Source organism: Stegostoma tigrinum, chromosome 43, assembly GCF_030684315.1.
Source record: "Stegostoma tigrinum isolate sSteTig4 chromosome 43, sSteTig4.hap1, whole genome shotgun sequence".
In the NCBI taxonomy this organism is placed as follows: Eukaryota; Metazoa; Chordata; class Chondrichthyes; order Orectolobiformes; family Stegostomatidae; genus Stegostoma; species Stegostoma tigrinum.
In genome coordinates, this window is record NC_081396.1 from 6211468 (window position 1) to 6352777 (window position 141310).

The 141310-nt window shown below is 48.9% G+C and overlaps 7 protein-coding genes across 12 annotated transcripts in view; 2 read left to right on the plus strand and 5 right to left on the minus strand.

Annotated features, from left to right (window-relative positions):
* Positions 1-842: 842 nt before the first annotated feature.
* On the minus strand, positions 843-12595 carry LOC125449164 (zinc finger protein 239-like). 3 transcript variants are annotated; one of them, XM_048524844.2, is made up of 2 exons: positions 12516-12595; positions 843-4745 (listed from the first exon to the last, which is right to left on the minus strand). In XM_048524844.2, the coding sequence occupies exon 2, from the start codon at positions 4640-4642 to the stop codon at positions 3941-3943; it is 702 nt and encodes a 233-aa protein (XP_048380801.1). In that variant the 5' UTR covers positions 4643-4745; positions 12516-12595; the 3' UTR covers positions 843-3940. The 3 variants fall into 3 exon arrangements, with proteins under 3 accessions (XP_048380801.1, XP_048380800.1, XP_048380802.1); XM_048524843.2 differs by having other exon boundaries at positions 12195-12587; XM_048524845.2 differs by lacking the exon at positions 12516-12595 and adding an exon at positions 5931-5991.
* Positions 12596-13221: 626 nt separating this feature from the next.
* LOC125449166 (gastrula zinc finger protein XlCGF49.1-like) lies at positions 13222-21214 on the minus strand. Its single transcript, XM_048524847.2, has 2 exons — positions 21120-21214; positions 13222-14838 (listed from the first exon to the last, which is right to left on the minus strand). The coding sequence occupies exon 2, from the start codon at positions 14747-14749 to the stop codon at positions 14210-14212; it is 540 nt and encodes a 179-aa protein (XP_048380804.1). The 5' UTR covers positions 14750-14838; positions 21120-21214; the 3' UTR covers positions 13222-14209.
* Positions 21215-26958: 5744 nt separating this feature from the next.
* Positions 26959-31666, minus strand: LOC125449004 (zinc finger protein 239-like). Of its 2 annotated transcripts, none has more exons than XM_048524553.2 (2): positions 31597-31666; positions 26959-29353 (listed from the first exon to the last, which is right to left on the minus strand). In XM_048524553.2, the coding sequence occupies exon 2, from the start codon at positions 29064-29066 to the stop codon at positions 28095-28097; it is 972 nt and encodes a 323-aa protein (XP_048380510.1). In that variant the 5' UTR covers positions 29067-29353; positions 31597-31666; the 3' UTR covers positions 26959-28094. The 2 variants fall into 2 exon arrangements, with proteins under 2 accessions (XP_048380510.1, XP_048380511.1); XM_048524554.2 differs by having other exon boundaries at positions 31543-31648.
* Positions 31418-35818, plus strand: LOC125448905 (zinc finger protein ZFP2-like). Of its 2 annotated transcripts, none has more exons than XM_059641786.1 (2): positions 31418-31512; positions 32649-35818. In XM_059641786.1, exon 2 carries the CDS (start codon positions 33000-33002, stop codon positions 33756-33758), a length of 759 nt encoding a protein of 252 aa, XP_059497769.1. In that variant the 5' UTR covers positions 31418-31512; positions 32649-32999; the 3' UTR covers positions 33759-35818. The 2 variants fall into 2 exon arrangements, with proteins under 2 accessions (XP_059497769.1, XP_048380412.2); XM_048524455.2 differs by having other exon boundaries at positions 31419-31526.
* A 6740-nt stretch (positions 35819-42558) lies between these two features.
* LOC132206773 (gastrula zinc finger protein XlCGF8.2DB-like) lies at positions 42559-45586 on the minus strand. Its single transcript, XM_059641734.1, has 2 exons — positions 45558-45586; positions 42559-42946 (listed from the first exon to the last, which is right to left on the minus strand). The coding sequence occupies exons 1-2, from the start codon at positions 45584-45586 to the stop codon at positions 42559-42561; spliced, it is 417 nt and encodes a 138-aa protein (XP_059497717.1).
* A 20561-nt stretch (positions 45587-66147) lies between these two features.
* Positions 66148-70448, minus strand: LOC125448904 (gastrula zinc finger protein XlCGF7.1-like). Of its 2 annotated transcripts, XM_059641768.1 has the most exons (3): positions 70327-70448; positions 67881-68174; positions 66148-67790 (listed from the first exon to the last, which is right to left on the minus strand). In XM_059641768.1, exon 3 carries the CDS (start codon positions 67517-67519, stop codon positions 66593-66595), a length of 927 nt encoding a protein of 308 aa, XP_059497751.1. In that variant the 5' UTR covers positions 67520-67790; positions 67881-68174; positions 70327-70448; the 3' UTR covers positions 66148-66592. The 2 variants fall into 2 exon arrangements, with proteins under 2 accessions (XP_059497751.1, XP_059497752.1); XM_059641769.1 differs by lacking the exon at positions 67881-68174.
* Positions 70449-115752: 45304 nt separating this feature from the next.
* tep1 (telomerase-associated protein 1) overlaps positions 115753-141310 on the plus strand; it is a 40683-nt gene continuing 15125 nt past the window's right edge. Inside the window, exons 1-18 of the mRNA XM_059641820.1 lie at positions 115753-115820; positions 117764-118151; positions 118597-118761; positions 122002-122136; positions 122919-123080; positions 123668-123811; positions 124342-124466; positions 125020-125177; positions 128285-128394; positions 131141-131231; positions 132363-132543; positions 133498-133726; positions 135209-135361; positions 136152-136238; positions 138128-138255; positions 138500-138562; positions 138891-139049; positions 140898-141074. Coding sequence (XP_059497803.1) covers positions 117774-118151; positions 118597-118761; positions 122002-122136; positions 122919-123080; positions 123668-123811; positions 124342-124466; positions 125020-125177; positions 128285-128394; positions 131141-131231; positions 132363-132543; positions 133498-133726; positions 135209-135361; positions 136152-136238; positions 138128-138255; positions 138500-138562; positions 138891-139049; positions 140898-141074 — 2645 coding nt within the window. The 5' untranslated portion in view covers positions 115753-115820; positions 117764-117773. The remainder of the gene's footprint in view (positions 115821-117763; positions 118152-118596; positions 118762-122001; positions 122137-122918; positions 123081-123667; positions 123812-124341; positions 124467-125019; positions 125178-128284; positions 128395-131140; positions 131232-132362; positions 132544-133497; positions 133727-135208; positions 135362-136151; positions 136239-138127; positions 138256-138499; positions 138563-138890; positions 139050-140897; positions 141075-141310) is intronic.

Sequence of the window (141310 nt, forward strand, 5' to 3'; positions counted from 1 at the left end):
TTATAATCCAACAGGTTTATTTAGAATTACAAGCTTTCTGAGCCTCACTCCTTCTTCTCCAAAAGTGAAGCAAGGTGCGCTTTCCTCCACCTCACCTGACGAAGGACTGAGGCTCTGAAAGCTTGTAATTCCAAATAAACCAGTGTTGTATGACTTCCAACTTTAGTGGAATTCTTTGAGGAGACAACAAGATAAAAGAGAGCAAGATGTCATGTCTGGGTTTCCAACAGGCGTTTGATAAGCCAACACACATCGATCAACCTCGTAAGATCAGAGCCCCTGGTGTTTGGAGTTAATATTAACACGGATAGAGGATCCGGCTGACTAACGTAACAACAGTTAACTCATGTTTAGAACGCACTGTACTGGCTGAGGGCATCACCAAATAAAGGAGTTAGACAGAATGAAACTGGACCTCTGAAAACCAAGAAAAAAGTCCTCAAGAAATGACAGAGATCACAAGGTGTGGAGCTGGATGAACACAGCAGGCCGAGCAGGAAGGCTGACGTTCCGGGCCTAGACCCTTCTTCAGAAATGGTCGAGAAATTTCCTCAAGAAATGACATTTTGATGACTTCTCAAAATCTGCCATTTGTGCAGTAGCATAGATTCACCAGTAGATGGTGGTATTGCACCATTTTACTCACCCAGAGAGTACGTGTGTGTGAGAGAGACATTAACACTTCCTTTCATTCAACCTTGCAGTCAATGTACCTCCCCACGGCATACACAGAGACAAACACAGATGTACATACATACAGATAGACACATACACTTAGACACAAACACAGGCACACATAGATAAAAACACAGTTTGAAAAAAAGAGTTGCTGAGGACCTCTGGACATTTTCATTTTCTTTTATTCTCTTTTTGAAAAGAAATTCTGGTTTTGTATTTGTACACTTTTCACTGTACTCCTGATTGATGGCCACTCTGCCTTATTTCCTTGACTTTCCCTAACTGCCGTGCCTTTAGCAGCAGCAGCTTCAAACATCTAGAGTTACCATGATGTTGCCAGGTTTGTATTATAAGGACAGGCTGGGACTTTTTCCACTGGAGCAATAGGAGGTTGAGGTGTGACCTTATCAGGGTTTATAAAATAATGAGATGCGTGGATAAAGTGAATGACAAAAGGTCTTTTCCCTCTGGTGGAGGGAGTTCAAAACTTTTTAAAATGAGAGGAGAAAGTTTTGGAAAGGACATGAGGGGCATTTTTTTTTAAACTGAGACAGTGGTCCACGTGTGGAATGAACTTCCAGACGAAGTGGTGGATGTGGGTGGAGTGAAAACATTTAAAAGACATCCGGATAAGTTCATGAATTGAAAAGGTTTGGAGGGATATGGGCCAAGCGCCGACAGGGGGGACTAGTTTAGTTTGGGAACATTGTTGGCATGGACTGGTTGGACTGAAGGGTTTGTTTCTGTGCTGTGTGACTCTATCAGAGCTTCACGGAATTTCTACCAAAGACAAATCTCTTACTCGTTGCTCCCCCCCATCCCCAACTTTTGTTATAACCCGTCCTCGAGCTGCTGCTGCAGGTTACAGGCCATTCCCTTGCGATCTGTTCCCAGGAGGAAGTTACAAGTCCAATCCAAACCCACCTCCCCACATTATCTCTCTCCATAAGACACTTCGCATACTCCAGACACTGGGCTACTGTCCATGCTCTAGCTCATCAGTTGTAGAAGTTACAGAAGGCTGCTGACCAATAAGGGGGGCGGGGCTGGAGGACCAAGTGGGTGTAGCATCTCCTCCAGCCAACCAGAGTCAATGAGGGGGCGGAGCATCTCCTCCAGCCAATCAGTGAGGGGCGGGCTGGAGGACCAAGTGGGTGCAGCATCTCCATCCAATCAGTCAGTGAGGGGGCGGGGCTGGAGGACCAAGTGGGTGCAGCATCTCCATCCAATCAGTCAGTGAGGGGGCGGGGCTGGAGGACCAAGTGGGTGCAGTATCTCCCATCCAATCAGTCAGTGAGGGGGCGGGGCTGGAGGACCGAGCAGGAAAGGCAGCTCTGACTTTTAAACTGAAGGAAATAGTAATACCGTGCTGAACCCACTGCGACTATTAATACAGGAGAGTATTCTGGAAAATGTGGCTTCAAATCCCGACATGGACTGGCAGAAGATACATCTGGAATTGAAAGTTAATCTCAGAAATGCCCTCCTCCAAACTCTTCCCTCAGGCAGAAGATACAAAAGGCTGAACACATGCACCAACAGCTTCTTCCCCGTCATTGTTTGACTAATGAGTGGGCTATTTAACGTCAAATAATGTTGATCTTATTAATGTTGATCCTGCTTTGCACGCCTCCTGTGTGCCTCGATCTGTCTTAAGCACCCTCTGATCTGTATGCCCATGTTTGCTGTCATCTGCTTGTGCTGCTCGCAAAACAAAGCTTTTCCGTGTACTTAGATACACATGATTGCAATAAATCAAATCAAATTAATGGTGACCATTAAACTACCATCAGTTATCATGAAAAACCACCTGAACCACACATGCCCTTCAGGTAAAGAAATTTTTACCTGTGACTTCTAACGTGTGATTCATGGTTCACTGCAACATTGATGACCGTGAAATGGTTAAGAGAGCAATTCAGTTCAAAGTACCTTTCAGTGACTGTTTTGAAGCCATGAAAAATGAGGAGCACTAAAAATACACCAGTGTTCCAGATTTATACCAGATATTTTCTTAAAACACACAGGGTGGTTCTCGTGTGGAATGAACTTCCTGAGGAAGTGGCTGACGTGGGCACACTAGCAATGTTTAACTTGGATAAGTAAATGAGCAGGAAAGGTTTGAAGGGATATGGGCCTCAAGCAGGCAGGTGGGACTAGTTGAGTTTGGGATTATGCTTGGCACGGATTGGTCGGACCGGAGGGTCTCTTCCCGTGCTGCGTGACTCTATGAAATGTGAGGAGGAGGCTCCAAGGGGCCAGGAAAGGGTTTCAGGTGCATATTGACTGACAAAGAGGAGACAGGATATTTTACAGAAGCAGGAGCAGATCTGGTTCAGAAAACCCAGCTGCATGCTGGGGTGATGCCTCCACTCGTGGATTGGCCAGATCCTGGATTATATGCTGATCTGATGCTGGCACCTGAGAAGAAGGAACATTAACAAAGTGATTAAGTAGTTGACGGTTTAGAGGGAATAGACTTGAGGGAGCAGCTGGTTCTGATGGTGCAAAAAAAAGCACTGAGGTGACTTCTCTTATTATTCATTCACAGGTTGAGAGCATCACCAGCTAGGCCAGCATTCATTGCCCCTTCTCTAATTGCCCAGAGGGTGGTTAAGAGTCAGCCACATTGCACATTGCTGTGGGCCTGCAGTTACATGTAGGCCAGACCAGGTAAGGATGGCAGTTTCCTTCCCTAAAGGGCAGGAGTGAACCAGATGGGTTTTTCCAACAATCGATAAATGATTTTGTGGTCCTAAGACTTTTCGTTCCAGATTTTTATTGAATTCAAATTCCACCATCTGCAGTGACAAAGTTTGAATCCAGGTTCCCAGAACATCACCAGGGCCTCTGGATTAACAGCCCAGCGATAATACCCAATGGGCCATCCCCCGACAGGGGCGTTACAGGGACAAGGAACCACTAGAGAAAGATGAGCGATCACAGATCAATCAAAGGGGCATGTTTAGAGATATTTTCGTCCAGTGGGTGAGTGGGAGAGAAGCAGTTGAGACATCAGATCATAGTGCCATGGAATCGCTGTGAGAGATTCTTTCATGTTGTTGGGATGTAACAGTCAGGAAAGAGAGCCATTTGGAAGTAACTTCATCTGGGAAACTAATCTGTTTTAAGAGATATTAAACTCAACGCACTCCATTTGCTCACAGAGCTCATCTATTTGACATTTATCCAGAATATCAATTTCTATAACTGGGCTGAAACATAAACAGACCCAATGTGATTAACAGAAGAGCCACTGCAGTCACTTGTGAACTTGCTGGTGTGTTAGTAGGTGGGAGGAACGGGTGAACCCCTTCCCACACTCAGTGCAGGTGAAAGGCCTCTCCCCGGTGTGAATACGCTGGTGGACAGTCAGTTCGGAGGACCGCCTGAACCCAGTCCCACAGTGACAGCAGGTGAACAGTCTCTCATCAGGGTGCACGCGTCGGTGAGACGTCAGTTCCCAGGAGCTTTTGTAATGTTTCCCACAGTCTGGGCATTTAAACGGTCTCTCCCCGGTATGGACGCGCTGGTGAGTGAGCAGGGTAGATGACTGAGTGAATCCCTTCCCGCATTTGGAGCAGGCGTATGGTCTCTCCCCAGTGTGGGTTCGCTGGTGTTTCAGGAGGTGGGATGAGGTAGAGAACCCCTTCCTGCACTCAGAGCAGGTGAACGGCCTGGCCCCGGTGTGGATTCGCTGGTGTTTCAGCAGGTTGGACGAGGTAAAGAATCCCATCCCGCACTCGGAGCAGGCAAATGGCCTCTCGCCGGTGTGACTGCGCTGGTGAATTTCCAGCTCGAATGGGTAATTGAATCCCTTCCCACAGTCCCCGCATTTCCAGGATTTCTCCCCGGTGTGCCTGCGCTTGTGTTTAGACAGACCTGAGGACTGGCTGAAGCCTTGTCCACACGTGGGGCAAGTGTACAGTTTCTCTCCACCGCAAACGGCACTTTCTCCTTCCATGTTGAAAATCCGATGATATTCGGGTTCGAGCAGCTCCCTCGGATGTTTGTTTTCGGTTTTTCCCTGCCGAATTCTCTCCCGTTCTCATACAGTACGCTGCGAACTTGATTTGAAACAGAAATAAAAAAGGGAGTGAGAGACAACCGACTAAAAGACGAAAGGAGGTTGTTAAATCGAGCTAATTGAACCTGATTAATTTGTGGGCCTGGGGACTTGGAAGCAGTGACCGTGAAAGGTGCTGCGCTGTCACAGTAACACAACTCGTTCACTAATGTTTGTCAGGGGTGAGAACCTGCCACTTAGACTGGGCCGACACAGGACGGAGGCCTCTGCAGGAGGAGAAATGTAGATACATGGAGAGAGAAAGAAGGAAAGAGAGACAGAGAGTGAGAGTCACACAGCATGGAAACTGACCCTTTGGTCCAAGCCAACCATAATCCCAAGTAAAGCTAGTCCCAGCTGCCTGAGCTTGGTCCAAATCACTCCAAACAGTTCATATTCATGTACTTATCAAAATGTCTTTTGAGTGGTGTAACGGATCTGAATCCACTACTTCCTCTGGAAGTTCATTCCATGCATGAACCAACCTCTGGGTAAGAGAAGTACCACTCGTGTCTTTTTATTTTAAACCTTTCATCTCTCAAATTAAAAATGTGACCCGAAGTCTTGAAATCTCCACCCTGCCATACACAGCATCTATACCTCTCATGAATTTGTAAACCTCTACGAAGTCAGCCCTCAACCTCCTGCATGCCAGTGAAAAAAGTCCTTGCCTCTCCTTATCACTCAAACTTTCCATACCCAACACCATCTTGCTAAATCTCTTTCTGAACGTCTCCACCTAAATAATATCCTTCCTATTACAGGGTGACCAGAACTGGACACAGTACTCCAGAAGAGGCCTGAACAACCTCAACAATAACATTCAGAAAGAGAGAGAGAGAGAGAGAGAGAGAGAGAGAGAAAAAAAAAGGAAGAGAGATGGAAAGAGAAAGGAGAGAGATATGGTTGAGTCACAGGATGAAGGAAAGGGATGTTGCATACCTTGGCTCAACAGAATCTTCAAAACACTCAGCCTCCACCATTTAGAAAGAAAAAAGGTAAAAGGTTAATGTGTGCACCATTCTCCGTGTCCCATACAGTCCTGATCTATCAGACATGCAGGACTACATGAGCTACATTCTGGGCCATTTGAAGCCATAGACTTCAGGTCCTGCTACAAGGTCCACTTGCCAGGCACAATCTCCACCTCCATCTCTCTCCCTGTCAACCAAACCAGACTACTCACAGGCACAATGTCATATCTGAATCCAGAGGTCACGTTGTGACTGTACAGGACATTGGTGAGGCCTCTTTTGGAATACTGCGTTCAATTTCTGGTCTCCCTGCTGTAAGAAAGACGTTAAACTTGAAAAGGTGCAGGAAAAGATTGTCGAAGACATTGCCTTGATTGGGGGTTTGAGCTATGGGGAGAAGCTGAATAGTCTGGGGCTACATTCCCGGAGCATTGGAGGCTGAGGGGGTGACCTTATAGAGGTTTATAAAATCATGAGGGGCATGAATGGGGTGACTAGCCAAGATCTTTTTCCCAGGGGATGGGAGTCTAAAAATAGAGGGGATAGGTTCAAGGTGGGGGTGGGGGGGAAATATTTAAAAGGGACTTGAGGGGTACCTTTATCACGCAGAGGGTGGTGCATGTATGGAACAAGCTGTCAGAGGTCATGGTGGTGGCAGGTACAGTTATAACATTTAAAAGGCATCCGATGGATACATAAACAGGAAGGTTTTAGAGGGATATGGGCCAAATGCTGGCAAATAGGACTAGATTAAGTTAGGGTATCTAGTCGGCATGGATGAGTTGGACCAAAGGGTCTGCTTCCATGCTGTATGGCTCTGTGACTCGAAATACAAGTTGTTATTGTCGATTTGGACATGTATCCCTGTCACTTCTTCGCCTGTGGGGTGATTATCCTGTCGCTCCTTCGCTACCAGCATTGTGAGAGCACCGTGAGGCAGACAGATTGTCATGGTTCAAGCAGGTTAAACATCATCTTCACTGCAGGCAGCTAGGGATTGGTGATGGAGAGGCCAGGAGTAGGAAAAAACCGATCTGCCTCTTGAAAACTGCCAGCCCCTTCCTAGGTATCATGGTCCTTTGATGTTTCATGTAATGTTGGAGATCAAGGACAAACCTCTTAACCACCCTGATATAAGGGCAGAGACCAACAGCTCAGTCAAAGAGCAAATGCTCGAAATATTCAGCAGGTCAGGCAGATACTTAAGTCAAGTGGAGACAGAAACAGATACAAGATTTTCATATGTGCAGAAGGACTACAGAGAATACTCTCCCACCCTCTTCTGTCTGGCAGAAGGTACAAAAGTATGAAAACACGTACCAACCAGATTCAAGATAACAAAGTGTGGAGCTGGATGAACACAGCAGGCCAAGCAGCATCTCAGGAGCACAAAAGCTGACGTTTCGGGCCTAGACCCTTCATCAGAAAGCTTTTGTGCTCCTGAGATGCTGCTTGGCCTGCTGTGTTCATCCAGCTCCACACTTTGTTGTCTTGGATTCTCCAGCATCTGCAGTTCCCAGTATCTCTCACCAACAGATTCAAGAACAGCTTCCTCCCTGATGTTAAAAGACTTTGGAACAGACCTCTCAAGCACTAACGTTGATCTGTCTCTGCACATTCTATGTAGCTTTAAATTTGTATCTGCATTCTGTTCTATTAGTCTGATGTACAATACTTATGTAAGGTGTGACATGCCTGTGTAGCACACAAAACATTACTTTTCACTGTATCTCAATACAAGTGACAATGATAAAACAAATCAAAATAATGGAAGCAAAATGCACTGCACAACAGGAGACACAATTCACAGCTTGTAACAATCATGTAGGAAGACAAAAGCTGGGAATTCAGCAGCACATGGCCATGGGATGGGTAACAGTGGAAGATGGGATGGAAAGAGGTGGAACAGATGGATTTCAGATCCATGGTAAAGCAGCTACAGCAGCCCTAGAGCAGGGGACCTTCAACGACAACAGAGCACCCAACCAGAAGCTCTAGCTCGTAGGCGAACGCTCAAAAATAGTCAAGTCCGAATCAGTTTCTGTTTTTAAATTTAAATCTCCAGCTGCAACCTGTGGCTGGTAAGTTCTCAGAAGTAACTGGGATCAGAGACAAGTTGAGGAAAGACCCAGGGTGCGTGGAATGATCAGTGCACGATGACACACACACGCACTCACACTCAGAGCATCTAGGACTGAGAAAACGAGTCCGAGGGACTGCTGCCGAACAAAGAGACCTCGGGGTGCAGGTTCATAGCTCCCTGAAAGTAGAGTCGCAGGTAGACAGGGTAGTGAAGAAGGCATTTGGCCCACTTGCCTTTACTGGTCAGTGCATTGCCTATTGGAGTTAGAATTATCATGTTGCAGCTGTACAAGGCATTAGTTCGGCTACTTTTAGAATGCTGTGTTCAATTCTGGTCTCCCTGCTGTAGGAACAATGTTGCTAAACATGAGGGGGTTCGGAAAAGATTTACAAAGACACTGCCGGGATTGGAGGGTTTGAGCTATAGGGAAAGGCTGAATAGGCTGGGGCTATTCCCGAATCATTGGAGGCTGAGGGGTGACCTGATAGAGATTTATAAATTCATGAGCGTCATGGATAGGGTGGGGGAGTCCAAATCTAGAGGACATAGGTTTAAGGTGAGAGGGGGAAAAGATTTAAAAGGGACCTGCGGGGCAACTTTTTCACGCAGAGGGTGGTGAGTGTATGTAATGAGCTGCCAGAGGAAGTGATGGAGGCTGGTACAGTTACAACATTTAAAAGGCATCTGGATGGATACATGACCAGGACAGGTTAAGAGGGACATGGGCCAAGTGCTGGCAAATGGAACTAGGTTAATTTAGGATATCCAGTTGCATGCTCGAGTTGGATGGCAGGATCTGTTTCCATGACTCTGAGGGTTATCACAACACAGTGTGGAGGACATGAGGGTTCACGAGAGGGAATAGATGAGATTTACAAGAAGTGGTTTGAGAAATGTGGGAGCTCCAGTTGCAACATTAGCTTGGTGACACTGGGGTGTCTGAAGGAGATGGAGAAGAGGTCTGATCGAGGTGGAAAACATGAATAAGAAATGTATGGAGGGATATGGGCCAAGCCCAGGCAGGTAGAACTAGTTTAGTTTGGGAGCATGGTCAGCATGGGCTGGTCAGACAGAAAGGTCTGTTTCCATGCTGTATGACTCTGTGAAGGAGCAGAAGTAGGCCACTCAGCCCATCGACTCCATTCTGCCATTCAATGCAATCATGATGTAGTCAACTGGAGTTTAGAGGAGACTTTATTGGAACATATGAGGAGCTTGATAGAGGAGATGTGGAGAAGTTGTTAACCATTCTGGGAGAGTCCAGGACTAGAGGGAATCATCTTAGAATAAGGGGTTGCCCATTTAGGACAGGCTTGAGGAGGAATTCCTTCTCTAAGGGTCATGATCTGCGGAATTCATTACCGCAGACGGCTGTTAAGGCTGGGTCATTGAATACATTCAAGGCTGAGATAATTTTTTTAAAAAATCAAAAACATACTGGGGTGGGAGGGTGAGGGGTTTGGGTCCAGATGTTCCCTATAGGGTGAAATGTAGGAGCAATAAGCCCAGAAAACACATGCTGTCTAGGAATATTCAGGAGTGGGTAAAAGGGAAAGGGAGACATCTAGCAGGTACAAAGAGAGCAGAACAACAGAGGTCCGAGAGGACTGTCAAAACAGAACTCAAGGGAGAAATTAGAAGAGCAAGGAGTGGGCATGAGGAAACACTGGGGAGATTAGATTAGGGAGAATCCCAAAATGTTTACAAGTATCTCAAGGGAAAAAGAATAACCAGGGAAAGTGTACAGTCCAAGGGGCAAGTTTGCATATGAAGCCAGAGGACAGTGGAATACTTCACATCTGACTGTAGTCGATAAGTCCCCATGTTTGTCTGAATCGTATCCCATTCTGATGAGATAGGAAATTACACGGGCCCTGACCCAAATGTTTAAATTGCCTCTGGCCAAGAGACGTGCCACAGCATTGGAAAATGGCTAACATGATGCCACTTTCCAAGAAGGGTGAAGGAGATAGAACAGGGAACTATTGACTAGTGAGTCCAATGTCAGTGAGAGGGAAACTATCAGAGAAAATAGTGAAGAAGAAAATTAATCTCCATTAAGAAAGGGAGGAGAGGGAGGTCATGCCTAACAAATCTGGTGGAATCTTTTCAAGAGGAGACCAAGGGATGAGGGTAGTGCAGTTAATGTAGTTTATGTGGATTTCAGCAAGCTCTTGACATAATCCCACATGGGAAACCGATAAAGAAGGTAAAATCTCATGGGACATAGGGTAACTTGGCAAGCTGAATCCGAAACCGGCTTAGTAACAGGAGGTGGTGGAAACTGTCTGGGCCTGTGTGCAGTGACGTACCACAGGGATCAGTGCTGGGTCCCTTAGCACAGAAACAGACCCTTCAGTCCAACCAGTCCATGCCAAACGTAATTCCAAACTAAGATAGTCCCACCTGCCTGTACTTAGCCCAGATCCCTCCAAACATTTCCTATTTATGTACTTATCCAAATGTCTTTGAACATTGTGACTGTATCCGCATCCACCACTTCCTCTGGAAGTTCATTCCACACATGAACCACTGTGTAAAAAAAAATATTGCCCTCATGTCCTTTCTCCTCTCACCTTAAAAATATGCCCCTAGTTTTGAACTCCCCCCCCCCACCCTTGGGAGAAGACCCTTGTCTTTCACCTCATCTATGCCCCTCATGATTTTATAAACCTCAATAGGGTCACCTCTTAAGTGTCAAAGAGTCCCAGACTCTCCTTATAACTCAAACCTTCCATTCCCAGCAATACCCCAGTAAATCTTTTCCGAACTTTCTCCAGTTTAATAATATCCTTCCTATAACAGGGCAAACAGAACTGCGCAAAGTACTCCAGAAGAGGCCTCATTTACATCCTTACAATATCAACATGATGTCCCAATTCCTACACTCAAAAGGTGTCTGCAATGAGGGCAAGCGTGCTAAAACACCTTCTTAACCACTCTATATCTTTAATGCAAATCTCAAAGAATTATGCTCCTGAACCCCTCAGACTCTCTGTTCTACAACACTGCTCAAAACCCTGCCTTTAATTGTGTGAGTCTTCTGTTTGTTTGTTGTACCAAAATGTAATGCGTCTCATTTATCCGAATTGATCTATCTGCCACTCTTCAGCTCATTGACACAATTTATCAAGATCTCTTTGTAACCTTAGATAACCTTCTTCACTCTCCACTGTATCACCAATCTTGGTATCATCTGCAAGCTTACTAACCATGTTTTCTGTAATCTCATCTAAATCATGTATATAAATGACAAAACAGAAGTTGATCCAGCACCAATCACTGTGAAACACCTCTGTTCACAGGCGTGCAGTCCAAAAAACAACCTTCTTCCATCTCCGTCTCATGCTGTTAAGCCAATTTTGTATTCAATTGACAAGCTCACCATGAATCCATTGATTTCTAACTGTACTAATTACTTTACCATGCAAAATCTTGGCAAAGGCTTTACTAAGGTCCAAGAAAACAACATCTCCTGATCTACCCTCAATCTTCTTGGTTACTTCCTCAAAAAATCATGCAAGTTTGTGAGACACAGTCTCCCTCGCACAAACCATGCCAACTATCCCTAATCATTCCCTGTTTCTCCAAATGCATATAAATCCTGTATTTCAGAATCACTTCCAACAACTTATTCAGACTCACAGGTCTGGAGTTCCAGGCTTCTCCTTACAGCCTTTCTTAAACAAAGACACAACATTAGCCACTCTCCAGTTATTCGGCACCTAATCTGAATGAGGATTTGGGGATGCAACAGAGACTAGCGATATTATCCCTGGACTGGTAATCCAGAGACCGGACAACATTCTGGGGACCCAGGTTCAAATCCCGCGATGGCAGCTGGTGGAATCTGAATCCAATAAGATACCTGGAATTAAGCATCTAATGGTGACCATGTGTCAATTGTCAGAAAAACCCATCTGGTTCACTCATGTCCTTTAGGGAAGGGACTGCCAACCTTACCTGATCTGACCTACATGTGACTCTAGACCCACAGCAATGTGGTTGACTCTTAACTGCCGCCTCGGCAATTAGGGATGGGCAATACATGCTGCCTCGCCCTCATCCCCTAAATTAATAAACTGAATTTTTAAAAATCCGTTGTTATACTTGATGCAAATTCCTCATCTCTGTCTTCAATGTGCAACCCCTCACTCTGAGATGCTGCTGTCTGGTCCTCGACTCCCCCATAAGGAGAAACAACCTCTCCACACCTTCCCTGTCAAGGTTCCCCTATGTTCCAATAAGGTCTCCTCTCATTCCTCGACACTCTAGCTGAGTGCATCATGATTGCATTGAATGGCAGAGGGGAGTCAATGGGCTGAATGTCCTACTTCTGCTCGCATACCGTTAGAGGTACATGACAACAAAAATCTCGGGGGCATTGACTGACCTCCAACAACACCACAGCCATCTTCCACGGCGCTGAGGGCGGGCCAGGCATGCGCAATTGGAAAGGCGCCGGCAACACCGGAACTGCGCCTGCGCGCTCGAAACCAGCCGGCACAGCTGCTCTTGGCTGCGCGTGCGCACCGTCTCACGCCGTCACGAAAGATGGCGCCCAGGCCTCAAGCCGGACAAAAGCCCTCGCAGCTGTTAACGTGAACACTCGCCGCAAACAAAAGGGATCGGTCCTCCCGTTTTTTTTTGAGTTTGGGATGCGTACTGGGGGTATTTATGAAACGTTACACCCCTCTCTCTCCTCCCGTTTCACCTCAGGAAGATCCCGCTTCGCCGTGCGCTTACGGTCTGCGGATCCGAACAAACAAACTTCACTCGCGGCCATGACCCGCAATGCGCATGCGTCCTGTAGGATGCCATCCATTGGACCAATAGTGGGAAAGGGGCGGGCCTGAAGGGCGATGTCAGGGGTGGTGGGTCTCCAACCAATGAAAATAGGAGGGGGCGGGCTTGGAGGACTAAATGGCAGCGGGTGATCTTCCAATCAACCCGAGTTAATGCGAGCCTGGTCCTCCAACCAATCAGAACGAATGAAAAGATGAGCGGCTGACGCTTTACCCAATTGGAACGAAATGAGGTAAGACTGGCTGATGCCTTAGCCAATTGGAGTGAAAGGGGTGGGGCCAGTCTGCCAACAATTGCGGGAACACGTTGCAACAAAGGACGGTTCAGGGTAGGATAGGGGAATGCGAGCAATGTTAAAACGGGCAAATAACACACACTGGCCTGACACATTTGATATAATTTAAACAGAGAACTAGCAGCAGCTCAGATTGTGTCAATCTTGTGAACAAAAGAAGCTCCAAGAGCTAAAACAGAATTTGCTGGTAAAGCTTGTGAGATTTATCAAAACACCCGTGCTCACAATCACAGAACCACTGGGAACAAAGTCGTGGAGACAAGTTCTTTTATTGCGAGTCTGCAGAGTTGGGTGCCCCCGGAGAGACCCTGATACAGAGTTTGCAGTCTTCTTTTATACATCCCATTCATTATGTATTCAGGCGCCAATGTTTGTATTCCCTCGGGCCTCCCTAAGTGGGCGTCCCCATCTGTAGTTCAGCTCTGGCTTTTACTGTTCTCTACTACGCATGTGCCATAGCTGGCTGTGGCTACACACTCCTCACCTTTTCACCTACTTAGCCCCAAGCGTTTCCTGGATCTGGTTTTAGCTGGTTCTTAATCGCTCCTTACTGTTATCTTCTGCTCACTCAAGCTGATCCCCCAGACTGTGCACTGCCGCCTCACCACTTCTCCTTATTGCTATCACATCTGTGACTAAATTCCTGTCCAAGTGTTAACTGTTGTGCCTAAGTTTATGTACTAGTGTTAACTGTAGTTTAACCACTGTCCTGTAGCACTCCATTTCTCTCAAGCTCAACAGGGTTTTGACAGCACCTTCGGAGAACTTTAACTCTGATTTCTCTCCACAGATGCTGCCAGGCCTGCTGAGTTTTACCAGGAATTTCCGTTTTTGTTTCTGATTTACAGCGTCTGGAGTTCTTTTGGTTTTTATTAAACTCCCACGAGCAAGGGCTTGTTATTAGAGAGAAGACAGGAGGAAGTAAACTTAGAAGCATTAGACTCATCATATGGTTTAAAAATGATGATTTATTTGACTTTTATCCATAATATTAATCCCGTAACTAAGCTTGATATTTTTCCTAACAATAGCCAAAACAGACTCCAGAAAACCACAGTTTTCAGTCCTATTTGTGACTAATGGCAACATCTCATTCTACAAGCTTATTGTGAACTCACTGGTGTTTTGACAGCGTACACAAAATGGCAATTTCTCTACCCTGTGTGAATTCGTTGATGTACAGCAACTTGAGCTGATCACCTAAACCCACTGGGGCAGTGAAAACAGTCTCAAGTGAGAGCAACCTGATGTGACATTAGTTCCCACGACCCTTTGTGACATTTTCTGCACTGGGACCTTTAAAAGTTTTATTTATTCGCGTGGGTCTGCTGGTGTTTTTGCAGGTTGACCGACCGAGTGAATGCCTTCCCGCACTCTGAGCAGGAGTACGGCCTCTCCCCAGTGTGAGCTCGCCGGTGGTTCTTCAGGTTGGACAAACGGGCAAAACCCATCCCACAGTCGGAACAGGCAAATGGCCTCTCCCCTGTGTGAATCCGCCGGTGTTCCTGCAGGTTGGACGACCGAGTGAACCTCTTCCCGCAGTCCGAGCAGGTGAAGGGCCTCTCCCCCGTGTGAAGCCGCTGGTGGATCACCAGGGTGGACGACCCAGCAAAAGCCTTCCCGCACGTTGAGCAGGAGAACGGCTTCTCCCCAGTATGGCAGCGCCGGTGAGCTTCCAGGTCTGACGGGTAACCGAATGCTTTCCCGCAGTCGTCGCACTTCCACGGCTTCCCCAGCGTGTGACTGTGCTCATGTTTCCACAGTCCAGACAGTCGGCTGTAGGCCTGCCCACATACAGAGCACAGGTACCGTTTCTCCTCACTGTGAACAGCGCTGTTCAACGCCATGTTCGAGTCTGAGAAACCGGGCAACTCGGTCAGATCTTGACGTTCAAATTTCCTGACTCCAGATCCCCCTCTTCTAATGCGCTGTGAAACTGATTTGAAACAGAAAAATAAAGGGGATGAAACAGAAGCCACAGGAATGCAAACAAATGTTCTGAAATTGAGCTGAATGAATGAGCAGCACTGGGAAAATGTCATAATGAGAAAAAGTGAGGAGCAGGTTGTACAGGACGTTGGTGAGGCCTCTTCCAGAATAGTGTGGCCAGTTCTGGTTGCCCTGTCATAGGAAGGACATTATTAAATTGGAGCGGGTTCAGAAAAGATTTGCCAGGATGTTGCTGGGAATGGAAGGTTTGAGTTATAAAGGTAGGCTGGGACTTTTTTCATTGAAGTGTGGGTGACCTTATAAAGGTTTATAAAATTCTGAGGGGCATAGAGTTGGACCAAAGAGTCTGTTTCCATGGTATATGACTCTGGATGTGTGTGAATAACATCTACAACTGAGATCCCTTCTGCATCACAGACTGACCAACCTGTCTGATCAGTTCTAGAACAGAAATGTCCTCTGTTTAAATACTGGAAGGTCTGAAACCATAGTTTGTCATCTCTGCTAAAAACCCAACTCCGAAAGCACTAACTCTTTCTGACTCCCCGGTAACACACTTGCTTCCCGAACCCACAGACCCAATACAAAAGCAGGCACTGACCACCACCATCTTTCTGGATTATCATATTCCTTTTGCTACTGCACCACCCCACTCCCCCATATTATGCCTGCCTTGCACCTGCTCCCCCACCTTCTCCTCTCCTCCCTTCCCCACCCCTGTCTCCAATATTCTCCTTCTTCCCTCCCACACCATATTTCCATTCCCCAACAAGTATGGATCCAACTACTTCTAAGAAAATCTCTCTGTACCCATGATCAACCTCATGAACCTTCTCTGAATGTACCACTGCCAGTACTTTGTCAGAAAATGGAGCGGATTTGATGGCCCAGCTTGCTGACTGCCTCTCCTAAATCTTACAGCCTTATGTATTTTCTTAAAATACTGTCAACAGTCCCATTTGAAATAACTCCACAAAGGCCAGTATCCTGTCACCAAATCACCCTTATTTTGTAACGTGGAGAGTTTTTGATACTAATCCAGCACACTCAGAGCTAGCTCTCGGATGGAACAGAACTGTGAAACTCCTGTTTATATCTGTCATCAGGACTCCCTGACTGAACCAGATTAACAGTCCCAAGGCAGGTAACTCATATTTTATGAGGTCTACCTGGCTGACCTCTTTATAATTACTACATGTTTATCTAACTCTGGTCTATCTAGTGCCTTGTATAATGTTAGCAATATTTATATTCCCTCCAGAATAAAGGCCAGTCCATTTGTCTTCCCTTTCCTGCCGAACTTGGAAGCTAACTTTTTCTGATGTAACACTAAAACACAGAAGTGGGCCATTCAGTCTGCTCCACCATTCAGTGAGAATGTGGCCGATCTGATAATCCTCAGCCCCTCTTTCCCCATAGTGTTCTGTTTGTTCATCTCAGCCCTGAATGTTCTTTATGACCCTAGCATCCACCCTGTCGAGGCCCTACAAATCTTGTATGTTTCAGGAAGGTCGCCTCTCATTTCGCTATATTTCACACAAGTACAGCCCCAAAACCTACTCAACCTCTTAAGACTGTTCCTCAGCCTAGCGGACCTTTTCTGGACTACCTCCAATGCCAGTATATCTTTCCTTCAACAAGGAGACCAAAACCGTTCATAGTATTTCAGCTGTGCCTTGAGCAATTTTAACAAGCACGGCTTTGATACTCCATCCCTTTGAAATTAAAAATTCTATTTGCCTTCCCTATTACCTTCTCAACTAGGATGCTAGCTTTTTGTGGTCATGGATGAGGACTCCCAAATCTCTCAGTTCTGTAGCTTCCCGCAGTCTTCATCCATTTAATAATAGTCAGCTCCTCTACTCTTCCGTACATTTCCCCACATTATCTACAAAGCGTTTGCCCACTCACTCAACCTGTCAGCAGATTCTTTGTGTCATTCTCACCTTGGCCTTCCCCACTATATTTGTATCATCTGCAAACTTGGGCAATAGTACAAATTCCCTTTCTTCATCCAAAGCATTAACATATAAACACTGTGAATAACTATGACCCCCAGAGGCACACCACTACTTACAGTTTGCCCAGGTGAATATGTCCCTCATTCTAACTCTGCCTTCAATTTGTTCACCAATCCTCTACCCGTGCTAATATTAAATCTCCAGCACTGTGAGCTTTTACTGCATAGCCTCATACATGGTACTTTATCAAACACCATCCGAAAGTCCAAAAACTTTACACCCACTGCTTCCCCTTTGTCTACGCTGCTTGTTACTTCCTCAAAGAATTCTAGTACTTTTGACAGGTGTGATTTCCCTTTCCCGAAGCCATGCTGACTCTGCTTGATTGTGTTATGCATTACTAAATGCTCTTGCATCCTTGCTAACAGCATCCATAATTTTCACCATCACTGATGTTAATCTAATTGGCCAAAAGTTAGCATCATTGTTTCCCTCCCCTTTTGTAACATCCCAAATGTTGCATTTTGATAGGGCAAGTCAGGGCAGGACATAGACAGTTTACACTAGGGTCCCGGAGAATGTTGCTGAACAAAGAGACCTTGGAGTGTAGGTTCCTTGAAAGTGGAGTCACAAGTTGACAGGGTGGTGAAGTAGGCGTTTGGCACCCTTGCCTTTATTGGTCAGTGCATTGAGTAGTGGAGTTAGGACGTCGTGTTGTGGCAGTACAGGACATTAGTGGGTCTACATTTGGAATACTGCATGCAATTATGGTCTTCCTGCTACAGAATGATGCTGTTAAACTTGAGAGAGTGCAGAAAAGATTTACAAGAATGTTGCTGGGGTTAGAGGACTTGCAATATAAGGAAAGGCTGGGGCTATGTTCCCTGGAGCATAAGAGGCTGAGGAGTGACCTTATAGAGGTTTACAAAATCATGAGGGGCATGGATAGGGTGAATAGCCAAGGTCTTTTTCCCAGGGTAGGGGAGTCCAAAACTAGAAGGCATGGATTTAAGGTGAGAGGGGTAAGATTTCAAAGGGACCTAAGGGGTAACATCTTCACGCAGAGGGTGGTGCATGTATGGAATGAGCTGTGAGAGGAAGTGGTGGAGACTGGTACAATTACAACAATGAAAAGGCATCTGGATGGGTACGTGAACAGGAAGGGTTTGAAGGGATATGGGCCAAATGGAACTAGATTCATTTAGGACATCATGGTTGATGTGGACAATTTGGACCCAAGGGTCTGTTTCCATGCTGTACGGCTCTATGAATCTTGGACCATTCTAGAATTTAAGGATTCTTGGAAGATTACTACCAGTGAATCCACTATCTCTGCAGCTATTTCCTCTCATATCAAGAGGGTCTCACATCCAAGGGAGTCATCAATAATTTCTGCATGATAATTATTGTATTTATTTCTTCCTCTCCCCCCACCAACTTGTGTTCCTCGATTGTTCAGTAATTTTGCGATGCTGTTTGTGTTTTCTCCTGTGAAGACAGATGCAATGTATTTAATTCATGTGCCATTTTCTGGTTCCCCATTATTATCTCCCCAGCTTTATTCTCTAGGGGACCTATGTTCAATTTGGCCTTCACAGAATCTCTTGCTATCTGTTTTGATTGACTGTCTGTGAAGTTCAACATACACCATGAGCTTTACCAAATACCCTTCAATCACAACACATCCTACATCCTCAAAGAACTCCAACAGATAATTTCAGCATGATTTCTCCTTTACTGAAGCATGTTGACTCTGTCCTATTTCAACTTATACAAATGGTCTTCTATAAATTGTTTGACTTGTTTCCCTTTTGATTATCATTCATATAAAAGATTTGGATGAGAATATATGAGACACATTTAGTAAGTTTGTGGATGACACCAAGATTGGTGGTATAGTGGACAGAGAAAAAGGTTACCGAAGATTACAAAGGGATCTTGGTCGATTGGGTCAATGTGCTGAGGAATGGCAGATGGAGTTTAATTTGGATAAACGTGAGGTATAGTAATTTGGTAAAACAAACAAAAGCAAGAGTTACACTATTAAAAGTAGGGCCTTTGATAGTTTTGTAGAACAGACAGACCCACAGGTACAGGTACAGGTACATAATTCTTTGAAATTCATGTCAGACATAGACGAGCTGGTTAAGAAGGCATTTACCATGCGTGTCTTCATTGCTCAGAGTATAGGAGTTGGAATGTCTTGTTCAGTATGCTAAGGCGTTGGTGAGGCCTCTTCTGGAGTACTCTGTCCAGCTCTGGTTGCCCTGTCACAGGGAGGACATTATTAAATTGGAGAGGGTTCAGCAAAGATTTGCCAGGATGTTGCCGAGAATGGAAGGTTTGAGTTATAAAGAAGGTGGGGACTTTTTTCATTGAACCTTAGGCAGTTAAGGGATGACCTTATAGGGGCTTATAAAATCATGAGGGGCATAGCTAAGGTGAAGAGCAAGGGCCTTTTCCCTTGGGGGGGGTGAAATTTCAAGACTAGGGGACATTTTTTTAAGGTGAGAGGAGAAAAATTTTTAAAAAGACATGAGAACCATGTTTTTTTTACATGCAGCGGTTCGTGTGTAAAAAAAATGCCAGAAGTGGTGGACGCAGGTACAGTTACAAAGTTGAAAAAACATTTGAATAAGATCATGAATAGGAAGGGTTTCAAGGGATATGGGCCAAGCACAGGCAGGTGGGACTGTTTTGTTTGGGCACTTGGTCAGCATGGATTGGTTGGGCTGAAGGGTCTGTTTTCATGCTATATGACTATTTTGCCTCGGGCAGATGTTAAGCTAACTAGCTTCTGGTTTCCAGCATACTCTGTCCCTTTTTTGAACATAAGGAGTTACTGATCTTACCTTTCACTATAATGGGACCTTCCCTGAATTGGGGGCCTTTTGGATCATTAAGCCTCCAGTTATTTCTAATCAAAGAGCTCCTCACAAATCATATAGAGTCATACAGATATCTAAAAACAATTTCAGTTGTTGGATATGTGTGCCCAGATCAACTTGTCTATCAACTCGAAGTAAGGAGGTATTTCTTCTCTCCAAGGGGATGTGAAACTGTGCAATTCTTCACTGCAGAGGACTGTCGAGGCTGGGTCATTCAGTATATTCAAGGCGGAGATTATTAGAATTTTAATCTGGAAGGGAATTGAGGGATATGGGGAAAAAGGCAGGAAAGCGGGAGTTGCAGGTAATCAGATCAGCTACGATTTCATTGAATGGGCTGAGGAGTGGCAGATGGAGTTTAATTTCGATGAATGTGAGGCACTGCATTTTGGAAAGGCAAATCAGGGCAGGACTTGTACACTTAATGGTCAAGTCCCTGGGGAGTTTTACCCAAAAAAAGAGACCTAGGAGAATGAAGGTTCATAGTTCCTTGAAAGTGGAGTTGCAGGTCGACAGGGTAGTGAAGAAGGTGTTTAGTATGCCCACCTTTATTGGTCACTATATCGAGGAATGGAGTTAGAATGTCATGTTGGTTGGATGAGGCATTGGTTTGGCCACTTTTGGACACTGTGTTCAATTCCGATCTGCCTGCTGTAGGAAATATATTGTGAAACTTGAAAAGGTGCAGAAAAGATTTACAAAGCTATTTACTGGCTTGGATGGTTTCAGCTATAGGGAGAGGCTGGGCCTGTTATCCCTGGAGTGTTGAATGTTGAGGTGTGAATTTATACAGATTTATAAAATCATGAGTGGCGTGGATAGGACGAATAGTCAAGGTCTTTTTCCCAGGGGACGGGAGTCCAAAACTATAGGGTACAGGTTAAAGGCGAGAGGGGAAAGACTTAAAAAGGATCTACGGGGTAACTTTTTCACGCAGAGGGTAGTGTGTGTGTCTGGGACAAGCTGCCAGAGGAAGTAGTGAAGACTGGCACAATGATAACATTTAAAAGGCATCCAATGGATGTCTGACTAGGAAGGGTTCAGCGGGACATGGGCCAAATGCTAGTGAAGGTCACCCTGAGGTCATGGCAGCTCATGTTGGCATTCCACCCATTGTTGTGGAAGCTATGACTGACGTGCGCCCGGGCCAATACGAACGAAGGGGGCGGGCTTGGAAGACTCAAGGCGACAACTGGTCCTCCCACCAATCAGAGGGGCGGGGCCCAGCATCGACGGCCGCTGCCCGCCGCCTGGTCCTGACGACGTCCATTTTATCGCGGGCCGCCTACTGAGAGAAACGCGTGACTGGGAGCTGGGCATTCGGGGGTTTTTCATTGGCACCAGCTTTGTTTCTGCCAATGAAAACGTCTTTCCACCGAAACTATGCTGCAGCGCCTCACCGTCGCTGTTTCACTCACCCAGCAGCGGAATTAAGCGCCTCGCCCCTTTTCCCCCACCCCCGGAGCCGTTAGTCCAGTTCCCGCATGCGCAGCTGACGGCCGGCACCGATTGACGCTAGATCCGACCAATAGGAAGTGGAAGGGCGGCTGGAGGTTCCCCGCGGAGATGGAGGCCCTCCAACCAATCGGCGTCAATGAGGGGGCGGGACTGGAGGACTGGCGTTGAAGCCTTTGGTCCTCCAACCAATTGGAATGGCTCAAGGGCACCACCGGTACCTGACGTCATTAGTGCGGCCATTCAACCCATCGTCTAGTGCGTATGCTGTTCAAATGAGCAGCTTTACCCTACCTGCTACTCCCTATCTCCTCTGTCCAGCTCACTCGTCGTTTGGAAAACCTCTATCACGATTCCTCTTAGCTTTCTTCTTACATGGCAGAACAGTGCCAACTTCTCCAATCTATCAACTTAACAGAGGTTTCTCATTGTTTCTCCAAATGTTTTCATATCCTTTCCCAAACGTGGCACCCAGAACTATAGAACAAGTTCAACCTCATCTCCTCCCTGTTATACTTTATGCCCTTCTTAATAAAGTCAAGATTCTCTCTGCGTGTTCTGTCACCTTCAATGATTTGTGCACAAACATAACCAGGTGCCTTTTCTCACGGACCCTCTGAAGAAATGTACCCCCAATTTTACATTGGCAGAAAGAGCATTTCAAGATCACATTGCCTTGGTGGTTGAAGGCAGAGCATGCTGGTAGGGGGTTGCAACTCAGACTGGAGTGTGCCACAAGGATCAGTGCCAGGTCCACCATTCTTTGCCATTTACATCAACAATCTGAATGAGAATACAGGAGGTACGGTTAGCAAGTTTGCAGATGACACCAAAACCGGTGGTGTAATGGATAGTGAAGAAGGTTACCTAAGAGTACAACGAGATCTTGATCAGATGGGCCGAGATGTGGCAGATACAGGTTAGAGAAATGCGAGGTGTTGCATTTTGGTAAGTCAAACCAGGGCAGGACTTACACAGTCAATGCTAGGGTCCTGAGGAGTTTCATAGGGGTTCAGATACACAGTTCCTTGAAGATGGCATCACAGGCAGACAGGATGGTGAAGAAGGTTTTGTGGCAATCAGAACATTGAGTATCAGAGTTGGAATGCATGTTACACCAGTACAAGACACTAGTGAGGCCTCTTTTAGAATACTGCACACAATTATGGTTGCCCTTCTTAAGCAAAAACATTGTTACCTGATGGTGGGTGTGTTCACAACCAGTATGAGGATTCAGGGTAGATGATTTAGGAGGGAGGTGAGGAGACATTTCTTCACCCAAAGAATGGTGAGCCTGTGGAATTCATTACCACAGGAAGTAGTTGGTGCCAAAACATTGAATGTATTCCAGAGGCAACTAGATATAGCACTTGGGGCGAATGGGGCTAAAGGTTTTGGGGAGAAAGCAGGATTAGGCCTTTGAGTTGGGACAATCAGCCATGATCATGAAGAATGGCAGAGAAGGCTCAAGGGCTGAATGGCCCCCTCCTGCTCCTATCTTCTATGTTCCTACATAAACTAGAAAGGGCGCAGAAAAGATTTGCAAGCATATCGCCAGTACTGGAGGGTTTGAATTATAAGGAGAGGGTGGATGGGCTGTGACCACTTTTTCCCCTGGGGTATTGGAGGCTGAGGCATTTTTTTACAGAGGTTTATAAAATCTTGCGGCATAGATAAGGGGAATAGCCGAGGTCATCTCCCCCCGGGTGGGGGGAGTTCAAAACTAGAGGGGCATAGGTTTAAGGCGAGAGGGGTAAGATTTAAAATGGACCCGAGGGGTAAATTTTTCACACAGAGGGTTGCGTCTACATGTAACAAGCTACCAGAAAGAGTGGAGTAGGCAGGTACAGTTATAACATTTAAAAGACACTTGGACAGGTAAATGGATAGGAACGGTTTACAGGATGTGGGCTAAATGCAGACAAGTTGAACCAGTTCACTTTGAGACATTTGGTCAGCATGAACAAGATGGACCGAAGAGACTGTTTCCATGCTGCATGATAACTCAAAGTGCACCATCTCCTCACACGTCTCTGCATTGAACCTCATCCACTCACTCTGCTATTTCCTTCGGGAGTTCTGCACACAAGCCTCCCACCAAGCTTTGTGTGATAATATTTCCAAGTTACTGTTAGATCGGTGGAGCAATGCCTCACTGTAACTTGCCAAGAGCACAGCCATTGAAGTGTAAAGTGGATAAATGGTAGGTTTGGTAGCAAAAACAGGAATCATCTGAATGCTTCAGGCTTGGAAGGGGGTGGTGTACCCATATATCTGCTTCACCTTGTCCTTCTAGTTGGTAGAGGTCATGGGTTTGGAAGCAGCTGTCTGAAGTTTGGTGACTTTCTGCAGTACATCTTGTAAACGGTACACACTGCTGCTACTGAGCATCAGTGGATGGGGGAGAGTGGATGTTTGCGGATATGGTGCCAATCGAGCTGGGGCTGCTTTGTCGCTGGATGGTGCCAAGCTTCTCGAGTGTCATCGGAGCCGCACCCATCCCAGGCAGGAAAACAAAGGTTCTGTGACAGAAATGACTGAGAAATGAAATAGAGCCCATGGCCGGACACAATAACGTCACACAAACCGAAAAAAGAAACGGCAGACGCTGCAAATCGGGAACAAAAACAGAAGTTGCTGGAAAAGCTCAGTAGGCCTGGTACCACCTGTGCAGAGAAATCAGAGTTAACGTTTCGGGCCAGTGACCCTTCCTCAGAATTGACAATAGCTGGGAAAATGTTGGTTTATATGCAGAAGAGGGTGAGGGAAGGGAGAATGGAGGAAACGAGAGTGGGGATAGAGCCCAAAATGTTAATAACTTTATGATAATGGTATGCTCTCAGCAGTAGGCCAGGCGCTCAGGCGATGAACCGAAAACAAAGCCATTTTCAGTCTTTCAGAAAATAATGGAATATCTGGATATCAACCGTCAGAAAAACATCAGTACAATGCAGACTCATGTAACAGCAAAATTTACAAAATGAATTAATGGTTTAATGCATTACATTTCGAATAAGAAAAACTTGTCAACATGCTATTAAGTTAGCAACATGTTGCTTAAAGAAAAAAAAACATACAATGCACAAAACGCACCCCGCCCCGACTAGTTTTTGACCTTGGTTCAGAATAACCAGATTAGAACAATGCACTCAAAACTCTATCTCATGAGTTCTCCACGAATATCCAGTGGGTCAGGCAACATCCATGGAGAGAGAGAGAGAGAGAGAGAGAGAGAGGGAGAGGGAGGGACAGAGAGAGAGGCGGGGAGGGAGGGAGAGAGAGAAAGGGAGAGCAAGCTATCGTTTCGAGTGTAGGTGACTCTTTATCAGAGCTGGTGAGGAAGGAGTCAGAAGTCACATGACACCAGGTTATAGTCCAATGGGTTTATTTGAAATCACAAGGTTTCAAAGCGTAGTACCTACGTCAGGTTGCTATGGCCTGGTGTCGTGTGACTTCTGACTGTCCACCCCAGCCCAACATCAGTACCTCCACATCACGGGTGTTGGAGCAGGCAGCATTTATGGTAGAGTGGGGCTGCTCCCTCCACACTACAGTTCTGATGAAGAGTCGTCTCACCTCGAAACGTTGGCCTGCTTTGTCTCTATGGATAACACATGACCCACTGCGATGTCCAGCACATTTTTTTTCTGTTCAGATTTCAGCGTCTGCAGTAATTTGCTCCGGTTGTCTGACGGGTCTCTGATTTTCATGGCTTGTGCAATTGAATTGAAGACATACTAACCAATGTCTCAGTGTGTCCTGGTTTCTGAGCTTGTTTAAAAAGCAGCCTGGGTGTGGAAAATTCTGTGGAAATGCCGCTTTAGAGAGGCAATTCCTTGTAACCGTTTGATGTGACTCCAGTTTCCCCACAGGAATCTGCTGAATCGCCTCTCTCCAATCTGCAATCGAAGTTTCTTTCTGTTGTGATGACAATCAAACCCTCTTCTCCACACACACACACACACACACACACACACACACACACAAACTCTGCAATAACCCAGGTCCCAGTACCAACAACGGCGCATGCCGCCTTGTCAACACATTCTCCCTGTTAATATTGCGAGCATGTCGCAAAACTGGGACAACTGTCCCCCACACTCGTGACGCACCAAATGTACTCGTGCAGTCATACCTGAAAATTACATCTGCTTCGCCATCCCTGGGTAAACACACTGTCATGTCAACAGGACTGGCCCACCAGAGGTACTGGCATGGTGGTACAGACACAGGGAGAGGTACCCTGGGGGTTCTTAACACCGATTCTGGACCCCGTGAAGTCTCGTGGCTGATAAGTCCGTACAAGTCCATGCTGAATGCCAACGGAAAATCGCAAAGGCACAATCTACAAGGGGGGGGGGGGGGGGCACTTAGGTTCGATTCCAGCCTCGGGTGACTGTCTACGTGGAGTTTGCACGTTCTCCCCGTGTCCGCATGGGTCTCCTCCCACAGTCCAAAACTGTGCTGAATGGCCACGCTAAATTGTCCAGGGACGTGCAGGCTAGATGGGTTAGCCATGGGAAATGCAGGGTTACAGGAATGTCGTGGGGCGTCGAGTCTGGCTGGGATGCTCTTCGGAGAGTTGGTGCGGACTTGATGGGCTGAAATGGCCAGCTTCGACACTGTGGGAATTCTGTGACACTTAACACTTTGTTGCTGTTGGAACCAGTAGAACAAGATTGCACATTTTTAAACAAAAGACAAATATTATTGTACACAAGTAAACAAACACTATTAAATAATACAGTTTAGAGCAACACGTGCAGACAGGTATTACTCCTTACTTTTCCCAAAGCATTTTCTTATAAAACACATCAAGCATAAAAATGATTTACTTCTGTAGGGACTATCCATGGGTCTGCTGTAGTCTTTGAAAACAACTTTCAACCTCTTCAGCACTGGTTATTTCCAGCGATGAAGGTTTATTTCCCATCTCTAGCTTCATTCTTTTGTTCCAGTTACATTCCAAGCTGAACTGCTGGTTGTCTTCCCCAGCACCAGACGCTGTAAGGACCTCCATAGTTTCTTCCACTGGTTTCAAGTCAGGCACGCTTACACCTTCTGTTCTCTCAGGGGACTCAGTCTGAGACTAAGCCTTGCCCACATTCCACACGGTGAATGATGACATTAGTTTCTTGTCACTCTGCTTACAGCGCAGGTCTACCTGTCATGTACATTGGTTGTCTTCTCTCAGTAGGTGGAAAATACCAATTTCAAGCAACAGTTGATGCCTTTATAGTACTGGGTGCCTTTCAAAAGTTAGTTCCTGGAATCTGGCGCGGTTAGCGTCGATTTCCCTTAAGAAGGCACAAGCGAGCTGCCTTCATGAAGCACTGTAGGTAGACAGACCCACAATGCCTGTGGGCCGGGAATTCAGGACTTGGACCCAGTGACAGTGAAGGAACGGCTGACATATTTCCAACTTGGAATGAGTGGCCGCTCGGAGGGGAGCTTGCAGGGAATGGCGTTCCCAAGTATTTCTTGGCTCCGTCCTTCTCGTTTAAAAGTTGGAAGGTGAGACCGAATGGGCCTTAGAGAGTTACACAGTGCGTAATGTAGATGGCACATGCTGCTACCGTTGCATGGCAGTGGTGAACGTAGTTAGGTTACTAGGCAAGTGGGCTGCTTTGTCCCTGGACGACGTCGACCTTCTCGAGTGCTGTTGGAGCCACACCCATCCAGGGCAAGTGGGGAGTATCCCATCACCCTCCTGACTTGTGCCTTGTAGATGGTGGGACAGGGGTCTTGGAGGGGGGGGGGGGGGGGGGGGGGGGGTAGTGAGTCAGGAGGAGAGTGACCCTCTAAGATTCCCAGACTCTGGCCAGCTCTTGTAGCCAATGTGTTTACATTGGCTGGTTCAGTTCAGTTTCTGGTCAATGGTAACCCCCAGGATGTTGACAGTGGGTGGGGAAATTCAGTGATGGTAACGCCATTGAATGTCACGGGGCCACGGCTAGAATGTCAATTGTAGGGGATGGCCATTGCCTGGCTGAGAATGCTGTTTCCCACAGATCTTGCTGCGTATGAACACAACCGAGGAGTCGCCAACGGTGCTGAACATTGTGCAATCATCGGCGAGCATCCCCACTTCTGACCTCATGATGGAGGGAAGGTCATTGATGAAGCGGCTGAAGATGGCTGGGCCTAGGACACCACCCCGGGGAACTCTTGCAGAGATGTCCTGGAGCTGAGATGACTGACCTCCAACAACCATGACCATCTTCATATGTGCTAAGTATGACGCCAACCACTGGAGTCTTCCCCCTCCAACCCTGGATTCCCATTCACTCTAGTTTTGCTGAGCATCCTTGAGGCCTCAGTTGAGTCAGATGAGACTTTCACTCAGCACACCTCTGGAGTTTGGTCCTTTAGTCCATGTTTGGTCAGAGACCATAATGATGTCAAGAGCTGACAGGCTCTGGTGGAAACCCAAATGAGCACATTACTCCTATTGATGAGACCTTCCAGCGCGTTGCTGACGGCTGAGCGCACACTGTTGAGGCAATAATTAAGTCAGACAGAATCTGTTTGACGCTCAGGACATACCTGAGCTATTTTCCACATTGTCAGTCAGATGCCAATATTGTAGCTGCAGCAGAACAGTTTGGCTGGGGGTAGGGGATGCAGTCACTTCTGCAGCGCAAGTCTTCAGTGCGACGGCCAGTCTGTCTTCACTTCACAGAGTCTCTGCAGGATCCTACGTCTTCGGCTGTTTCTTCGTGCCACGTGCGAGTGAATCGAATTGGCTGAAGGCCGTCACCAGCAATAATGAGGGGTGCACAGGCACAGAGCGAGACGATCATCCACTTCCAGTTGGAAGACAGACGCAAATACCTCCCCCTTGTCCCTGACAAAGTGCTGGCTCACTTGACAGACATCAATTCCAGGCCTATAAACGTCAGCGGAATCGGACCCCAGTTGTCAGAACGAGCGTAGTTTCAGTTCTGGATGTGTTTAGCAGCAGCGATGACAATGGTGTCCAGCTCCTTCTTGTGAACCTGCTGGTGCCTCAGCAGATGGGTTGAATGAGTGAATCCCTTCCCACACACCGAGCAAGTGAACGGCCTCTCCCCGGTGTGAATGTGCTGGTGGGTCAGGAGGTGGGACGAGCGGGTGAACCTCTTGCCGCAGTCGGGGCAGGCAAACGGCTTCTCCCCGGTGTGAACCCGCTGGTGCCGCAGCAGGTCGCTCGTGGTTTTGAAGCTCTTCTCGCACTCGGAGCACTGAAAGGGCCTCTTATCCGAGTGGACCAGCTGGTGGGAAGTGAGGCTGGTCAGATAAATGAAGGACTTGCCACACAAGGGGCAGGTGAATGGCCTCTCCCCGGTGTGAGAGCGCTGGTGTTTCTGCAGGCTGGACAACAGAGTGAATCCCTTCCCACACACGGAGCATCGGAAGGGCCTCTCCTCGTTGTGAACGCGCTGGTGGATCAGCAGGTCGCTCGTGGTCTTGTAACTCTTCTCGCACTCGGAGCACTTGAAAGGTCTCTTGTCCGTGTGCACGAGCCGGTGGGTGGCGAGGTGGGAGGAGCGCGTGAATCCCTTCCCGCACACTGAGCAGACGAACGGCCTCTCCCCGGTGTGCGTGCGCTCGTGTTCGACGAGGTTCTGCGACCGCTTGAACACCTTCCCGCAGTGGGAGCAACAGAACTGACTCTCGGCCTGAGGGGCCTGGTGCCTCAGCAGGTCGTCGGAGCCTTTGAGGCTGTTGTCACAGTCCGGGCCGTCCAGGAGCCTCTCTTCGGCGTGAACCCGCTGATGGGTCAGCAAGTGGGACGACTGAGTGAACCCCTTCCCGCACAAGGAGCAGGTGAAAGGCCTTTCCCCGGTGTGACTGCGCCGGTGTATTTCCAGCAGGGATGGGTAATTGAACCCTTTCCCACAGTCCCCACATTTCCACGGCTTTTCCATGGTTCTCTCCAGCTGGGGCTCAGCAGTTGAAATCTTGTCCACGCACAGATCGCAGGTACAGTTCCTCCCCACTGTGAACGGTGCAACAGTTTTTCACTGCAGTGGAACGCCCTCACTCTGGTGCGAGTGGCTGTGTCTAGCCTGTTACGCCCGTATTCAAAATATTTTCCCGCAGACAAATGTTTCTCCATCCACATCGACAGGTTGATAAGATTCAGGCTCTGACTCTGTTGGATCTTAATCTGGTTTTGTTTCAGTTTACCATTTAAAGTCAGCACCTTCCAAACCTGCAAGAGGAGATCATAGTGTCAATGTCACTGTCAGCACAGGTTAGAAATCCAGGATGGATAATCACAGAATCCCTACAGTGTGGATGCAGCCCATTTAGCCCATTAAGTTCACATGGACCCTCCAAACAACATCCCGCCCAGACCCACCCCACCTATGTAACCCTGCATTTCCCACAGCTAACTCACCGAGCCTGCACATCCCTGGACACTGTGAGCATTTTAGCATGGCCATTCTAGCCTAACTTATGCATTCTTGGACCGTGGGAGGGAGCCGGAGTACCCGGAGCAAATGTATGCAGACGCAGGCAAAATGTGCAAACTTCGCATTTACAGTTGCCCGAGGTAGGAATCGAACCTGGGTTCCTGGTGCCATGAGGGAGCTGTGCTAACCAATGAGGCACTGTGCCAATAATCCCAGTTTCTGCAGAACATATTTTTCTTCTCTCATTTCCCAAACGCATGAACCAGTCAAATTCATGGAAGCTTAAACATAGGTCTAAGAAAAGCAAAAGGAACCTTCCCAATTAAATGAGGACATGGTTACATAAGGACATAAGAAATAGGAGCAGGAGTAGGCTTTCTGGTCCCTTGAGCCTATTCAATAAGATCGTGGCTGATCTTTGTTGTGGACTCAGCTCCACTTCCCCCCCCGCCCCACTCACCGTGATGCTTAATTCCTTTACTGTTCAAAAATTTGTCTATCTTTGCCTTAAAAACATTCAACAAGGTAGCCTCAACTGTGTCACTGGGCAGGGAATTCCACAGATCCACAACCCTTTGGGTGAAGACGTTCCTCCTCAGCTCAGTCCTAAATCTGCTCCCCCCTATTTTGAGGCTATGCCCACTGTTTCCAATGGTGGTTGAATCTAGAACTAGTCTCCCTGCTTCTATCTTATTAATTCCGTTCATAATTTTATATGTTTCTATAAGAATCTACCACGGCCAAACTCTTCTGAAATCCAATGAGTAGAGTCCCAGTCTACTCGATCCTTCCTCATTAGCCAAACCTCTAAACTATGGAATCAACCTTGTGAACTTGCTCCAGCATGAGGACATCCTTTCTCAAGTAAGGAGGTCAAGTGTGTACAATACATTCCACAATGGGGCTACAGAATAACAAGCAGATATTGCATTTCCTTTGCCAGGGACACCCAGGCTTCAGCAAGACAACTGAAGAGAGTTTGGGAGCCTCATATGGAGGGTCAGTGTGGGATCTGGAATTAAGGGCTCAATCAAATCCCATTTATTGTGTTCAGCCACAGTGACCCACCCCAGGCCACATTCCCAACACCCACCCTGATATTCCCTTGCTCATCCATGTCCTAGAAATTAGTGTTTTAGTGACAGCTAAAAGAGGATCCTCCACCCACACAGCCTTCTTCCATGCCCAAATCAAACAGCCAAAGATTAGGAGCAGCGGACAATGGTGTAACTTTCCCAGCACTGGCTAAGGACACCATGTGGGACTGTCCCCTCACCCGAGGTATGGTGACCCATCAGTTGTCACAGGTTGCCCAGTCCATGCCAACATACTCCCAAATTAAACAAGTCCCATCTGCCTACTCCTGGTCAATATCTGTACAATCGTTTCCAATTCATATACTGATCCAAATGTCTTTTAAACATTGTAATTGCTCCCTTTCTCTCTCGAATGACAGAGTAGCCCCGTGATATTGTACACAAAAGTGGAGGAGCAGCCTCAGGAGGAATACCATCTATCGCGATTAATATATTATACAGATGCCCCATGAATCCTCTAGGAAGTTCATCCAGCTACAAACTTTGTTATCTGGCAAACACAAACTGTCGCCTGAGATAATGGGAACTGCAGATGCTGGAGAATTCCAAGATAATAAAATGTGAGGCTGGATGAACACAGCAGGCCAAGCAGCATCTCAGGAGCACAAAAGCTGACGTTTCGGGCCTAGACCCTTCATCAGAGAGGATGTCGCTTGAGCCTGCTTTTGAGCGTTCGGGCGCTAGGACCTGTTGGCGCAACCAGACTCGCTAAAATCCCCACTCCCAATTACGTCACCCGGGCCTTCACGCATGCGCATTGCACCCCGCGGATCCAAGATGGCGGCCGTCCGGCAGGAGGTGATCCCGGGAAAAGGCTCCGGAGTCACTAACGCGGGACTCGCAGATCGTCAATCGAGGTTCGAAGAGTTTAGTAAGTGTTTAAAAACCATTCCGGTCTGCGCTCCGGCCCAATCGCTCGCTCCGCGGTCCCGCATCCTCACCCCCTGCAGATGAGAAAAAAGCAGCGTCTGTGCCCGTTTTGTTCACTGTCAGTGCGCATGCTCAAGCCACTGGGTGGTACTGCGCCTGCTCACCGCTCTTCTGTGACCTAGATAGGGGACATTCACGGCCCCGGGGCATGGTGGGTAAAGACAGTGCCATTGCTCGCGGGTGACTTAAAAATGAAAATATGATTTGGCTTGCAAGACGAGCTTGGCGCTCAATAAAATCAGTAACCAAATTATATTGAAATAGCGGCGGTGTAAAGGCCAAGAGTGTCTGGAGTTGGTTTAGCTAATAAACAGTGCTGGACCAAAAGAGTGAGTGCTTTTTACTTTATTACATTATTTATGGGATGAAGTTTTCACTGACCAGTCCAGCACATATTGTGAATGCCTAATAGTTAGGATGGAGAATTTCAAGACCAGGGAGTGCATATTTCAGGTGAGAGGAGAGAGATTTAGAAAGAAATCATGAGAGGCAATTTTTTTACACAGAGGGTGGTTTGTGTGTGGAATGAACTTCCTGTGGAAGTGGTGGATGTGGGCAAAGTTACAACGTTTGAAGACATATGGATAAGTACATGAGTAGAAAAGGTTTAGAGGAATATGGGCCAGGAGCAGGCAGGTGGGATGAGTTTATGTTCAGCGTGGACTGGTTGAACTGAAGAGTCTGTTTCCATGCTGTATGACTCTGTGAGTCAGCTATTACTGTTGTGGGTCTTGACTCAATACAGCCTATACCAGGTCAGGACAGCAATGTCCTTCCCTAAAGGATATTAAGTGAACTACATTTTTTTCTGACAATTTACAGCAGTTTCATGGTCAGCATTCAACTTAGTCACAGGTTTTTCTTTATTATTAAATTCATGTTCCCAACATCTGCCATGCCTGATTCAAACCAGACATTATTTGGTTCTCTAGATCAGTAGTCTCATGATGATACCACTAGGCCATAGTGAGCTGGAAATTTACAGCTTTAGTGGGGCTAGAGGAAAAAAATATTTAATAGTAATTTGAATTCTCCATTCTGAATTTCTATCATCTATTCACAGTGATGACATTTCTAAATTTTATCACAAAATACTAAACACGAACCAAACATCAAGCCAAGATCTTGTAGAATCATTCAATCCATCAGGACCTGAATATCGTTGGCTTTTGAACATGGAAGGAGAATTATTTGACTTCTCTGTGGGAGTGTTTCAAACATCAGTATGACTGGAAAAGTGACAAGAGTTGCATGCTCAAGTGAAAGTGTTTCAGTGCACTGATTACAGAAATAGCTTTAACCATTTACCCAGTCTGAAACATATATCACGCCATTGCGAAGAGACGTATCATGGTTTTTTGGACGAGGAATCAACTGATCACGTAGCATCGAGAGACAGAAGGGTACCCATGTCATGGAGAAACCATGGAAATGTGGGGACTGTGGTAAGGGATTCAGAACACCATCTGAGCTGGAAATTCATCGGCGCAGTCACACTGGAGAAAAACCATTCACCTGCTTTGAGTGTGGGAAGGGATTCTCACGTCTGTCTCAACTCACTGAACACCTGCGAGTTCACACTGGCGAGAAGCCATTCACCTGCACAGGTTGTGGGAAGGGATTCACTTGTTTAAGTAACCTCACTTCACATCAACTAGTTCACACTGATACGAGGCTTTATAAATGTTCTGGCTGTGAGAAGAGCTTCAAAAGCACAAGGGATCTACTGAGACACCAGTATGTCCACTCAAGTCAGAGGCCATTCTCCTGTTCTGTCTGTGGGAGGGGGTTCACTCGGTCATCCAGCCTGCTGAGACACCAGCGTGTTCACACTGAGGAGCGGCCGTTTTCTTGCATGAAGTGTGGGAAAAGGTTCACCCGGTCCTGTACTCTGCACAGGCACCAACAAATCCACACAGTGGAGAACCCGTTCATCTGCCCAGAGTGTGGGAAGGGGTTCACTCAGTTGTTCCAACTGCTGCGACACCAGCGAGTTCACACAGCCGAGAGGCCGTTTGTCTGTTTGGAATGCGGGAAGGGATTCATTCAGTCGTTTGAGCTGCTAAGGCACCGACGAAGTCACACTGGGGAGAGACCGTTTATCTGCTCTAAGTGTGGGAAGGGGTTCACTCAGTCCTCCCATCTGCTGAGACACCAGCAAGTTCATGAGTAATTGCTCCTATTAATGACATTCAAGACTGGTCTATGGGCTCTGTTCCTACTAAAGTTAATAACCCCTATAGCTGGACTGGAATTTAATAGTTTGCTGTGTATTATGTATAACAACCATTTGCAACTTATATGCTGTGTATTTGAGGAGAGAAACTGACATTGCTGTAATATCACATTAATGGAACATGGAAATGAGCAAGTCACATTCCTGGGAGGGTGCTGAATCTGTCTGAACACGTTTTAATTCACCAGCTGTAGTCAGGGCAGAGAGCCAAGATCCAAGGAGCTGAAGAACTTGGGTGACACAATGGCTCAGTGGTTAGCACTGCTGTCTCACAGTGCCAAGCACCTGGGTTTGATTTCAGCCTAGGATGACTGTCTGTGTAGAGTTTGCACGTTCTACCCGTGTCTGCGTGGGTTTCCGCCAGGTGCTCCTGTTTCCTCCCACAGTCCAAAGATGTGCAGACTGAGTGGATTGGCCGTGCTAAATTGCCCGTAGGGTCCAGGGACATGTAGGTTAAGTGGATTAGCCACAGGAATGGGCAGGGGGTTGAGACTGGGTGTGATGCTATTCAGAGAGTCGGTGTGGACTTGTTGGGCCGAATGGCCTGTTTCCACAATGTAGTGATTCTGTGACTCAGGAGGGAGGCATCAGATAAGGAAGTGGAACCGAGCTGGCCAGGTGAGGAGAAAAAGCCAATAAAAAAGTGCAAATAGGTCAGACTGCATGGGAGCCACTAGCAGATACGAGTTTAGGTAGATGCAGTGTAGACGCCTTTCAGCCCTGCCTTTGTGTCAGAGGGGCCAAGTTGATGTCAAGAAACAGTTTTATTCAGGTGAAAGCATATAACATGACATAATGAATGGGTCACTTCTCCTGTATAATGCCACTGCTGCGTGAACTCTGTATAGATATTCAAGATGAACACAAGTAACTGCTGCCTTACAGTATTACAGCAGCAAGTGAGAGCAAATAGATACCATCAGTTGGTGGGGACAAACTGGGTCATGTTGTGGAACAGAGAGACCCAGGCATTCGGGTACATAATTCTTTAACGTTTGTGTCACGTATAGTTAAGGTGGTTAAGAAGGCATTTGACATGTTTACCTTCACTGCACACACCTTTAAATTGAGGATATTGGTGAGGCCTCTTCAGGACACTGTGTCCAGCCCTGGTCTCCCTGTTACAGGAAGGATATTATTAAGCTGGAGAGGGTTCAGAAGAGTTTTACCACAATGTTGCTAGGTATGGAGGGTTTGAGTTACAGGGAGAGGCTGGATAGGCTGGGACATTTTTCACTGGAGTATAGGTGTGTATCACAAGAGCCTTATCCTGAGGGTGGGGGATTTCAAGGGACATATTTTTAAGGTGAGAGGAGAAAAATTTTGAAAAAGACATGAAGGGCACTTTTTAACAGAGTGTGATCTGTGTGTGGATTGAACTTTCTCAGGAAGCGGTGTTACAGGTACAGTTACAACATTTAAAAGACATTTTGATAAGTACATGAATAAGAAATGTTTGGAGAGCTATGGGCGCAGTGCAGGCAGGTGGGACTAGTTTAGTCAGGGATTATGGTCAGAATGGATGGAAGGGTCTGTTTCCTTGCCGTATGACTATAACTGGAGATCACACAGACAGATGCATCCATGGGTCAGGATCACCTGCCAAATTTTGGTTATTGCTCAGCTGGTATCGGCCATATACCAGAACTCCCTTCCTAACAGTATTGTGGGTGATCCGACGCCAACAAGGACAGATGATGTTCATGAATATAGCTCACCACCACGTTCTCAAGGGCAATTAAGGATGAGCAGTAAGTGCGACATTTCAAAATAGGTAGGATGCTACTTCACTGGGGCTGAGTATCAGCAAAGGATATCGCTGGGAAAATGGCTTAAATTGCATTTTATGTTTAAATTGTTATTGGAACAGTTGCTGTTTAGTGGTGAAATAATCCATTATTCTGTTACATTTTCCAATAGTTTTGGGTTATCCCAAATTCTTCTTTCTTTTGTTGTATTTTAACTACAGTGTATGAATAAAGTGTTTTTTGCTTCAAGCCTGGTAGTTTGAGCAATCCAATTGCATCCAGAATGTAATGCCTGGCACTTACCTCTAAAATACAAAAAAGTTCGGGTCCAGGCTATATTCTTAATGTATTTTGAGGGGGTTTTGTCTGGCCCATAGCACATGGAACAATTGTGAGGAGCTCATGGAATTTTTCATAAAGACTATGTGAGACCATCTGATCAGTTGCCTCTACCATGCCCCTCCCTTACCATGAATCAGGAGGGCACTCTGCCCCCAAAGTTCTTTTTTTAAAACCTCCTCTCGTAACCTCCTCTGGTTTCTGTTCCTGTTGTAACCTGTCAGAGCTCACCTTGTCCGTGAGGCCTGTTTCTAGGTCTTCTCAGCCTTACTCCTCCAAAACTGATGACCTCCCCATGTTCACGGACGTTGTTTGACATTTTTTTTTTCTCTCTCCATCTTCAAATTCACTGTCTTCATCCATCCTGAGAGAAATAAAACAACCTGTCAACCCAACCATTACACAAACTACTGTGCCCCCTTTCTAATCTTTCTTTCTTCTGCAAAGTCCTTGAACTTTGTGACCATGCCCCCTCCAATTCAGAGTTATGGAGATGTACAATACAGATAAAGGCCCTTCAGTCCGTAATGGCTGCACCAGTCAAAAGCAAGTAGTTAATTATTCTATTCCATTTTCCAGCACTTAGCCCACAGCCTTCAATATATATTGATGTCGCACTGGAAACGCTTTCTCTTTACTTACTGCTCAAAATCACTCACAATGTTGTAAACCTTCTATGTTCCCTCTCTAAAACCTCCTGCCAAGCTATGATGCCCAGAATTGCTATGGGAAAGATGTTGTTAAACTTGAAAGGATGCAGAAAAGATTTACAAGGATGTTGCCAAGACTGGAGGGTTTGAGCCAGAGGAATAGGCTGGGGCTGTTTCCACGGTGGGTCAGGGGCTGATGGCTGACCTTATAGAGGTTTATAAAATCATGAGGGGCACAGAGAGGATAAACAAGCAAGGTCTTTTCCCTAGGATAGGGGAGTCCAAAACTGGAGGTTTAAAGTGGGAGGGGAAAGATATAGAAGGGACCCAAGAGGCAGCTTTTTCACACAGAGGGTGGTGTGTGTATGGAATGAGCTGGCAAGAGAAGTGGTGGAGGCTGATACAATTACAACATTTAGAAGGCATCTGGATGGGTACTTGACTAGGAAGGGTTTAGAGGGATATGGGCCAAATTCTGGGAAATAGAACTAAGTTAATTTGGGATAAGTGGTCGACATGGACAAGTTGGACTGAAGGGTCTGTTTCCCTGCTGTACTTCTCCATGACTCTAAATATAACACTGCTGCAATTCTACTAGACCATTGAGAATCTGGAGCTCAAATGGTTATTGGATGATTATACCAGCAGTTTTCATCCTCCTGTAAACATTTTGTTGATATTTTAATGCCAAATCTTTATTTAAAAAATAATAAATATTAGTATTAACCGTTTTTGTGCTGCATGACACTATGAATCCATTAGATCTACTAATAGTGGACTTCTCATTCTTATGCTACCATTAGACATTAACCAATGGTACCTTGTTAGTTTGTACGTGTGCACTGATAACCACCCAGCCCATCTCTTCAGATCTAACAGTAACTTTCTTCACCCATTCTGAGAGGGGAAAAAACTTCCCAAACCCACCATTACACAAACCACTGTCCCCTCTCTAATCTTCCTTGGACTCTTCTCAAACTAGGGGAAGATTTTCACAAAAAAGCAGAAGCAGCAAGGGAGAGGGATGGATTGCAATATTTTCAGAGACAGTATCGGCACATTATTCCGAGTGGGCACCTCATGATCGCTGAGGCTGTCATACAGGTTTATGATGAATTATTAAACTACATATTATAGAATATTGTAGTGTGTCACAAACAGAGGCTGTTTGGTCCATCAAGTGTGCGCTGGCCCCCGTCAGAAAGCAATCCATTGAATTCCACTCCCTCGCTGTTCGCACATCACCTTGGGTCTCCTGGCCACTGAGGAGAAGAAACCGTGGACGTCTTTTGGAGTAGTGTGTGCAGTTCTGGTCACCCTATTGTGGGAAGGATGTAATTGAGCTGGAAAGAGTTTAGAAGGGATTTACCAGGATGTTGCCGGGAATGGAGGGTTTACGTTATAAGGAGAGGCTGGCTAGGCTGAGAATTTTCTCACTGGAGCGTGGGAAGTTGAGAGTTGACCTTAGAGAGGCTTATAAAATCATGAAAGGTTTAGGTAGGGTGAATGATAGGTGTCCTTTCCCTAGGATGAGGGATTTCAAGACTAAGGACCTTATTTTTAAGGTGAGAGAAGAGAGATTTAAAAAAGACAAGGGGCAAGTTTTTTAACACAGAGTGGAATCAATTTCCTGAGGAAGTGGTGTACGTGGACACAGTTACACTGTTTAAGAGACATTTAGATAAGTACATGATTAGGAAAGGTTTGGAGGGATATGGTCCAAGAGCAGGCAGGTGGGACTGGCTTAGTTTGGGATTATGGTTGGTGTGGACTGGTTAGACCAAAGGACCTGTTTCTGTGCTGTATGACTCTGTAAGTACTTGTGTCTAAAAGTAAACCCTTTTATATTGTGAGGACAGTATGATTAGCAAACTGAGCGTCCCTTTGATGTTTGCGGATTGGAAATACCCTGAGCCTAACTGGGTCACAAATAACTCAGGATAAACCCAGTAATTCTTCCTGCATCTGGACTGGCTGGACCGAAGGGTCTGTTTCTGTGCTTGATGACTGTATGAGCTAAGTGTAGGAAGAGATTCATTTCACCGTCTGAGCCAGAAAGTCAACCCCACATAGTCAGCTGGGAGAAACCATACACGTTCTCTGTGTGGGATAAGGGAATCACATGGCCATCCAGCCTCCAAACGCACCAACATGTTCAAAAGGACAGACAGGATGTAACAGGTACAGTGATAAGAGCTTTTAAGTACCTGTTCACATCTTATAATCACAGGAACTGTCGCAGCTCCCCATATGAGGGTGTGTGAGGCAGAGGTTTGGCTTAGTGAGCTCCCAGTCAGCAATGCTTGCTGTGGAGCTCAGACTGATACCTGATGGCTGCGAGAACTCTTTAAGTCCTTGCAATTTTCTGTCGATGGGCACAGCCTAAGCATTGTCTGGCTGCTGCTGTAAAAATGACAGCATTTGTATCTTTTTGTAGAGTCATTTTCTTTAATGGTAAGAATCAGTGTATTCATAAACACTATACAGTTATATTAATAATTACAAGATCATAAAATGTAGGAGCAGAAGTAGGCCATTCATCCCATCCAGTCTGCACTACTATTCAATGAGAATGTGGCAGGTCTGGTCATTTTCAACTCCCCTTTCCTGCCTTTTCCCCATAACCCTTGATTCCCTTCCTGATTAAAAATCTCTCTCAGCCATGAATATACTTAAGGACCCAGCCATGACTGCCCTCTGCGGTGAAGAATTCCACAGATTCACTCCCCTCAGGGAAGATATTTGTCCTCATCTTTGTCTAAAATGGTCAACCCCTCGCTGAGATGATGCCCTTTGACCTAGACTCTCCCACAAGGGGAAAGAAGCCTTTTGCGAGTCTCCTGTCAAATCCCTTAACCCTATGTTTCAGTAAGTTCACCTCTCATTCTCCTAAACTGCAATGAGTACAGGCCCAAGCTACACAACCTTGCCAATCCCAATACATCTTTCCTCTGATAAGGCAGACCAAAACTGTTCACAGACTTCCCTATTTTATTACTCCGTTTCATTTATCTTCCCGGATACCCACTGAACATCGATTCTTGCAGTTTGTGATTCTTGTGCGAGGACTTGCAAAACCCTCTGTGTTGCAGCTTTCTCCACCCTCTATTTAAATAATATTCAACTCCTCTTCTTGCCAAAGTGCATAACCTGAAACTTCTTTCAAAAGCCACTGTCTCACCTCTCTGTGGATTCTTGGGTTAATCCTGGCTAACTCTATTGTGTCATCACTAAGGAGGAATCTGTCACACCAATGCTCAGAGACCAATCACATTAATAATGAGCTTCCTGTCATGTACATAATCAGAGTCCTATCACTTTAATATTTAAGAGACTATCACATGAATAATTAAGAAACTAATAATCTGGTGCCTTAAACATCAATAACTAGCATCTTAGCGGACAAAACAGTGTCCTGTTGCATTAACTAGAGATTCTATGACCTTAATAAATGGGGTCTAATTATTTCCACAGCTCCCACTGTGTTTATAATCGGTTGCCTCTTCCTTCAATTAGCAGAAAATTGTTTCACCACTAATCATGATGTGAATATACCAAATAAGCAACTCACTTCAGTTAATAACCATAGCCCATTGGCATCAACAATTGGGATCCTGCTACATTAGGGTCATTTGCCACTTGTACAAGTTTCTAAGTGTTGTTTCTTTAATGATAAGAGTCCATTTACATCACCTTTAAATGCACTTATTACCCATTGTTCACTGTTGCGTGTCCCTGTTCTACATCCCAGAGAGGAGCCATCATCATGTGCACTATTATAAGTCAATGTGGGTGTTGTTAGCATCTGTTTCTCTCCATTCTGAGAGCCCATATAGTGTGGAAGCAGACCATTCGGCCCATCAAGTCCACACTGACTCATCCCATTTCCCATGGCTAATCCATTAAGCCTACACATCCCCGGATACTATGAGGCAATTTAGCATGGCCAACCCACCCTAACCTGTACATTTGGACTGTGGGAGGAAACCGGAGCACCGGGAGGCAATCCAAGCATACACCAGGAGAGTACCTGCAAACTCCGCATGGAGGATCTTCCTAGGCCGGAATCGAACCCGGGTCTGTGGTGCCGTGGGGCAGCATTGCTAACCACTGTGCCACCCTGACATAAACATGCACAAGTTTCAATTTGGCTCAGCCCTTCAAGGCGACAGCCTGCAGTATATCACGTGCGAGTCTGGTCACGGTGGCATGCGAAGCCAGGGCTCACCAGAGACTGGAACTTAAATCCAGCGCCTTAGACCGCTCTATTACAACTCAAAGCAATGGTCTGCACACTGAATCCTCTCACAAAAATTAATCTCTTTCGAGCCGGAATCGAACCAGTGACCTACAGATGCTTTGGTGAACTGTACAGTCCTCTGCTCCGCCAGCTGAGCTATCAAAGGAGAACTTCGAAAAACTGGGAGACAGCTGTCTCATTGACAGTCAGATTTACCCCTGTGGTCAGTGAAAACTCTACTGTCTGCCACTTTCACTGGCAGGGTGGACGGGGTAATCGCAGTAGTGGTAGGTTCAAGAACACCCTCAATCCCATCATACACAGCACGCAGCCTTCTGTTGTCACAGGCAGCTTGGATTTCTTGGTCTGTATTGATCCGGATCCTGGCAGTCTTTGTTCCTGGCTCCACCTTCACCAAATGCTCCTGCTGCTTCAGAAATGACGGAGCTCAGCAACTTCTAAACTTCATTGATATCACTGCTGATTGACAAAGCTTTGACTAAATGTGCCTGAAAAACACTTCACCGATTCCGTTCCGTTTTCCTTGATCATTTCATTTCAAAGTGGAAGTGTCACAGCAGAGAATTTGAGACTCAGTAAGAAATGGCAGCAGGGAATCTTTCTGACTGGAGATAGCACCTTTCAGGTACGGACGTTTCCATTCGATGTGATTTATTATTGTCACATGTATCTAGGTACAATGAAAAATTTAGTTTTGTGTGAAGTACAGGCAGATCATGCCGTACAAAGATCATTGGGTGATAGAACAGGGTGATGTATACAATGCTACAGCTGCAGAGAAGATGCACAAAGAGTCAGATCGACATTAGGTTTGAAATTTGAGAAGTCCATTCAGAAGTCTAATAACAGCAAGGTAGAAGCTGTTCTTGAACCTGCTGGTACTTGTGTTTAAGCTTTTGTATCTTCTGCCTCGGGGAAGAGATTATAACCAGGGCGGGAGGGGTCTTTGATGATGTTGGCTGTCTTTCCGTGGCAACACAAAGTGCAGATGGAGTCAATGAATGGAAGGTCGGCGACGGACTGGGCTGTGTTCACAACTCTTTCTATTTTGTTATGGTCCTGGGCAGAGCAGCTGCCCTACCAAGCCATGATGCTTCCAGGTAGAATGCTTTCTACGGTATATCGATTAAAAATCGGTGAGGGTCCTTATGGACGTGCCGAATTTGCTTTGTCTCCTGAGGAAGAAGAGGTGTTGTTGTGCCTCCTTGACCGTCACATCAACGTGGATGGTCCAGGAGAGTTTTTGTTTTGGTCATCATCGATTGTAGATTTTGCACCAAAGATCCGCTCAGGATTTAAAAGTTTGCGAGCTTGTGGCAACTGAATAACTCTTGAGAGCACTTGAATCAACAGGGAAGATTACGGATGGCAAAGTGAACAATACGGCTCCGAAATTCAGCGACACCACCCAGAACTTTCAACGGAGACTGGTTGCAGTGCTCTTAATATGAGCTGAAACACACCCTACAACTGACAGCACAATTCAGAGTCCACAGTCATTTATGAACTTGCCGGTGACACAAGAGGCTGGATAACCAAAGGAATCCCTTCCCGCACTTAGTGAATGGCCTCTCCCTGGTGTGGACCCACTGGTCTGCTTTGAGGCTGCCTCAATGTTTGAAGCTCTCCCTGCAGGAGACGCAGCTGAATGGCTTCTCGTGAGTGTGGATTCGCTGGTGTATCAGGCAGTGGGACGACTGGGTGAACCACTTCCCACGGACGGAGCAGGCGATTGGGCCTCAATGTTTGAAGCTCTCCCTGCAGGAGACGCAGCTGAATGGCTTCTCGTGAGTGTGGATTCGCTGGTGTATCAGGCAGTGGGACGACTGGGTGAACCACTTCCCACGGACGGAGCAGGCGATTGGTTTCTCCCCGGTGTGGACCCAGCAGTGCGCAGTCATTCCGGACGCGGACTCGAAGCCTTTCCCGCAGTGGGCGCAGCCGAACGGCTTCTCCTCCGTGTGGGTGCGCTGGCGCGACATCAGGTTGGCCGACTGAGTGAAGCCTTTGCTGCACTCGGGGCAGGTGAACGGCCTCTCGCCGGTGTGGACCCGCCAGTGCTTCAGCAGGTGCGACGATATGGTGAAGCCCTTCCCGCACTCGGGGCAGGTGAACGGTGTGAGCCCACTGGTGCTCCGTGAGGCACAAACTTCTTACATGTTCATGTGTGGAATAAACTTCTGGAGGAAGTGGTGGATGAGGGTACAGTTACAACGTTTAAAAGATATTTCGATAAGTATATGAATAGGAAATATTTGGAGGGATATGGACCTAGTGCAGGCCGGTCGGACTAGTTTAGTTGGGGGTTATGGTCGTCATGGACTGGTTGGACTGAAGGATCTGTTTCTGTGCTGTATGACTCTGGAATACTCATCAAAACCTCTTTCTGTAACTTCCTCTTAAGTCTCTACTTTTACATCAGTTGGTGTATTAATTGTGCAGACTCAGAGAATCTGTTTGGAACTCAATTGTATACAAGGTGATTGCATAGGCCTTGAATGCCATGTTTACTAATCCTGAAATGGACATTACTGTTGGTATTACATTTGGATTACTGCCACTTGTGCCATCACTTAATTTCCTGAATTTCAAAGATGGAAAGCCTTTAACATGTTGAAGTGTTCTGTTAGAAAATTCAATAACCTAACCAATAAATTTTAGGCACAGGTTCAATTGACACATTATGACCAAAAGACTGGAGCCTGGTCTTCAGGCCAAGATAATGGAATGAGGAATGAAGTCACTAGGAGTGTGGAAAATAGGGCTATATTCGACAGATTTGTGTAGCTCATACTTTCTAGGACTGGCAGTGATTACAGAAAAGGGGGAAGAGCAAAGTTGAGGAGGGATTTGAATCACAAAGATGAGAAATTTAAAGGCTGGTGCATCAAAATTTCACTTGCCACTAAAGAGGAAGGATGTTACCCGAACTACTGAAAGGGCAGAAAGGCAAAAGATTGTGCCGCTAAGTCACAGAAAGTGCTGGCACAACTCAGCAGTCTTGTAGCAACTATGACCCTTCCTCAGAATTGATGGTAGCTAGGAAAACGTTGCTTTTTATGCAGAAGATAGGATGGAGAATGGGGGGTAAGGAGTAAACAAATTTAGAATACTGTGTCCAATTTTGGGCCCCACACCTCAGGAAGGACATACTGGCCCTGGAGCGTGTCCAGCGGAGATTCACACGGATGATCCCTGGGATGGTAGGTTTAATGTATGATGAATGGCTAAGGATCCTGGGATTGTATTCATTAGAGTTTAGAAGGCTGAGGGGAGATCTAATAGAAATGACAAGATAATGTATGGCTTAGAAAGGATGGGCGCTGGGAAGTTGTTTCCGTTAGGTGGGGAGACTAGGACCCGTGGGCACAGCCTTAGAATTAGAGGGGGTAAATTTAAAACGGAAATGAGGAGACATTTCTTCAGCCAGAGAGTGGTGGGCCTGTGGAATTCATTGCCGCAGAGTGCAGTGGAGGCCAGGACGTTGGATGCCTTCAAGGCAGAGATCGACAAATTCTTGATCTCACAAGGAATCAAGGGCTACGGGGAGAGTGCAGGGAAGTGGAGTTGAAATGCCCATCAGCCATGATTTAAATGGCAGAGTGGACTCGATGGGCCGAATGGCCTTACTTCCACTCCTATGTCTTATGGTCTTATGATCTTATGGATAGGTGGAGATAGAGAGATGGCAAAACATTTGGCCAGACAAAGGTGTGGATAACAGTCAGCCTAGGAGAATGAATAGCTGCTAATGGAGACTATTAGCGGCTAACAAAGGGTTGTGTCTATTAGCAAACCATACAGTGACATCTAAGTGTTAGAAACAAATGACAGGGAAGTTAAGTTTTGAAGAATCATTACTGAACTCGAAATATTAACTCTGCTTTCTGTCCACAAATGCTGCCAGACCTGCTGCTGAGTTTCTCCAGCAATCTCTGCTTGCGTTTCTGATTTCCGGCATCTGCAGTTCTTTGTTTCATTGATGGGGAAGTCAGTGTCTGTGTCTTTAATGGCCATCGGCTTGCAGTAACAGGGAAACATTGTTCTTACCTTATCCATTATTTCTGAAGCCTGAGAAGGCTTGTTCCTGGAGTGGGCATGTACTGTGAGTGCCTGACTGGTAAGGAGCTACGGGAAAACTGCTTGATGCAGAAACAGACAACTATGACTGGAGCAGTAAAGGTCGAGTTTTCAATGATGAGCTGTATTGAGTTTGTCCAGTGGGTAGGGTACCACGAGGAGTCTTCCCAGAAGAAGGAACCAACTCAACTCAGTAACTCTGTCAAAGTTTTCAGCGTTTTTCTCACCGCACTGTCGTCTAGCTGCTGAGAGTGGTTTAGCACATCCAGAGTTCAGAACTGCTCGCCTGAGATTCAAATGGTCTGAATCCAGCCACGTAGCTCACCACCTTTCTCTTGTTCTATCTTTAACCTAATATCCAACCTCTTCTACCAAGATTTTGTCTTGTCTGTCAGTTTAAGTGCTTCCTTGGGTAAAAGGGGGATTTTGGCCTATTAGTCAGAGAGGTTTGTTAATGGTTTTTTAAAGAGCTTTTATCATTGCCATTCCTAGAATTTTGTGAAGTACTTTTTGTTAGTGATAAATACACATTTTATTTAAAATTAATGTTGGCAGAAGTCTTCATAAGAAGTAAAGCTCAGGGGCTGTAAATTGATGGACGGATCAGTTGGAAGGAGTGATTGCAATAACTTCACGAAAATCTCATCATGTTACAGACCTGTGGTTCTCCACCTTGTGTTTGTCCATGTGGTTAATTCTGTGACCATGACAATGTATAACATTTTAAACAATTTATCCACGTTGGTATCCGAGTGTCTGAAAGCATCTCCAGGAAACCAAAATGCCGAAATAAAACAAAGAACTGTGAATGCTGAAGATATGAAAGAAAAATAGAAATTGCTGGAGAAATTCAGAAGTTCTGTGGATGACATTCTGAAGAAGGGTCACTCGATTTGAAACGTTAACTCTGCTTTTTCCCCACAGATGTTGCCAGACTTTCTGCGTTTTTCTGACAGTTTCTGTTTTTGAATCAAAACACTGACAACTGTTGAACAATTCAGTGGACGAAAGAAAATGTTTTCCAGGAGACAAATTATTTTTTGCGGGTTTCGCGCGGGCTGTGCTGATTGGCAGCCTCAGACCTGGTGAAAGGACTCAGCAATCTCTTGCTCCCCTCCCCGCTAGGGATTCTTGCACGTAACACGTAACGCATGGAGGGACAGGTTACCCAGCATGTCCCGCGCCTGTGAATACGACCTATCTCCAGCGCCAGGGGCGCGCCACGCAAGCGCAACAATCCCGGGTCTCCTCCCAAAGAGGTCTGACTGAGCGTGCGCGCCACCGCATCCGGAAACTTGAGTGCAGCCACAGGACGAGGGAGTGCCGGCTACTGGGGTCAGAGGGGCTGGGATGGAGACGGGGGTGAGTCGACTCCAACCGTGCAACTCGAGGAGGGAGGGTGGAGGACGATAATAAATCAGAAGTGACCCTTTGATAGGGGTGTCGGGTGTCAATAAGGCTCTGATCAGGAAGGTAACCCTGGAAGGTGGGCAGGGAGGATTCACCAACCCAAGCTGGAGGCTGTTTATGTTGAAACCTGCAGGTAGGCTTTTGCGGTGCATTGGTAGTGTTCGTACTCTGGGACGCGGGCGGGGGCCTGGCTTTAAGTCCCACCTGGTCCAGAGGTCTGCAATAAAATTGTGGCTCAGTGGCCAGTGATGTTGCCCTCGCGGCACCAGGGAACCGGGTTGGATTCCACCCTCGGGTGACTTCTGTGTGGAGTCTGGACATTCTCTCCCACAGTCCGAGGATGTGCAGGTCAGATGGATTGGCTGGGCGAAATTGTCCACAGTGGCCAGAGGTGTGTAGGTTAGGTGGATTAGCCACGGGGACTGCAGGTTACAGGAGATAGCTAGGTGGGCAGGATGCTCTTTGGAGGGGCAGTTGGACTTGATGGGTCGATTGGCCTTCTGTGATAACATCTCAGAAAAGACAAAGCCTAGAGTCTTTTCTGGAGACAGGTAAAATGACCCATTTTGATTCACTGGGAGTTTTAGGGTCTGTCAAATTAGGGGAGAGAAAGATTAGATTTTATTCCCACTCTGCACAGGAAGGGCTGGAGAGTTGAACTCATACCAAGTATATATAGTTCAGGGAGGAAATGGACTGATGAAAGAGAATGGGTTGAAACACAGAGAAAGAGTGTGCAGGATGGATGATTTACAGCTATCAGAAAGAAGAGGGAAAATGTCCCACAGAAGCTAGAGCTATCTGTTGTGCATTTCTATCCTGTACTGAAAATGTTTTGCAATCTCCATTTGCAGGCTCTTAAAATGATTGCATTTACAGACCGGAGACTCACATTGAATGTCAAGTCGAAATCTGGTCGAGTCACTTGATTCAATGTGACCTAAATACCACCTGTCTTCAAATGTGGAAGGCGAACTATTGTCTGTTCTGTTTGTGGGAGAAGATTTCATACATCGATGAGGCTGAAAAAGTTCCAAGACGCACAAACGCTCCTAAGTGAGAATGTTTCAGCCAGCTGACTGTGGAAGGACCGTTAACTAGTTACAACCCTGAGTGAGAGTTTTCCAGTGAACTGACTGAATTTTTTAAAAAAAGCTTACCTCGGTTGAAGCAGATTCACATTGTTCACAGCAGGGAAAACTCAATGTGTTCTTTATGTAGACGAGGCCTGAGCTGATTGTCCAACCCTGACATCATGGAGAAACCATGGAAATGTGGGGAGTGTGGGAAGGGATTCAGAACCCCATCTGAGGTCGAAATTCATCGTCGCAGTCACACGGGGGAGAGGCCGTTCACCTGCTCGGAGTGTGGGAAGGGCTTTGCCGATTCGTCGCACTTGCACCGGCACCAGCGCACCCACGCCCGAGCAAACCCTTTCATCTGCTCCGAGTGTGGGAAGGGGTTCACCCGCTCCCAACACCTGGAGATACATGGACGCATACACAGCGGGGAGAGGCCGTTTACCTGCTCTGTATGTGGGAAGGGATTCACTCAGTCTTGCAACCTGCTGATACACCAGCGACTCCACACGGGCGAGCGGCCGTTCACCTGTTCTGTGTGCAGGAAGGGATTTGCTCAGTTGTCCCACCTGCTGAAACACCAACAAGTTCACAAGTGACTGCAGGGAATGGATTCTGCTGTTTGCTGTTAATTTGATCCAGGGGGTTCTTCAGTTTTGCTCTGAAAGGTTTGCTGCAGATAAAGCAAACCTTGACACTGCTCGTGGAGCCTACTTCAGGAGACTTCAATCCAAAGAAAATTAGAATTGGATGTCATAGGCTTGAGATAAAAGGAAAACGGACGAGTGAATGCACTGTTCAGTGAGTGAGCATCGTTCACGTGGACACAGTGAGGTTATGTCATAGTGAGGAACCAGAGATTAAAGATGTGGAGTTGAAGCTGTGGAAACTGCTAGAAGTCCTTCGCTAGTTTTCAACACAGTTAATCAAGCAAAGTAAATATAAAGTTGGTTAATCTGTAAATCACTGCCTGAGTTTGTTGCTTTAGTTAGCTGCAAAGCACATAAGCTTGTCCTGACTTGTGCAGGACATTGGTGAGGCTTCTTCTGGAGTACTCTGTCCAGTTCTGGTCATCCTCTTATATTAAAGATATTATTAAGATGGAGGAGATTCAGAAGAGATTTACCAGGATGTTGCTGGGTATGGAAGGTTTGAGTTATAAGGAGAGGCTGGATAAGCTTGGACTTGGCTCCTTAGAGTGTAGCAGATTGAGGGGAACTTGTGTACAAAACACAGAAAGCGGCACAAGGGGTGGGGGGGCAGCAGGTAATTAGGAAGGGATAATGGGGTGTTGGCCCTTATTTTAAGGCGGGGGTGGGATTGGAGAATAAGAGTTGGGAAGTCTTATTACAACTGTACAAGGTGCTGGTTGAGACCACATCCAGCGGACTGTGAGCAGTTTTGGTCCTCTTATTTAAGGAAGGATGTCACTTCATTGGAGGCAGTTCGGTGAAAGCTCACTAGCATGATCCCGGCAGAGATCGATAAATTCTTGATCTCACAAGGAATCAAGGGCTACGGGGAGAGTGCAGGGAAGTGAAGTTGAAATGCCATTCAGCCATGATGAAATGGCGGAGTGGACTTGATGGGCCAAATGGCCTTACTTCCACTCCTACGTCTCATGGTCTTATTGTCTTATGTTAAAGTCTAAACAGACGTGACTCACTGGATGTTGAGAAGAATGAGAGGAGATCTTGGGTGGAGAGGTTTCCCCTCATGGGAGAGTCTGGGACTGGAGGGCATAGTCTCAGAATGAAAGGGGGGGCCAATTGAAGACTGAGATGAGAAGGAATTTCTTCTGTCATAGGGTTGCGAGAGTTTGGAACCCCTTGCCACAGAGAACTGTAGGCCAGAGAGTCCTTGTGTATGTTTAAGGCTGAGATAGATTCTCAATCAGTCGGGAAAGCAAGGGTTATGGGGAAAGGGCAGGAAAGTGGGCATGAGGAATATTGGATTAGCCATGATTCTGTTGGACGTCATACTGAGACCTCTGCTGGAGTATTGCATCCAGTTCTGGTCACCCTGTTGTAGGATGGATATTAAGCTGGAGAGCGTCCAGAAGGGATTTAGCCAGGATGTTGCCGGGAATGGAGAGTTTGAGTTATGACGAGAGGCTGGATAGGCTGGGACTTTTTTCACTGGAGTGTAGGAGGTTGAGGGGTGACCTTTACGGAGGTTTATAAAATCATGAGGGATATAGATAAAATGAATAGTGGGTGCCCCTTTCCCCAATGTGGGGTATTTCAGGACTAGGGGGTTTATTTTTTAAGGTGAAAGGAGAAAGATTTATAAAGGACAGAAAGGGCAACATTTTTTATACACTGTCATTTGTGTATAGAATAAACTCCCAGAGGAAGTGGTGGATGTGGGTACAGGTGCAATGTTTAAAAGACAACTGAATAAGTAGATGAATAAGAAATGTTTGGAGTGATAGGGCCCAAGCACAGGCAGGTGGGATTAGTTTAGTTTGGAATTAATGTCAGATTGGACTGGTTGGACCGAAGGGTCTGTTTCTGTGTTGAATGACCCTGACTCCATGAGTAGTAGAGCAGGACCGAGGGGCCAAATGGCCTGTTTCGTCTCCTGTGGTCTTATGATTCCAGTGAAACTTGTTGGGAGCTGGGTGAAGAGAAGTTCATCTTTCGATTCAGTACATGATAACTCACCGGACAACACGTGGGGTTTAGCACTTTCCAAGCCAACACAGCGTTGTCAGGATGCAATGAAGTCAGGGCTGGTCCAACCCCTCTACTCTTGCATTCGGCATATACCCAAAAATAGCATTCAGGTTAGCAAATATCTATCAATGTTAGATTCAAAATGCACACTCAGAAGGCACTTGAAGAAGAGTGTTTGAAACCTCTATCCAGTTTTGCGTGGGGAAATCACAATACGAAGGGCCCTGTAGCCAATTGCCTCCACACCAGTCAAAAAACATGCACCTAACTGTTCTAAACCCTTTTTCCAGCACTTCGTTCAGACCTTTGTCACTGCAAGTGCACATCTACATGCTTCCACTGAATCCCTACAGTATAGAATCAGACCATTCAGCCCATCGAGTGCACACTGGCCTTCCAAAGAGTGTGCCCCACCTTAATCCGCCCTATCCCTGTAACCCTGCATTTTCCACGGCTAACCCCCACCTAGCCTGCACATTCCTGGGCACTATGGACAAGTTAGCATGGACAGTCCATCCTAACTTGCTCATCTTTGGAAAGTGGGAGGAAACCCATGCAGATACAGGAGAATGTGCAAGCTCCACACAGATAGTGGCTCAAAGGGGGAACTGAATCTGAGTCCCTGGCACTTACGGGCAGTAGCGCTGAGTGACCATGCCGTGACTTTCTTCAACGTTATGAGGGGTTCTGCCTCTCCCACTATTACAGGCAATGAAGTCTGGATTCCCACTATCCTCTGGGAGAAAAACAAATTTCCTTACATCCAACCCTCCCTCCCTCCCTTCCGCACCCCCCCCCTGACCCCACCCAAACCTCCTGCCTCTTTCCCTAAATCTATATCCTCTGGTCATTGATCCCTTCCTGGATATTAAATCTATGCCCCTCACATTTTCCATACAGATGCATCACAGCTTGGTATGGCAACTGCTCTTCCCAAAAAATTCCAGAGTTGTGGACACAGCCCAGTCCATCATAAAAACCAGCCTTCCCTTTGTTGACTTTCCAAAGCCTTGGGAAGGCAGTCAACATAATCAAAGAGCCCTCCCACCCCGGTTACTCTCTCTTCCACCCTCTTCTGTTCAGAAGGTACAAAAGTTTGAATGACACATACCATCAGATTCAAGAACAGCTTCACAAGACTCACAAATGGGCCTCTCATGTTCGAGTTGATCTTTCTCTGTGCCTTCTCTGCAGCTGTAACACCACATCCTGCTTATCCACTACCCTGATGTATTTACGTAAGGAATGATTAGCACGCAAAAAAATACTTTTCACTGTATCTTGGCACATGTGACAGTAATAAATGCAATCAAATCAAATCCATAGCTTCTCACCTCATAGGCTGTGCAGATTTGGGGGACTATGTCTACTTCTTTCCCAAAATCAACCAACAAGACTCTCCCTGACAGACCCACTGTTTTAGCTTGTTTATGCCCCACTGAGCTTCCTTCTTCCAATTTATCTCTTATTTTGTATCTCCCCCCCCCCCCCCCCGCCCCCGTTCAGCCCCTTACCACCTACATTTGTGATTGTTCTGACCCTGTACATCACTTCCATCATTTCCATTTGTCTGGTCCGAGCTGCTGTCTCCTCACAGTCGATCCGCACTTGCTCTGCACATCTATCCACCTTCAGGACGGTCTGAAGGCTCACCGTGTCTTCCTTGAAAAGAGGCCTGCATGGTCTGCAACCACCAGCATCACCCTTCTTGCTGTGATAATAAAATGTGAGGCTGGATGAACACAGCAGGCCAAGCAGCATCTCAGGAGCACAAAAGCTGACGTTTCGGGCCTAGACCCTTCATCAGAGAGGGGGATGGGGAGAGGGAACTGGAATAAATAGGGAGAGAGGGGGAGGCGGACTGAAGATGGAGAGTAAAGAAGATAGGTGGAGAGGGTGTAGGTGGGGAGGTAGGGAGGGGATAGGTCAGTCCAGGGAAGACGGACAGGTCAAGGAGGTGGGATGAGGTTAGTAGGTAGCTGGGGGTGCGGCTTGGGGTGGGAGGAAGGGATGGGTGAGAGGAAGAACCGGTTAAGTCCAACCTGTCTCTGCCTCCCTAACCGGTTCTTCCTCTCACCCATCCCTTCCTCCCACCCCAAGCCGCACCCCCAGCTACCTACTAACCTCATCCCACCTCCTTGACCTGTCCGTCTTCCCTGGACTGACCTATCCCCTCCCTACCTCCCCACCTACACCCTCTCCACCTATCTTCTTTACTCTCCATCTTCGGTCCGCCTCCCCCTCTCTCCCTATTTATTACAGTTCCCTCCCCCCATCCCCCTCTCTGATGAAGGGTCTAGGCCCGAAACGTCAGCTTTTGTGCTCCTGAGATGCTGCTTGGCCTGCTGTGTTCATCCAGCCTCACATTTTATTATCTTGGAATCTCCAGCATCTGCAGTTCCCATTATCTCTGATACCCTTCTTGCTGTGTTTAGTTGCCTTTGAACTGAGTGGTTTGCTCGGCCACTTCAGAGGGAACCTGACAGTCGATATTGCTGTGGGTCTGGAGTCTCATGTAGGCCAGACTAGGTGAGGATAGCAGATTGCCTTCTCTGAAGGACATTAGTGAACCAGATGGGTTTTGCCCGAGCAATGGATTTCTAAATCCAGATTACTATTGAATTCAAATTCCACTATCTACCAGGCAGAATTCAAACCAGGGTCCCTGGAAAAACAACTGGATTTATTGTTAAAACCACTAGGTCATCATTTCTCCTATTTCTCCCCGCCCCTGTTCACTCTGATTGGCTGGAGTGTCATCCAGGCACGCTCCTTTTTACTCTGATTGGTTGGAGCACCAGCGCCGTTTGCTCCGATTGGCTGGATGGCCACCCCTTTCTACCGCTCCCAACAGTTCCGCCCCCTCTGTTTATTCTGGTTGGTTGGAAAACCAGACCCGTTCTCGGCCCGCCCTCCTCCCCGCCCCTGTTTACTCCGATTGGTTGGAGGACCAGGGGCTGTTCATTGGACCTGAACCCCCAAGCCTTTCATTTCGGTTGCTTTCTATTGGTTGGAGCTGCTGACAATCATCCGGCGTCCGTATCAAGCAGAGACAGGCGTGCAGAGATAATGGGAACTGCAGATGCTGGAGAATCCAAGATAATAAAATGTGGGGCTGGATGAAAGCAGCAGGACAAGCAGCATCTCAGGAGCACAAAAGCTGACGTTTCGGGCCTAGACCCTTCATCAGAGAGGGGGATGGGGAGAGGGAACTGGAATAATTAGGGAGATGGGGGAGGCGGACCGTAGATGGAGAGTAAAGAAGATAGGTGGAGAGAGTATAGGTGGGGAGGTAGGGAGGGGATAGTCAGTCCAGGGAAGACGGACAGGTCAAGGAGGTGGGATGAGGTTAGTAGGTAGGAAATGGAGGTGCGGCTTGGGGTGGGAGGAAGGGATGGATGAGAGGAAGAACAGGTTAGGGAGGCAGAGACAGGCTGGGCTGGTTTTGGGATGCAGTGGGGGAAGGGGACGAACTGGGCTGGTTTTGGGATGCGGTGGGGGAAGGGGACGAACTGGGCTGGTTTTGGGATGCAGTGGGGGAAGGGGAGATTTTGAAGCTGGTGAAGTCCACATTGATTCCATTGGGCTGCAGGGTTCCCAAGCGGAATATGAGTTGCTGTTCCTGCAACCTTCGGGTGGCATCATTGTGGCACTGCAGGAGGCCCATGATGGACATGTTGTCGAAGGAATGGGAGGGGGAGTGGAAATGGTTCGCGACTGGGCAGGGGTGCTGCGGGGTGCGAAGGCTGCCCCGCAGAATACATGCGCGGTTCCAATCTTTTGTGCAGATCAATGTTTTGGTTCCAGTACCAATCTTTTTTTTATTGTGTTCCAATTGCACGGGGTTTGTTAAAAGGAGGAGAGTTATCCAGAATTTTGCTGTATGTTTTGATCCAGCCCAAGGAGGAACGGGAGAGTTGTGTAAGAGTGAGATCTGTGCTGGAAGTGAGGACTGTATATAAACTCCTTTTACAGGGCATTGGAGGCAGGGAATGTGACTCTTCTCCCTCCACCATGTCATGTTAGGGCTGGCAGCATGACTGCGTTTATCAGGAGGTGAAGATTACTGGCTTCTGAATGTGGAAAGAGAGTCACTTCTTGGTTCTGTATGTGGGGGGATTATTTCAAACTTCACCCAGACTGAAAATACACTACCCAAGTGCGTTGTTGCAACGAACTGACTGTGGAAAGAGATTTAACCGCTCGCACAGACTGAGAGAGAGTGTTCCAGCGGATTGCCTGTGGGAAAAGCTCTGCCCAGTCACGCAGCTGAAGAAAAGCACCGCACCGAGCACAGAGGAAGAAGGACTGAGTGTGGCTGCAACCGACTGTCGAACTGGGAGGGATACACGGCCACCCACAACATGGAGAAACAGCATCTTAGGAGCACAAAAGCTGACGTTTCGGGCCTTGACCACCTCTCTGATGAAGGGTCAAGGCCCAAAACATCAGCTTTTGTGCCCCTAAGATGCTGCTTGGCCTGCTGTGTTCATCCAGCCCCACACTTTGTTATCCTAGATTCTCCAGCATCTGCAGTTCCCATTATCACTGAACATGGAGAAGCCATGGAAGTGTGAGGACTGTGGGAAAAGATTCACCACTCCCTCCCACCTGGAAGTCCATCGGCGCATTCACAGCGGGGAAGAGGCCGTTTACCTGCCCCGAGTGCGGGAGGAGGTTCACTCAGTCGTCGGGCCTTTCTCTGCACCAGCGGGTTCACACCGAGGAGAAGCCATTCAGTTGCACAGGGGTTTGAGTCTGCCTCCCTGCTGGCCGAGCACCAGCGGGGCAGAAGCCGTTCGCCTGCTTTGTGTGCGGGGAGAGATTCGATCAGATAGACGCCCTCCAGTCCCACCACCACGACTTCCACGCCCATGAGGATCCGTTCATCTGCACGTCCTGTGGGAAGACCTTCAGGCGGACAGCGGACCTCGATGGGCACCAATGCACTCACAGAGGGCGTTCACCTGCTCCGTGTGCGGCAAAGGGGATCCCCTAGTCATCCCACCAGGCTGACACACCAGCGGGCCCGCAGCGTGGGTCGGCCATTCAGCTGCTCCGTCTGTGGGATGGGCTTTGCTCAGTCATCCCAACTGCTGGGGCACCAGCGCGTTCATAAAGTGCCTGCTGTCGTTTCAGATTGTCTGCAATCGATAGCCCGACACTGTTAGGTTTGATTCTGCTGTCATTAACAGTCCCAATAACAGAGTTTAATGCTAAGACCATAAGACATAGGAGTGGAAGTAAGGCCATTCGGCCCATCAAGTCCACTCCGCCATTTAAACCATGGCTGATGGGCATTTCAACTCCACTTCCCTGCACTCTCCCCGTTGCCCTTGATTCCTTCTGAGATTGAGAATTTGTCGATCTCTGTTTCATCCGTTGTTCAGAGCTTTTTTTTGTGTAAGTGCAAATCTTCCTCCTTGATTCAAGGGCTCTGAACAGGAAGTCGTTTGTGATAAAATGACAAAACATTTATTTCCATCCTAAAGGGACCTTTGGTGCTCCGTCAATGAACATCTCTGACCAGAAACTGCCGATCAATCGTTGCTGACGATCCACCCCACGTTCTGCGCTGAAGAACGAAGTTAAATTCATCGAGGAGCATGAGACGGTGAGTGAAACATGTTCCAGGCTGACAGTGGCGAAGCTTTGGAAGTGGCCCTGTTCAGTTATTCCTGACATGGCAGCAGTAACATGTGGGAAAGGCAGAAACCAAGGCGTGGGCAGGTTTGAGAATGCCCTCAGCTGAAGCCAGAAGCATAGCTGACCTGATGTACAGCTACAATCCCACAATCTCTCCCTCACCGTCAGCAAAACGACGGACTTCGGCAGAGGGCTTGGCCCTGCCTGCATCGATGGTGCTCAAGTGGAGATGGTCGAGAGCGTCGAGTTCCTGGGAGTGCTGATCACCAGCAAACTGTGCCGGTCCACCTGCGTCGATGGGTCGGTTGGAAAAGCACAACGATGCCCCTGCTTCCGCAGGAGCCTTAGGAAAGTAGTCACGTCCAAAAGCACTCTGAGCACTTTTTATAGATGCACCGCAGAAAGCATCGGATCTAGATGCGTCGCGGCTTGGTGCGGCAGCCTGCTTCGCCCAGGGCCATGAGAAACTACAGAGAGCTGTGAATGCAGCCCAGTCCATCGCGCAAACCAGCCTTCCACCCACTGACTCTGTCGATGATTCCCGCCGCCTCAGAAAAGCAACCAACATCATCAAAGACCCCCCTTCCACCCCAGTTAGGATTCCTTCCCCAACCCGCCCTTCCATCAGGCAGAAGATACAAGATATATGTGTACGAAAACAGATTGAAGAGCAGCTTTTGCCCAGCCGTTATCCGACTTGTGAGCGGACTTCTCAAATGTTAATCCCTCTGCACCTTCTGTGAGGCTGTAACACTGTACCCTGCACTCTATTCTGTTACCCCCGATGCACTCTGTATGTTACTGTCCACCTGCAGAGCAACACTTCTCGCCGTGTTTTGGTACGGTGACGGCAATAAATCCAATTCAGACTCAACAGCCAAACTTGAGAGGAACCAAAGACCCGTTGGATGCGGCCGCGGGGTGAGATACGTGCGCATAAACCCTGGATCGCCCAACGCCAAGTCCATTCCCTTCTGCCTGTGACAGTGCCTGGTTTGGTGAGGTATTTCAGTCTCCTGTTGGGTTGCTTCCTGTGAAATTCACAGATGATGATGTCCTCTCTGAAAGAAACAAACAGGTAGATGACGGTTTGAAAACCCAGGAAAGTGTCAGCTAGACTCTGCGGCATAGTGCTTCATACTTGCACCATAATGTGTTCAAACTCATTGGCGTTCGACGGTGGCATCTTTCGATGAACTCCTATGGCTCTCTGAACTCACTGAGTTGCACAAGGGATCCCTTGAGCTCGAAAAGGTCATCCAGTTACTTAACAGGAAAAAAACCGGGATTCCCAGCCTAACTGCTTGAAAGCTGAAAGGCCTGTCCTCTGCCACGCCTTTGCGCCCTCCTTCTCTCTGAATTAAGATCCATTCCTCAGGACAAGCACAGATCACCGCAACGCGCAAATGCTACAGGTGAGATTGCAACGACTGCGGGGTTGTCCCGTTCCTCAAAGTTGCAGGGAAAGGGCCTTTGCTCGACTCCTGTTCAAAATACTCCCTTGTAGTCGCAGGCCAGGTAAGCAGTTCAGTTTTCATCCGGCAAATCGATAGCGGGATGTGATCTTCTGTGGCTACAAGATAACTGAAACGTAGACCTTACCTTCCGGTTCGTGGATTGCACTGAACCGTTGTTAGCAGATTAGGACCCGGCAAGATTTTGAGAAAACTAGTTATCCACCAAAACTCCATCGTCTGATCCACCCCTTTAACAAGCGCAAGTCCCACCTGACATAATTGTGTCCGTCAGTTTCAGGGGGAGAAATGGGGTGAAACTGACACTAGTGCAATCAATAACACCCAACGATGTCTTATAACTGTGAATAGCAATAACTGCTCTCTAGGAGATGTGACATTGAATAGTGAGATGAGGAACTTGGGGGCGAGGTGACAGCCTCGTGGTGTTATCGCTGCTCTGTTAATCCAGAGACCCAGGTGATGTCCTCCAGACCTGGGTTCAAATCCCACCACGCCACACGGTGGAATTTGAATTTAATAAAGAAACAAATTTGGAATTAACTGTCTAAATGATGACCGTGAAACATTGTTGATTGTCAGGAAAAACCCATCTGGTTCACTAATGCCCTTTAGGGAAGGAAACTGCTGTCCTTACCTCTGTGTGAGTCCAGACCCACAGCAATGCAGTTGTCCCTTAACTGCCCTCTGGGCAACTAGGGATGGGCAATAAAGGCTGGCCTAGCCAGCGTTGCCCTCATCCTGTGATTGAGTGAGGGAGACTGAGATCAGTACATTTGAACTACTGAAAGGGAATTGTTTTAGATAAGCTCATTGAAATGAGGAAGGATGATTCCCCAGATTGAAATGGAGTGCATCGCAGATCGCCATTTCCACACACTTCTAATTCTTTGCTTAAACATTTGCAGAGGCAGAAGCCTGCTGGTTGGTTAACGCACTCCCTACATCTAATACAGCCAATCTTAGGCCAGTTGTAGAGTGACAGCGCACAGAAACAGACCCTGCAGTTCGAGCAGAGCATCCCATCCGGAATCCCAAACTGAACTAGCTCCGCCTGCCTGCGCTTGGCTCATAAACCTCACAACCTGTCCTAGGCATTTTCTCATCTCAATGTCTTTTAAATGTTGTAACTGTATCCACACCCACCACTTCCACTGGAAGTTCATTCCACATATGAACCACTCTCTGAGTAAAAAAAGTTGCCCTCATGTCTTTTTAAATCTTTCACTTCTACCTTAAAAATATGTCCCCTCGTCTTCAAATCCCCCACCCTAGGGGAAAAAACACCTACCATTCACCTTACCTTTCCCCCTCCTGATTTTATAAACCTCTAAATGGTCACCCTTCAGTCTCCCAACCTCTCCTTATAACTCAAACCTTTCATTCCTCGCAACATGAATGAAATACCGCAGGAGAGGCCTCACCAACATCCCGTACAGCCTCTACATAAGGACGGAATGTTAATAAAATCCCCCTGAAGGGGGCTTGGCAAACATGAACAGGAAAGGAATGAAACGTACAGGTCAGGAGTAGGCCACTCAGCCCCTCCAGCCTGTTCTGCCATCCAATAAGATCGCGGCTGTTCTGGTCACTCCACGTTCCTGCTGACCCCCATTAACCTGTCACCCCTTTGCTTCACAAGGATCAATATAAATGCTACCTGAGCCAAGTCCACCAGTTTTTCAAGGCTTCCCTTGCTCAGACCTTTGAGTATAGGAGTTGGGGATGTCGAGTTGACATTGTACAGGGCACTGGTGAGGCCCCTTCTGGAGTACTGTGTCCAGTTCTGGTTGCCCTGTAATAGGAAGGATGTTATTAAACAGGAGAGGGCTCAGAAAAGATTTACCAGGATGTCGCTGGGAATGGAAGATTTCAGGTATGAAAATAAGCTGGACTGGGACGTTTTGCGCTGGAGCGTAAGCGGTTGAGAGGTGACCGCATAGAGGCTTATAAAATCATGAATGGTATAGATAACGTGAATGGTTGGGGTCTTTTCGCTAGGATGGGGGGGCGTTGAAAACTGGAGAGCATATTTTTAAGGTGAGGAGGGAATATTTATAAAAAGATGAGGGGCAAATTTTTTTTACACAGAGCGCAGCTTGTGTATGGCATGAACTAGCAGAGGAATTGGTGGATGTGGGCACACTATTTAAAAGATATTTGTGTGCGCACATGAATAAGGAATGTTTGGAGGGATATGGGCCAGGTGGGACTTGTTCAATTTGGGATTAGGGTTGGCATGGTCTGAGTGGACCGCAGGGTCTATCTCCATGCAGTATAACTCTAGACTGAGAGAAAAATCCGTTTTTTTTCTCGTCTCTGTTTGAAATGGGTGGCTTCTCGTTTTTTCTTACACTGTGACCCCTAAGTTCCAGATTCTCCCAAGAGGGGAAAAGTCCTGTATCCACCCACCCTGTCAGAATCTTACACATTTCAATCAAGTCAGCTCTGACTCGTCCAACACAGCGAATGCAAACCAAATTGTGTGATCTTTCCTCAGAAGGCTTTTTCCAGGTATCAGTTTAATAAATCTACTGTGAGCTCATCCCAATCTTCATTGAAAGTGACCAGGACTGCACACAGTCCTCCCTGTGTGGGCTCACCAGTGCCTCGTATCACTGAAGCACAATTTGTTTTGTATTCAATTTCCCTCACAGTAATACATCGGTTTCCCTAATTACTGTACCTCCATACCAATTAATAAGGTAAAGGTGATAGGCTTAGATCTGAAAACATGGGAGGAGTCTCAAATGCAGCATAAACTCTGGCAAGGACTGAGTGGATCGGAAGTCCAGTTTATATATGTCTGTGTAAAACTACAGAAGGCTTCAACTCATTGTCCAACCTGGAGAGAGAGAGAGAGATGCGAGAATCCCCACAGTGCGGAGAAACTTCATAAATGTGGGAGCTCTATTCCCTATCCGACCTGGAGATACAGTGACATGCTCATTGGGGAACTGGCTCTTCACCTGCATCACATGGCATCAGCAAAGACAGAGTTAGGAGAAAGCCTGTGTGTGAGAAGTGACACCAAGCCTTCGAAGACTGTCTGGAAGAACGATGCTGCTCCTTCATGTTATGTAGCCTGTAGGTGCTTATTCTTTATTTGTCAGTGTTTCAATATGATTAGTCAGTATGCGTTCTGTACTTTCTTTGTGAGTGCGCTAATATAATCTGTAGGTGTTGCATAATTTTGTGGTGGTGTCAATATAGCCTGTAGGTGTTGTGTTGGATGTTTCTTTTCCGTCTGTCTGTCAGTGTTAATATCATTTGTAGGACTTGTGTTCTTTCTTCGTTAGTGTGTTAATGTAGCCTGTAGGTGTTCTTCCTATGTTGGTACATTAGCGTACTCTGTAGGAACTGTGTTCTTTGTTTGTCAGTGTTAATGCAATCTTTGGAGTTCTGTTCTTTCTTCGTCAGTGTGTTGGTACAGTCTGTAGGTGTTCTTTCTTTGTCAGTGTTAACATAAACTGTACTTGTGTTCTTCTTTGTGTGCGTGTTAATATAGTCTGTAACTTTTGTGTTCTGTCTCTGCCTGTGTTTTGCTCTGCAGTGTGGAATCTGTGCAGGCGATGCCACGCTTTGAACCTGTCTGTACCAGTTTAGCGCAGGAGGAGAAGTTGAATTCTGCAGGTTCTGTGCAATTGCAGAGGAAATGCGTGTTTTCCCATGGATAGGTGAAAGCGAATGACACGTAGGCGCCTGGGACTGGACAAGAGCCCAAACAATTGTGGAATGAAATGTCCATCTGCATTTCTCCGTGGTTGCATCTGTCCCACCAATGAGTGGTGTGTGTGAACATTCAAGAGGTTCCATCAAAGGGCATGAAGTGGTGGAGGAAGGTAAAAAGGAAAGCCAACTACTCCTAGAGGCACAGAGCTCACGTAGTTCTGTAAATCAGAGCCTAACGTTTAGTTTTAGAGTGTACATTTGTTTGGGCTTGCTCTGAATAAAGCAGCTCCCTCTCTGAACGGTATAGATTCTGTTTAATCCTGCTGCAAGTATGGGGTTCAATGTCCACATCATGGAAGATGGTCTCGACATCAAGGAGCCCGAGCAAAACTGGAATCAATGGGGCAAACTCTGTGGTGGTTGGCATCATACCTGGCACATATGAAGATGGCTGTGGTTGTTGGAAGTCAGTCATCTCAGCTCCAGGACATCTCTGCAAGAGTTCCTCAAGGGTAGCGTCCTTGGCCTGACCACCTTCAGCTGCTTCTTCAGTGACTTTCCCTCCATTGGAAAGTCAGACGTGGGGATGCTCGCTGATGATTGCACAATGTATAGCACCATTCGCGACTCCTCAGACAATGAGGCCATCTGTGTTCAAATTCAGCAAGATTTGGGACAATTTCCAGGTTTTGGACAATAACTAGTAAATAACTTTTGCACCACACAAATGCCAGGCAATGACCATCTCCAACAGGAGAATCTAATCATTGCCCCTTGATGTTTCACGGAATTGCATCACTCAACAGCCCACTATTAACATCCTGGGGGTTACCTTTGACCGGAAACTGAACATGGACCAGCCCCACATAAACCTAGCAGCCACAAGAGCAGGTCACAGGCTGTAGTGAGTCACTCGCCTCCTGACTCCCCAAAGCCTGTCCACCAATGACAAGGCACAAGTCAGGACAGGTGGAATACTCCCAACTTACGCTGGATGGAGGCAGCTTCCGAGAAGCTCGACACCTTCCAGGGACAGAGCAGCCCCCGCTCGATGGGCACCACATCACGAACATCCCCTTGCTCCACCGTCGATGCTCTGTAACAGCAGTGTGTACCATCTGAAAGATGCTCTGCAGCAACTCACCGAGGGTCCACAGACAGCACTTTCCAAAACCCCATGCCCCTCTACCATCTAGAAGGACGAGGTGGGGAGAGCAGCAGATACATGGAACACCAGCCCCCTGCGAGCTCTGCCTCTGAGCCACTCCCCACCCCAAAGTGAAAAAATATCTGCCGTTCCTTCGGTGTCACTGGGTCAGAATCCTGGAACTTCTTTCTGATCAGCACAGTTGGCATCCCTACACCCCAAGGACTGTGGAAGGTCAAGAAGGCAGCTCACCATCACCTTCTCCAGGGCAGTGAAGGCAGGTGACACTCACATCCTGCGCACAAATAGAAGAAAATCTGCAAATCTTCTCCCTCTGATCCCTTGTAAACACAGTTTATAAAGGTTAGCACTGTGAGTACTTGGTGGAAATTTAGAAGAGGTTAATTTCTGTTTGTCTCCTTTCAGTTGGTGGCAAACACTGGAGCCTTTTGCCATTGATCTGTGGCACTTTCCCCATCTTTGAGGGTGGGAATACAGCAAACTTTGTTTTGAACAGCACCTTCTGAACCCGATAAACTGGCAAAAGTAATTTATCTGAAATCCTGGAACTCTATTGATTTATTCGCAATTTCCATGCTGTCCAGGTGGTCAGCTGAGGGTGCAAGTGAGAAGGCTCACTGCTGCTAAGTTTTATTTAAGGCAGAGTTGCACTACTTGTGATAGTTATTTACGCTGTAAATAAAGCATAACAGTGACGTGTATACCTGCCGAATTATGTTTCTGTCACTCTGTATGCGCTTTTACATTAATTTCCTGGACCTTAGAATCATAGAATCCATTCTATGGAAACAGGCCATTTGACCTATTGAGTTCACACCGACCCTCCGAAGAGCATCCCACCGACCTACCCAATCCCTGTAACCCTGCATTTCCCATCACCCATGCAGCTTGTCTATACATCCCTGGACACTATGGGACAATTTAGCGTGGCCAGTCCACCCTAACCTGCACATCTTTGGACTGTGGGAAGAAACCCACGCAGACATGGGGGAGAACGTACAAACTCCACACAGACAGTCACCCGAGGGTGGGACTGAACCCAGGTTCCTGGCACTGTGAGGCCGCAGTGCTAACCACCAAGCCACCCTGAACCTCTTGGTTAACTGGAACATTCGATCAACAGTTACACTCCTGTGGGTGCCAGTAAACAAAACAAATTTGCTCTATTTGCAGAGTCTCCGCCTCAGAATGGCACGTAGCATGATTACAGAGCTTAGATTTCTGCATCTAATGCACATACGGCACAGAAGTTGTTTTCTGTGAATGAACACCGCAGGCACTCAGCACGTCTGACAGCACCTGTGGAGCGAGACACAGAGGTAACGTTTCGAGTCCAGTGACCTGACTCCTCTCCGCTGTCATCCAGCAGCTGGGGCTGGGCTGCCGAGTTCCTTCAGCGCTGTTTTTGTTGGTCTCAGATCCCTCTTTGTTTAAGAGCAGTTTGCCCCCTGTTATAGCTGTTGTAGGTCGGATGCCTCGTTTTGAGGTGAGCATGATCCTGCTCTTAGCAGACCCTCTCGCACTCTCCACCCAACTTTCATGAACAGGGAACTCAATACACGGGATTTTGTTATGAACCCTATCACAGGATGCATTTTTCAAAAGAGCTTTGATAAGAGAAAAGAAGGACTAGAAGACATTGAATTCAAATTTAAACTTCTCTGTGCCAGCTGAAAATTAATGTCTGATGCAGACTGATTTTGTTTTTTAGATTTTTAATTTAATTTTTGGAGTTTTGAATTTTGATTATGACATATGGGTTATTCAGCATCGACTAATTTGTAAGAATAGTTGTAGCCATGGTGATTTCTTCAAAACAACCTTAGGGATTAACTTTCAGAACCAAAGTTTTTCAAACAAAATTCACCTTGGGGGAATGAATAAACAATAAGATTTTGAGACAGAATTCTGCAACTTTTTATTCCCTAAAGAAAACAAGCATAGCTTAGAGGAAAAGAAAGTGAATTTTTCTTCTTTAATTTTCAATTTGGGGCAGTTTTGCATGTGTCGTTGAAGATATATCGATAAAAGTAGTACAGGAGAAGATTGTAAATAGATTACAACAGAGAACAAGAGTTTAGTGACAGCCGTAAATCAGACCTCTTTTGATAAAGCAGAGGTTATTTGAAGCCGAGTACATTTAAACTCAGGTGTGTGAAAGCTCCAGGAAGTGGCTCAGACTTTTCCGGGCAGAGAGCCGATAGTAAATTAAGGCTAACGTGGTGTTAAGAGAGTGATTATTTTCCTCTGATGGGAAGACTGTACAGAACTGTTTTGAGATGCGTGAGTTATGCAACACGGACACAGACCCTTCTGTCCAACCAGTCCATGCCGACCATAATCCCAAACTCAACTGGTCCCACCTGTGTGTGGCCTATATCCCTCCAAACCTTTCCGATTCATGAACTTATCCAAACACCTTTTCAATGTTCTAAGTATATCAGCATCTGTCACTTCCCCTGGAAGTTCATTCCACACAGGAACAACTGTCTGTGTAAAGTAAAATGCTGCCACTCATCTTTTTTAAATCTTTCTCATCTCACCTTAAAAGTATGCCTCCTGTTCCTGAAAACCCCTCCCTGGGGAAAAGATCCTTGCTGTTCACCTTATCTGTACTCCTCATGGTTTTATGCAAGGTCATCCCTCAACCTCCTACGCTCCTGTGAAAATGGGACCAGCCTGTCCAGCCTCTCCCCATAATTCAAATTTGCAGTTCCTGGTACATCTTTACTGAACCCTCTCCAGCTTAATATCCTTCCTTTAACTGGGCACAGTGCTCCAGAAGAGGCGTCACCAATGTCCTGTACAACCACAACATAACATCACAACTCCTACACTCAAAGGTCTGAGCAATGAAGGTGTGTTATCTGCAAACTTACTAACCATGCCTTCTATGTTCACATTTATATAACTGACAAACAAAAGTGGCCCCAGCACTAATCCCTGTGGAACACCGCTGGTCACAGGACTCCAGTCTGAAAACAACACAAGAAACAGGAGCAGAAGTAGGCCACAGGGCCCGTCCAGCTTGCTCTGCAACTCAATAAGATCACGGCTGATCTTTTTGGTGGATTCAGCTCCACTCACCTGCCCGCTCTCAATAATCCTTAATTCCTTTACTGTTCAATAATCTGTCATTGCCTTAAAAACATGCAATGAGGTAGCCTTAACTGCTTCACTGGGCAGGGAATTCCACAGATTCCCAACTATTTGGGTGAAGAAGTTCCTCCTTGACTCAGTCCTAAATCTACTCCCCCTTATCCTGAGGCTATGCCCCCCCGTTCTAATTTCACCCATCAGTGGAAACAAATTCCCTGCTTCTCTCTTACCTATTCCGTTCCTACTTTTATATGTTTCTATAAGATCTCCCCTCATTCTTCTAAATTCCGATGAGCATAGTCCCAGGCTACTCAATCTCTCCTCATAAAACTCTCAACTCCGGAATCAACCCAGTGAACCTCCTCTGTAGCCCCCTCCAGAGCCAGTACATCCTTTCTCAAGGAGACCAAAACTGTACACAGTGCTCCAGGTGTGGCCTCACCAGGACCCGATACGGCTGCAGCATCGTCTCCCTGTTGTCTCCTGCCGTTAAGCCAATTTGGCGCCAATTAAGCGTTTTATATTTGTGTGTTCTTTAAAGGTGTATCATTTGTAAATAGTTTGGTCTATTGTATTTTATCACAATTTCTTTTGCTTAATAAAATTTAGCTTCCTTGTTAGAAGGCAAATCAATAACATTATGCGCATAAAATTTCAGTGAGACAATCTTGTCAAAACCAAAACAAGAGAAGATTTATCAAGCCAGATTTCAGTCTGGGATCCAGACTGCCATGTAATAATATGAGTTGAGGCCATGCTGAATGTCAGGCACATAGAAAGACACTATATGAGGCAGATCCTTTGGACAGTCTATTTATTAATGGAAATAGAACCTTTAACCTTCCCAATGCACAATCCCGTGCAAGCTCAGGAGATGCACTTTCACCTCTGCCTTTCCCACTGTCTGGGGGCAGCAGGAGGAATTCGGTTCCAGTACGACCCAGCACGAAGTAGTTTAGAATGTCGGGAATGGAACACGATTCCCGCATTCAACATAAATTAATAAATGTCTACTCGTAGGTTCCAAGTTAGAAAATATTTAATTACTCACATATTCCTAGAAACAGTCTTTGGTGTGTGTCCTATATTAGCCAACGAGAGAAGGAACCTGATAAAGAAAACATGAAAATGCAGAACGTGTGAACGGAATTGGAATCCCTGAAACAAAACACACAGTCTGAGAGAATTTCATGGAATACGTATCCTATAGTGGATATGCAGGTGCGGGATTGGGATATTGAAGCCAAGGCTCAGCGTGTTCCCATAATCGAGTTCCTGTCGCAAGTTCTTGGATAGCGAGGAAAAATCACAGACGTCGTTTGCACAGAGTCGCCACGGTTCCAAAATCCGGTGACGTTAGCCAGGAGTTGAAACGGCAGCCGGTTCCAGGGACTGTGGTTGTCAGCAGAAATCTGGCCCGTGTCGAACCAGGAGGCGGTGAACGGCGGCAAGGTCCGACAACTGAATCACTTGTGAGCTTTCTGGTGCCTGAGGAGGCAGCGGGACCGAGCGAATCCCTTCCCACACACTGGGCAGGCGAACGGCCTCCCCTTGGCGTGAGTGCGCTGGTGCGTCAGCAAGTTGAAAGACTTGGTGAAGGCCTTCCCGCACACCGAGCAGGCGAACGGCCTCTCCCCGGTGTGGACCCGCTGGTGGGCGCTGAGGTTGGAGGACCGGGTGAAGGCCTTCCCGCAGGCGGAGCAGGTGAACGGCCTCTCGCCCGTGTGGATGCGCTGGTGGGCCGTGAGATTGGAGGGCTGACGGAACCTCTTCCCGCAGGACGGGCAGCTGAACGGCCTCTCCTCAGTGTGGACCCGCTGGTGCCTCAGCAGAGTCGGTAAGGCCGTAAAGCCTTTCCCGCACTCGGAGCAGGTGAATGGCCGCTCGCCGGTGTGGGTGCGTTGGTGCAGGCCGAGCGCCGACGAGTGCCTGAACCTCTTCCCGCAGGACGGGCAGGTGAACGGCCTCTCCTCACTGTGAATGCGCTGGTGCGACAGGAGGTGGGACGACAGTGTGAACCCCTTCCCGCAATCGGAGCAGGTGAATGGTCTCTCCCCGGTGTGAACCCTCTGGTGCGTCTGCAGGTGGAAGGACTGAGAGAACCCCTTCCCACAGTCAGCGCAGGTGAACGGCCTCTCCCCGGTGTGAGTGCGCTGGTGCACAGTGAGGGCGGATGAGTGTCTGAACCGCTTTCCACAGACGGTGCAGCTGAACAGCTTCTCCTCTGTGTGAACTCGCTGGTGTGACCAAAGGCCAGACGACTGGGTGAACCCTTCGCCACACACAGAGCAGGTGTACGGCCTCTCTCCGGTGTGACTCCGCCGATGGTTTTCTAGCAGTGATGGGTAATTGAACCCTTTTCCACAGTCCTCACATTTCCACGGTTTCTCCATAGAGTCCTTGTAGCTCTTCAAGTTAGACAGAACATGTCAATGGTTTCTCTCCCCTGTGGTTGCCATGTGCCTTTTTCACGCTCTGTCTTCAGCTCTTCTCACATCCAGGGAACTGCACTGGAAAACTGTGAGTGCCTTAGTGCTTTTCATGTTGCCCTGATGTGCAAACATTTCTCAGTGTACGTTCAAAGGCTGAGGATATTGAGGTCCCGATCTTAGTGCTCAGTTTGTTTCTGAGTTTCCCGTCCGTGAACTTTCCTGTTTTAATCGCCTGGAAAATTAGTTTACAAAATCTTTCATTTGTAAGTACCAGATAGAAATTCAGGAAGAGAATTCTAGATTCTACAGAACATTTCATCACCTTTGGCTCTCTTAAAGCTGTGACTCCTTGTCCCAAGACTTTCTTCGTCTCATGCCTGGGCTGAATTCAATAACATTGTACATTATTTTGTCTCGCTCCAGACTGTTTTGTTTCCCCAGGACATGGGTGGTGGAGTCAGAATGAAATCAATGGTCAGTCACTTTCTCTCCTGGTCACTGGGTTCCTATGACCGTTCGGAGGAAGGAAGATGGTGTAATGGAATTGTCACTGGTCCAGTAGACCGGAGGCCCGGTTGAACACCCGAAGATGTGCGTTAAAATCCCACCAAAGGATCTAAAGTAAATTCACAAAACATAAAGCAGCACAGTAGCTCAGTGATTTGCACTGTTGTCTCACAGCAGGGACCGGGGTTAGGGTTGTGAACGTTAGGTGGATTGACCATGCTAAATTGCCCCGTGGCGTACAGGGGTTTTTACCCTAGATGCATTAGTCATGGGAAATGCAGGGTTACAGAGATAGGGTGAGAGTCCTGGTGGGATGTTCTTCAGAGCGTTGGTGCAGACTTGATGGGCCAAATAGCCTCTTTGTGCACCGTAGGCATTCTGTGATTCTACCTTGTTTCAATGAGCAGGAGAATTTGCCAAACAGAGGTTTACTGATAAAAACAGAAAGAACTGCAAATGTTGTAAATCAACAAAAAAAAAGTTACTGCAAAAGGTTAGCAGGTCTGACAGCATTCGTGAAGAAAAAAGTCAGAATTAACAGTCCAGTGACCCTTCCTCAGAACACTTAGCTGTGATTTATTTTCTTCACAGATGCTGCCAGACCTGCTGAGCTTTTCCAGCATCTTCTGCTTTTGTTAAAGGTTCACTGACGTCCCTTAGGACAGGAAAGCTGCCATCCTTCCCTGGTCTGGCTCCGCACGATTGCGGACCCACAGCCACGTGGGTTTTGACTCCAGCTGCCCTCGGAAATTCAGTTCTTGGGCAATTAGCAACGCTTCTCTCAACAGTGGGGACCATATTAAGCAAAAGAATGAGAGCAATCACCCAGTCCCAACCGACAAGATGCATCGCCCCCGGACGACACCCCAGGTCGTTCCCCATATTCCCTTGATCCCAGTGAGATGTTAATGGGATAACATTGATTTCTATACTTCTATGGATTAAAAGTCTTTATCTACCTTTGATTTCTATACCTCTATAAATTAAAGTCTTTTATCTGCCTACATATAGGTATGCAGGCACTGCCCTGAAGCTTCCTGCCCAGCTAGGAATTCAGTGTAAAGCTTTTGTAACTCCTTTTCTTCGCACACATTGGTATACAGACACTGTCTTAAGCTTCCTGACTGAATAAAATTAGAATTAAACTGTTTCAAATAGGGTTAGGTGGGGAACATTTGTAAAGGTGTGAGACCTCTAAAGCATGTAACTTCTGTCGCTGACAAAGGGGCCAGGGCACTGACTTTGTTCTAGCCAGACACACTAGCAACATGAAATCAGAATCTGTCCCGGACAACAACTCGGAATTGCCGCCTGCCATTAGCAGCCACTTCACTAGCAATCGATACTATACCCTGGTCTTTTATGTTGTTGATGTAATACTTGTTTGGTATCCTGTCTTTGTCTGCTGTAGTAATTGTTTCATGAATCATGTCATTGTAAATTGTGAAATTGTTTTCTGTATCATGTCTTTTGTAAAGTATAAAAAGCAGGGACTGTCCGCTGCTCGGGGAGTATTACTTGCGAGACTCTGCACTCTGTGCTGGGTTGAGTACAGTGATTCTCCACAGCTTGTACTTGCTTGGTAATAAAAGGATTTGTGTTTTTCTAAACAGGTCAGTGTCTTGTTATTGCAGCAAGTCCGTGAGGGTCTCCGAAAACGAACTCGACACCAGGAGGTAGGGAAGGAGAACCAAGGAGCTGCCTGTCTGGTAACAACAGTGTGGACCTGGAGGAGCAGGAAAGTTGACGTTTCGGCTCAGGACCCTTCTTCAGAACTGTTCAGTCCCGACCCAAAACGTCAGCTTTCCTGCTGCCCTGATGCTGCCTGGCCTGCTGCGTTCCCCCAGCTCCACACTGCGTTATCTCAGACTCTCCAGCAGCTGCAGTTCTTACCATCTCCATTGCTGCCCATCCAGATACCAGGTCTGTGTTTACACCACGTGATGCCCTTCCCTCACGGCGCATGTCCCCTGCTGGCCACGCCCCATACGGATATTGGCAGCTGCCAAGGGCCAATGGGAAGGGAAGGCCGGTTGCGGCTCTGACCAATCGGAGGCGGGGGCGGGACGGGTCGCGGGCACCCTCCGCCAGCCGCGCATGCCCGACAAGATGGCGGCCGTCACCTCAGGGCTGGATACGACGGGGGAGTGAAAGATAGAGAGAGAGGGCCCCCGAGCAGTTGACTCCGGCTCTGAAAGGCAGGACGGTAGCATCCTAATTGAGGTTCGAACTGCTTACGCGTGGTATTTATGAAGCCTTACCCCCCCGGTCGACCTTCCAGCCCCAGGCCTCGCCGTGCTGAACCGCCGCTACGGTCCTGCCCGAGGGTCTCGAGCCAGTACCAGCAACACGCATGCCCGACGGTGAGTCGTTGGCGGTGGAAAGGAGGGGGCAAGGGTAGGAGGACCAACCGGTCCTCCATCCAATCGGGGCGCACGGAGGGGGGGGGCTAGAAGACCGACGGCTTCTATATCCAACCGGTGCCAAGGATGGGGCGTGGCTGAAAGACGGACTCACCGCCCATCCAATCGGAATCAATGAGGGGGCGGCGCCGACTTTGTGATCCAACCAATTGAAGTGAATAAGGCTGTTGTCATTCTAAATGACAGACGCTACAACCAAGACTTCCCTGATTGTTTAGAACATAGAACATAGAACAGTACAGCACAGAACAGGCCCTTCAGCCCACAATGTTGTGCCGACCATTGATCCTCATGGATGCACCCTATAGAACATAGAACAGTACAGCTTGGGCAAAGATAAGCTGCTGAAGGCCCTACTATTAACTTTATAAGTCCTGCCCGTATTTGTTTTACCAAAATTACCTTACCTTACATTTATCCAAATTCTTAGTGGAGACGGTCGTTGCCTGGCATTTGTTTGGAACCAATATTACTCTACACTCATTAGCGCAAGTCAAGATACTGTCTGGATCTTGTTGCGTTTGTACACGTTACTTTTAGCCAGTTTCTAAAACAACACTCGAGAAGCTTGACACCATTCAGTGAAAAGCGACCCACTTGCTTGGCACCACATCCGCGAACATCCACCATCGACGGTCCGTCGCAGCTGTTTGTACCATCTACAAGGTGCACTGCCAAAATTCGCCAAAGATCCTTAGACAGCACCTACCAAGCTCACAAAGATCTCCACCATCCAGGTGGGGATATCACTCCCTGCGACCTCCGCTCCAAGCCAGTCAGCATCCAGCCTTGGAAATATATCGGCCATTCCTTCAGTGTCACTGGGTCAAAATCCAGGAACTCCCTAACAGCACTGGTGAGGTTTACCTATATCAAATGTAACTCAGTGGTTCAAGAAGGCAATTCACCAACACGTATTCTGGGGGCAAGTAGAGATGGGAAGGACTTGGGGAGTGTGCTCAGTGAGATCAGCATGCCAGTATATCAGAATAGATTCTCTAGAATAGCAGCAAACCTGTCACTTAAATACAAGACTGATGCAGGATTTTAAAATGCAGACTATAAGCTTGTTAATGACAGTGTAAACAAAAATTCGTGAATGGTCTAACTAGGACTGATGGGGAGATTTGGTGGAGCTGCGTGGGAGGATTTGAACTAGTAAGAGGAAATTGGGGCGGGGGGAGTTTCCTAGGGAGACAGTGAGGGAAAAAGATCAGTCCGAGACTAGTACAGTTGGGAAAAAGGCAAGCAGGAACAAAGCAGAGAGTGGGGTAGGACTGACAAATTAAACTATATTTCTTTCAATGCAAAAAGCATTGTAAGGCACATAAACTCCGAATGGGGCTGGGATATCTTAGATTGCAGAGATGTATTTCAGGGATGGCAGAACTGGCAGCTTAATGTTCCAGGGTACAGATGCTACAGGAAGTATAGAAACAGCTGTACTTCACGAGGATATTCCTGGAATACATCCAGGGAAATTATTTGGGTGGAACTGAGAAATCCCTTATTGGGATTGTACTAAAGATGCCCCACACCCCCACTTGTCAGTGGGAAGTTGAGAAGCAAATTTATAAGGAGATCTCAGTCATCTGTAGGAATAATAAGGTGGTAATGGTAGAGGATTTTAACTTTTCAAACATAAACTGGGACTGCCATAACATTAAGGCCTTGGATGGACAGGAATTTGTTAAGCGTGTACAAGAAAATTTTCTGATTCACTCTGTGGAGCTACTGACTAGAGAAGGTGCAAAACTTGACCTATTCTTGGGAAATAAGGCAGGGCAAGTGTCTGAGGGAGCACTTTTGGGCCAGTGAGTATCATTCTATTCATCTAAAATAGCGATGGAAAAGGATAGACTGTAGGTAAAAGTTAAAAGTTCTAAATTGGACAAAGGTCAATTTCGATGGTATTGGGCAAAAACATTCAAAAGTTGAGTCGGGGGAGGATGCCCACAGGTAAAGGACAGCTGGAAAATGGGAAGGCTTCAAAAATGATTAACGAGAATCCAGAGACAGTATGTTCCTGTCAGGATGAAGGGTAAGGCTGGTAGGTGTGGGGAATGCTGGATGACTAGAGAAATTGAGGTTTTGGTTAAGAATAAGAAGGAAGCGTATGTCATGTGTAGACAGCAGGGATTGAGTGAATCCCTAGAAGAGTATAAAGGCAGTAGGAGTATACTTTAGAGGGAAATCAGGAGGGCAATTTGGCAAATAGGATTGAGGAGAATCCATAGGGATTCTGCAAATACATTAATACAGGAGACCATAAGGCCCCTTGGAGATTGAGCAAGGCCGTCTATGTGTGGAACCACAGGAGATATGGGAGATACTAAATGAGTACTTTGCAACAGTGTTTACTCTGGACAAGGATATGGAAAGTAGAGAACCTGGGAAAATGTAAACCAACGTCCTGAAAAATGTCCATGTTAGAGCACACATAGTGCTGGATGTCCTAAAATGCATAAAGATGGATAAATCCCTGGGATCTGATCAGGTGTACCCTGGAATTCTGTCAGAAACGAGGGAAGTGATTGTTGGGCCCCTTGCTGAGGTATTTGTATCATCGATAGCCACGGATGAGATATCCAAAGACTGGAGGTTGGTTAATGTAATATCACTATTTAAGACAGGCGGTAAGGAAAAGCCAGGGAACTATGGACCAGTGAGCCTGACATCGGTAGCCGGCATGTTGTTGGAAGGGATCCTGAGGGACAGGATCAACATGGATTTGGGAAAGGCAAGTACTGATTAGGGATAGTCAGCACGGCTTTGTGCCTGGGAAATCATGTCTCACGAACTTGATTGAGTTCTTTGAAAAAGTGCCAGGCATGACTCCAATCAACAGATAGTTTACCCGCCCCCGACTGGGGAGGCCAGAGTGGTGGGTGCGATCGAAATGGAGCTCAGTAAGGTGTTTGACAAGGTTACTCATGGTAGACTGGCTAGCAAGGTTAGATCACATGGAATACAGGGAGAACTAGCCATTTGGATAGTGAACTGGCTTGGAGGGAGAAGCTAGAGGCTGGTAATGGTGGGTTGCTTTTCAGCCTGGAGACCTGTGACCACAAAGTTAAGTGCTGGGCCCACTGCTTTTTGTCATTTATGTAAATGATTTAGGTGCGAACACAGGAGACGCAGTTAGTAAGTTTGCAGATGATGGCAAAATTGGAGGTGTAGTGGACATCGAAGAAGGTTACCTCGGAATACAATGGGATCTTGATCAGATGGGCCGAGGAGTGGCAGATGGAGTCTAATTTAGATAAATGTGAGGTGCTGCATTTTGGAAAAGCAAATCATTTATATACTTAATGGTAAGGTGCTCAGGAGTGTTGCTGAACAAAGAGACCTTGGAGTGCAGGTTCATAGTTCCCCGAAAGTAGAGTTGCAGGTAGACAGGGCAGTGATAAAGATGTTTGATACGCTTGCCTTTTTTGGTCTGTACATTGAGTAGAGGAGTTGGGAGGTCACATTGCAGGACATTGGTTAGGGCCACTTTTGGAATCCTGCATTCAATTCCGGCCTCCCGGAAGGAAGGATGTTGTGAAACTTGAAAGAGCTCAGGAAAGATTTACAAGGATGCTGCCAGGGTTGGATGGTTTGAACTCGAGGGAGAAGCTGAATAGGCCGGGGCTATTTTCCCTGCAGCGTCAGAGGCTGAGAGGTTTGTCAAATCATGAGGGAAATGCATAGAGTGAATGGACAAGGTCTTTTCCCCAGGGTGAGAGAGACCAAAACTATAGGTATAAGGTGAGAGGGGAAAGATTTAAAAGGGACCTAAGGGGCAATGTTTTCACACAGAGGGTGGTGCGTGTATGAAGGGAGCTGCCAGAGGATGTGGGGGCTGGTACAATTATAACATTTAAAAGGCATCTGGATGGGTACATGAGTAGGAAGGGTTTCAAATGACGTGGGCAAATTCTGGCAAATGGGACTAGATTTATTTATGATATCTGATCGACAAGGATGAATTGCACTCAAGGGTGTGTTTCCATGCTGTATATCTCGATGACATCATGACTCTATTTAACAGCCTTGGTTCAAACATGGACAAAAGAGCTCAATTCCACAGGTGAAGTGAGAGTGACAGCCCTTGATATCATGATTAAATTTGACTGAATGTGGCACTGAGAAGCCTGAGCAAAACTGGCATCAATGGTTATCGGGGGGTGAACTGTCTGTTGATTAGAGTCACGCCTGGCACATGGGAAAATGGCTGTGGTTGTTGGAGGCCAGTCATCGCAGCTCCAGGACATCTCTGCAGGTGTTCCTCAGGGTAGTGCTCTTGCCCCGGACATCTTCAGCTCCTTCATCAGTGACTGTTTCTCCATCAGAAGGTCAGACTATTCGGTGATGAAAGTTGCTTCACAGGTAGACAGGATGGTTAGGAAGGCATTAGCACACTTGCCTTTATTGCTGAGACCACTGAGTATAGGAATTGGGATGTCATATTGAGGTTGCTTAGGACATTGACGAGGCCTCTTTCGGAGTACTGTGAACAGTTGTGGTCGCCCTACTCTAGGAAGGATGTTATTAAACCGGAGAGGATTCAGGAAAGATTTACAGGGATGTTGCCAGGAATGGAGTGTTTGGGTTATGAGGATAGGCTGGGACCTTTTTCACTGGAGTGTAGGAGGTTGAGGAGGTTTATAAAATCATGAGGGGCACCTTGCTATCGGAAGGACGTTATTAACCTGGAAAGAGTGCAGGAGAAATTTACGAGGACGATGCCACGACTCAAGGGACTGAGTTATAGGGAGAGATTGGACAAGCTGGGGCTTTTTTCTTTAGAGCGTAGGAGACTGAGGGGGCGATCTTACAGCAGTGTATAAGATCGTGAGAGGAATGGATAGGGTGAATATACTCAGCCTTTTTCGCAGGGTTGAGGACTAGAGTGCATCAGTTTAAGGTACGAGGGGAAAAAATACATGGGAACCTGAGGGGCAGCTTTTTTACACAGAGGGTGGTACTCATATGGAATGAGCTGCCAGGGGAAAAGTGTTTGAGGTGGGTACATTAACATTTAAAAGGCATTTGGACAAATACATGGATAGGAAACGTTTAGAAGGATATGGGCCAAGTGCAGCGACAATGGATACTTGGGTCAGCGTGGACCAGTCTGGGCCGAAGGGCCTGTCTCCATTAAGTAGGACTCTATGACCGTGCACATAAACTAACAGGATCTGTAAGAATAATATCAGAGATATTCCAGTAAGAATAACCCCTCAGGCACTCTGAGCAGTTTTGAGGAACCAATTTTACGCCATTCCTCTGACTTTCAATTTGTATTGAACAGTCATGGGACAGAGGCAACAATAATGTGTTAATATCGAAGGAAAGATTTCCTCGCATTGAGGCTCTCTGGAGAAGGTTCACTCGACTGATCCTGGGTATGGAGAGGCTGTCTGATAAGGAGACGGTGAGTTCTGTCCTCATTCAGAAGGATGAGTGGGGTCCTTATTGAAACAGACAAAATTCTTAGGGGGACTGGACAGGGGAGATGTGGAGAGGTTGTTTTCCCCTTGTGGGAGAGTCTAGGACCAGAGGGGCATCACCTCAGAGTGCGGGGTCACCCACTGAAAACAGAAATGGGGAGGAATTTCTTCTCTCCGAGGGGAATGCATCTGTGGAACCCGTTACCCCTGAGGGGCTGTCGAGGCTGGGTCATTGAGTATATTCAAGGCTGAGGTAGAGAGGGAGAGATTTTCAATCAGGAAGGGAGATAAAGTAGGAAAATGGAGTTGGAGATGGAGCTGTGATCTCACTGAATGACACAGCAGACTCGCTGGGCCAAACGGCACACCTCTGCTCTTGTCTTGCGCTGAGTGATCTATGGCCTCACAGGTGGGAGACGCTGTAAAATACAGGACAATATTCCGGGGATAATCCTCTTGGTATTACAGATGATGTTAATCTCCCTGATGTTGAAGGGTATGCTTGAGAAGGGAATTCTAAGATAGCCTACAAGCGGAAATTGTATCGTGGAAACATTCGTACTGACCAAGCAATAGGTTGAAGGTTTTAAAAAGGAGAAATTACCCTGAGCGCTTGAGACGTGGAACGTAGACAGAGTGAGCTCAGGCAAGGAAGATCCAAATAAATCAGCCGTCTGGCTGACGGTTGCTCTCTCCTAGCCTCTCTCCATTTTGTATCTGACACTTTTGCTGTTGGGATGGTGATACAATATTTTTGCAAGTGGATAGGAACACGCACAGCCAGACACTCTGAATGTGGTGTGAACTCACTGCTGAACTTGCTGAATCAAATGAATCTAATCTCACAGACAAACAATCTTTCCCAGTGCAAACGGGCTGGTGATTTCCCTCAGGTTGGCTGAGTCCGTGAATGCTTTCCTGTGCTTGGGACAGGGGACTGCCTGTGAGACAACAGGCTGGATGACTTCTTAAATCCTCTCCAGCAGAGCACTTTCCTTTCCAAAATCTCCTTGCCTCTCGAATGGCTGCTTTTTTTTCTCCCTCGTTTGTTGATGATATTTGACCCTCTTCTCCTGGAAACTGATTCTATCTTCTCCCAAACTGAGATCATTGTCAGACAGTTCGGTGAATCATTCATCCCTCGACTTATTCCTGACAGATAAAATCCCATGCAGTTCCTGAGTATTGCCATCCTCTGAGAGGAGATTGCTATCTGGAATTTTTCACCGCAGAGTGCAGTGGAGTCATAAAGTATATTCAAGCCTGAGAGAGTCGGGCAAGAACATAAGAAATAGGAGCAGGAGTAGGTCATCTGGCTCCTTGAGCCTGCTGTGCTATTTAATAAGTTCATGACTAATCTTCCTTGGGGTCTCAGCTCCACTTATTGGCCTGCTCACCATAACCCTTAATTCCTTTACTGTTCAATAATCTATCTTTGCCTTGAAAACGTTCAACGAAGGTGGGCTCGGCTGCTTTACTGGGAATTCCACAGATTCTCAACCCTTTGGGTGAAAACATTCCTCTTCAACTCAGCCGTAAATCTGCTCCCCCTTATTTCGAGGCTCTGCCCCCTCATTCTAGTTTCACCCCCCCCCCCCCCCGGTGGAAACAACCTCCCTGCTTCTCTCTTATCTATTCCCTTCGTAATTTTATATGTTTCTGTAAGATCCCCCATCTTTCTTCTAAATTCCAATGAATGTGCACAGTCCACTCAATCTCTCCTCATAAGCCAACCATCTTGACTTCAGAACCAACCGAGTGAACATCCTCCCAGATTTTCAATCAGGACTGGAATCAAGGCTAGTGGGGGGAAAAGCCAGGAAAGTGGAAGTTGAAGATGATCAATCAGCCACGATCTCAGCAGACTCAATGTTCTACTTCTGCTGCGACATCATATGGTCATCTTTACGAAGTAGGATATTGAAACTCAGCTTCCTTATAAATCCCTGCGCCTACACCCTTCAGCAGGATCAGTAGTCTGGAGTTTGACAGGGGCAGTGTACCAAGAGTCACTGTCAGCATTGCACTGCCACTCCCTTGTTTGAGGTATTTTGTCTATCCTTGCGTTTTATTTGCATTAATTAAACAGAGGGACATGAAAACATGTTGCCAGTCATTTTTTTTTACCTGAAGCTCAAATAGTTATTTGTGTAATGTCACCTGCATTTAAGAGGCTCGTTTTAGCTCTGCCGATTTCAATCAACGTGTGACATCCGTCTGGGAATTGACAGCGTGTTTCCAGCAGTCGCCCTCGTTCTTCCCGACTCTGACCGCAGTCGTCAAGGAGCTGATGTTCCGAACCAGGAAGGAGAGCAACCGGGACACGGTTCTCACGTACCTCAAAACTGAACCCTTTTGGGACATCGCTGCGGGTGAAGAGCAGCAAGAGAAGCCACGCTCGGTCCAACCCTGAAGGACGATGTCCAGGTTGAAGTTCTGCTGTAGCCCTGCCCCCGGACGGGCTCCAGCCCGGGTAAAGTCAGGGGTGACCTCACAGAGGTTTATAAAACCGTGAGCTGAATGGATAAGGTGAATGGCAGGAGTCTTTTCTCTATGGGGGGGGCGGATTTCAAGACTTGGGGGCACATTTTTAAGGGTGAGAGGGAAACAAATTAAAACAAAGATGTAAGGGCCAATTTTTTTTTACACGGGGGGGTAGTATGTGTGTGGAATGAACTTCCAAACGAAGTGATTGATGTGGGTACAGTTACAATGTTTAAAAAGACGTTTGGATAAGTCTTAAGAGTTGTACAGCATGGAAACAGACCCTTCGGTCCAACCCATCTGTGCCAACCAGATACCCTAAATTAATCTTATCCTGTTTGCCAGCATTTAGCCCACTTCCGTCTAAACCCTTCCTCTTCACAGACCTAGCCAGATGCCTTTTAACTAGAGTAAATGCACAAGCCTTCACCACTTCCTCTGGTAGCTCATTTCATACACACACACACTACCCTCTGTTTGAAAGGTTTGCCCCTTGCGTTCCTTTCAAATCCTTCCCCTCTCACCTTAGACCTATACATTCTAGTTCTGGACTCCCCTACCCTGGGAGAAAGGCCTTGGCTATACATGAATGAGAAATGTTTGGAGGGATATGGGCCAAGCGTAGGCAGGTGTGACTAGTTTAGTTTGGGATTATGGACTGGTTGGGCAGAAGGGTCTGTTTCCTTGGTCCTACTTTCTTTTAAAATATTTTTCAGAATGGTGGCACGATGGTTCAGTGCACTGCCGTCTCGTGGCCACTAGCATCCCAGGTTTGAATTCACCCTGGGGCAAGCGTCTGTGTGGAGTTTGCACATTCTCCCCCCAGTATCTGCGTGTGTATCCTTCAGGTGACCCAGTTTCCTCCCGCAGTCCAAAGATATGCAGGTTAGGGTGGATTGGCCATGCTAAATTGTCCCGTAGTGTCCGGGCACGTGCTGGCTCAGATGGGTTAGCCATGAGAAAAGCAGGGTTACGGGGGTAGGGTCTGAGTGGAATGCTCTTCAAAGAGTCTGTGTGGACTCTGTGGGCTGAATGGCCTATTTCCGTACTGTAGGAATTCTATGACTCTCACACTGGCAGGAAAGACAAAAGTCCAGGACAGTATGCTGAATACAAAGCCATTTATTTCATCGCCCTCCAGAATACTCAATGCTGGGAGGTCACTAATATCAGCAGTGACAAACTTCAGCTGTCAGAAGAGATACACAGTACATTTACCACACAGGAGGCCATTTGACCCATCAGATTTATGCCTGCTAAAGCTGGGCCTGCAATCCCGTAGGATGCAGCATCTCCGACTCATATCCAAGTGATTTGCTTTTTCCACGAGAAAAGTTCCTCCGATTACAAATCTAACAGGCATTGAATTCCGGGTCCCCTGCATCCCATCGGGTGAAATGATTTCTGCATTCCTCCTCCCAGTCCTTCTACTGGTTACTTTAAATCTCTGCATCATGTTTGTTAACCTCTCTGCTCCTGGAAATAAATTCTTCTGCACTCCTGCATAACACCTGCCTGCCCCCTATTCCTTTAACTACACACACACACACACACACACACATACACATACACACACACACAATCCCCACTCTCCGCTGCTCCAGTCTCAGTCTATCCAGTTTTTCTATGTAGCTAATTGCAGGACTCCTGGTCACATCTCTTTTCCATGTAGCTAATTGCAGGACTCCTGGTCACATCTCTTTACCTACCCCTGCCAGGGGTCTTGTGGTATTATCACTGGACTGTTAATCCAGAGACCCAGGTAATGTTCTGGGGACCTGAGTTCTAATCCTGCCGCAGCAGAAGGAGGAATTTGACTTCTAAAAGAAATCTGGAATCAAGAGTCTAATGATTACCACGACTCCATTGCTGATTGTCAGAAAAACCCATCAGGTTCACTGATGTCCTTTAGGGAAGGGAACTGCCATCGTTACCTGGTCTGGCCTACTCGTGACTCCAGATCTACAGCAATGTGGCTGACTCTTAACTGCCCTCTAGGCAATTGGGGATGGGGCAATAAATGCTGCCTAACCAGTGAGGCTCTCACCCCGTGCATGAATTAAAACAAAAGGCTTCACTACTGCAATCACACCCTTCCTGCCAGAGCAGCAAATGTTTCACTTCGCCCTTCTCTGAATTCCATTTAATACTTCTTTGCCCACCAGATTATCTATTTATACTTTTCACAGTCCTCACTGTCAGCCACAATACCTTTGCTCATACCTCATATGTAAGAAATAGCACATTAATATGTAAATGACCGATATATATTCCACAGAAATCGAGGGAGTTTGTACTGAATTCTCCACAGCACCACTGGAAACAGTATTACTTTCAGTCAAGAAAGACACTTTACGGCCATTCCCTATTGCCCCTGCTGCTCCAGTTGACGGCAGTCCCTGCACTTGGCACTCTCAAAGATCCAGGTTTACCGAGGCGGAACAGGATGAGCCCTTCACGAGACTGAGCTGCCCTGCCATACTTTTATTTGCTCGATTGCTTGGTGCCTTCTGCAAAATAACCTTCGAGCAGACATTGGCTAATGTTCCAAACAGCTTCTGCTAGTGTGCAGAAGTCATTTTAATTCATCAGGGAGTCCAGAGAAATGTTTTTCCTCGCTTTTTTGCTTTTGCTGTCTGAACACATTGCAGACATTGTTTCAGAGACAGTAGGAACTGCAGATGTTGGAGAATCTGAGATAACAGGATGTGGAGCTGGTTCGTCCACCTCGACACCTCACATTGTAGCTCAAGGGTCTCCGAATGCGCAAGCGCCAAAGGTTTCGGTGACGTCAGTTACAGAACGGAACACGAGCAGCGACTACATTGCGTTCGGTGCGTGGCTGCGTCACACGACGTACGCACGCGCAGTTGACCTCCAGATTTTGAGCCGGGTGGCTCTTCATGGCGGGCAAGACAGGCAGCGAGAGACAACGTGAGAAAGTCAGAGCGGCTGTGGGTTGGGTTCCGGCAAGTCGTTTGCTGGGGTGGGAGGAAGGAATTAAAAACTCTGCGGAAACACAGAGGACATCACTTCCTCCAACTTCACTGACACCTCCACCCCTTTAAAAAGTAGTTGCTTCCGTCGCTTTGCAGTGACGTATGCTTCGGCGCCTGCATGCTCCCATGCACCCCCTAGTGGGGATGTTCAGACCACGTTCTCTCATGAGTTAGCCCTAACTTTCTTCACCTTAGAACAACCGAATCCAACCTCTCTTTACACCCGCGACTGGACCAGTCATCCACAGGTCCTGGGTTAATTCTGGGTTCAAGTAGCTGGTGGAATTTGAATTCAATTAATGAATCTGGAATTGCAAGCTTATGGTAGTAACTACAAGACCGTCACTGATTGTCAACAACCATCTCCCCCCAATCCATCAGATTCATTGAGGTCCCTTTAGGGAAGAAAATCTGCCTCATTTACATGGTGTGGACTCCATGTGACTTTGGGACCATGGCAATGGGATTGACTGTCAGTTGCCCCCTGAAAGAGCCTAGGACCCGTCCAGTTCAAGGGCAATTAGATATGGGTGGCAGCTTTCAACCTTGCCAACAACACACACATCCCAAGAAAAATAAAGAAAAAGAAATCAATGCCTCGCATTATATTTGATTAGTGCAGAGATTCAAACAGTCGCCTGTATTTTAGCTGTGCTCTACCTAGTGTTTCACGCAGTTCAAGCAGTATCTCTCTTGCGATTTACAACCTGCCCAACGAAGTATTGTGAATACCTTTTTAACCTCCCAATCTACCTGTCCAGCCACCTTCAGAGATGTGTGAGTTTGATCTTCTCAGCCTCATACAGTTTATTGTCTGTCCTCCTTCCATTGGTTCAGTTTCCCCAAAATTCGTCATCTCACATTTCTTCAAATTCCACTTGCCACTTTCCTGTCCATCTGACCAGGTGGTCAATTTTGTCCAACAGTTCTTCCTTGTTGTCAACTTGACAAGCAAACTCCATGAATTTACAAGCTCTTTTATCATGGCCCCTATTTTTCAGTCAATTTCCTTGACATGTACCACAAATCCGTGGGCCCTCACCAGGCACAGGTGACCGGCTGCGATTCAGTCCTGAATGTGGTTTGCATCAGCAACGGCAGCAGAATCCAACCCCTGCTCTCGCAAGTGAAGCTGGTGGTGTCTCAGGAGGTTGTTGGACTGACTGAACCCCTTCCCACACGTGGCACAGTGGAACGGCCTCTCCCCTGTGTGAACACGCTGATGCGTCAGCAGGTTCTGCTTGCTCTTAAACCTCTTCTCGCAGATGGAGCATTCAAAGGGTCTCTTGTCGGTGTGAACCAGTTGGTGTGTGGTGAGGTGGGAGGACTGAGTGAACTTCTTGCCACACAGGGAGCAGGTGTATGGTCTCTCCCCAGTGTGGACTCGCTGGTGTGTCAGAAGATCAGATAAATCCACAAATTCAAGCCCACACTCGGAGCAGGTGAACGGCCTCTCCCCAGTGTGAAGGCGATGATGTCTCGAGAGGTGGGACAATCGAGTGAATCCCTTCCCACACACAGAACAAATGAATGGCCTCTCTCCGGTGTGGGTATACTGGTGTTTCAACAGGTCCTTCCTGCTTTTAAATTTCTTCTCACAGTCGAAACATTCAAAAGGCCTCTCAGTGGTGTGAACAAACTGATGGGTCAGTAGGTGGGATGAGCAAGTAAATCCCTTCCCACACACGGAGCAGGTGAACGGTCTCTCCCCAGTCAGAGTGCGCTGGTGGTTCAGTAAATCCTTTTTGCTTTTGAAGCTCTTCTCGCAGTCAGAACATTTAAAAGGTCTCTTATCAGTGTGAACAATCTGGTGGGTCAGGAGGTGGGATGACTGAGTGAATCCTTTCCCACACACTTTGCAGGTGAAAGGTCTCTCACCAGTGTGACTGCGCTGGTGCGTCACGATGTCCTTTCTGCTTTTGAAGCTCTTCTCACAGTCAGAGCATTTGAACGGTCTCTTGTCAGAGTGAACACGCTGGTGAGTCCGGAGAGTCGAGAAGGCCTTAAATCCCTTCCCACACTCTGGGCAGGTGAACGGCCTCTCCCCGGTGTGAACCCGCTGGTGCGTGTACAGGCTGGAGGACTGAGTGAATCCCTTCCCGCACACGGAGCAGGTGAACGGCCTCTCCCCGGTGTGACTGCGTCGATGCGTTTCCAGCTCTGATGGGTAATTGAACCCCTTCCCACAGTCCCCACATTTCCACGGCTTCTCCGTGGTGCGAACCTCCTCGTGGCTCTCCAGCTTTGTTGATCCACCAGGACGGAAGTCAACCTACAGGACGCGTTGACGGACGCACACTGCTGTGAACGGTGCTACTCTTTTGAAGGCTGTTTAACCGGTTAAAGCTCGCTGTCAGTTCACCGGAACTCACTCAGTTGGGGATCTGTGTTTGTCTTGGGAGCAAAACGTGCTGGAAATCACAGTGGGCCGGGCAGCATCGGTGCAGAGAGAGCAAGCTGACGCTCGAGGCTTTCATCAGAATCGTCCGGTTGGTTTTCCAGTCATAATGATTACATTTTTTTTCCTGACAGTCAGAACAGAGAACCAGAAAGAGCTGGAGAAACTCAGCAGGTCTGGCAGCATCTGTGGAGAGTAAACATACAGTCAACATTACAAGTCCAGCAAATTTTAAACACCCCTGTAAGGTCACTGCTGGGTTCGCCTAAAGGCCTCAATTAACCCAATACTTTTCAAAAGCAGTCTGAATTTGCAAACCCCTTCCGTCCTGTCAATCCAGAGACAGCATGCGCATGAAAACGCCAATTGCTGGAGAAACTCGGCATCTGCAGTTTCGAATTCAGTGAGACGGTATACAGTTGTCTGAATTGCAACTTGCTCAGTGCAGATTCACGTCCCCTTTCACCCCGGCAAAGCAGTTCATGAATCCCATCTGTGTCAGTGCAGGATGGAGATTAGGAAGAGGTGAACATTCCTCGGAGTTGCACTTGGCATATTTTCTCTCCTGGAAAAGGAGTTCATAAAAGCCCCAACTCTGTCAGCCCTGCTTCACCCCGTTTGCAGCTCTCGGGATCTCCATTCCTACACACCCTGTTCCAGCAGGGAGCCGCCCAGTCCAGCCGCCGGCTCCAACTCGTCCCTCCGCCCGGGCCCCAACTCACCCACTGACCATCGCCAGCGCCCTCACACCACGCATGCTCGACACCCCGGCCGGGCACTGCGCCTGTGCACCACTCTCCCTGTGACGTGGATAGGAGACTTTCACCCCCGCGCAGCATCACGGGGAAAAGCGCCGCCATTGCTGCAGAAGGCCTCGGCGCCTGGTGAGAGATAGTAAGTACTGCAGATGCTGTAGTCAGAGGTAACACAGTGTGCAGCTGGAGGAACATAGCAGGGCAGGCAGCATCAAAGCAGCAGGAAAATTAATGTTTCGGGTCTGGAAACATCAACTTTCCTGTTCCTCTGAGGCTGCCTAGCCTGCTGTGTTCCTTCAGCTCCACGCTGTATTGGCGACTAGCGATTCAATACTGCTGTGATGCAATGGAGACTTCACATCAGCTCTGATAAAGTGTCATCTAGACTCAAAACGTTTGTTTTTTCCACTGATGCTGCCTGACTCGCTGTGATTTTTTTTCCATTTTCAGTGGAGATTGGGGCTGGACATTCAATTAAATTTCTTTAAAAATGAGGACTTATATTGAAGCCCAACTCCTGCATTGTTTGCCTTGATATGGAGATGCCAGTGTTGGACTGGGGTTTTCAAGTGACACCAGCTTATAGTCCAACAGGTTTATTTGAAATCACAGACTTTCAGAGCGATTTGAAGCATTTCAGCTGATGAAGGAGCAGCGCTACGAAAGCTTGTGACTTCAAATAAACCTGTAGGACTATAACCTAGTGTCATGTGACTTCTGGCTCTTATTGTGTCCAGGGATGCGCAGGTGAAGTGGAATTCGCCTTGGGAAATGCAGGGGCAGGGATTCGTCAGCTAGCCAGTGTGGACTTGATGGGCTGAATGGCATGCTCCCACTCTGTAGGGATTCTAAGCGTTCTTGGACGACGGGAAGTGAGGAGGTGACAACGTAGGTGTTGCATTCCTACACTCACATGGGAAGGTGCCTTGGGACGTTCATAAGTGGTGTGTATTTCTGAAAAATGAGCATATTGTCGAGAGAAGCTGCCTTGTGTATGGTCTCAGTATGTGACTGATCGACTCTGCTGCCAATCTCTTTTCACTTCCCACTGATCAGATGAAGTTGTGGCTAACTGCTGTTTGTTTGCCTTCTGTCTGTGCAAATCTTTTCTGAAAAAGTGCATTTGACAGGATTTATAGGAAATTCACTGATACTTAGATGACAGTAAAAGGAAGACACTTCCGAATATCCTATGTCAAAAGAAAACCTTGGGATTAAAAATATGGGATCTGCCACAATCATCAAAGATGAAGCTACATATTTGTTTGTTGAAATTAATTCGATGCGGGGGCTCATTCAGTTTCAGATATTTCTTGTTTTGTGGGCAATTCCTCATTCCTAAGCAGTTTTTGTAAGTAAATGTAGGCTGTTTATTAAGATGGGTGATGAAACCGGAGAAACTTGTATGATTCTTCTATAAGATAACAAGGTGTGAAGCTGGATGAACACAGCAGGCCAAGCAGCATCAGAGGAGCAGAAAAGCTGACATTTCGGGCCTAGACCCTTCTTCAGAAAACGATTCTTATGTTCTATTCTGTGTGGTTTTACGTTTGGGACTTGTCAATGACCTCACCAACTGAGATCAGGAGCGCTGTGTGTTGTCTGTGAATGTTAACCAGTCAGACCTATGGAAACAGACGCTTTGGTCCTATCAGCCGCTCACGGACCATAATCCCAAACTAGTCCCACTTGCCTTCACCCGGGCTACGTCTCTCCAAACATTTCTTATTCATGTATTGATCTAAATGCTTTTTAAACATTGTAACTGTGCTTGCATCCAACACTTCCTCTGGAAGTTAATTCCACATATGAACCACTCCGTGTACAAAAAAAATGCCCCTCATGTCCTTTTTGGATCTTCCTCCTCTCACCTTAAAAATATGCCCCCTAGTCTTGAAATTCCCCACCCTAGGGAAAAGACACCTACCTACCATCTTATCTGCACCCCTCATGATTTTATAAACCTCTATAAAGGTCACCCCTCAACCTACTACGTTCCAGGGAAGAATAAGTCCCAGTATATCTAGCTTTTCCCTGTGACTCAAACTCTCCATTCCTGGAAAGGTCCTTGTTAATCTCTTCTGAACCGTCTCCAGCTTAATTATATCCTCTAATCAAGCAACCAGAGCCAGACACGACTCCAGATGAGGCCTCACAAACATCCTGTACGACCTTAACATAATGTCTCAACTCCTGTACTCAGTGAAGGCAAGCATGCTAAACACGTTCTTAACCATTCTCTCTACTTGTGAGGAAAACTTCAAAGAATTATGTACCTGAAGCCTAGGTTTCTGTCTTCTACAACACTACTTAAGGCCATACTTTTAATTATATAAGTCCTGTGCTTGTCTGTTTTACTGAAATGAAATACCTCACATTTATCCAAATTAAACTCCATCTGACACTCATCAGCCCATTGACCCAATTATCAACATCTCTCTGTAATCTTAGATAACTGTCTTCACTGTCCACTAGACTACCAATCTTGTTGACATCCACAAGCTTACCAACCATGCCTTCTGTAATCTCAGTTTAGTCATTTATATAAGTGACAAACAATATTGGTCCCAGAAACAAAGCCAGAAGTTGCTGGAAAAGCTCAGCATGTCCGGCAGCATCTGCAAAGAAAAATAAAATCAGAGCTAACATTTCGGGTCCAGTGACCCTTCCTCAGAGCTGTTCTGAGATTACAGACTCAGGCAGCATAGACATAGAACATTACAGCACAGTACAGGCCCTTCGGCCCTTGATGTTGTGCCGACCTGTCATACCAATCTGAAGCCCATCTAACCTACACTATTCCATGTACGTCCATATGCTTGTCCAATGATGACTTACATGTACCTAAAGTTGGTGAATCTACGACCGTTGCAGGCAAAGCGTTCCATTCCCTTACTACTCTGAGTAAAGAAAATACCTCTGACGTCTGTCCTATATCTTTCACCCCTCAATTTAAAGCTATGCCCCCTCGTGCTCGCCGTCACCATCCTAGGAAAAAGGCTCTCCCTATCCACCCTATCTAACCCTCTGATTATTCTATATGTCTCAATTAAGTCACCCCTCAACCTTCTTCTCTCTAACGAAAACAGCCTCAAGTCTCTCAGCCTTTCCTCATAAGACCTTCCCTCCATACCAGGCAACATCCTAGTAAATCTCCGCGCCCTTTTCAAAGCTTCCACATCCTTCTTATAATGCGGTGACCAGAACTGTATGCAATACTCCATGTGCGGCCGCACCAGAGTTTTGTACAGCTGCAGCATAACCTCTTGGTTCCGGAACTCGATCCCTCTATTAATAAAAGCTAAAACACTGTATGCCTTCTTAACAGCCCTGTAAACCTGCGTGGCAGCTTTCAAGGATCTGTGTACATGGACACTGATCTCTCTGCTCATCTACACTACTAAGAATCTTACCATTAGCCCAGTACTTTGCCTTCCGGTTACTCCTACCAAAGTGCATCACCTCACACTTGTCCGCATTAAACTCCATTTGCCACCTCTCAGCCCAGCTCTGCAGCTTATCTATGTCTCTCTGCAACCTACAGCATCCTTCGTCACTATCCACAACTCCACTGACCTTAGTGTCGTCTGCAAATTTACTAACCCATCCTTCTACGCCCTCATCCAGGTCATTTATAAAAATGACAAACAGCAGTGGACCCAACACCGACCCTTGCGGTACACCACTAGTAACTGGTCTCCAGGATGAATATTTCCCATCAACTACCACCCTCTGTCTTCTTTCAGCAAGCCAATTTCCGATCCAAACTGCTATATCTCCCACAATTCCATTCCTCCGCATTTTGTACAATAGCCTATTGTGGGGAACCTTATCAAACGCCTTGCTGAAATCCATATACACCACATCAACCGGTTTACTCTCATCTACCTGTTTGGTCACCTTCTCAAAGAACTCAATAAGGTTTGTGAGGCACGACCTTCCCTTCACAAAACTGTGCTGACTATCCCTAATCAATTTATTCTTTTCTAGATGATTATAAATCCTATCCCTTATAACCTTTCCCAACACTTTACCAACAACTGAGCTAAGGCTCACTGGTCTATAATTACCAGGGTTGTCTCTACTCCCCTTCTTGAACAGGGGAACCACATTTGCTGTCCTCCAGTCATCTGGCACTATTCCTGTAGACAATGACGAGTTAAAGATCAATGCCAATGGCTCGGCAATCTCTTCCCTGGCTTCCCAGAGGATCCGAGGATACATCCCATCCGGCCCAGGGGACTTATCTATCTTCACCCTCTGAAGGATTTCTAATACCTCTTCCTTGTGAACCTCAATCCTACCTAGTCTAGTAGCCTGTATCTCAGTATTCACTTCGACAACATTGTCGTTTTCTAGAGTGGATACCGTTGAAAAATATTCATTTCGAGCTTCCCCTATCTCATCTAACTCCACACACACCTTACCACTACTATCCTTGATTGGCCCTAATCTTACTTTCGTCATTCTTTTACTCCTTAAATACCTATAGAAAGCCTTAGGGTTTACCCTGATCCTATCCACCAACAGCTTCTCATGTCTCCTCCTGGCTCTTCTGAGCTCTCTCTTTAGGTCTTTCCTGGCTACCTCATAGCCCTCAAGTGCCCTCACTGAGCCTTGACATCTCATCCTAACATAAGCCTCCTTCTTCCTCTTGACCAGAGATTCCACCTCCTTCGTAAACCACGGCTCTTGCACTCTACAGCTTCCTCCCTGCCTGACAGGTACATACATATCTAGGACACACAGGAACTTTTCCTTGAATAAGCTCCACATTTCTAATGTGCCCATCCCCTGCAGTTTCCTTCCCCATTCTATGCTCCCTAAATCTTGCCTAATCTCATCGTAATTGCCTTTCCCCCAACTATAACTCTTGCCCAGTGGTATACACCTATCCCTTTCCATCAATAAAGTAAACATAACAGAATTGTGATCGCTCTCACCAAAGTGCTCACCTACTTCCAAATCTAACACCTGGCCAGGCTCATTACCTAGTACCAAATCTAATGTGGCTTCGCCCCTTGTTGGCCTATCTACATACTGTGTCAGGAAGCCCTCCTGCACACACTGGACAAAAACTGACCCATCTATAGTACTCGAACTATAGTGCTCCCAGTCAATATTTGGAAAGTTGAAGTCCCCCATGACAACTACCCTGTCTCTCTCACTCCTGTCGAGAATCATCTTTGCTATCCTTTCCTCTACATCTCTGGAACTATTCGGAGGCCTATAGAAAACTCCCAACAGGGTGACCTCTCCTTTCCTGTTTCTAATCTCAGCCCATACTACCTCAGTAGACTAGTCCCCACACATCCTTTCTGCAACTGTAATACTGTCCTTGACCAACAATGCCACACCTCCACCCCTTTTACCATCTTCTCTGTTCTTACTGAAACATCTAAATCCCGGAACTTGCAACAACCATTCCTGTCCCTGCTCTATCCATGTCTCCGAAATGGCCACAACATCGAAGTCCCAGGTACTAACCCATGCTGCTAGTTCACCCACCTTATTCCAGACGCTCCTGGCGTTGAAGTAGACACACTTCAAACCAACTTCTTGCTTGCCAGTGCCAACTTGCTTCCCTGAAACTTTATTTTGGACCACCCTACTCTCAACCTTTTCTATACTCGAACTACAATTTTGGTGCCCATCCCCCTGCTGAATTAGTTTAAACCCACCCGAACAGCCTTAGCAATTTCCCCCACCCCAAGGATATCGGTACCCCTCTGGTTCAGGTGAAGACCATCTTGTTTGTAGAGGTCCCACCTACCCCAGAAAGAGCCCCAATTATCCAAGAATCCAAAACCCTCCCTCCTGCACCATCCCATTAGCCACGTGTTCAACTCCTCTGTCTCCCTATTCCTTGCCTCACTAGCACGTGGCACGGGCAACAAACCAGAGACAACAACTCTGTTCATCCTAGCTCTCAGCTTCCATCCTAGCTCCCTGAATTTCTGCCTTAAATCCCGATCTCTCTTCCTACCTACGTCGTTGGTGCCAATGTGGACCACGACTTGGGGCTGCTCCCCCTCCCCCTTAAAGGATCCCAAAAACACGATCAGAGACATCACGCACCCTGGCACCTGGGAGGCAACATACCAACCGTGAGTCTCTCTCGTACCCACAGAACCTCCTATCTGTCCCCCTAACTATGGAGCCCCCAATGACTAATGCTCTGCTCCTCTTCCCCCTTCCCTTCTGAGCAGCAGGGACAGACTCTGTGCCAGAGACCTGTGCCCTACTGCTTTCTCCTGGTAAGTCCCCCCCCACAACAGTATCCAAAACGGTGTACTTATTGTTGAGGGGAATGGCCACAGGGGATCCCTGCACTGCCTGCCAGTTCCCTTTCCATCCCCTGACCATAACCCATCTGTCTTTTTCTTGTAGCTGAGGAGCGACTACCTCCCTGTAACTCCTCTCAATAACCCCCTCTGCCTCCCGAATGATCCGAAGCTCATCCAGCTCCAGCTCCAGCTCCAGTTCCCTGACGCGGTTTTCAAGGAGCTGGAGTTGGGTGCATTTCCCACAGATGTAGTCAGCAGGGACACTAGTGGTGAGCCTTACCTCCCACATTCTGCAGGAGGAGCATTCAACTGCCCTGACCTCCGTTCCCATTATTCTAAATTCCCAAAGACTTAAAAAATAAAGAATAAAAAATAAACTTGTTACCTTACCTATCAGGCACACAGAACCTTTTTTTTTGGTTAGAGGAGGAGGATGGGTGGGAGACAATACCCGGGTAGTGTTTCGGGGAACGCAACCACACAAATATATTGCCTCACTCACTCACCAGTCCCGTGTCGGCTCCTGCTCAGCGTCCCTCCGCCTATTCACGAGGTAAGTTTTTTAAAGATTCAAAAACCGTGACTCACCGCCTTCCCGACAGGCTCCTGCTGCAACCAGAAATGGAAGGCACTGCCTCTCGAGGTAATTGTATCAGTGATAATGGGAACTGCAGATGCTGGAGAATCCAAGATAATAAAATGTGAGGCTGGATGAACACAGCAGGCCCAGCAGCATCTCAGGAGCACAAAAGCTGACGTTTCGGGCCTAGACCCTTCATCAGAGAGGGGGATGGGGTGAGGGTTCTGGAATAAATAGGGAGGGGGGAGGGAGGCGGACCGAAGATGGAGAGTAAAGAAGATAGGTGGAGAGGAGAGTAGAGGTGGGGATGTAGGGAGGGGATAGGTCAGTCCAGGGAAGATGGACAGGTCAAGGAGGCGGGATGAGGTTAGTAGGTAGGAGATGGAGGTGCGGCTTGGGGTGGGAGGAAGGGATGGGTGAGAGGAAGAACAGGTTAGGGAGGCTGGGATGAGCTGGGCTGGTTTTGGGATGCAGTGGGGGGAGGGGACGAGCTGGGCTGGTTTTGGGATGCAGTGGGGGGAGGGGACGAACTGGGCTGGTTTTGGGATGCAGTGGGGGAAGGGGGGATTTTGAAGCTGGTGAAGTCCACATTGATACCATTGGGCTGCAGGGTTCCCAAGCGGAATATGAGTTGCTGTTCCTGCAACCTTCGGGTGGCATCATTGCGGCACTGCAGGTGCCCCCCACTGCATCCCAAAACCAACCCAGCTCTTCCCCTTCCCCCACTGCATCCCAAAACCAGCCCAGCCTGTCTCTGCCTCCCTAACCTGTTCTTCCTCTCGCCCATCCCTTCCTCCCGCCCCAAGCCGCACCTCCATTTCCTACCTACCACCGCATCCTGCCTCCTTGACCTGTCCATCTTCCCTGGACTGACCTATCCCCTCCCTACCTCCTCACCTATACACTCCTCTCCACCTCTCTTCTTTTCTCTCCATCTTCGGTCCGCCTCCCCCTCTCTCCCTATTTATTCCAGTTCCCTCTCTCCATCCCCCTTTTCTGATGAAGGGTCTAGGCCCGAAACGTCAGCTTTTGTGCTCCTGAGATGCTGCTGGGCCTGCTGTGTTCATCCAGCCCCACATTTTATTATCTTGGATTCTCCAGCATCTGCAGTTCCCATTATCACTGCCTTTGAGTCCAGTTGTTTCCTTACACTCTGAACGACGACGGTATTAATCTCAAAATAAAACAAAGAACTACTGACATCGAAGATCTGAAATAAAAAAAGAAATTGTTGGAGGAACTCAGCAGGCCTGACAGCATCTGTAGGAAGAAAGCAGAATTAACGACTCTTCACCAGATATTAGCCTTCCCCCCCACAACTTGTCCTTAACCTTCTACAGCTTCATTCATTCAAACCAAGAACTCTCCTGCTTGCAACATGCTCTTGAAGCCAGTCCTTTGTTACATGGTAATAAAATGTGGGGCTGGATGAACACAACAGGCCCAGCAGCATCTCAGGAGCACAAAAGCTGACGTTTCGGGCCTCTTCCCTTCACTGTTCTCACGTTGTTCGGAGGACCAGCGGCTTGCCTTGGTCCTCCAGCCCCGCCCCCTGATTGACACTGATTGTTTGGAGGACCCGCCGCTGACCTTAGTCCTCCAGCCCCGCCCGTGATTCACACCTGGTTCGCTGTAGTCCTCCATGCCTGCCCCCGGGTTCACTCCGATTGGTTGGAGGACCAGTGGCTCGCTGTAGTCCTCCAGCCCCGCCCTCCACTTTCACGCCGACTGTTCGGAGGACCAGCCTCACCTTGTTCCTGGTTCGTGGATTCTGCTTGCTTCAATCAGAATATCCTTCATTGTCCCACGTACTCCAGTACAAGAGTACAGTGAAAAGTTTCTACAATGGCTGCCTTTTATAGCTCCATCTTGTGTACAAGCACCTAGGCACAAAAGTCACATTATTAAAAAAAAATTAGCATGAAAACAGTGAAAAGTACAGGATGGTAAGTGCCCATCAATACTTGAGTTGCAGTCCGTTTTTGCAGACCCCAGAGTACGAGGCCACACTGCCACATCGTGCCGGTCTCCATCAACGGCTCAATCCACAACCATTGCAGGAATTGCCCGTGCACGCTCGGTCCACCGCGCCGCAGGACTCAGCCCTCCGGTCCACTCTTGATTGCCTGATAGACCACACCATCTGCCGCTGTCGCTCTGGCTCATGCTGAACCCGTGTACTGGCCACAGCGGTACACATTTACGCATTCAGATCCGCCGGGTCTCCAGTCGTGAGAACGGGGTGTGTGGGGCTGGATGAACACAGCAGGCCAAGCAGCATCTTAGGAGCAGGAAGGCTGACGTTCCGGGCCTAGAGCCTTCATCAGAAATGGGGGAGGGGAAGAGGGTTCTGAAATAAATAGGGAGAGAGGGGGAGGTGGATAGAAGATGGATGGAGGAGAAGATAGGTGGAGAGGAAGGAAGTAAGCGTGGAGGCGAAGGCGGCGTAAAAGCTGCTCAATGTCCAGACGTGACCAGTAGGCAGGTACTAAGAAAGGTGATGTGGCTGTAGTACCTGGTTTGTTTCAGGATGTGGTCGAGCAGTTTCAAGGCTGAAGAGATTACGAGAGAGTTGCATTGGGATAGAGATCCCCTGAGGTTTGTCCGGAGGGAGGAGGGTAACTTCTTCAGGTTAGACATCCTTCAAAGCTGAAGCAAACCAGGTATTACATCACCTTTCTTAGTACCTGCCTACCGGTCACTGAGACTGAGTGTGAGGGATGTGAGAAACTCCGCTGGGTTAAACAGAGGAATTGCACACAAGCCTGGACTGAGAGTGACGGATGTGGGAAACTCACCTGGATTTAAAAAGCAGGTACAGATGGGAACAAAAACAAAGTTGCTGGAAAAGCTCAGCAGGTCTGGCAGTATCTGTGAAGGGAAAAACATAGTGTTTCAGGTCTGGTGACCCTTCCTCAGAACTGTTACAGTTACAGACAGGCCTGGAATGACAGTGAGGGATGTTGGAGACCCCTGTCAACAGGCTTTGCAGAGGAGGCAGGGTAGCTGATGTGCCAACAGGTTCAAGAACAGTTTCTTCCCTGCTGTTAATAGCTGAATGCATCTCTCCGATTTAAAATCTAATGGTGGTCTTGCTCTTGTGCACTTCCTGTGCAGTTGTAACCTTGTATGCCTTGCTCTGTCTAAACACCCTATGATCTTGTATGTCCTTGTATGTTACAAACCAAACCGAATCAGACGGGAAAGTTAAGACAAACATCACAGTAAGAGCTGATCTGGTTCACCACAATGCAGATATTATCATTCTTGTGTGAAAGCACTGTGTTCCAGGTCATTACCACTCGCTGTGTAAATAAAGTTGTTCCTCACGATCCCCTGTACATCTGGCCCTCGAACCTAAACTTAAACTAATTGGGTCTTTGTGACAAACCAGCAGTTGCCTGCACATCTGTGCTTGCAGGCACCAGGGAGCATGTGCATTAGTGGCAATGTATCTTATAAATACAGATACAGATGAGCAATCCTATTTTAATGAGCAACAATACGGGGGCCACGGAAATAAACAATAAAACAGGTACAATTTTTATTATAAGTTCTTAAAATTGCTTTAATATTGTCTGCATTTGCAGTTGGTACTAATTGACAGTGCATCAGACACATAGCAATTAAACAAGTTGTAACGAACAAGGTTATTGTGTTAATATTTTGCAATAGTCCTCTTAACATTGTGCATATGGGTGTTGTATGGTGTTAGCAAACATTTGGTTGCTGTTGCTGATACCATGAGCATCGTGCTCACTGCTTACCAGTGCTTACTCTTCCCCTCAAAATGATCAGATTTCAATTTCACAACCTGTCTTTGTAGGATTTCTTTCACTTCCTCTGTTTTGAATTGATTTCACAGGGTGTTAGATAGAGAGTATTTGCAGTCAGGAACCTCCAATCAAACATAATTTCCCAATCTGATCTAGCCCCCGAATTTATCATAATGTGAATATTGTCACATTTTGAACATGGGAAAAGAAACTATCTTAGTGTGGAGAAACTGTCCATATGTCCTATGTGTGTGTAGTCACGGCTTCAACCAATCATCTGCTGTGATGAGACACAGGCACATTCATACTAGACAGAAACTGGGGAATGTGGGAAGGGATTTAGTTACCCATGCCTGCTGCAAGTTCACAGAGTGATACAGCATGGAAACGAACTATTTGACCCAACTTATTCGCTCTAACCAAACATCTGAATCTGACCTAGTCCCATTTGCCGGCATTTGGCTCATATCCCTCTAAATCCATCCTATTCATGTATTCATCTAGAGGCCTTTTAAATATTGTAATTGTGCCAGCTTCCACCACTTCCTTTGGCACTCTCAGTGAAAAAAAAGTTACCTCTCAGGTCCTTTTTAATTCTTTCCCCTCTCACTTTAAGCTTATGCCCTCTAGTTTTGGACTCCCCTATGCTGGGGAAAAGACCTTGTCATTCATCTTATCTATGCCCTCGTGATTTTATAAACCTCCATAAGATCACACCTCAATGTCCTACACTCCAGGCAAAAATGTCCCAGCATATTCAGCCCCTCCTTATAATGCAAACCCTCCAGTTCCGGCAACATCTTGGTACATTTTACTCCACCCTTTCCAGTTTTAAGAACATCCTTCCTAATAGAAGGATGACCAGAACTGTGCACAGTTTTTTAAAAGTGGCTTCATCAAAGACTTGTACAGCTGCAACATGACACCCCAACTCTTACAGTCAGAGCTCTGACCAATGAATGAAAGCATGCCAAAAGCCTTCTTCACCACCATGTCTACCTGCAACTCAACTTTTAAGGAATCATAGGTGCAATCACACGGGGAAAGACCATTTACCAGTTCCAAGGAAGGGAAGTGATTTACGCTGCTATTTGGCTTTTAAATACACCACAGAATGCACACAGGAGGGAATCTCTGCTCAGGTTTGGTGCGTGGATGAGTTTCAACTAATTATTTGGCCTGTTAGAATATAAATGCAGTCCACATGAGATAAAAACAAGGTAATGTGGAGAGTGTGGGAAGAGATTCAAAACTTTGTCTAACCTGGAAACTCATCGGCGCAGTCACACTGGGAAGACACCGTTCACCTGCAGCGACTGTGGGAAAGGATTCAGTTATCAACCCTGCTGATAGACCATCGCGTTCACAAGTGATTTCAGGAACTGCTGTCCGTTAGATGCTGGACTGAACTTTGTTCAAAGCTTCTATTTCTGCTGATGCTAATAAACTCCAGCTTCATAACAGATGTCAACAGTCAGGTTGAAGGATAATAAATGTGTGCCAAGTCTTTTCTAATATCACATTTGCAAGTTTGATCCTTTTAAAGTAAGACAAGAGAGGGGAAGGGATGTGGGTGAGAGGTCCATGTCAAGAGAAAGTGGGGAGAAAGGTAAGAGAGCAGCAGGGGGGGATTCTTGTTTCCTCATTGTTACTGCTGTGTGAGGGACACCCCATTCTCCACTAATTCCCATTCCCTTGTCATTCCTGCTGTGTGGTGGTCTCTGTCTTTCACTGATTCCCATTTCCCTGATCATTGCTGCTGCGAGGGACAGTCAATACTCTATGCATTCCCATTCCCTCTGGGTGACCAGAATTGCGCATATTAGAACATCGAACATTACAGCACAGTACAGGCCCTTCGGCCCTCGATGTTGTGCCGACCTGTCATACCGATCTGAAGCCCATCTAACCTACACTATTCCATGTACGTCCATATGCTTATCCAATGACGACTTAAATGTACCTAAAGTTGGCGAATCTACTACCATTGCAGGCAAAGCGTTCCATACCCTTACTACTCTCTGAGTAAAGAAACTACCTCTGACATCTGTCCTATATCTTTCACCCCTCAATTTAAAGCTATGCCCCTTCGTGCTCGCCATCACCATCCTAGGAAAAAGGCTCTCCCTATCCACCCTATCTAACCCTCTGATTATTTTATATGTCTTCTTTTGCCATCCTGTCTACCTGCAACTCCACATTAAAGGAACTTAATCTCTATTCTGTTTTTTATTCATTCATGGGGTGAGGGCATTGCTGGCTAGGCAAGCATTTATTGCCCCTCCCTAATTGTTAAGAGTTAAGCACATTGCTGTGGATCTGGAGTCACATGTAGGCCAGACGAGTAATGATGGCAGTTTCCTTCCCCAAAGGACGTCAGCGAACCAGATGGACTTTTTTCCCTGACAATCAACAATGGATTTACAATCATTATTAGACACTTAATGGCACGATATGAACCCGGGTCCCAAGAACGTTACCTGGCCCTCTGGACTAACAGCCCAGTGATGATACCACTAAGGCATTTGCCTCCACCTTCTCCCCCCCCAGGGCTACTGTGAGAAGGCATCCCGCCCTCGCAACCTTTGACCAGGAAAAGTACGGTTCTGAGGAAGGGTCACTCAATCCGAAACGTTAACTCTGATTTCCCTCCCCCGGTGCTGCCAGTCCTGCTGAGCTTCTCCAGCCACTTCTGTTGCTGATTTTCAGCATCCGCAGTTCCTTCGGTTCTTTGGAAAATCAAATGTGGACTGACGGCACTTTCTTGAAGGTGAGGGCGTGGTGCGTTGGAGAGTTGGCGGGGGTGCAGGAGGGCGGGGTCCTTCGCCCAGAATCCCCCGCGCGGGGGAAAGTCCTCTATCAACTGCGCGAGGGAGTTGGGGCGTGCGAAGGCCGCGCGCATGCGCAACGCCTCGCGACTCCGAGGCCATGGCGGTGGGGCTGGCTGAGACGTCGCTCGGTAAGGCGCGGCCGCAGCCAGGGAGGGCCACAAGTTCGGGGAACAAAAGCGGCGGGGGAGGGTCGGTCAACACCCAGGGCGCCTCGGGGAAGACGGCGGAGGTCCCGCGTTGGGCAGACGCGGAGTGTTTTTGCCGTCTTAGAAGAGACGGGGCAAGCCCCACCCCCGGCGGCCGCCATCTTGTTTCAGCCTCGAAACGGGGGAGGGGGTGGGAAGGGGAGGGCGCTGTGCGCATGTGCGGCCCCGGCATCGCACGTCAACGAAATGGGCGGGGCTTATGGGGCGCCCTCCACGTGACCCACAGCGACAATGGTTGAGACCCAGTGTTGGACTGGGGTGGACAAGGTCCGAAAACGCACAACATCAGGAATACACCTCCTCCCACCCACCCTCCTGCAAAAATTCCATCCCCTATTCCCAATTCCTCCGCCGCATCTGCTCCCACACACCCCAGGTGTCCGCGTTCTTCAAGGACTGCAACTTTCCCCCCACAGTGGTTGAGAGCGCCGTCGGCCGCGCCACCCGCATTTCCCGCAACACATCCCTCACACCCCGCCCCCGCCACATCCGCCCCAAGAGAATCCCCCTCGTCCTCACTACCACCCCGGTCCGCCGCTGGGAGGTGCAGTTGTTTATTGCAAACCGAGTGGAGGTGTTCTACAAAGCGGTCCCAAGTCTCTGCTTGGTTTCCCCAATGTAGAGGTAGCCACGCCAGGTACAGTGGATACAGTATACCACATTGGATACAACGCATTATCCTCCGACACTTCCGTCATCTACCATCCGACTCCACCACCCAAGACATTTTATCATCCCCACAATTGTCTGCCTTCCGAAGAGACCACTCTCACCGTGACTCCCTTGTCGGCTCCCGGCACCTTCCCCTGCAACCGCAGGAAGTGCTACACTTGCCCCCACACCTCCTCCCTCACCCCCATCCCAGGCCCCAAGATGACTTTCCATATCAAGCAGATGTTCACCAAACCTGCACATCTGCCAATGTGGTATACAGTATCCACTGTATCTGGTGTGGCTTCCTCTACATTGGGGAAACCAAGCAGAGACTTGGGACTGCTTTGTAGAACACCTCCGCTCGGTTCGCAATAAACAACTGCACCTCCCAGTGGTGAACCATTTTAACTCCCCCCTCCCATTCCTTAGACAACATGTCCATCCTGGGCCTCCTGCACTGCCACAATGATGCCACCCAAAGGTTGCAGGAACAGCAACTCATATTCCACTTGGGAACCCTGCAGCCCAATGGAATCAATGTAGACTTCACAAGCTTCAAAATCTCCCCTTCCCCCACCACATCCCAAAGCCAGCCCAGCTCGTCCCCTCCCCCCACTGCATCCCACAACCAGCCCAGCTCATCCCCGACTCCCTCACCTGTTCTTCCTCTCACCTATCCGCTCCTCCCACCACAAGCCGCACCTCCATTTCCCACCTCTAACCTCATCCCACCTCCTTGACCTGTCTGTCTTCTCCGAACTGACCTATCCCCTTCCCACCTATACTCTCCTCTCCACCTATCTTCTTCTCTGTCCATCTTCGGTCCGCCTCCCCCTCTCTTCCTATTTATTTCAGAACCTCTCCCCATCCCCCTCTCTGATGAAGGGTCTAGGCCCGAAACGTCAGCTTTTGTGCTCCTGAGATACTGCCTGGCGTGCTGTGTTCATCCAGCTTCATATTTTGTTGTCAGGTTACAGTCCAACAGGTTTATTTGAAGATGCAAGCTCACAGAGCCCTGCTCCTCCTTCGGGTGTCAGTGAGTGAGGTGGCATCAGACGCAGAATTTATAAGCAAAAGATCAAACGACCATAGCTCTGATGTGAATGTGTTGCCCAAGGTAGCTGTTAAAACTTCAATCAGTTAGAAAGGATTAATATGCAAATTCCAGAATTTCTTTCAAGTCACTGCCCCGAGATAACTAAAGGTTTTATCCGTTCTCTCAGAGGTGAAAACCCAGGTCAGACAATGCATTTTAGGTGTGAGGCCTTGTGTGGAATCTGGCTGAGTATCAACTTGGAGTCAGACCGGCTTTGTTTCCAAAGTAGGAATTCATAAGATGCTCCATTGACTGTCTACACATTGTGTGCTTTTTGAACAAAATAGAATGAATCTACAAATGCAAATTCACCCCATAGATTTATATGTGTGTGTGTGTGTTTGTGCGCGCGCGCGCGTGGGCATGCATGCGGGAGGCAGGGAGAGAGAATATGCGTATGTGTGTGTGAAAGTTTGAGGGAGTGTGCGTGTTCGTGTGTGTGTGTGTGTGAGCGTGCATGCAGGCAGGCAGAGGGAGGGAGTGAATCAGGGAATCCCTTCAGTGTGGAAGCAGGCCATTCAGCCCATCGAGTCCACACCTGCCCTCCTAAGAGCATCCCATTCAGACCCAACCCCCTACCTTGCCTTCTGCTAACCCACCCAGCCTGCACATTCCTTGGACAATTTAGCCATCTTTCTGACCATGAGAGCATCCAGAGGAAATCCCCATGCAGACACGGGGTGGGGGGGTGGGGAGTGGTGAGAACGTGCACACTCTGCGCAGACAGTCGCCCGAGGCTGGAATTGAACCTGGCTCCCTGGTACCGTGAGGCAGGGTTGCTAACCACAGAGCGAGTGGGGAAACAGTAACAACACAAAAGCAAAGAAGTGCGGGTGCTGAAGGTCTGAAACACAGACAGAAATTGCTGGAGAAACTCAGCAAGTCTGCTGCTAGACAGATCCCTGAGCAGTTGGGCAAATCAAGATTTAAAGGGAGCACTCAGAATGGCGGTGAGTAATGTTGGATTAGCCATGATCCTAACAAATGGCGGAGCAAGCTCAAGGGATCTGCTGCTGTTCCCATTTCTTATGGTCCGGCAGCATTTATGGGGATGTTAGGTTCATTTTCGGAGACCCTCACGGACTTGATGCAATGACAAGACACTGACCTGTTTAGCAAAACACAAATCCTTTATTACAAAGCAAGTACAAGCTGTGGAGGATCACTGTACTCAACCCAGCACAGAGTGCAGAGTCTCGTAAGTGAATCTCCCTGAGCAGCGGACAGTCCCCACATTTTATACCTTATCTAGTGCATAATACATTAAGCAATTTTACACCTCACAATGGCATGTTACATGAAACAATCACTACATCGGACAATGACATGATACACAAACAATTACTACATCGAAAACATAAAGAGAGCAGGATACAGTATCGATCATTCGCAAAGTGGCTGCTAACGACAGGAGGCAATGTCTGGCTTGAACAAAAGTCAGTGCCCTGGCTCCTTTTGCAGAAACAGAGGATACCTACTGTACAGGATTTCAGAAGTCTCACACCTTTTCAAATGCTTCCCACCTAATCTTATTTGAGTCAGTTTCCATATACCCCTGTGCAGGAAGATAAAGATTTACAAAGTTAATGCCTAATTCTAGTCGGGCAGCAAGTTTTAAGACAGTGTCTGCACACCTCTGTGTAAGCAGATGAAGAGCACTAAATTATAGAGAATACAGAAACCAATGGGGTGTTATCCCAATAACATCTCAGGGAGACAGAGAGAGAAGTCAGGTGACCCTTCATCAGAACACTGAACCCGAGATGTTAACTATATCTTCTCTCTTTTTCTGCACATGCTGCCAAACATTTGAGTTTCTCCTGCAATTTCTGTTTTGGTTTCAGATTTCCAACATCCACAGATCTTTGTTTTATTTTCATTAAGATATATTGGCCTTCAAGGGAGCACAATGTACGTTTACAAGAATGATAGTTGGCCTTCAGGGGTTAAGACGTAAGGAGGGATGATACAAATTTGGCCTGTTTTCCTCTTGGATTCAGAATGTTAAGGAGTTATCTAATTAAAGTCTTCAAGATAATAAAAGGAAAGGACAGGGTCAGTAGAAATAAATATTAGGACTGACCATTCAGGAAGAACCCCTATACACAAAGAGTAGTAGAGATTTAGAATTCTCTTCCACAAATGGCAGAGGATGTTGGATCAATTGATTTAAAATTTGACACAGATAAGATTTTTGAACAAAAAAAGGAAATTGCTGCAGAGGTCTAGCAGCACCTGTGAAGAGATGTTCTGAATGGTCGCTGGACCTGAAATTTTGACGCTGTTTTCTCTCCACAGATGATGCTGGTTTTGCTGAGTTTCACTGACAATTTCTGTTTTGATTTCAGAATTTCAGCGTGCTCAGTTCTTGGATTTTTTTTAATCAAAAAAATGTTTTTGTTAAGCATAGGTATTAAGGAACTGTGTTCAGTTTTGGTCTCCCTGCTATAGGAAAGATGTTAAACTTGAAAGGGTGCAGAAAAGATTTACAAGGATGTTGCTGGGGTTCAAGCTACAGGGAGAGGCTGAATAGGCTGGGGCTATTTTCTCTGGACCGTCAGAGGCTGAGGGGTGACCTTAGAGAGGTTTATAAAATCATGAGGCAATGGATAGTTGAGTAGCCAGGATACCCCCTGTCTCTTGAGAGGGAATAGGTGGAAGGGGAGCGATTTAAAAGGGTCCTAAGGAGTAACTTGTTCACGCCAGAGGGTGGTGTGTGTGAGAAATGAGCTGCCAGGGAAGATGGTGTAGGCTGGTATAATTACAACATTTAAAAGGCATCCAGATTAGTACATGAATAGGAAGGGTTTAGAAGGATATTGGCCAAATGCTGTCAATGGGACTCTATTAATTTAGAATATCTAGTCAACGTAGACGATTTGGACAAAGGGTCTGTTTCTGTGCAATACATCTGTATGAGTCTAAAGACCCCTCGCCATCATCTTTATCGAGTATTCCCAGGACTTTGAATGAACTCTGATGAATATGGGGCCCAGTTGAAGGGCCTGTTTCTGTGCAGAACCTCTCCATGTCTCTTTGACATGGGCCAAACTCTCAGTGTGGAGCTTGGCCACAGATCAGCCATGATGTCATTGGATGGTGGAACAGGCTCTAGGGGCTGAATGGCCTCCTCCTGTTCCTTATTTCGACCCGGGAAAGAGGGAGGGTCTGTGGGATGTGGACTTATACTTTGGCGCAACCAGTGAGGTGGGCGTGTGGGGGTTGTAGAAAAGAGAAATATTATCCTTAGCTTCTGCACTTGCGCGCCGCATTTACTAGAGATGATTTTTGTTGAACTCATTCAACAGGGGATCACATGGGAGAATTTTTCAGACCTCCAAGCAAACATCATTGCAAGACCTGATGGAGAGTCAACCCTGAGCATCCGGATCTGAATTGCCATTGGGCCCCTGAACGCACAGCAAGAAATGTGTGTCCACTCGCTGCCTGGGAAGAGGTTTCCAACCTCAGTGTGACTGGATGAAGCTACCAGGAGTGCACCCACGCCCGGGCGAGAGCGTTCCGGCAAATGGACCGTCGGAACCGAATCTTTGTTAACGCGGCGCAAAATCAGGACAAAACCGTCATCGCTGCGCACAGCGGTGGGAAACCGAGGGCCTGCATCCCGCATGGATGAGGCTTCAGTCGGCCGCATGGAGAAACCGTGGAAATGCAGGGACTGCGGGAAGAGTTTCAATTACCCTTCCTGGCTGGAAATCCACCGGCGCGTCCACACCAAGCCTGGGCCGGAGGAGAAACCATGGAAGTGCGAGGAGTGCGGGAAGGGGTTCCACTACCCTTCGCTGCTGAGGAACCACCAGCAGCGCGTCCACACCGGGCCCAGGGAGAAACTGTGGAAGTGCGAGGACTGCGGGAAAGGGTTCAGCTACCTGTCCCTGCTGCGGAATCACCGGCGGGTCCACACCAGGCCCAGGCAGAAACCCTGGAAGTGCGAGGATTGCGGCAAAGCGTTTGGTCACCGTTTTCTGTTGGACAGCCACCAGCGAGCCCACGCTGGGCGCGGGGACAAGCCATGGAAGTGCCAGGACTGTGGCAAGGGTTTCAACTACCCATCCTGGCTGGAGATCCACCGGCGGGTCCACGCGGCGCCCCCGGGCGCCGGGGACAAGCCGTGGAAGTGCCAGGACTGCGGCAAGGCGTTCGACTACCCCTCCCGGCTGGAGAACCACCGGCGGGTCCACGCGGCGCCCCCCGGGGAGAAGCCGTGGAAGTGTCAGGACTGCGGCAAAGCCTTCTGCTACCCGTCACTGCTGGAGAACCACCGGCGGGTCCACACGGCTCCCCCAGGCGCCAGGGAGAAGCCGTGGAAGTGTCAGGACTGCGGCAAGGGGTTCTGTTACCCGTCACTGCTGGAGATCCACCGGCGGGTCCATACGGGGGAGAAGCCGTTCACCTGCTCGCTGTGTGGGAAGGGATTCACCATGTCGGCCTGCCTGCTCTCCCACCAGCGGACGCACACCGAGGAGAGGCCCTACAGCTGCCCTGTCTGCGGCAAGTGGTTCAGATCCTCCTCCGACCTCAACGTGCACCAGCGGGTCCACACCGGTGAGCGGCCGTTCACCTGCCCGGTCTGCGGCAAGGGCTTCTCCTGGTCGTCCAGCCTGCGCTCTCACCAGCGGGCACACGCCGAGAAGCCGCTGGGCTGCAGCCGCTGTGGCAAGCGGTTTCGGCACGCCGCCAGCCTGGCTGAGCACCAGCGGGCCCACACCGGTGAGCGGCCGTTCGCCTGCCCAGTCTGCGGCAAGGGCTTCACCGGGCCCACCAGTTTCCAGAGGCACCAGCGGGTCCACACGGACGAGAGGCCGTTCGCCTGCCCCGAGTGCGGCAAACGGTTCCGCCAGGCGTCCGACCTCACTTCCCACCGGCGGGTCCACACCGGCGAGCGGCCCTTTGGCTGCCCGGCGTGTGGCAAGCGCTTCACCAAGTCCTTCAGCCTGCTGCGCCACCGGCGCCTCCACACCGGAGAGAGGCCGTTTGCCTGCCCGGGCTGCGGGGCAGGCTTCACCCAGCTGGCCAACCTGCGGGCCCACCAGCGGATCCGCAAGTGCCCACCGCCGGCAGTCTCCCCAGCCACCAGCGAGAAGTAACTGCCCTGCCTGGCTGCCGGTTGCAACAGCCTGCCCCCGTCACGTTAGACCTCACTCCCGTGTTTCTTTTCTGCCTTGAAAGCGAACGCGGTTTCCCCTCTCGTCTCTGTCGGGGGCCCGAGGAGGCCTCTTGATCTCCGAGGCTGAGGGAGGGAGGCCTGGGCAGGGATGGAATGCCCAGGCTCAACCGGCTGCTCCTGCCGCTCCTCCCTGTTGCTCCTGTGCTTCGAAATTTGACCCCGATCCGTCAAAAAGCGAGAAAGGACGTTGCGACGCATCGCTGCTACCTCACTCCACCGTGAGAGCCTTGTTGAAAAATGCAGCGGACCTTTATTATTATGATTATTAACCAGCGCCCACAGTACCAGCAGTTGTGTCAGTATTCCTGGATCGTCAAGGTTGGGTGACGCTTCTGCCAATGTCAGGGCTGTAATTTTATTTAGACCGTAAATGCTCCCAACATTGCGGTGTGGGATTTATCGAGAGCACCAGTGGCTATGGTGCTGGGTGAAACAAAGGTTTGCTCTACTGCGGCTCCTCGCACATCATTGGCAGACAAACGGCGTTGGGTGGGATTACTGTTTTCCACAGTGATGAGAGAAAGGTGTTTAATTTGAAATGCTGGCCCGATTCTGAAGCAAAACTTCCGAGCGAGAGTGTCAACCTTTCGAAGACCGGGCTACGGTTTTGTTTTCCCTCCACAGTCGCGGAGCAAAATAAGACGGGACTTTAAAGATAACCGTCGGCCTCCAGGATGTGGCAATGGCGGGTGGGGTTGGCGGGAGGGAAACGACCTGGAATTCGCGAGCTGTGGAAATGTCCGCCCTTTCTTAACGCCCAGGATGGCCGAAGCACTCTCTGACGACCACTTCGAAAGAAATTCCCTGTTATGCTGCACATGTGTTACTGTTAAGAGCCATCCGCCTCTGGGGACGTTTGGGAGTTGATATCCCTCGCTGCGCTGGGGCCTGGAGCCACGTGAAGGCCAACTCCTTCCCTGAATGACTGGAGTGAACCCGAGGAGTTTAACTCTTTTATTAAACTGCAATTGTTACACCATTTTAATTACAGACTTTGCCAGATCAAAAAATCTCACCACCTCCCCCCGTCTGCATCGGGCCTGTTCTATCCCCAGAACTTCAGCCCGAGCCTCTGGATCACTGTTGCAACAAACCCCCTTTACAGTTTTGGTTGAAAAGGAAGACCGTAAGTTGTTTGGGGAGCCTTTGCTTGCCTCATTCCACAGGCAAGCAGAGATTGTGACCCCGCCTCCAGTGACAACCCAGCAATTGACATGATCCTTGCAGTGTGAAAAGAGGCTGTTTGGCCCATCAGGCCCACACCGAACCCTCTGAGGAGCATCCTACCCCCTACCCTGCTTCCTAAGGCTCATCCACCCAGCCTGCGCATCTTTGGACGCGACAGGGCAATTTAGCACGGCCAACCTACCCCAGCCTACACACCTTTGGACTGTGGAAGGAAACCAGAGCACCCAGAGGGAACCTACACAGACACCAGATGGGAGAAGAGAATGTGCAATCTCCCCACACAGAGAGTCACCCCCAGGGTGGAATCAAACCCAGGTCCCTGGCGCCATGAGACAGAAGTGCTAACCACTCTGCCATCCCATTTATTATGGCTCATCTTCATCTAGTTCGGTGTACACATCAGCCTGACACCATGGACATTTTCGAGAAAACTATCTTCTTGCAAACTCTAGCCTTCCTGTCAGATGTTTGTATCCTTCCCACTGACCTTTTGTTTTAAAATTAAACTGAAGTAGAGACCTGTTACCTATTCCAAGGAAATTAACACCACCATACACCTGGATCAGTATCCCCTGGTCCAGGACCACTTAAAGCATTCTCTCCTGTTATAGGTTTTATGCCATTCCTGTCAGTTTACTGTAAATATCTAAACTGATGCTTCTTAATAAAAATTCATTAAAATCACTTAGAGTTTTGCCTGGATGCTGTTTTTGGGTAATTCGTGATTCCCTTGACTAATACCTCACACTCATCCGTGAGAAGGTCTGAGAACTGAACAAATCCAGAGCAACTTCGAGGTGTAGGGTCACAGCTCACGATTTGCGTTCCTCACCTCTTGAGTCAGAAAGTCATCCGTTCAAATCCACATTGGGATAAACAAGCAGGAATGCTCAGTCGACCTACCAACGCAGCGCTGATGGTGCAGTGCGAAGAGATGCCGTCCTTCGGACATGCCCTTCCCTTCCTCCAACGCCCCAGTCTGAAGTCCCGGCTTGCAGGGTGCCAGTCCCATGTGAGGTTATTCCGAGCAGCAGGGGAGCTCTCCCTGCTGAGCCACTCAAAACGTCTCCCTCAGCAAACAATTGCTGAACTGGCCGTCTGCCTGTAATCACACGATGCTCAGCTGTGGGACCTTGCTGTGCGCAGCTTGTCTCCTGCATTACGACAGTGATGAAAGCATGTTCCTGGCTGTAAACTACGATGGGACTTTCTGAAGGAGCAGAAGATGCCATGTCAATGCAATACAACGGACTCTGATTGTTGACAGTCAAGAGAGCGTTCTAGTCTTTTCATACAAATCTAATTTTGTTTGGAATTGGTATTTTTACTGAAATGTACAGTTTAAGTTGTAAATTTCCCAGCCTTAAGCAGGGTTTTACCATGGTGTCCTCAGAAAGTCCACTTGTGCTTGGTTCGTTAAAGAAGCAGCTGAAACCAGACAGACAGGTAGACACAAGAGACAGGTAGACACAAGAGACAGGTAGACAGAGAGAAACAGACATGTGGACAGTCAGAGGGATGGCCAGACACAGAGACATACACAGGCAAACAGTGAAACAGACAGACAGAATGACAGGCACAGAGAGACAGATGGACACGAGAGACAGACGGATAAACAGAGACACAGAAACATGCAGATACATACGGAGACAGACAAAAAGACAAGACATGGAGTGAGGCACAGAGAGACAGACAACATGAGAGACATACAGACAGAGAAACAGACCAATATATAGACAGTCAGATACAGAGACATGCACAGGCAGACGGAGAAACAGAAAGACACGAGATGGAGAGAGAAACAGACATGAACAGGCAGACAGAAGGACAGGCACAGAGAGGCAGATGGACACGAGAGACAGAAAAACAGACAGACACAGAAACATGCAGATACATGCAGAGACAGACAAAAAGGCAAGACATGGAGAGAGGCACTGAGAGGCAGACAACATGAGAGACATACAGACAGAAACAGACAAATATATAGACAGATACAGAGACATGCACAGGCAGACAGAAACAGAAAGACACGAGAGATGGAGAGAGAAACAGACAGACAAATATATAGACGAACAGACATAGACATGAACAGGCAGATACAGAGAGAGACACAGAAAGACATATAAACAGACACAGAGAGACAGACATACATGCAGAGATAAACATATTGGCAGATACAGGTAGACTTCTAAAATTGACTTTGCTTCCTCTTCCCTGAATGTCCTCTCTCCTCCCACCTTTCCTCCCTCCCCTGGCACCACAACCCTCCTGCTCTGCACTCCTGCAAAGTGACCATCTATCCATTCCCACCCCAGCTGTCGGGGACATAATTACAGCTCCCACAGCCCTGAATTTTGGAATTTCATTTGTCGCCTTCTCCTAACAATATCCTGTCCACTTTTCAAGACCAACTTGAGAACTCTTTATGTCTAAGTTTTTGGCCACCTCCTGCTGGATATTCATATTTTCCTGAAAATGCTGCTTTCTTGCCAGTCAAAAATAACATTCTGGGGTTAATATATTTCAAAAACAACACAAACAGTCTCTTTAACAGCGACACACAGATACTAATGACCACCAGCTTTCCAAATATGCCATTAGAAGATTCAAACAGGCTTTGTAGCTAATCCCTAGCTAAACTAGAAACAGCGCAGCAAAGATTTACTGGGACACTACCTGAACTGGAGGATTTGAGTTATAAGGAGAGGCTGGGACTTTTATCCCTGGAGCATAGGGACTGAGATGTGACCTTATAGAGGTTGATAAAATCATGAGAGGCATTGATAAGTTAGATAGCCAACAGCTTTTCCACATGGTAGGGGAGTCTAAAACTAGAGGGGGTAGATTTAAGGTCAGAGGGGAGTGATATAAAACGGGGCAACTTTTTCACACAGAGAGTGGTGAGTGTCAGGAACAGATTGCCAGAGGTAGTTGTGAAAGCAAGTACAATTTTGTAATTTAAGAAACATTTAGACAAGTACATGGATGGGTGGTTATGGAGGGATTTGGACTAAGTTAATTGTGAAACCTGTATGGCCTGGATAAATAGGGCCAAAGGGGCTATTTCTGTGCTGTAGACCTCTACGACTGACTGTGTTTATCTCATTTTATCTTCTATGACCTCCAGTGTGACATCCCTGTTTGTTTCTGCAGACGCTCATCCATGTTCAAAACGAAAAATCCACGTACTCGTCGCTTCTTCAAATACTGCTTACGAGCATAGATGCAAATTCTCATTAACTCTGATTTTTTTTTCTTCACAGATGCTGCCAGACCTGCTGAGCTTTTCCAGCAACTTTTGCAGTTCTTTCCGCAGTTCTTTCGGTTTTTATTCAGTCTCACCTGCCTGCGCTCGGCCCATTTCCCTCCAAACATTTCTCATTCATGTACTCATCCAAATGTCTTTTAAACATCGTAACTGTACCTTCGCCCACCACTTCCTCTGGAAGTTCTTTCCACACACAAACCAGTCTTTATGTAAAAACAAAATGCCCCTCATGTCTTTTTTTAAATTTTTCTCCTCTCGTCTTAAAAATATGGCCCTCTGGTTTTGAAATCCCCCACTCTAGGGAAAAGAACCTGCCATTCACCTCAACCTCCTATGCCCCAGTGGAGAAAAGCCCCAACCTCTCCTTATAACTCAAGCCCTCCGTTCCTGGCAAGATCCTGGTAAATCTTTTGTTTGCCTTTTAATTCTTGCTAATTCTGACCTTGTCGGTCTTAAATGATTACACCCATGCTACCCTCTGCTCTGTCACTTAGGCATTTGATCTATGCTGCCCCTCCTGGCCTTGCAACAGATGCCTCTAAACTTTTCACAGCTAGTTCAGTATTTTATAAGCACTGTTATTGCAATAAGCTGTGGAATTCTTTACTGCGGAGGGCTGTTGAGCCTGAGAGAGACAGATTTTTAACCAGTAAGGCAATCAAATGTTTTGGGGGAAAAGCAAAGGGGTTGAGGATGATAAGACCAGCCATGATTTTGTTGAACAGCAGAGCACATTCGATGGCCTGAATGGCAGTCTCCTCCTGTGTCTTATTGTTAACTGTTCGCCTTGTCCAATCTCTTAGCCCATTACCCACACTCTCCGAGCACTGCCAAACAAAGAGACCTTGGAGTTCAGGTGCGTACTTCCTTGAAGACGCAGTCACAGGTAGACAGGATCGTCATGTTGCAGTTGTACAAGACATTGGGTGAGGCCTCTTTGGAAATACTGCATTCAATTCTGGTCTCCGTGCTGTGGGAAGGGTGTGGTGGAACGTGAAGGGGTTCAGCAAAGATTTATGAGGATGTTGCCAGTGTTGGAGGGTTTGAGTTCTAGGGACAGGCTGAATAGGCTGCGGCTATTTTCCCTGGAGCGCCAGATGCTGAGGGGTGACCTTGTAGATGTTTGTGACATCATGAGTGGCAGTAATAGGGTGAACAGTCAAGGTCTTTTCCCCCCAGGATAGGTGAATCCAAAACTAGAGGGGGCTTGGGTTTAAGGTGAGAGGGGAAATATTTAAAAGGGACCTTTTCACAGAGGGAAGGACGCAGATGGAGTGAACTGCCAGAGATGGTGAAGGAGGCTGGTACAATTACGATATTTAAAAGGTATCTGGGCAGGTACATACATAGGAAGCGTTTAGAGGGATAGGGGTCAAATGCTGGCAAATGGGACTAGATTAATGTAGAATATCTGGTTAGCATTTTAAATTTCTTTTTCTTATTCATTTTGTGGGATGTGGGCATTGCTGGCTGGCCAGCATTTCTTGCCCATCCCTAGTTGACCTTGAGAAGGTGCTGGTGAGCTGCCTTCTTGAATCGCTGCATTCCTCCTGCTGTGGGTGGACCCAGAATGTTAATAGGGAGGGAATTCCAGGATTTTGACCCAGTGGCAGCAATATCTTTCCAAGTCAGGATGGATAGTGTCTTGGAGGGAAACTTGGAGGAGGTGGCATTCCCATATATCTGCTACCCTTGTCCTTCTAGATAGATGTGGTCGTGGGTTTGGAAGGTACTGTCTGAGGATCTTTGGTGAATTTCTGCAGTGCATCTTGTAGATAGTACACACTGCTGCTACTGAGTGTTGGTGGTGGAGGGAGTGAATGCTGTGGGTGTAGTACTAATCAAGCGGGCTGCTTTGTCCTGGATGGTGTCAAGCTTCTTGAGTGTTGTTGGGGCTGCACTCATCCAGGCAAGTAGGGAATAATCCATCACATCCTGACTTGTGCCTTGTAGATGGTGGACAGGCTTTCAGGGGTCAGGAGGTGAGTTACTCGCTGCAGTATTCCCAGCTTCTGGCCTGCTCTTGGAGCCACGGTGTTTAGGTGGTGAGTCTAGTTGAGTTTCTGGTCAATGTTGATAGTGGGGGATTCAGTGATAGAAACACCATTGAATGTCAAGGGACAGTGGTTAGATTGTCTCTTATTGGTGATGGCCACACCCTGGCATTTGTGTGACACGAATGTCACTTGCCAGTTGTCAGCCCAAGCCTGGATATTATCCAGATCTTGTTGCATTTGAACATGGACTGCTTCAGTATCTGAGGAGTCACGAATGTTGCTAATATTGTGCAGTCATCAGCGAGCATCTCCACTTCTGACCTTATGATGGAGGGAAGGTCATTGATGAGGCTGCTAAGATGGTTGGACCTAGGACACTACCATGAGGAACTCCTGCAGAGAAGTCCTGGAGCTGAGATGATTTATCTCCCACGACCGCGACTATCTTCCTACGCGTCAGGTAATGACACCGACCACTGGAGCGTTTGCTCCCTGATACCCACTGATTCCAGTTTTGCCAGGGCTCCTTGATGCCACACTCGGTCGAATGGTATCAAGGGCTGACACTCTCGCCTCACTTCTGGAATTCAGCTCTTTTGTCCATGTTTGAACCAAGGCTGTAATGAGGTCAGGAGCTGAGTGGCCCTGGCGGAACCCAAACTGGGCGTCACTGAGCAGGGTATTGCTGAGCAGGTGCTGCTCGATAGCCGTGTTACTGACACCTTCCATCACTTCACTGATGATCGAGAGGAGACTGATGGGGCAGGTTGGATTTGTCCTGCTTTTTATGTACAGGACATACTTGGGCAATTTTCCCATTGTCGGGTAGGTACTAGTGTTTTAACTGTACTGGAACAGTTTGGCTAAGAGAGCGACAAGTTCTGGAGCACAAGTCTTCAGTTCTATTGCCGGAATGTTGTCTGGGCCCATAGCCTTTGCAGTATCCAGTGTCTCCAACTGTTTCTTGATACCATGTAGAGTGAATTGAATTGGCTGAAGACTGGTATCTGTGATGCTGGGGACCACTGGAGGAGGCCGAGATGGATTGTCCATTCGGCACTTCTGGCTGAAGATAGCTGCAAATGCTTCAGCCTTATGTTTTGCACGGATGTGCTGGGTTCTCCTGTCATTGAAGGGGGGATATTTGTGGAGCCTCCTCCTCCAGTGAGTTGTTTAATTGTCCACCACCATTCATGACTGGATGTGGCAGGACTTCAGAGGTTAGATCTGATCCGTTGGTTGTGGGATCACTTCGCTCTGGCTATCACTTGCTGCTTTCACTGTTTGGCGTGAAAGTAGTCCTGTTTGGTGGCTTCACTGGGTTAATACCTCACCTTCAGGTATGCCAGTGCTGCTCCTGGCATGCCCTCCTGCACTCTTCATTGAACTAGGGTTGATCCCTGGCTTGATGGTAATGGTTGAGAGGGGGATATGCCAGGCTGTAAGGTTGTGCTGGAGTACAATCCTGCTGCCGTTGCTGGCCCACAGCGCCTCCTGGAATCCCAGCCTTGAGTTGCTAGATCTATGTGAAGTCTGTCCCATTGAGCACAGTGATAGTGCCACACAACACGATGGAGATTATTCTCAATGTGAAGGTGGGATTCCGTCACCACAAGGACTGTGCGATGGTCACCCTTACCGATACTGTCATGGACAGATGCATCTGCAGCTGGCAGATTGGTAAGGACAAGGTCAAGCATGTTTTTCCCTCTTGTTGGTTCCCTCACCACCTGCCACAGACCCAGTCTAGTAGCTATGTCCTTTAGGACCTGACCAGCTCCATCCTAGTGCTGCTGCTGAGCCATTCTTGGTGGTGAACATTGAAATCCCCCACCCAGAGGACATTTTGTGCCCTTACCATCTTTAGTGCTTCCTCCAAGTGTTGCTCAACATTGAGGAATACTGATGCATCATCTGGGGGAGGACGGTATGTGGTAATTGGCAGGAGGTTTCCTTGCCCATGTTTAACTTGAAGCCGTGAGACTTCATGGGGTCCGGAGTCAATGTTAAGGACTCCTAGAGCAAATCCTTCCCGACTGTATACTGCTGTGCTGCCCCCTCTGATGAGTCTGTCCTGCCGGTGGGACAGGACATATCCAGGGATGGTGACAGTGGTGCCTGGGACATAGTCATTCTCACAGAATCATACCTTACAGACAATGTCAGGCTGTTGCTTGACTAGTCTGTGAGACAGCCCTCCCAATTTTGGTACTAACCCCTAAGTGTTAGAGAGCAGGGCTTTGCAGGCTCAACAGGGCCGTTTCTGCTGTTGTCTTTTCTAGTGCCTGGGTTGATGTCAGATGACTCGTCCAGTTCCATTTCTTTGAGACTTTGTCACAATTGGTACATCTGAGTGGCTTGCTAGGCCATTTCAGAGGGCAGTTGGGAGTCAACCACATTGCTGTGGATCTGGAGAGTCATGTAGGCCAGGCCAGGTGAGGGTGGCAGATTTCGTCCCCTGAAGGACATGAGCGAACCAGATGGGTTTTTCCGACAATCGGCAATGATTTCATGGTGATCAGAGATTCTTAATTCCTGATTGTTTTGTTTGAATTCCAATTCCACCATCTGCTGTGGTGGAATTTGAACCCAGGTCCCCAGAACATTAGCTGGGTTTCTGGATTAATAGTCTAATGATAATACTCCTGGGCCATCATCTACTGTACCCATGGACAAGTTAGACTGAAGGGACTGTTTCCATACTGTGCAACTCTATGACTCTATAAGAATCACAATGTACTCCCATCTACCTATAGGCTATGCTCGATTCCAAACTGACTGCACTGACCTACACTGTCCTTGTGGTCCTGGATCAATTCCAAACTAATTTCACTGACCACATAATGTGATATTAATTCTGCTCCAATCCTGCTGCTTGCTCAGCACCTGACCTGAAAAAAACTCCTTGTGCTGTCTCTTCCCCGTTACTTCGTGTACGTCCAAAACAAAAGCACCCCCCCCTCAACTACATCCCATTTTTAGTTACAATGAAAGCAAAAAGCTGAGGATTAGCAGTATAGTGCTGAAAGAGACCATTCAGTTCGCCAAGTCTGCACCAACCCTCCCACCCCTTGCCCTATCCCTGTAACCCTGTATTCCCATGGCTAACCCACCTAGCCTTAACATTCATGGATACTTTGGACAATTTAGCATGGCCAATCCACCATTAGCTGCAGGATTTGGACTGTGGGAGGAAACCCTGAGCAGACACGAGGAAAACGTGCAAACTCCAGATAGACAGTTGCCTGAGGGTGGAATCGAACCTGAGTCCCTGGTGCCACAAGGCAGCAGTGCTGACCACTGAGCTACCACCTCTAAGACATCTGAGGTAGAAAGAGAAAATGCTGGAGTAACTCAGCCGGTCTGATAACGCGTGTGGAAGGTAAACAGAGTCGATGTTGAGTCTCGTTTGACTCTTCGACTTTCCATTCAGTTTTCCATCGTGCCTCGCCGACCCTATCACTTCGCAGCAACCACACTCTTGCATGTCTCAAGTGTATTGCTGCCGAGTATGGCATCAGCAAATTACTGGTCTTGTCCTGAATTTTGCAGTCTCAATCTGCCCATAACACCCCATTGGGAGCTCAGAACCTGGGCAAACCATATCCTATGTCAGTAGCCATGAGATAAAAGGCTTCCTGTGTTAAGGAGCACATTGCTTTGATTCCATTGACGTACTGAATACACGTTGGTGTGTATGTCTCTCTCTCTCTCTCTCCCCCTCTATCACTTCCTTAGTCCCTGTGACTATCACTCATTCTCTCGCTGCGTCTATTTATCTCTCTCTCGATGCGTCTATCTGTATTCCCTTCCCCTCCCTGTCAATGTCTCTTCCACTCCCCTTCTATGTCAGTCTGTCTGTGGCCCTCCCGTGTCTCCGTCCTTCTCCATCCTCCTTCACTATCTATTACCCAGCCCCACCTCCCTCCTAGTGTCAATCTCTCTCCATCTCCCCATGTTGTACCTATCCGTCTCCCTTCCTCACTCCATCTCCCTCCCTCTGTCTATCACTCTCCCTCTCTCCTGTAGGTGTCTCCCTCTTCCCATTCCTACCTCCCGACGTGTGTCCATGGATTTTCTCTGTTTGGCCCTGGGAGTGACTGCGCACGCGCAGAACCGAATATTAGATACATTGCGAACGTTCTGCGCGCGAGGCTCCACCCGGCCAGACCCCGGAAGTGGTGTCCAAGGTGAGGCTTGCAGTTGGGGTTTCCCAAATTCCTGACCCATCGTCCCCACTTTCTGGGTTTCACGAACTCTTGATCCATCGGTCCCAGCCCTATTGCTCCCTTTCGGCGTTTCTTAAACCCCTGCCCCATTGCCCCCTCGGATTTTCCTAAATTCCTGCCCCATTGCCCTCCCCCGGGGTCTTCTAAATCCCTTTCCCGTTGCCCCCACCCCCGACATTTCCTAAATTCCTGCCCCCATTTCCCTCACTGGGGTTTCCTAAACCCCTGCCCTATTGCCCCCTGTAGGGGTTCCCAACACCCCTGCCCCATTGCCCCACCCCTGGGGTTTTCCAAACACCTGCCCTATTGGTCTCCCCTCCTGTCCCATTGGGCCCAAACACTGTCCCACTTACACCACCACCCCTCTCCCAGCGTTTCCCTGGACCCCTGTCCCATTGCCCCCGGAATACCCCAAACCCCTGTCCCTCGTTGTCCCTGCACCAGTATCCAAGCCCTCCTGACCCTGGAGAATGGATAATCCCAGTCCCTGAGTGGGGTTGCAAAATCCCTAACCCTCTCCTAATGGATTTTCTGTCTGAGTTACTCCATGCTATCACTGGCCCAAGGAGGTTGCATAAATGACGTAAGACAGAGTGGCAGGAGTGGACCATTCTACCCATTGAGTCTGCTATCCCATTCAATGGGATCTGATCATCCTCAACTCCCATTTTTCCCTGTAACCCGTGATTCCCCTTCCTGATTAAAAATTCCTCTCTATCTCAGCCTCAAATACCCTCAACAGCACCCCCACCCGTAGTAAAGAATTTCACAGATTCACTCTCCTCTCTAAGAGAGAAGAAATCCCTCCCCATCTCCGTCTTCAGTGGGTGACCCCCTCGCTCTGAGATGCTGCCCCCACCTGGGTCCTGGACCCTCCCCCACGAGGGGTAACAACCTCTCCACATTTCCCCTCTCAAGCCCTCCCTCAGAACCTGACCTGTTTCAATAAGGTCACCCGTCATCCTTCTAAATTCCAATGAGGAACAGGCCCGACTGACTCACCCCCTCCTCATAAGGCAGTCCCTCTCTACCCAGGATCAACTGAATGAACCTTTCCTTGTCTGTCTCCAATGTCTGTCCATCTTTGCTTAGATATGTGGCCCGAAACTGTTCATGGTATTCCAACTTTGGTCTGACAAATGCCTTGTATAGTTTTAGTAAAACCACCCTCCTTTTATACCTCATTTCCTTTGAAATAAGTCCATTTATTTCAAAGCGTATCCCATTCTCTCACTTCCTGGTGATTTTGGGGCAGATTGATCCCATTCATCATTGCTATGGGAGTGAAGCCAGCCCCTTGCTCCCAAGAGCCCGGGGCTATCTATTTTGACTCACTGCTCGCCTCAGGGCGTGTGTATCTCCCAGGGGGAGGGAAGAGGTTGAAGGGAGTGGTGGAGGTATTGCATTCCTGCTCCTCAAGTGTGTGTATGTTTTCTAGGCTGAGATAGTTCCAGGCTGAAACAGAGAGAGCGTTTTCAATCAGGAAGGGAATCGAGGCTTATTGGGGGAGGAAACAGGGAGAGTGGAAGAGCAGTTCAGGGGACCTGAAGCTCATCCCTTCCCCTCCCACTCTGGGCACTGAGGGTCCAAGCCCCGTTCCCTCTCCCTCTATCCCGAGTACGTACAATCGATCCTCATCCACCACCCCCCCCCCCCCCCAAATTCCTGGGGATGCAGGGTTTTCCCGCCAAATTGGCAGGAGATGACTGGGGGTTGGAATGGTGGTAGGAGCTCAGGAGAGCTCCCCAGAGTTGGGGAAGGGGCAACAGTAGTAATATGTGATGCAGTAACTGCACCTGAATGCGGGCTTGTCCCATTAAATTTAAAGGAGCCCTTTCTTTCTTTCTTTCTGCCAACCCCCAAGTGTTGAGGGCCTGTTTCTGAATGTTCTCTCTCCTCGACAGGACTCGAAGGATGAAGACAGACGGTAGTCGGTTGACGCGCCCGAGAACCGGGCTCGGCTCCGGCCCCCCACGGGTGGGCACGGCCACCCTCCGACCAGCAGGCTTCCAAGTGCCCAGGACCTCCGCCCAGCACCACCTCACCCCGAGAATCCGGCTGCCAGCCGCGTGGCTGGAGAACAAGTTTCTGGTGCCGCCCCCCGGGGCCCGGGCGGGCCTTCCGAAACCGACCCTCCGCTTCAGCCAGCCCCTCGACCCCCGGCTGCCTCTGGGCCTGGGCGCCTGGAGGGGTGGTCCACACTCCCTTGCCCACAAACCAGACCCTCGGCAGCTAGAGCCGGGATGCCAGCCCGAGAGCCGAGCCGAGGGCACCATTGACAGCAGGGAGCAGGTAGGCACCTCGATGTTGGCTCAGTGTGCAGCCTGTTATTGAAAGTAACAGATACCCCCCCGGGAGGGAGTTACAGACTGGAATCTGATCGTGGGGGTTCGGGAGGGTTTATATACAGAATAACAGATAACCCCCCCGGGAGGGAGTTACAGACTGGAATCTGATCGAGGGGGTTCGGGGGGGGGTTTATATACAGAATAACAGATACCCCCCCGGGGAGGGAGTTACAGACTGGAATCTGATCGAGGGGGTTCGGGGGGGGTTTATATACAGAATAACAGATTCCCCCCGGGGAGGGAGTAACAGACTGGAATCTGATCGAGGGGGTTCGGGGGGGTTTATATACAGAATAACAGATACCCCCTGGGAGGGAGTTACAGACTGGAAGAGAATTGAGGAGGTTTGGGTGCAGTTTTGAACGTTCTGCTTCTGTTCCGCTCCTCAGGCCTGGGAGGTCCCGGCCGAGTTGCCTGAGCTGCTGCCCGCCTACGACCTGTCGAATGAGGATTACGAGGACCTGGTGCAGGCCCGGGTGGACCTGGCCGACGAGGAGCTGCAAGACGTTGCAGACCCCTCGCAGAACCGGGATGCCGTGTTGAGGCGGAAGAAGGTGAGCGCGCGTGACTCCTTGCCCGGGGTGGGCGCCTCTGGTACGCTTTTGAGCCCCCAAGCCGCTCTGTGCATCCGCGTGTCAGTCGTGTCGCAGTGCGCTGTTGTGTTGGGGGGGGATGGGAGTTCTCCAGTGCTTTCGGGGTGGCTGTGTGGGCGTCTCTGAGTGGGTCCTTCTGAGGTCACTTTCAGCATGTCTGACTCACTGATGTATGGAACATGTAACAGCACAGGCCCTTCGGCCCATGATGTTGTGCCGAACCTTTACCCTATACCCAAGGTCTATCTAATCTCCACCCCTACCTTGTGCTACCATCCATATACCTATGTAATAGCAGCTTAAGTGCCCCTAATGAGGGCAACTCCACTACCCTCTCCGGCAATGCATTCCACACCCCGACCACTCCCTGAGTAAAGAACCTACCTCTGACGTGTCCCCAATATCTACCTCCACTCACTTTCAAACTCGTAATAGCTACCTCCACCCTCTGGAAAAAGTCTCTGGCTGTCCACTCTATCTATACCTCTGATCATTTTGTACACCTCTATTGAGTCACTTCGTTGTTTTAAAGAGAAAAACCCGAGCGCTCCCAACCATTCCTTGTAAGAACCTTCCCTCCATTCCAGGCAACGTCCTGGTAGATCTCCCCTGCGCCTTTTCCAACGCTTCCGCATCTTTCCTGTAATGGGGCGACCAGAATTGGACACAATACTCCAGCTGTGGCCGAACCAGGCTTTAGCATCATCTGACAGAGCCTGCAGGGAGCGACTGCTGGGCCAATTTCGTTGGCGGGTGAAATTGGATCCCCTCTGTTGTCCCCCAAGTTTGGAGGAATTCGCAACGGCCCCACTCGTGTCCTCCCCACTTCAGATTGTCTCCATCGCCCTACCTCTAACAGTATGTCACATCATGTCCCTGTCATGCAGCACAGGAACAGACCCTTCAGCCCGACCAGTCCGTGCCATCCATCATCCCAAACTAAGCTATTCCCACCTGCCTGCGCCTGGCCCATATCCCTCCAAACCTTTCCCATTCCTGTCCTTATCTCAATGTCTTTTAAATGTTGTACCTGTCCACACACCCAGCACTTCCTCAGGAAGCTCCTTCCACACACGCACCACTGTCTGCGTAGAACGTTTGCCCCTTCTGTCTTTTTTGAGTCTTTCTCCTCTCACCTGTGCCCCCCAGTCTTGAAATTCCCCAGCCCGCCTGCCATTCACCCAATCTGTGCCCCTCAAGATTTTTCTAAACCTCTTCGACCTCTAACACGCCAGTGGAAAACATCCCAGCTTCTCCATCCCCTCCTTGCAACTCAAACCCTCGATTCCTGGCAACAGGAATCTCTTCTGAACCCTCTCCAGTTAAATAACGTCCTTCCTACAATGGGGCGACCAGAACTGGACACAGTTCCTCAACAGGACGTCCCAACTCCTACACTCAAAGGCCTGAGCAATGAAGGCAAGTGTGCTACACACCTTCTTAGCCACCCTGTCCACATATGACGCAAACTTCAATGAATTATGTACCCGAGCCCCTCGGTGTCTCTGTTTTACAACACTACCCAGGGCCCTACTTTTAATTGTACAAGCCCTGCCCTTCAGAGATGACGGGAACTACAGATGCTGGAGAATCCGAGATAACAAATTGTGGAGCTGGATGAACACAGCAGGCCAAGCAGCATCTTAGGAGGACAAAAGCTGACGTTTCAGGCCCAGACCCTGCATCAGAAAAGCTTTTCTGATGCAGGGTCTAGGCCCGAGGCATCAAGCCCTGCCCTTGTTTGTTTTACTGAAATGCAATACCTGGCATTTATCAAAATTAAACTCCGCCTGCCCCTCCTGAGTTCATTATTGGCTTTGAACACTTTCAGCCGTTCTGGAAAATCCCTGGTTTTGATCAGTTCTTTCTCGTTTCAGGCCACAGTTTGTAAAATAGCACACAATTATTAAAAGACGACTTTTGCAAAAATACAGAATTTTGCTCCTCGAAGGTTTTCTTAAGGCCTCCTCAAAATTCGTGTCAATGAATGAGAGATGAGCTATCGCCACTCGCATCCGAAAATGAGATTCATTCTTTGAAGTATACAGTTTTAGAAGTACAAATCCCACAGGTTTCCTTCCGCTTCAGAATGCAAATTTCCTGGTGATATCTTTTGACTTTCTGTAAAACATTCGCTCCTTCCTCCGCTGACGCTCAGCCATAGCAGTGCGTACTGTCTACAAGATGCCCTGCAGAAATTCACCGATGCTCCTCTGACAGCACCTTCCACACCCCTGCACTCCTCTACCATCCAGAAGGACAAGGTTGGGGTAGCAGATACATGGGAACACCAGCTCCCACTGCGGGCCACTCACCATCCCGACTTGGAAGTATATCGGCCGTTCCTTCAGTGTGGCCGGGTCAGAGTCCCTGGAATTCCCTTCTTGAGGGTCTACCTACACCACAGGGGTGCAGCGGTTCAAGGTGGGAGCTCACCCCCATGTTCTCAAGGTTGGGGGGGGTGTGCAATAAGTGTCAGGCTCAGCCACTGAGGCCCACATACCATGAAGAACCAAACCCATAATTTGAGGGAGGTCAAAGGGGTTTGTCACCAATGAACGGTGACCAATACACTGACCTCTGAGGTACTGTTGCTAGACGAGCATCTAGTTGTGAACATCTCTGGACCCAATCTTCTCTGCACCTCACCTTCCTACTATGAGAGGCGTGGGTGGTCAGAGACTTTTTCCCAGGGCGGAAATGACTATTAGGCCGGGGGAGGGGGGGGGGGGGGGTGGCATCATTTTAAGGTGATTGGAGGATGGTACGGGGGGAGATGTCGGAGGTAGGTTCTTCACGCAGTGTGGTGGGCGTGTGCAATGCGCTGCTGGCAGTGGTAGTGGAGTTAGATACTTTAGAGACTTAAGCGACTCTTGGATCGGCACATGGAGGACAGTAAAATGGAGGGTACGCAGGGTATATCGATCTTAGTAGGATAATAGGTCGGCACAACATTGTGGGCTGAAGGGCCTGTACTGAGCTGTACTGTTCTATGTTCTACTGGTGGGACCAGCATCTGTGTAAACAGCTCCCACAATGAACGTGAAGTGGCTGAAAATCTTTTGCTTTCCGGAGACACGCAACAATCCTTCGACCGTTTCTGGGTTCTCTGAGCCGTTCCCTCCCACTTTTCCGGTCCACCGTTAAAAACGCGAGAAAGACAATGGTCTGAGCGATGCTGCTGTCACTTTTCTTTCTCAGGTGCAGCTCTTGAACGAGGTTTGCTGCTCTCTCATCAAAGGGGGGAACCTCGCGGAGAAGGAGGATGAAACCCGTGAAAGGCTGCAGGTCCTCTGCGAGGAGATCGCGCAGCAAGATCCTGAGTTTCTCCTGAAGGTAGTGCAGAGATGGGCCATAACAGGGAACAGCAAGAGTGAGAGACCTCTCCAGACACAGGAGTGTGTGTGTGTGAGAGTGTATGTGTGTGTGAGAGAGAGAGAGAGAGAGAGAGGTTAGAGAGACCTCCCCAGATACAGGAGTGTGTGTGTGTGTGTGAGAGAGAGAGGGTTAGAGAGATCTCCCCAGATACAGGAGTGTGTGTGTATGTGTGTGTGTGAGAGAGAGGATTAGAGAGACCTCCCCAGATACAGGAGTGTGTGTGTATGGGAGAGAGAGGGTTAGAGAGACCTCCCCAGATACAGGAGTGTGTGTGTGTGTGTGTGAGAGAGAGGGTTAGAGAGACCTCCCCAGACACAGGAGTGTGTGTGTGAGAGCGAAGGAAATGGGGCAGTTTGTACAAAAGGGTATCTGTTGATTGAGGAATTTGTAGGGGATGGGGGGGGTGAATCCTTGTCTCACTGACTATGTGTTGGTTTGGATGAGTGTGTTGGTGTCGTGGCCTGTGTGCTGTTGATATTTAGTAACTGACATCTCTCTTCCCCGAACCCCCCTCCCCACTGCTCTTTTTCCTCTCTCCCCTGACCCCGTTCCTGTCTCTCCCCCTCTGCACTGTTCACACCCCTCTCTGCTGCCGCTTTGTTCACTCTCTCTCCCTGACCCCGTTCCTGTCTCTCCCCCTCTGCTCCGCTTCCCCCCCCTCCTCCCTCTCTCCCCCGCTCCTTACCCTCCTTCCCCTGACACCCTTCCTGTCTCTCCCCCTCTGCCTCCTCCCCTGGCAGGTTGCCCTGTACACACGGCAGGAACTGAACATCCGCAGCACCGCCAACTTCCTGTTGGCGCTGAGCGCCTGGCTCCTGCCCTCGAGGCCTCACCTGCGCCGCTATTTCTGCCAGGCTGTTCGGCTGCCTTCAGACTGGATCGAGGTGGCACGGCTGTACCAGGTATGGGGCTGGGGGGGGCATATGTTCCAGGTACACCGGGTGAGGGAGGCATATATACTGGGTACACGAGGACGGTGGAGGGGGATGTTTTTGACAGCTACGCAGGTATGCTGGGCAGGGGACATATTTAGCGGCTACACGGGCATGGTTGGGGGGGGCGCACGTATTTGGCGGGTACATGCGGACGGTCGTGGTGCGGTGGGGGGAACACGTTAGCCGGTTACACGGGGACAGGGGAGCGGGGAACGTATTCGGCGGGTACGAGGGGGGAGCGGGGGACCTATTTAGCGGGTGCGCTGATGGGGGTGGGAGGGGCAAGGGAGTCTGTACAACACATTGAACGGTGGGAACTGTGCCCCGTACACTGGGCGACCTTTGACCTGCTGGGAGGGCAAGCTGATGTCCTTTCTGATTCTCTCTCTCTCTCTCTCTCTCTCTCTCTCTCTCATTCTCTCTCTCTCTCATTCTCTCTCTCTCTCATTCTCTCTCTCTCTCATTCTCTCTCTCTCTCTCTCTCTCTCTCTCTCTCTCTCTCTCTCTCTCTCTCTCTCTCTCTCTCTCTCTCTCTGTCTGTCTCTAACCCCCAGAGTTTGGCATCGAACACCGGGAGCCTGGCCCCCTACCCCTCGTGTCTGCGGCAGTCTCTGTCCGACCGGTTTAAAGGGTTCGATGAGTACCAGTTGGCCAAGTACAACAGCAGGAAGCAGCGCTGCAAGAACTGCTCAAAGAGAGTGAGTGTCGGGGGTGACCTGGCGATCCGGGGGCCGTACCAACACGGTCACAGACCCATCCGTGCCAACCAGGCACCCTAAATTAATCTGAAGCCCTCCCGGCTTTGGCACGAGTCCCCAGATGTTGGTGAGGAGGACTGGGCTCTGTTTAATGTTCTCGTCTGCTGGCCTCGTCAGTGCCAAATGGTCCAAGTGGGCTTGTTCCTTTTTGTGGGTTTTTTTTTCAAAACAGTGTTGTCATCAGTTGGGAAGTATGCCATTGGCAGTGGACGGGAAGGGGGTTTGAGTCCATTGGGATTGTGTCCGATGGGAGGGAATGGGAAGGGGGTTTGAGTCCATTGGGATTGTGTCCGATGGGAGGGAATGGGAAGGGGGTTTGAGTCCATTGGGATTGTGTCCGACGGGAGGGAACGGGAAGGGGGTTTGGGTGCATTGGGATTGTATCCGATGGGAGTGAACGGGAAGGCGGTTGGGTCCAACATGAATCCATGTTGTCTCTGCACTGTCATGTCTCTCTCCATCTCTCTCAGCTGCAACGATCCTCTCTGACTGCAAATGAGACCAACCCAAAAACTCCCTTCTCTCTGAAGAAGCTGGTCCGTTGGCTGCACCTGAAGGAGCCAGCCTATCACGTCATGTGTCTGTTGGGTCGAAGGTGAGTGTGGGGGTGAGCGGTGTAGTGTCATACTGCCAACAGCAGGTGGTGCGCTGATATTGTCCACGCTCTCATCATCCAGAGTCCCCTGCCTCCCCCACCCACCCAGAGAATGGCTTCAAGCCCTGCTCCAGTCTCTGGTGGCTGAGGGTTAGATAGATGCAGAGAAAAGCTCCCTCTACACTGCACCCCCCCCCCTCCCCATCAAACACTCCCAGGGACAGGGACAGCACGAGGTTAGATGCAGAGTGAAGCTCCCTCTACACTATCCCCCATTACACATGCCCAGGGACAGGGACAGCACGGGGTTAGATGCAGAGTAAAGCTCCCTCTACACTGTTCCTCCCATCACACACTCCCAGGGCAGGGACAGCATGGGGTTAGATGCAGAGTGAAGCTCCCTCTACACTATCCCCCATCAAACACTCCCAGGGACAGGGACAGCACGGGGTTAGATACAGAGTAAAGCTCCCTGTTTGCGGTTAGATTTAACACCATAATTTACCACGGTCTCCTTTTGTCTGGTTTTGACATGGTGTTTCTTTCCCACCAGGTACCCAGCTGACCTCCAGTCCTTTTCCCGCAGTCGGTTGCCCGGGCCCTGGGATTCCCGCAGAGCCGGGAAAAGGATGAAGTTTGAGTTGCCGGAGTCCTGGGAGAGGCAGCTCTCATTGCATGGCAACACTGCCGCAGTCTGGGAGCAGCTCATAGGTATTTACCTGGGCGTCCCCCCAGGAAAGGGCTTTTCACTGAAACCCTGGCTCAATACCCACAAACACCCGCTTCCCTCCACTGCTCAGGCACAGCCGCAGCAGTGTGTACTATCTACAAGACGCCCTGCAGAGACTCACCGAGGCTCCTCAAACAGCACCTTCCAAAACCCACTGCTTAGGCACAGCCACAGCAGTGTGTACCATCTACAAGACGTCCTGCAGAGACTTGTTGAGGCTCCTCAGAAGGCACTTTGCAGACCCTCCCCCCCCACCCCACCTGTTCCTCTACCATCTAGAAGGACAAAGTTGTGGGGGGCAGCAGATTAGAAGGTGTCGCAACTCAGTTGGGAACCCCAGTGGAAATCGATGTATTATGGGAGTTGTCTGGAAACTTCAAGATTCTACAAACTGCGGGGAATTCCCCAATTTACCTCTCTTTGTGCCCAAGGCAGACAGACAGCTCGGTCTCTCTGCTTAACAATAATTGCTTGTTGTTACAACTCTGTAGTTAGCGGTGAAAAATTGGGAATCATCAGCGTATAACTTGACATATTAAGACTCCTTAATGATTTTTATTTCCGGTATACTCTTACCGTGGACCAAAATGACAAAGGAACTGCTTTGAAATCGGGGGAGGCTGCGCATGAAAGCCAATAGCTGAATGCTCAATGCCAGCACTGTTTTCGCAGCTGCTTTGAGCTGTGGTCAAAGTGTAGTTTTCAGATGAACTGGAGCTGTTAGGGTTATGTTGAAATGGGAATTGAGTTGGCGATCAGAAGCCGACTCGCGAGCTGTTGCCGACCACAAATCCCGCCAGCAATCATGGGATTGGCTTTCGGGTATCTGAGGAGCGTGGGGGCTTTGAACGAGACGCACAGAAGCGGTCTGATCCCCAGCAGCTCAAGAGCTGACTCTGTCCTCTGCATCGTAAGCCTGAACAAAATCAGTTGAAGTTTCCAGCAGCCGTAGCTATTATTTTTTCCTTAATAAGTCAGAGACCTTTCACAAGTGAACCTGTGCCTCCAGGAAGCGGGTGGGAGCATCTGGAGAAGGATGATTGCACAACTGCTGAATTGCGTTTGCAGTCTTCTCCTCCACCCAGAACACCCGGGTTTTCTTCTCCGTCTCTGTTGAGAAGTAGGTGGAGGTCTATAAGTGGGGGGTACAGTGCTAATTAGTTCAGTTGAGCCATTTACCTGTAGGTGGAGTCTAATTACTTCAAGTAGAACGTAGAAACTGCAACTGTACAGCACAGGAACAAACTCTTTGGCCCACAACATTGTGTTCAACATGACACCAAAGTTAAACTCATCACTCCTGCCTGCTGTTGGTCCTTATCCCTCTGTTCCTTTTATAGTGGTATGCGTACCTAATAGCCCTTAAACAGCCTATTGCATCTGCCTCCACCACCGTCCCTGGCAGCACATTCCACACTCCTACCACTCTCCTTTGACCTTTCCGCCCGCCTCACCTTAAACGCACACCCCCTAGTTTTAGGCATTTCAACTCGCCGGTAGGTGGGAGCTAAGGATTCTGACCGCCAACCCTATCTCTGCATCTCCCAATTATATAAACTTCTGGCGAGTCTCCCGTCAGCCACCGCTGCTCCGGAGAAAACAGCCCGAGTTTCTCTGGCCTCCGCTCGTACCCTCGAATCCAGGCAGCCTCCTGGTAAACCTCGTCCGAACCTTCTCCAAAGGTTCCTCGCCCCTCCCTGTAATGTGGCGAGTAGACCTTGCTTTGGTTGCTGGGGCCGGGGGGGGGGGGTGCTGTTAAGAAAAAGAAGGTTGGGTTTCTCGTTAAGCACAAAAAACACTGCTGTCTGACCATAATTTGTGGAAAGTGTCCGTCATCCTTTATCTTTAAATTTTGTCACAATTTTGGGAATGGTGGGTCTCAATTTTGGCGGAGAGGCGCAACACGTTAGAAAGTCCCCCTTTACGCTGCTCTGGACCAGACCAGACCAGGTCCCCCACAAAATAGTTTAAGACGGTAGCCTAGACTCTAACATGTCCTTGTTTGGAGGTTAGATGGTGAAGTGAGTGTTCCGGATGAGATGTGACCCATCAAGCTACTTGATGTGAAGCGAAACACAATTTATTCAAACATTAGTGTTAAAATATAAACAAAACAAAGAGGAATTTAGAATTACCTAACTATCGGAAAGCTTAACTGGATAATAGATACAGTACTGATTACTAGTTAACTGTTCCAATACAGTAACAACCCCCTAAACATGCCCCTTTGCAAAATAAAATGAAAATTCAGACACAGATTCTCACATGCAGTTCTCCAATCCGGGAGGAAATCACATCTCAAGATTCAGAGAGAGTAGCAGCCAGGATACATTCCCTGAAGCTGCCAACTGCCTCATATCTTCTGCTGAAAACTAAACCTCAGAATTTGGGCAGCCCAGTCGCTCGGTGGCTAGCACTGCAGCCTCACAGCGCCAGGGACCCGGGTTTGATTCCACCCTCAGGCGACTGTGTGAAGTTTGCGAATTCTTTCTGTGTGGGTTTGCTCCGGTTTCCTCCCACAGTCCAAAGTTGTGTAGGCTGGGTAGATTGGCTGTGCTAAATTGACCAGAGTGTTCAGGGAGGTGGAGGATAGGTAGATGGGTCTGGGTGGGATGCTCTGAAGGTGGGTGTGGATTTGTCGGGCCGTAGGTCCAGTTTCCACACTGTAGGGATTCTGTAAAAACAAAATTTTAAAAATTCTATAAATTAGAAAGCCTGGTCTGTGGAAGCTGGCTACACCTGGCCAGGCTGCTTCTATTGTTCCAACTTCCACAACAGAAACACGAGGTCTCACAAGTTGCGCACTTTCTCAGTGACAGCTCATCACCGTTGGCTCTTCAAGTGGCAGCACGGGGTCACGCCCCCCCCCCCCTCCCACCAACCTCATGTGGCTTCGTCCCTAAACCAACCCTCCTCCACCTCAAGAAGGATCAAGGGGCTGAAGGAGGTGTCTGGGGGTGTGTGAGCTGAGGGGCAGCTGCTTCCCTGCCTAAAGGCTGAGGGTCAGTGGCACAAATGAGCCTCTGCTGCTCAATGCCGTCCATCTCAGTTTCAACGCTGTCTTTCTCTTCCCCTCCCCCAACTCCAGATCACCAGAAGCTCCCATTCATGGCGATGCTGCGTAACCTGAGGAACATGATCGCAGCTGGCATCAGCACCCCGCACCACAGCCAACTCCTGAGGAGGCTGACGGACAAGGTGGGTGGCGAGGAGAGGGGTGGGGGTGAGAGTCTGGGGTAGCAGGTGCGATTCTTCGCCCTGGAGACGGGCTCTCCACCTGCGCCAAGCGCACATGCTAAATAAATCCAGCCCCGTTTGCCCAGCGTTCGGCCCCCTATCCCCGTAAACCCTTTCTGTCCACGTGCCCATCCAGATGCCTTTTAAATGTTGTAACAGTACCCACTTCCTCTGGCAGCTCGTTCCACACACCCTCTGCGTGAAAAAAGGATAGACCACTGCACCCTTTCCCCGTAGCTCAAACCCTCCAACGTCCTTGTCGATCTTTCTCACACCTTCTTGAGTTCAAGGACGTCCTTCCTACTGAAGGGAGACCTAAATGGGATAGGGAGGAGGCCTTTCGAGCCTTCACTGCCGTTAAATACTATCGCGACTGACCTCAGCTCTGTCTCCTGCCCGCCTCTCCATAACCCTTCACCCCGTTCCAAACTGAAAACCTGGCCATCTCCTTAAATTTACTCTGCGTGCCAGCATCCGCAGAGTGAATTCCATGGATTCGTCACCCCTTGAGGGAAATACGTTATCACCTGTCTCTGTTTTAAACCTCTCCCACCCCCGCCGTAAAACTGTGACCTCCCGTTCTAGATCGTCCCGCACGAGGAAACATCCTCTCTTCATCTGCTTCCTCCATACCCTTTCGCGCCGTCTGTCCCTCGGTTAGACCTCCCCCCGTTTCGCTCGTATCGAGCCTCACCTGCTCAAACTCTCTCCACAAGACAAATCCCCTCGTTTCTGGAACAGCTCCATAAGGCCACGGGAGGAGAAATTAGGCCATTCGGCCCATCTAGTCTGCTCTGCCATTCAATCGCGGCTGACAAGTCCCTCAACCCCATTCTCCCGCTTTCTCCCTGTAACCCTTGATAATCAGGAACCCATGTATCTCAGTCTTAAATCTACTCAACGACCCGGCCTCCTCCTGTGGCAGGGAATTCTGTAGACTTACCACTCTCCGGTCTGAAGAAGTTTCTCTATATCTCTGCTCGTCCCTTTACTCTGAGGCTGTGCTCTCGGGTCCTAGAGCTCCTACAGATGGAAGCATCTTCCCAACATCCGCTCCATCCAGGCTGTTCAGTATTCTGTACATTTCAGTCAGAGCCCCCCTTCTCTTCATCCTTCTAAACTGCAATGAGTCTAGTCTCAGAGTCCTCAAATGTTCCTGAGGCTCAATTGAGCCTCATCTGAGCTGCCTGCAGTGCAACTCCAGGGGAACCAACTTTGTGCACAATACTCTGGTCGCGGCCTCACTAACTCTACGAAGAGTTGAAGCAACGCTCCTCTGCTTTAATACGCCGTTCCTTCTGAAACAGACGCCAAAACTCGTACGCCCTTATGAACCAGCTGCACCCGCGCGCTCATCTCCTGCCGTTCACACGCGGGGTCACCCAGATCCCACTGCATCGAAGCGCTCCGGCGTTTCTGTCCTGCCGAGACGAGACGCGCCGCTGTCTACCTCTGACAAATCCCAGGCCGTTTGCGTCGAACTTCCTGGGGAAGGTGGGGTTGGAGAAACAGTATTTGAACGGCAGGGGGGCGGTGTTGGGGGGGGGGGGGGGGCGCCGTTGACCTGTGCGGCAGGCACTTCTGGGGCGGAAGCAGCTCCGTCAGGCGGCTGATGGGAATGGACCTCTGACGGGAGCAAGCCAGGCGCTTTTGAGCATCGCTGTGGGGTAGGGGTGGAAGCTTGCATGTGCAACGCGACAGGCGCAAACGTAACGCTGCAGATTTCGCGGGGAGCTGTGTTTCATCCGTCTTTGCTGCACCCGGAGGAGCAGAGGGGATTCTGGGATATTTGACCAACAGAAGGCAGCAGGATGGAGTTAACGGGGCAGTTAGCGAGGGAGCTGGGGGTCGGGGGGGCACATCTTTATCAGGACTGTAGGAGCCAGGACGTGATGTGGGAGCCAGGCAGGGCTTTGTGAGGCCCACAGCAAGGGCACTTTGTGCGGTTCTGGTCGCCCCCACCCACTATAGGAAGGATGTGATTGTACTGTTGGTGGGGGGCGGAATGCAGAGGGAGATTCACCAGGACGTAGCCCAGGACGGAGCGGTTTATCGATGGGGAGGGGCTGGATAAGCTCGAGTTGTTTTCTTTGCAATTTGTCGGGGAGTGGGGTGGCTTGGATCCTGAGAGAGGTGGATAAAGTTATCAGGGGCAGGGTGGGTAGTAGGAAGCAGCTGGGCCGAAGCGTCAGTCACAAGGATTGGGTTTTGGGAGGGGGGTGGTTACATTTTAAAGCGAAGGAGAGGGTTTGAGGGGGAGAAACATCTTGGCCCGGAATTTTCTGGGAGGTTTTGGGGGGGTGGGGTGGCGTGGTCGAGGCAGGGAAACCTCGCGGCTCTTTGGCGAGCACTCGTCGCGTCAGAACAGGCTTCGGGCCTAGCGTGGGAAAACAAGGCCTCAGTGCAGGTTTGGAGCCGTTTCCGTGACTGGATAGAGTGAAGGGTGGTTCCGCGAAAATCATTGCTCCCAAAGTTTGGGGGAGAGGGAGTCCATTTTTGTGGTGGAGGGGGCGCGGAGAGGGCTAGGAGGGGTGGGGTCTGTGGGAGAGAGGGGTGGATGCGATAGACCGTGTGGGGCCTACCATCCTGCCCTGTTTGACTCTCTGGCTGCGGCCTCCGGATGGATATCCGGTGCAGTTTCCGGTCCGAAAGCTCAACCCCCACCCCATCTAACCACCCCCCCCGGCCCCTTTTCCTCTGTCCGCAGGACTCGGTCATCCGTAGCCGGCAGTTCCCGTTCCGATTTCTGGCCGCCTACCAGGCCCTGAATGAATTGCAGCGAAGGTTGGACGAGAAAGGTGAGCGCGTTACCTCCCTTCCCCACCCCCCCAATGCCCCCCCCCCACCCAAACCCAACTAACGACGTGAGCCCTGGTTTCGAATCTGGCCCACGGCAGACGATCGTTAAACAAGCAACGAGAAAGAATATACCCGGGGGTTGCAGACTCCAGGTGGCGACTCTGAGAGGGAGACGATCATTCACCCTTCCTGGGCCCCTCCACGTGACTCCAGACCCCGCGGTCACGGTGGTGGCCTCTTGCAGAGGCTCACACAGCACAGAAACAGACTCTTCGGCCCAGCCGGTCCGTGCCGACCCTGATCCCAAACTGAAGCTGTCCCCCGCTGTCTGCTCCTAGCCCATATTTGCCCAGACCTTTCCCTATTCATGTATTTATCCGAATGGCTTTTAAACGTCGGAACTGCCCCTACATCCACCACTTCCTCAGGAAACGCACAATTCACCCTCTGTGGTGCTCTTCAGGTCTTATTTAAATGTCTCTCCTTAAAATTGTGCCCCCTAGTCTTGAAATTCCGCACCCCCCCAACCCTGAGGAAAAGATGCCTGCCATACACTCTATATCTGTACCCCTCGTGGTTTTATAAACCTCTCCGAGGCCACCCGTCTGCTCCAGGGCAACAAAGTCCCAGCCTCTCCTTACAACTCAAACCCTCCTTTCCCGGTAAATCTCTTCTGACCCCTCTCTAGCTCAAAAGCACCCTTTCCTGTAACAGGGAGGCCGGAACGGGACACAGAAGAGGCCTCACCAACATCGACATGACGTCCCCAACTGCACTCAAAGGTCTGAGCGATGAAGGCGAGCATGCTGAACGCCTTCCTAACCACCCTGTCTGCCCGTGAGGCAAACGTCCAAGAGTTATATACCTGAAACCACCTAAGCCCCTCTGTTCTACAGCCAGCCTTTGAATTGGACAAGGTAGATGATGACTGACAGTTAACTGCCAGGCCCTGATTTCAATTGAAACTGGCATCCGATTGGTTCAATCAGACCAGAAAACAGTTGGATCCAACCCCAATCTCCCCACCCCCCCCCCCCCCCCAACCCCACCACCCATCCCCGAATTGTGTCGGTTTGACGGCTCGGCTTCTAAGCCCTTCTGAACAAAACCTCCCATCCTTTCCTGGACAGACGAGCCCCTGCCGACGAAAGCGGCCCTGGTCCAGAAGGCCCTGGAGTCTCTCCGTTTGCCTCGGAGACGCATGCAGTTCCTTGCCCGCTCCAGGGCGGCACCCCTTCAGTTTCGCGGCAAACGCATCGAGTTCGTGCACCAGTGGGCAACCAAGAAGTTGGAGGATCTAAGGAAAAGCAGGTGAAACCGCGCTGCCCGCCCCCCCCCCCCCCAAAAAACCCCCAGTGGGCTGTCACCGTGGGAACGAGGTGGTTCTGACCCTGACTTGTGGTCATCGCGGGATAAGCAAGATCCTGTTTCCTCGAACGTTTGTGGGAAATGTTGGGCCCAGCATTTATTTGCTCCTTCCGCACACCCTGCCTCAGGGAGGGAATTCCAGGGATTCGGACCGGGCCGCGCTATCCCCGTGGAGTGCGGCCTGACCGAAGGCTTTCATAGAGCTGTGGCGGTGAAGACAATCTCCCCCCCCCCCCCCCCCCGCCGACGCTCAGTTTCCCCGGACGCAACATCATCCCGGACCTCCGCGGGGCGCAGTCGGAAACCGAACAGGTGGGAAGACTTCTCCTACCGAGGCGGGCTCCCGAAATGTTAGCTCGGATTTTCCTCTCTCCGCACGGATGCGGCCTGACCCGCTGAGTTTCTCCAGCGATCTCCGCCCCCTTTGTTTACTCTGATGTTGCCTGGTTCTAGGAGTGGATTGGCCAGAGGGAGAGGTTGGACCAACTCTTGGGTCGTTGCTCCCTGGAGCGTCACAGGCTGGTTGTGGGGGCGCGGGGGTGGGGGTGGTAGGAAACAAGCTGATAGAACATTGTACAACGATGAGAGGACAGGGTGGCTCGCCCATGTCTCTCTCCCAGGCTGGAAGGGTCAAACCCCAGGGGTCCATTGGTTTCAGGGGAAGAGGGCGGTCGCTAGCTGGAACACGTCGCCAGGGAAAGTGGCAGGACGCTTTGGGGCGTCTTAAAGACGTGAGCAGGCAGGGGCCTCAGGGGAATGGATTGCGCACGGGGATAGTTTGGGGTAGAAGGGCCTGTTTCGGTGTCTTCAAGGGTTCAGACGTCGGGGCAGCACCCTCTTGACTTGAGATTAGCTGGAACCATTTCTCACTCTCACTCTCTCTCTCCGCGAGACCAGGATTGTTCGGTATGACCGTGAGATACTGGAGAGGTACCGGCGGGCCTTGGCGGCGGCCGTGGAGATCTCCGCCTCGCACAACATGTCCCCGCTCCCGGGACGCACGGCTGTCCTGTGCAGCGTGAGCCACAACATGACACAGCCTTGTGTCAGCGCCAAAGGCCTGTACGTGCCCAGGACCAGGACCAAGGAGGAGGAAGACCAGGCCCAGATCAGGAGGAGCCCGATGGTAAGGTGGGCATGAGGGGTGGGGGGGCGGGGGTGGTGATGGTTTGTGGAGGAGGGGCTGGTGGGGTGGGGTGGTCGGAGGCGCCATTCCTTTGGAACTTGCCGAACCCGAAGTGCTGGCGTGCTTCCTGAAACGGATAGAGCCGCACAGGGCGGAAACAGACCCTTCGGCCCGACCTGAGCGTGCCAACCCAGATATCCCAAATCCGTCCAGTCCCATTGGCCAGCATTTGGCCCCCTATCCCTCTAAACCCTTCCTATCCATGTCCCCATCCAGATGCCTTTTAAATGTTGTAACTGTACCGGCCCCCACCCACTTCCTCCAGCAGCTCCTTCCCCCCCATCCTCTGTGTGATAGGGGTCCCTTTTAAATCTTTCCCCTCTCACCTTAAACCTACCCCACTCTAGTTTTGGACTACCCCCTACCCTTGGGGGGGGAATACCTTGTCCATTCCCCCTGTCCATGCCCCTCACGATGTTATAAACCTCTACAAGGTCACCCCTCAGCCTCCGACGCTCCAAGGAAAACATCCCTAGCCTCTCCCTGTAGCTCAAACCCTCTGACATCCCTGTAAATCTTGTCCGAACCCTTTCACAACACCCTTCTTGTAGCAGGGAGACCGGGATTGAACACAGTATTCCCAAAGCGGCCCTAACCAATGTCCCTGCACAGCCGCATCATGACCCTCTCAGCTCCCCGTACTCAACGCACTGACCCATAAAGGCCAGCGTCCCAAACACCCCCCCCCCACCCCCGTCACTGCCCTGTCTACCTGCGCAGGCTTCCGCGGAGTTTCGGTGACACTCGATCTCCGGAACCCTTCCGCAATTTCACAAGCCAGGCAGCCGTGAGATTGCGAACAGGAAGAGAAATGGCCCAAAAAGCTGCTTGGGTCTGGCAGTGCCTGGGGAGAGAGATAGCGGAGCTCACGTTTCAGATCCGGTGACCCCTTTGCCACCGCTCCCCTTGTGGCATGCTGTGTAAGAAAAAAAGCCAATCTCTGACCGACAGGCAGTTCCTTGGACTGAGACCTGGCCCTGTGGTCCCGGGGCCCCCCGTCCTCCTTTCAGGGTACCAACACAAAAATTCTGAGGATTGCAGAGCGTGAGGGGGGGACCCTGACAGGGGGAGATGGGGAGGATTTTTCCATCTCTCCGGGAGGTGGGGGGTAGTAGTGAGTCTGTGGGATTCTTTACCGCAGAGGTGGCGGGGGCTCTTGAGGCTGGGTCATGGAGGGTATTGGAGGCCGAGGGGTTTTTAAATTGGCGAAGGGGATCGGGGCGGGGAGTGGCGGGGTCGGGGAGGCAGGGAGGTGGGAGCTGAGGACGATCGGGGGAGCAGACTTGACGGGTTGAATGGCCGACACCTCCTGTGTCTGGCAAGGACACGTGCTGGAGCCCGCTGACCTTTCTCCCTCTTCCCCCTGCCCCACGTTCTCCCTCCCGATCACCCAACACCACCCACAAATGTCCCCTTCCCCAGATCCTGGACGTGGCCATTCTGCTGGCCCTGATGGCCCATCACGTCAGTGAGCATGCCCAGCTCATCCTCTTCAACAACGACACCTACCGGGAGATCCAGCTGGAGAGCGGCACGGTGCTCAGCAATGTGGACCGAGTCCTGCAGGAGGCGAAGGTGAGTGCTCCCCAAGCTGGGGTACACGAGGGAGACGGTTTGTCCCTCAGCATGTGGCCCTGGGGGCTGGGGTGGAGGAATTTTATCTCCTTGGCGAAGACCGGCCTGTATATGAGAGAGAGAGAGAGAGATCTTCCGCAGGAGGGGACTGAGGCTTTCCCTACCAGACGGGGTTCTCTGCCAACAGGGATCGGATTTCGGATGTCCCTGAGCTGTGCAGGCACTTGGTGTGGCATTGGAAGCTGGCTTCCTTCAGTTTCCCGTCATTCACTCTCTCGCACACGCTGTCTCTAACCCCTGCTGTCCGCCCCCTCTCCCTGTCTGTCTCTCTCCCACCCTGTCTCTCTCTCTCCCACCTCCTCTCTCTCTCTCTCTCTCTCTCTCTCTCTCCCCCACCTCCTCTCGTTGTCTGTCTCTCTCTCCCGCCCCCCCCCCCCCCACCGTCTGTCTCTCTCTCTCCCTCTCTCCCCCGCCCCGTCTCGCTGTCTGTCTCTTCCGCCTCCACTCGCTGTCTGTCTCTCTCCCACTCCCCACCTCGCTGCCTCTCCCACCCGCCGCCCTCCCCCCACCGCTGCCTTGCCCGCCCGCGGCCCCCCCTTCCTCATCTAACCTTGTGTCCCCATCTGACCCCATCTCCCCCCAATTCCTTCACCACCGCCTCCCTCATCCCCATCTCCCACCCTCCGCCCTCTTCCCCGCACCTCGGCCTCCTTCACGGTCCCCCCCCCCCCCCCCCCCCCCCCGCCACCCTCTGCACTCCGTGACCTGCTCCCTTCTCCGTCTCCCACAGAGCCTGCAAGAATCCGAGAGCGCCTCCTTTGATGGACCCTCGGGGACGGTTGCCTTTATGATGGACTGCATACAGAATCACACGCCGGTACGATGCGCTGCGCCAGGAGCCGGTGGGACGGTGCGGCGAACCGGCGCCTGTAACTGCCTGGGGTTTGGGTATTGGTGGGGGGGGGGCGCGCGCGGGGGCGGTGTTGGCAGCCTGCGCTCGTGCCGGCCCCCTGGACGGTGAGAGGGATACGGGAGGCCCGAGCGGACTTGTGCACCCCTCGCTCACGATGCCACCTTCCGCCACCCAGCGTGGATTGGCAGCCTAGCTCACCCTGGTCGGCCATCTTTGTTGTGCCCCCTCCAATCCCGTGCGTCTCCTCCCGGCCGGGAGCTGGGATCAAGCGAGAGCTCCCGACGGCTGGAAGAAAGGTGGGCGGCCCGTTCTGTTGGGGATCGCGCGACAGTGCCAAATCTGTAACCACGGGCTGCTTGGCAACCCGATTTGATTGGGCAGTGCCCACTGACTGGGCGATGGCCTAGTGGTGTTATCGCTGGGCTGCTCGTCCCGAGACCCGGCTGATGTTCTGGGGACCTGGGTTCGAATCCATCTGGTTCACTAAAGCCCTTTGGGGAGGGAAACTGCCATCCTTACCTGGTCCGGGCCTATGTGGTTGACTCTGAGCTGCCCTCTGGGGCAGTAACTACCAGCCAAGCCCCCCCACTCATCCCGCGAATCAGGAAAGGGAATAAAATGAAATGAACAAACCCAGAGGGGGCCATTTTTAAGGGTCAGAGGTGACATAGGTTAGGCCTGTCGTCACTGGAGTTTCCAGGAAGGAGAGGGGCCTGAGATAAGGTTCACTCAGCTGATCCTGGGGAGGGAGGGACTGCCTGACAAGGAGTGGGGGGGAGTCGATCGGGCCTGTACTCATCGGGGTTTAGAGGAATGAGGGGCGACCTTGTTGAAACAGACAAGAACCTCGGGGGGGTGGACCTGACAGGGGGAAATGGGGAGGGGTTGTTATTCCCCTGTGTGGGAGAGTCCAGGACCCAGAGGGGGCATCATCTCGGAGCGAGGGGGGCGCCCACTGAAGACGGAGAATGGGGAGGGATTTCGCGTCTCTCCGAGGGAGTGGGGGAGTGAATCTGTGGAATTCTTTAGCGCAGAGGGGGTTCCTGTCGGGGCTGGGTCATCTATGGTATTGAAGGCTGCGATAGAGAGACATTTTTAATCAGGAAGGCAATCGAGGAGCAAGAGGCAGGAAAGTGGGAGCTGAGGAGAAACATCGATGGGCAGAGCATCCAGATGGGCTGAATGGCCGACTTCTGCTCCCATGTCTTGTTGGTATTAGTCAACTGGTAATGTGGCTTAATGCATTCAGCTCTGGTCTCCCTGCTGTAGGGAGGATGGTGTGAAAGGGTTCGGATAAGAGTTACAGGGATGTGGGACGGTTTAAGCTACAGGGAGAGGCCGGGGCTGTTTTCCCCGGAGCGTCGGGGACTGAGGAGGGGGGAGCATTATAGAGGTTTATAACATCAGGAGGGGCATGGATAGGGGTGAATAGCTTTTCTCCCAGGGGTAGGGGAGCCCAGAACTAGAGGGGTGTAGGTTTAAGGTGGGATGGGGAAAAGGGACCTGAGTGGCAACTTTTTCTACACAGAGGGTGGTGCGTGCATGGAAGGAGCTGCCAGAGGAAGTGGGTGGGGGCCGGTACAGTTGCAACATGTAAAAGGCATCTGGATGGGGACGTGGATAGGGAGGATTTCGAGGGATCGGGTAATGTGGGTGAAAGTTTGGGGAGGGGTGAAGGGAGCCATCAACCCTGAATGGTAGGCCGCAGCCTGAGGCCTACTGCATTCAGCCAAGGCCCCCGGGCGCGATTGGGGTGGGAGACGGGTTTCCCCGTTGCCCCTCACGGTGCTTGGTTCTCACTTCGACCGCCCGCCCGACCCCGCAAAACCCTCCTGTGCTTTTTCCGCTCGTAGATCGACACCATCTTCCAGCTTGACTGCTTTTACAATTACAACATCAAGGAGGCCGTACAGCTCTACCGTTACCACGTCAACCCCGACACCCTCTTCGTCCTGGTGCAGATGTCAGCCTTTCACTGCAGGTAGGCAACGGCCTGTAGGGCCTGGCGGAGCAGGCCCCGCAGCCGCGGGCAACGCGCGGGGGGACCAACGTCTGAGGGTTGGGTTGGCGCTGACGGTAAATGCCGACCCCAGCCCTGAACGCAGTCCTTGTTGGATTTTGTTTTGGTATTTTCTTTCCTTATTCCGCACCGCCCCCACCCCCGACCTTCCTTCTCCCGGTAAATTTTTTTTTATTTTGAAAAGGCCTCGCGTTTCCTCTTTCAGCATCGAAGACGAGGCGGACAGCAAAGATGTGATTTTGGGCGGTTACAGCGAACAGATCTTACGGTAAGCGCAAGGTGGGGGGGAAGAGAGGCAGGCCATGCTCTGTCCTGGGAGGGTTTGATGGGGGTGACAGTGTAGAGGAAGCTTTACTCTCTATCTGATCCGGTGCTGACCCTGGGATGTGTTTGATGGGGGGGAGCAGTGTAGAGCGAACTTTACCCTGTATCTAACCCTGTGCTGTCCCTGTCCCTGGGTGTGTTTGATGGGGGGGCCAGTGTAGAGGGAGCTTTACTGTGTCTCTAACCCCGTGCTGTCCCTGGGAGTGTTTGACACCGTGGTTGGAAGGGAATTGTGTTGTTGTTAAAGCTGACCGTGTGCCTGTTGGCTGTAGGTTTCTGTGCGAGCGTGGCTCTGCACGTCTCCTGGAGCATGTGGAGGGCATCGATGAAGTCTTCCAGCTGCCAAGGGCCCGGGGGGACAGGGGAAGGAAGAGGAGGAAGCTGGTCGAACCAATGGCCTCGAACCCTCTGCTGCAGACTCCAACACTCAGGTGGGTGCAGTACGAACAAATTTAAGAACAGCTCCTTCCCCCTCACTAACAGATTTAAGAACAGCTCCTTCCCCCTCACTAACAGATATAATAACGGCTCCTTCCCCCTCACTAACAGATTTAAGAACAGCTCCTTCCCCCTCACTAACAGATTTAAGAACAGCTCCTTCCCCCTCACTAACAGATTTAAGAACGGCTCCTTCCCCCTCACTAACAGATTTAAGAACAGCTCCTTCCCCCTCACTAACAGATATAATAACGGCTCCTTCCCCCTCACTAACAGATATAATAATGGCTCCTTCCCTTTCACTAACAGATTTAAGAACAGCTCCTTCCCCCTCACTAACAGATTTAAGAACAGCTCCTTCCCCCTCACTAACAGATTTAAGAACGGCTCCTTCCCCCTCACTAACAGATTTAAGAATGGCTCCTTCCCCCTCACTAACAGATTTAAGAACGGCTCCTTCCCCGTCACTAACAGATTTAAGAACGGCTCCTTCCCCGTCACTAACAGATTGAAGAACAGCTCCTTCCCCCTCACTAACAGATATAATAATGGCTCCTTCCCCCTCACTAACAGATTTAAGAACAGCTCCTTCCCCGTCACTAACAGATTGAAGAACAGCTCCTTCCCCGTCACTAACAGATTGAAGAACGGCTCCTTCCCCCTCACTAACAGATATAATAACGGCTCCTTCCCCCTCACTAACAGATTGAAGAACAGCTCCTTCCCCATCACTAACAGATTGAAGAACGGCTCCTTCCCCCTCACTAACAGATTTAAGAACAGCTCCTTCCCCCTCACTAACAGATTGAAGAACGGCTCCTTCCCCCTCACTAACAGATTTAAGAACGGCTCCTTCCCCCTCACTAACAGATTGAAGAACGGCTCCTTCCCCCTCACTAACAGATTGAAGAACAGCTCCTTCCCCCCTCACTAACAGATATAATAACGGCTCCTTCCTACTCACTAACAGATTTAAGAACGGCTCCTTCCCCCTCACTAACAGATTTAAGAACGGCTCCTTCCCCCTCACTAACAGATTGAAGAACAGCTCCTTCCCCCCTCACTAACAGATATAATAACGGCTCCTTCCTACTCACTAACAGATTTAAGAACGGCTCCTTCCCCCTCACTAACAGATTTAAGAACGGCTCCTTCCCCCCTCACTAACAGATATAATAACGGCTCCTTCCTACTCACTAACAGATTTAAGAACGGCTCCTTCCCCCTCACTAACAGATTTAAGAACAGCTCCTTCCCCCTCACTAACAGATTTAAGAACGGCTCCTTCCCCCTCACTAACAGATTTAAGAACAGCTCCTTCCCCCTCACTAACAGATTCTGAAACTGGCCCCACCTCCCTACTTCTGGCCCATATCCCAACAAACCCTTCACGAAATGTATTGCGAAGGGGGATAGAAGTGGGGTGGGAGCGGGAGATGGAGGGGAGGGTGTCGGGAAGGAAGAGGTGGGGGAGGGTGTAGGGAAGGAAGAGGTGGGGGAGGGTGTAGGGAAGGGGGAGGCGGGGAGAGAGGGTATGAAAGCGGGAGGTGGGGGAGAGGGTCAGGCAGGGAGGCAGGCAGAGGGATTACGAAAAGGGGAGGCGGCGGAGAGAGGGAGGGGGAGGTGGGCAGAGAGGGAGGGGGAGGTTATTGAAAAGGTGGGGAAGGGGGATGTGGGGAAGGGGGAGGTGATGGAGAGGGTGTTGGGAAGGGGGAGGTGATGGAGAGCGGGTAGGGGAGGGGGTAGGGAAGGGGGAAGTGGGGGAGGGTGAGAGGGAAGGGACCCCGACTGTGTCTCCTCCCACAACCCTCCTGCTGAGCTATTCCCTGCCTCTCCTGCAGGTGGAGAACCGTCAGAGTCTTTGTGTCCTCCACCTTCCGGGACATGTGTTCCGAGCGGGATCTCCTCATCCGCTCCGTCTTCCCTGAGCTCCGGGCTCGAGCTGCCCGCCATTTTGTCCGGGTGGAGGAGGTGGATCTGCGCTGGGGCATTACAGAGGAGGAATCCCGCAGCAACAGGTCAGCGCTGGCTCAAATGGGCAGGTTTTACCCGATTCAAAACAACATGCTGACCGCTGTAACCAGCCGATAGCCCATCAACACCCTCCCTCTCTCTGTCTCTGTGTCTTGCTCCCTCACTCAGTCAGTCACCCCTCTCTCTATCTCTGTGTCTCGCTCCCTCACTCAGTCAGTCACCCTCCCTCTCTCTGTCTCGCCCCTCCCTCTCTCTGTCTCGCCCCTCTCCCTCTGAATCT

Coding starts and splice junctions, on each gene's coding strand:
- LOC125449164 (XM_048524844.2), bottom strand. CDS start 4,642: ATGGAAGGAGAAAGTGCCGTTTGCGGTGGAGAGAAACTGTACACTTGC.
- LOC125449166 (XM_048524847.2), bottom strand. CDS start 14,749: ATGGCGTTGAACAGCGCTGTTCACAGTGAGGAGAAACGGTACCTGTGC.
- LOC125449004 (XM_048524553.2), bottom strand. CDS start 29,066: ATGGAAAAGCCGTGGAAATGTGGGGACTGTGGGAAAGGGTTCAATTAC.
- LOC125448905 (XM_059641786.1), top strand. CDS start 33,000: ATGGAGAAACCATGGAAATGTGGGGACTGTGGTAAGGGATTCAGAACA.
- LOC132206773 (XM_059641734.1), bottom strand. CDS start 45,586: ATGGACAAACACAAGGTGGAGAACCACAG. Junction 42,947..45,557: donor CACAAGGTGGAGAACCACAG/GTCTGTAACATG, acceptor ACGGAGCACCAG/TGGGCTCACACCGTTCACCT.
- LOC125448904 (XM_059641769.1), bottom strand. CDS start 67,519: ATGGAGAAACCGTGGAAATGTGAGGACTGTGGAAAAGGGTTCAATTAC.